This window comes from Meriones unguiculatus, chromosome 5, assembly GCF_030254825.1.
Source record: "Meriones unguiculatus strain TT.TT164.6M chromosome 5, Bangor_MerUng_6.1, whole genome shotgun sequence".
Lineage (NCBI taxonomy): Eukaryota > Metazoa > Chordata > Mammalia > Rodentia > Muridae > Meriones > Meriones unguiculatus.
In genome coordinates, this window is record NC_083353.1 from 76,297,627 (window position 1) to 76,441,805 (window position 144,179).

Sequence of the window (144,179 nt, forward strand, 5' to 3'; positions counted from 1 at the left end):
AATAAAATACTTTTCCAACGAAATCTCCTGAGTACACAAATATTCGCTTTCAAAGATATCATCCCAGAAACAAAAATTCGCTTCCAACAAAATTACCCTAGAACACAAAAATTCCCTTTCAACGAAATCACCCGAGAACAAAAAAATTTGCTTCCATCGAAATCACCCCAAAACACAAAAAATTCGCTTCCAACGCAATCACGCTAGAACACAAAAAATTAATTTAAACGAAATCACCTGAGAACACAAAAAATGCGCTTCCAATGGAATCACCAAAGAGCACAAAATATTCGCTTCCAATGAAATGACTCCATAGTACAGAAAACACGCTTCCAATGAAAGAACCCCAAAACACAAAAAATTCGCTTTCCAAGAAATCACCCGAGAACACAAAAAATTCGCTTCCTACGAAATTACCCCAGAACACAAAAAATTCGCATGCAAAGAAATTTTCTGAGAACACATATATTCGCTTCCAACCAAATCACCCAGAACACAAAAAATTCGCTTCCAAATAAATGACTCCAGAGCACAGAAAACACGCTTCCAACGAAATGACCCTCTACTTCAAAAATTTGCTTCCATTGAAAAGACCGGAAAACACAAAAAATTCTCTTCCAACAATATTACACCAGAAGACAAAAAATTGTTTTCCAATGAAATCTTCTGAGAACACAAATATTCGCTTCCAAAGATATCATTCCAGAGCACAACAAATTCACTTCCAACGAAATCACCCTAGAACACTAATATTCCCTTTCAAAGTAATCACCCGAGAACACAAAAAATTTGCTTCCAACGAAATCACCCCAGAGCACAAAATATTCGCTTCCAACGAAATGATTCCAGAGCACAGAAAACATGCTTCCAACGCAATGACCCCCTACTACAAAAATTTGCTTCCATGGAAATACTGGAAAACACAAAAAATTCTCTTCTAATGATATTACCCCAGAAGACAATAAATTCTTTTCCAACGAAATCTTCCGAAAACAGAAATATTTGCTTCCAACGAAATCAACCCAGAACACAAAAAATTCGCTTCCAACGAAGTGACTCCAGAGCACAGAAAACACGCTTCCAATGCAATGACCCCCTACTACAAAAATTTGCTTCCATGGAAATACCGGAAAACACAAAAAATTCTCTTCTAATGATATTACCCCAGAAGACAAAAAATTCTTTTCCAACGAAATCTCCTGAGAACCCAAATATTTGCTTCCAAAGATATCATCACAGAGCACAAAAAATTCGCTTCCAACGAAATCACCCTAAAACAGAAAAATACACTTTCAACGAAATCACCCCAGAACACAAAAAATTCGCTTCCAACGAAATCACCGCAGAACACAAAAAATTCCCTTGCAAGGAAATCTCCTGAGAACACAAATATTCGCTTCCAACGAAATCACCCCGGAGCACCAAAAAATTCGCTTCCAAAGAAATGACTCCAGAGCACACAAAACATGCTTCCAATGAAATGAGCACAGAACACAAAAAATTCCCTTCCAACGACATCACCCTAGAATATAAAACACTCGCTTCCTTTGAAAATTACCACAGAAGACAAAAAATTCGCTTCCAAACAAATCACCCAATTGCACAGAAAATTTGCTTCCAACGAAATTACCCCAGAATACAAAAAATTCGCTTGCAACGAAATCTTCCGAAAACACATATATTCCCTTCCAACGAAATCAACCAAGAACACAAAAAATTCGCTTCCAACGAAGTGACTCCAGAGCACAGAAAAAACGCTTCCAAAGAAATGACCCGATATTTCAAAAATTTGCTTCTATCGAAATCACCCGAGAACACAAAAAATTCGCTTCGAACGAAATGACTCCAGAGCACAGAAAACATGCTTCCAATAAAATGACCCCATATTTCAAAAATTTGCTTCCATCGAAATCACCCAAGAACACAAAAAATTCGCTTCCAACTAAATTACCGAAGAACAAAAACAATTCACTTCCAAAGAAATCTCCTGATAACACAAATATTCGCTTCCAAAGAAATCATCCAAGGGCACAAAAAAAATTCGCTTCCAACAAAATCACCCTAGAACACAAAAAATTCCCTTTCAGTGAAATCACCCGAGAACACAAAAAATTCACGTCCAACGAAATTACCACAGAACAGAAAAAATTTGCTTTTATCGAAATCACCCCAGAACACAAAAAATTAGCTTTAAACGAAATCACCCGAGAACACAAAAAATTCGCTTCAAACGGAATCACCACAGAGCACAAAATATTCGATTCCAATGAAATGACTCCAAAGCACAGAAAACACGCTTCCAAAGAAAGGACCCCAGAACACAAAAAATTCGCTTCCAATGAAATCAACCTAGAACATAAAAAATTCGCTTTCAACGAAATCACCAGAGAATACAAAAAAATTCGCTTCCAACGAAATGACTCCAGAGCACAGAAAACACGCTTCCAATGAAATGACCCCCTATTTCAAAAATTTGCTTCCATTGAAAAAACTGGAGAACACAAAAAATATTCTTCCAAAGAGATTACCACTGAAGACAAAAAATTCTTTTCCAACGAAATCTCCTAAAACACAAATATTCGCTTCCAAAGATATCATTCCAGAGCACAAAAAATTCGCTTCGAACAAAATCACCCTAGAACACAAAAAATTCCCTTTCAATGAAATCACCCGAGAACACAAATTTCACGTCCAACGAAATTAACCCAGAACACAAAAAATTCGATTGCAACAAAATCTTCTGAGAACACTTATATTCACTTCCAACCAAATCACCACAGAACACAACAAATTAGCTTCCAAAGAAATGACTCCAGAGCACAGAAAACACGCTTCCAACGAAATGAACCCTACTTCAAAAATTTGCTTCCATCGAAAACACCGGAGAACACAAAAAAATCTCTACCAACGATATTACCCCAGAAGACAAAAAATTCTTTTCCAACGAAATCTCCTGAGAACACAAATATTCGCTTCCAAAGATATCATCCCAGAGCACAGAAAATTCGCTTCCAACGAAATCACCCTAGAACACAAAAAATTCGCTTTCAACGAAATCTCCTGAGAACACATATATTCGCTTCCAAGGAAATCACCACAGAGCACAAAAAATTCGCTTCCAACAAAATGACTCTACAGCACAGAAAATACGCTTCCAACGAAATGACCCCCTATTTCAAAAATTTGCTTCCATCGAAAACACCGGAGAGCACAAAAACATCTCTTCCAACGATATTACCCCAGAAGACAAAAAATTCTTTTCCAACGAAATCTCCTGAGAACACAAATATTCGCTTCCAAAGATATCATCCCAGAGCACAAAAAATTCGCTTCCAAAGAAATCACCCTAGAACACAAAAAATTCGCTTCCAACGAAATCTCCTGAGAACACATATATTCGCTTCCAACGAAATCACCCCAGAGCACAAAAAATTCGCTTCCAACAAAATGACTCTACAGCACAGAAAACACGCTTCCAACGAAATGACCCCCTATTTCAAAAATTTGCTTCCATCGAAAAAACCGGAGAACACAAAAAATTCTTCCAACAATATTACCCCAGAAGACAAAAAATTCTTTTCCAATGAAATCTCCTGAGAACACAAATATTCGCTTCCACAGATATCATCACAGAGTAGAAAAAAATCGCTTCCAACGAAATCACCGTAGAACACAAAAATTCCCTTTCAACGAAATCACCCGAGAACACAAAAAATTTGCTTCCAACGAAATTACCCTAGAGCACAAAAAATTCGCTTCCAAAGATATGACTCCAGAGCACAGAAAGCATGCTTCCAATGAAATGACCCCTGAACACAAAAAATTCGCCTCCAACGAAATCACCCTAAAACATAAAAAATTCGCTTCCATCGAAATCACCACAGAAGAAAAAAAATTCGCTTCCAAACAAATCACCCCAGAGCACAAAAAATTCGCTTCGAACGAAGTTACCCTAGAACACAAAAATTCGCTTCCAACGAAATCACCCCAGAACACAAAAAATTCGCTTCCAACGAAATGACTCCAGAGAACAGAAAACACGCTTCCAACGCAATGACCCCCTACTTCAAAAATTTGCTTCCATGGAAATACCGGAAAACACAAAAAATTCTCTTCTAACGATATTACCCCAGAAGACAAAAAATTCTTTTCCAACGAAATCTCCTGAGAACACAAATATTCGCTTCCAACGAAATCACCCTAAAACAGAAAAATATCCTTTCAAAGAAATCACCCGAGAACACAAAAAATTCGCTTCCAACGAAATCACCGCAGAACACAAAAAATTCCCTCGCAACGAAATCTCCTGAGAACACAAATATTCGCTTCCAACGAAATCACCCCCGAGCACAAAAAAATTTGCTTCCAATGAAATGACTCCAGAGCAAACAAAACACGCTTCCAATGAAATGACCCCAGAACACAAAAAAATTCCCTTCCAACGAAATCACCCTAGAATATAAAACACTCGCTGCCTTCGAAATCACCACAGAAGACAAAAAATTCGCTTCCAACCAAATCACCCAAGAGCACAAAAAATTCCCTTCCAATGAAATCACCCTAGAACATAAAAAAATCGATTTCAACAAAATCACCCGAGAACACAAAAAATTTGCTTCCAACGAAATTACCCCAGAATACAAAAATTTGCTTGCAACGAAATCTCCCGAAAAACACATATATTCGCTTCCAACGAAATAAACTCAGAACACAAAAAATTCGCTTCCAACGAAGTGACTCCAGAGCACAAAAAACACGCTTCCAACGAAATGACCCGATATTTCAAAAATTTGCTTCCATCGAAATCACCCAAGAACACAAAAAATTCGGTTCCAATGAAATGACTCCAGAGCACAGAAAACACGCTTCCAACGAAATGACCCGGTATTTCAAAAATTTGCTTCCATCGAAATCACCCAAGAACACAAAAAATTCGCTTCCAACGAAATTACCCCAGAGCACAAAAAATTCACTTCCAACGAAATCTCCTGATAACACAAATATTTGCTTCCAAAGAAATCATCCCAGGGCACAAAAAAATTCGCTTCCAACAAAATCACCCAAGAACACAAAAAATTCCCTTTCAACAAAATCAGCCGAAAACACAAAAAATTCACGTCCAACGAAATTACTACAGAATAGAAAAAATTCGCTTCTATTGAAATCACCCCAAACACAAAAAATTCCCTTCCAAGAAAACCACCCTAGATCATAAAACACTCGCTTCCTTCGAAATCACCACAGAAGACAAACAATGCGCTTCCAACCAAATCACCTAAGAGCACAAAAAATTTGCTTCCAACAAAATCACCCTAGAACAAAAAAAATTCACTTGCAACGAAATCTCCTGAGAACACAAATATTCGCTTCCAACGAAATCACCCCAGAACACAACAAATTCGCTTCCAACGAAATGACTCCAGAGCACAGAAAACACGCTTCCAAGGAAATGACCACCTACTTTAAAAATTTGCTTCCATTGAAATCACCCAGGAACACAAAAAATTCGCTTCCAACGAAATCTCCTGATAACACAAATATCTTCCAAAGAAATCATCCCAGAGAACAAAAAAATTCGCTTCCAACAAAATCACCCTAGAACTCAAAAAATTCGCTTTCAACGAAATCACCGGAGAACACTAAAAGTTCACTTCCAACAAAATTACCACAGAACAGAAAAAATTTGCTTCCATCGAAATCACCCCAGAACACAAAAAATTTGCTTCCAACGCAATCACGCTAGAACACAAAAAATGAGCTATAATCGAAATCACCTGAGAACACAAAAAATTCGCTTCCAAAAAAATCACCACAGAGCACAAAATATTCACTTCCAATGAAATGACTCCAAAGCACAGAAAACATGCTTCCAATGAAAGGACCCCAGAACACAAAAAATTCGCTTCGAACGAAGTTACCCCAGAACACAAAAATTCGCTTCCAACGAAATCACCCCAGAACACAAAAAATTCGCTTCCAACGAAATGACTCCAGAGCACAGAAAGCACGCTTCCAATGAAATGACCCCAGAACACAAAAAATTTGCTTCCAATGAAATCTCCTGATAACACAAATATTCGCTTCCAAAGAAATCATCCCAGAGAACAAAAAAATTCGCTTCCAACAAAATCACCCTAGAACACAAAAAAATCCCGTTCAACAAAATCACCCGAGAACAGAAAAAATTCACGTCCAACGAAATTACCACAGAACAGAAAAAATTTGCTTCCATCGAAATCACCCCAAAACACAAAAAATTCGCTTCCAATGAAATTACCACAGAACACAAAAAATTCGCTTGCAAAGAAATCTCCTGAGAACACAAATATTCGCTTTCAACGAAATCACCCGAGAACACAAAAAATTCACTTCCAACGAAATGACTCCAGAGCACAGAAAACACTCTTCCAACGAAATGACCCTCTACTTCAAAAATTTGCTTCCATCGAAAAGTTCGGAGAACACAAAAAATTCTCTTTCAACGATATTACCCCAGAAGACAATAAATTCTTTTCCAACGAAATCTCCTGAGAAGACAAATATTCGCGTCCAAAGATATCATCCCAGAGTACAAAAAATTTGCTTCCAACAAAATCACCCTAGAACACAAAAATTCCCTTTCAACGAAATCACCCGAGAACACAAAAAATTTGCTTCCATCGAAATCACCACAAAACACAAAAAATTCGCTTCCAACGCAATCACGCTAGAACACAAAAAATTAATTTAAACGAAATCACCAGAGAACACAAAAAATTCGCTTCCAACGGAATCACCACAGAGCAAAAAATATTCGCTTCCAATGAAATGACTCCATAGCACAGAAAACACGCTTCCAATGAAAGGACCTCAGAACACAAAAAATTCGCTTCCAACGAAATCACTCTAGAACATAAAAAATTTGCTTTCCAAGAAATCACCCGAGAACACAAAAAATTCGCTTCCCACAAAATTACCCCAGAACATAAAAAATTCGCTTGCAAAGAAATTTTCTGAGAACACATATATTCGCTTCCAACCAAATCACCCCAGAACACAAAAAATTCGCTTCCAAATAAATGACTCCAGAGCACAGAAAACACGCTTCCAACGAAATGACCCTCTACTTCAAAAATTTGCTTGCATTGAAAAGACCAGAAAACACAAAAACTTCTCTTCCAACGATATTACCCCAGAAGACAAAAAATTCTTTTCCAACGTAATCTCCTAAGAACACAAACATTTGATTACAAAGATATCATCCCAGAGCACAGAAAACAGGCTTCCAAAGAAATGACCCCCTACTTCAAAAATTTGTTTCCATCGAGATCACCTGAAAACACAAAAATTCTCTCTCAACGAAATAACCCCAGAAAAAAAAATTCGCATGCAACGAAATCTCCTGAGAACACAAATATTGGCTTCCAACGAAATCACCCCAGAGCACAAAAAATTGGCTTCCAAAGAAATGACTCCAGAGCATAGAATACAAGCTTCCATCGAAATGACCCCCTACTTCAAAAATTTGCTTCCATCGAAAAGACCGGAGAACACAAAAAATTCTCTTCCAACGATATTACCCTAGGAGACAAAAAATTATTTTCCAAAGAATTCTCCTGAGATAACAAATATTCGCTCTCAAAATTATCATCCCAGAGCACAAAAAATTCACTTCCAACCAAATCACCATAGAACACAAAAATTCCCTTTCAATGAAATCACCCGAGAGCACAAAAAATTTGCTTCCAACGAAATCATCCCAGAACACAAAAAATTCGCTTGCAACGAAATCTCCCGAGAACACAAAAATTTGCTTCCAACGAAATCACCCCAGAGCACAAAAAATTTGCTTCCAACGAAATGACTCCAGAGCACAGAAAACATGCTTCCAACGAAATGACCCCCTACTTCAAAAATGTGCTTACATCGAAAAAACCGGTGAACACAAAAAATTCTATTCCAACGATATTACCCCAGAATAAATAAAATTCTTTTCCAACGAAATCTCCTGAGTACACAAATATTCGCGTTCAAAGATATCATCCCAGATACAAAAATTCGCTTCCAACAAAATTACCCTAGAACACAAAAATTCCCTTTCAACAAAATCACCCGAGAACACAAAAAAATTGCTTTCAACGAAATCATCCCAGAGCACAAAAAATTTGCTTCCAACGAAATGACTTCAGAGCACAGAAAGCACACTTCCAATGAAATGACCCCAGAACACAAAAAATTCGCCTCCAACGAAATTAGCACAGAACAGAAAAAATTTGCTTCCATCGAAATCACCCGAGAACACAAAAAATTCGCTGCCAACGAAATCAACCCAGAACACAAAAAATTCACTTGCAACGAAATCTCCTGAGAACACAAAAATTCGCTTCCATCGAAATCACCACAGAGCACAAAAAATTCTCTTCCAACGATATTACCCCAGAAGACAAAAATTCTTTTCCAGCGAAATCTCCTGAGAACACAAATATTCGCTTCCAAAGTTATCATCCCCGAGCACAAAAAATTCGCTTCCAAAGAAATCACCCTAGAACACAAAAATTCCCTTTCAACGAAAATCCCGAAAACAAAAAAAAATAGCTTCCAAAGAAATTACCACAGAAAAAAAAAATTGCTTCCATCGAAATCACCCGAGAACACAAAAAATTCGCTTCCAACGAAATCACGCTAGAACACAAAAAAATTCTCTTCCAACGAAATCACCCCAGAACGCAAAAAATTTCCTTCCAACGAAATGACTCCAAAGCACAGAAAACACGATTCCAACAAAATGAACCCTACTTCAAAAATTTGCTTCCATCGAAAAGACCGGAGAACAAAAATATTCTCTTCAAATGATATTACCCCAGAAGACAAAAAATTCTTTTCCAGCGAAATCTCCTGAGAACAGAAATATTCGCTTTCCAATATATCATCCCAGATCACAAAAAATTCGCTTCCAACGTAATCACCCAAGAACGAAAAAATTCCCTTTCAACGAAATCACCCTAGAACACAAAAATTCCCTTTCAAAGAAATCACCTGAGAACACAAAAAAATTGCTTCCAAAGAAATCACCCCAGAGCACAAAAAATTCGCTTCCAACAAAATGACTCCAGAGCACAGAAAACACGCATCCAACGAAATGACCCCCTACTTCAAAAATTGGCTTCCATTAAAAAAAACCGGAGAACACAAAAAATTCTCTTCCAACGATATTACCCCAGAAAACAAAAAATTCTTTTCCAAGGAATTCTCCTGAGAACACAAATATTCACTTCCATATATATCATCCGAGAGCACAAAAAATTCGCTTCCAAAAAAATCACCCTAGAACACAAAAATTCCCTTTCAACAAAATCTCCCGAGAACAAAAAAAATTCGCTTCCAACGAAATCACCCCAGAACACAAAAAATTCACTTCCATCAAAATGACTCTACAGCACAGAAAACACGCTTCCAACAAAATGACCCCCTACTTCATAAATTTACTTCCATCGAAAAGACGAGAAAACACAAAAAATTCGTTTCCAACGATTTTACCCCAGAACAAAAAAAATTCGCTTCCAACGAAATCTCCTGAGAACACAAATATTCGCTTCCAAAGATATCATCCCAGAGCACAAAAGCTTTGCTTCCAACGAAATCATGCTAAAACAGAAAAATTAACTTTCAACGAAATCACCCGAGAACACAAAAAATTTGCTTCTTACGAAATTACCCCAGAAGACAAAGAATTCGCTTCCAACAATATCACCCTAGAACACAAAAAATTTGCTTCCAAAAAAATGACTCCAGAGCACAGAAAACACGCATCCAACGAAATGACTCCCTACTTCAAAAATTTGCTTCCGTCGAAAAAACCGGAGAACACAAAAAATTCTCTTACAACGATATAACATCAGAAGACAAAAAATTCTTTTCCAACGAAATCTCCTGAGAACACAAATATTCGCTTCCAAGGATATCATCCCAGAGCACCAAAAATTCACTTCCAACGAAATTACCCTAGAACACAAAAATTCCCTTTCAACAAAATCACCCGAGAACACAAAAAATTTGCTTCCAATGAAATCAGCCCAGAACACAAAAAATTCGCTTGCAACAAAATCACCTGAGAACACAAATATTCGCTTCCAAAGAAATCACCCCAGAGCACAAAAAATTCGCTTCCATCGAAATCACCCTAGAACACAAAAATTCCCTTTCAACGAAATCACCCAAGAACACAAAAAATTCACGTCCAACGAAATTACCAAAGAACAGAAAAAATTTCCTTCCATCGAAATCACCCCAGAACACAAAAAATTCGCTTCCAACGAAATCATGCTAGAACACAAAAAATTAGCTTTCAACGAAATCACCCGAGAACACAAAAAATTCGCATCCTACGAAATTAAACCAATAGACAAAAAATTCACTTCCAAAGAAATCACCCCAGAACAGAAAAAATTCGCTTCCAACGAAATTACCCCCGAAGACAAAAATTTCTTTTCCAACGAAATCTCCTGAGAACACAAAATTCGCTTCCCAAGAAATCATCCCAGAGCACAAAAAATTCGCTTCCAACGAAATCACCCTAGAACACAAAAATTCCCTTTCAACAAAATCACCCGAGAACACAAAAAATTCGCTTCCAACGAAATCACCCCCGAGTACAAAAAATTCGCTTCTAACAAAATGACTCCACAGCACAGAAAACACGCTTCCAACGAAATGACCCCATACTTCAAAAATTTCCTTCTATCGAAAAGACCAGAAAACACAAAAAATTCTTTTCCAACGAAATTCCACGAGAACACAAAAAATTCGTGTCGAACGAAATGACCCCAGACACAAAAAATTCGTTCCAACGAAATCTCCTGAGAACACAAATATTCGTTTCAAAAGAAATCACCCCAGAGCACAAAAAATTCTCTTCCAACGAAATCACCCTAGAACACAAAAAATTCTCTTTCAACGAAATTACATGAAAAGAAAAAAAAAATTGCGTCCTACGAAATTATCCCAGAATAGAAATAATTTACATCCAACCAAATTAACCCAGAGCACAAAAATTTCCCTTCCAACAAAATCACCCGAGAACACAAATATTGGCTTCCAAATAAATTACCCTAGAACAGAAAAAATTTGCTTCCATCGAAATCACCCAAGAACACAAAAAATTCGCTTCCAAAGAAATTACACCAGAACACAAAAAATTTGCTTCCAAAAAATTACTCCAGAGAACAGAAGACACGCTTCCAACGAAATCACCGCATATTTAAAAAAATTTTTGATTCCAACGAAATCAACCCAGGACACAAAAAATTCGCTTCCAACGAAATGTCTCCAGAGCACAGGAAACACGCTTTCAAAGAAATGACCCGATATTAAAAAATTTGCTTCCATCGAAATCACCCGAGAACACAAAAAAATCACTTTCAACAAAAATTACCCCAGAACACCAAAAATTCGCTTCCAACGAAATCTCGTGAGAACACAAATATTCGCTTCCAAAGAAATCATCCCAGAGCACAAAAAAATTCGCTTCCAATGAAATCACCCCAGAGCGCAAAAAATTCCCTTCCAACGAAATGACTCTAGAGCACAGAAAACACGATTCCAACAAAATGACCCCCTACTTCAACAATTTGCTTCCATTGAAAAAACCGGAGAACACAAAAAATTCGCTTCCAACCAAATTACCCCAAACACAAAAAATTCGCTTGCAATGTAATCTTCTGAGAATACAAATATTTCCTTCCAGCGAAATACCCCGAAAACACAAAAAATTCGCATCCAACGAAATTGCCCCAGAGCACAAAAAAATCGCTTCCAACGACATCACCCCAACACACAAAAAATTTTCTTCCAAAGAAATCAACCCAGAACACGAAAAATTTGCTTCTATCGAAATACCCGAGAACAGAAAAAAATTCGCTTCCAACAAAAAAACCCCAGAACATAAAAAAATTAGCTTCCAACGAAATCACCAGGGAACACAAATATTTGCTTCCAACGAAATCACCCAGGAACATGAAAAATTCGCTTCCAACAAAATCACCCCAGAGCACAAAAAATTCGCTTCCAACGAAATCACCCCAAGCACAAAAAATTCGCTTTCAATGAAATGAGCCCATACTTGAAAAATTTGCTTCATCGAAATCATCCGAGAACAAAAAAAATTCGCTTCCAACGAAATTACCCCAGAACACAAAAATTCGCTTCCAAGGAAATCACCCCAGAAGACAAAAAATTTGCTTCCAAAGAAATGACTCCAGAGCACAGAAAACACACTTCCAATGAAATCACCCCATACTTCAGAAAAATTCACTTCCAACTAAATTGCCCCAGAACACAAAAAATTCGCTTCCAACGAAATCAACCCAGAACAGAAAAAATTTGCTTATATCGAAATCACCCCTGAACACAAAAAAATCACTTCCAATGACATCACCCCAACACAAAAAAATTTACTTCCAAAGAAATCAACCCAGAACACGAAAAATTTGCTTCTATTGAAATCACCCGAGAACAGAAAAAAATTCGCTTCAAAAAAATACCCCAGAACATAAAAAATTAGCTTCCAAAGAAATCACCAGGGAACACAAATATTTGCTTCCAACGAAATCACCCAGGAACATGAAAAATTCGCTTCCATCGAAATCACCCGAGAACACAAAAAAATTCGCTTCCAACGAAATCACCCCTGAGCACAAAAAATTCGCTTCCAACAAAATCACCCCAAGCACAAAAAATTCGCTTTCAATGAAATGAGCCCATACTTGAAAAATTTGCTTCATCGAAATCACCCGAGAACACAAAAAATTCGCTTCCAACGAAATTACCCCAGAACACAAAAATTCGCTTCCAAGGAAATCACCCCAGAACACAAAAAATTTGCTTCCAAAGAAATGACTCCAGAGCACAGAACACATGCTTCCAATGAAATCACCCCATACTTCAGAAAAATTCACTTCCAACTAAATTGCCCCAGAATACAAAATATTCGCTTCCAACGAAATCAACCAAGAACACAAAAAATTTGCTTCCATCGAAATCACCCGAGAACAGAAAAAATTTGCTTCTAACGAAATCACCCGGGAACACAAATATTAGCTTCCAATGAAATCACCCTAAAACCAAAAAATTCTTTTCCAACGAAATCTCCTGAGAAGACAAATATTCGCTTCCAACGAAATCACCCCAAGCACAAAAAATTCGCTTTCAATGAAATGAGCCCATACTTGAAAAATTTGCTTCATCGAAATCACCCGAGAACACAAAAAATTCGCTTCCAAAGAAATTACCCCAGAACACAAAAATTCGCTTCCAAGGAAATCACCCCAGAACACAAAAAATTTGCTTCCAAAGAAATGACTCCAGAGCACAGAACACATGCTTCCAATGAAATCACCCGATACTTCAGAAAAATTCACTTCCAACTAAATTGCCCCAGAATACAAAAAATTCGCTTCCAACGAAATCAACCCAGAACACAAAAAATTTGCTTCCATCGAAATCACCCGAGAACAGAAAAAATTTGCTTCTAACGAAATCACCCGGGAACACAAATATTAGCTTCCAATGAAATCACCCTAAAACCAAAAAATTCTTTTCCAACGAAATCTCCTGAGAACACAAATATTCGCTTCCAAAGAAATCACCCCAGAGCACCAAAAATTCGCTTCCAACGTAATTACCCTAAGGAAAAAAATTTCACTTTCAACGAAATCACCTGAGAACAGAAAAAATTCGTGTCCAATGAAATCAACCCAGAACACAAAAAATTCGCATCCAAAGAAATCACTCAGAACACAAAAATTTCCCTTCCAACGAAATGACTCCAAAACACAGAAAACACGCTTCCAATGAAATCACCCCAGAGCACAAAAAATTCACTTCCAATGAAATCAACCTAGAACACAAAAAAATTGCTTCTATCCAAATCCCCTGAGAACAGAAAAAATTCGCTTCCAAAGAAATTACCCCAGAATACAAAAAATTCGCTTCCATCGAAATCCCCGCAGAGCACAAAAAAAATTGCTTCCAAAGAAATCACCCTAGAACACAAAAAATTCGCTTCCAACAAAATCACCCCAGAACACAAAAAATTTTCTTCCAAGGAAATGACTCCAATGCACAGAAAACATGCTTTCAACGAAATCACCCCATACTTCAAAAAAATCACTTTCAGAAAAATTGCCCCAGAACACAAAAAATTCCCTCCAACGAAATCAACCCAGAACACAAAATATTCGCTTCCATCAAAATCACCCCAGAACACAAAAAATTCGCTTCCATCGAAATCACCACAGGAAACAAAAAATTCGATTCCAAAGTAATTACCCCAGAACACAAAAATTGCTTCTATTGAAATTACCCCAGAACACAAAAAATTCACCTCCAAAGAAATCACCACAGAACACAAAAATTTTGCATCCAACGAAATGACTCCAGAGCACAGAAAACACGCTTCCAACAAAATGACCTACTACTTCAAAAACTTGCTTACATCGAAAAAAAAAGGAGAAAACAAAAAATTCTCTTCCAACTATATTACCCCAGAATACATAAAATTCTTTTCCAACGAAATCTCCTGAGTACACAAATATTCGCTTTCAAAGATATCATCCCAGATACAAAAATTCGCTTCCAACAAAATTACCCCAGAACACAAAAAATTCGCTTGCAAAGAAATGTCCTGAGAAGACAAATATTCGCTTCCAAAGAAATCACCCCAGAGCACAAAAAATTCGCTTCCAACAAAATCACACCAAGCACAAAAAATTCGCTTTCAACGAAATCACCCCAGAACACAAAATATTCGCTTCCATCAAAATCACCCCAGAACACAAAAAATTCACTTCCACGAAATTACCCCAGAACACAAAAAATTCGCTCGAAAAGAAATGTCCTGAGAAGACAAATATTCGCTTCCAAAGAAATCACCCCAGAGCACAAAAAATTCGCTTCCAACAAAATCACACCAAGCACAAAAAATTCGCTTTCAACGAAATGAGCCCATACTTCAAAAATTTGCTTCCATCGAAATCACCTAAGAACACAAAAAATTCGCTTCCAACGAAATGACCCCAGAACACAAAAATTCGCTTCCAACGAAATCACCCCAGAACACAAAAAATTTGATTCCAAAGAAATGACTCCAGAGCACAGAAAACACGCTTCCAATGAAATAACCCCATACTTCAAAAAAATTCGCTTCCAACTAAATTGCCCCAGAACACAAAAACTTTGCTTCCATCGAAATCACCCGAGAATAGAAAAAATTCGTTTCTAACGGAATCACCAGCAAACACAAATATTAGCTTCCAATGAAATCATCCTAAAGCACAAAAAAATTCGCATCCAACGAATTTACCCTAAGGCAAAAAAAAAATTCACTTTCAACGAAATCACCTGAGAACACAAAAAATTAACGTCCAACGAAATCAACCCAGAACACAAAAAATTCGCATCCAAAGAAATCACCCAGAACACAAAAATTTCCCTTCCAACGAAATGACTCCAAAACACAGAAAACACGCTTCCAATGAAATCACCCCAGAGCACAAAAAATTCGCTTCCAACAAAATCAACCCAGAACACAAAAAATGTGCTTCTACCCAAATCACCCGAGAACAGAAAAAATTTGATTCCAAAGAAATTACCCCAGAACGGAAAATTTTTACTTCCATCGAAATCCCCCAGAACACAAAAAAATTCGCTTCCAACGAAATTCCCGCAGAGCACAAAAAAATTGCTTCCAAAGAAATCACCCTAGAACACAAAAAATTCGCTTCCAACAAAATCACCCCAGAACACAAAAAATTTGCTTCCAAGGAAATGACTCCAATACACAGAAAACATGCTTCCAACGAAATCACCCCATACTTCAAAAAAAAAAATCACTTTCAACAAAATTGCCCCAGAACACAAAAAATTCTCTTCTAACGAAATCAACCCAGAACACAAAATATTCGCTTCCATCAAAATCACCCCAGAACACAAAAAATTCGTTTCCATCGAAATCACCCCAGAAAACAAAAAATTCGATTCCAAAGTAATTACCCCAGAACACAAAAATTGCTTCTATTGAAATTACCCCAGAACACAAAAAATTTCCTTCCAAAGAAATCACGATAGAACACAAAAATTTTGCATCCAACGAAATGACTCCAGAGCACAGAAAACACGCTTCCAACAAAATGACCTACTACTTCAAAAACTTGCTTCCATCGAAAAAAAAGGAGAAAACAAAAAATTCTCTTCCAACGATATTACCCCAGAAGACAAAAAATTCACTTCCAACTAAATCTCCTGAGAACACAAATATTCGCTTCCAAAAATATCATCCCAGAGCACAAAAAATTCGCTTCCAACGAAATCACCCTAGAACGCAAAAATTCCCTTTCAACGAAATCACCCGAGAACACAAAAAATTTGCTACCAACGAAATCACCCCAGAGCACAAAAATTCGCTTCCAACGAAATGACTCCAGAGCACAGAAAACACGCTTCCAACGAAATGACCCCGTATTTCAAAAATATGCTTCCATCGAAAAAAACGGAGAACACAAAAAATTCTCTTCCAACGATATTACCCCAGAAGACAAAAAATTCGCTTCCAATGAAATCACCTGGGAACACAAATATTCGCTTTCAACGAAATCACCCGAGAACACAAAAAATTTGCTTCCAAAGAAATCACCCCAGAGCACAAAAAATTGTCTTCCAACGAATGACTCCAGAGCAATGAAAACATGCTTCCAACGAAATGACCCCCTACTTCAAAAATTTGCTTCAATCGAAAAAACCAGAGAACACAAAAAATTCGCTTCCAACGAAATCACCCCAGAACACAAAAAATTCGCTTCCAACTAAATGACTCCAGAGCACAGAAAACACACTTCCAACGAAATGACCCCCTACTTCAAAAATTTGCTTCCATCGAAAAAACCGGAGAACACAAAAATTCTCTTTCAACGAAATTACCCCAGAAGACAAAAAATTCTTTTCTAACAAAATCTCCTGAGAACACAAATATTCGCTTCCAACGAAATCACCCCAGAGCACAAAAAACACGTTTCTAGCGAAATGACTCCAGGGCACAGAAAACACGCTTCCAACGAAATGACCCCATACTTCAAAAACTTGCTTCCATCGAAATCACCCGAGAACACAAAAAATTCGCTTCCAAAGATATTACCCCAGACCAATAAAAATTCATTTTCAACGAAATCTCCTGAGAACACAAATATTCGCTTTCAATGATATCATCCCAAAGCACAAAAAAATCGCTTCCAACGAAATCACCCTAGAACACAAAAGATTCCCTTTCAACGAAATCACCTGAGAACACAAAAACTTCGTTTCCAACGAAATTATCCTAGAGCACAAAAAATTCGCTTCCAATGAAATGGCTCTAGAGCACAGAAAACACGCTTCCAAAGAAATGACCCCCTACTTCAAAAATTTGCTTCCATCGAAAAAAACGGAGAACACAAAAAAGTCGCTTGCAATGAAATTGCCCCAGAAAAAATAAATCGCTCGTAACGAAATCTTCTGAGAACACAAATATTCGCTTCCAACTAAATCTCCACAGAACACAAAAAATTCGGTTCCAACAAAATGACTCCAGGTCACAGAAAACACGCTTCCAACGACATGACCCCATACTTCAAAAATTTGCTTCCATCGAGATCACCCAAGAACACAAAAAATTCGCTTCCAAAGAAATTACCCCAGAACAAAAAAAAAATCGCTTCCAACAAAATCTCCTGAGAACACAAATATTCGCTTCCAAAGAAATCATCCCAGAGCACAAAAAATTCGTTTCCAACGAATTCACCATAGAACACAAAAAATTCCCTTCAACGAAATCACCCGAGAACACAAAAAATTCGCGTCCAACGAAATTACCCCACAATAGAGAAAATTTACTTCCAACCATATCAATCCAGAGCACAAAAAATTGCCTTCCAATAAAATCACCCGAGTACGCAAATATTTGCTAACAACGAAATTACCCCAGAACAGAAAAAATTTGCTTCCATCGAAATCACCCCAGAACACAAAAATTTCACTTCCAACGAAATCACCCCAGAACACAAAAAAATCTCTTCCAACGATATTACCCCAGAAGACAAAAAATTCGCTTCCAACGAAAGCTCCAGAAAACACAAATATTTGCTTCCAAAGAAATCACCCCAGAGCACAAAAAATTCGCTTTCAACGAAATGACTCCTTAACACAGAAAACACACTTCAAAAAGTCACCCAGGAACACAAAAAAAATTCGCTTCCAATGAAACAATTCCAGAGCACAAAATATTCTCTACCAACGAAATGACTCCAGAGCACAGAAAAGACGCTTCCAAGGAAATGACCCCAGAACACAAAAAATTTGCTTCCAACGTAATTACCACAGAACACAAAAAATTCACTTCCAACAAAATCACCCGGAACACAAATATTCGCTTCCAACAAAATGACTCCAGAACACAGAAAACAAGCTACTAACGAAATCACCCCATACTTCAAAATCACTTCCAAAGAAATTACCCCAGAACAGAAAAAATTTGCTTCCAACGAAATCAACCCAGAGCACAAAAAATTCCCTTCCAAAGAAATCAACCTAGAGCACTCAAAATTCGCTATCAACGAAATCACCCCAGAACAAAAAAAATTCGTGTCCAACGAAATCAACCCAGAAAACAAAAAATTTCCTTCCAACGAAATTACCCCAGAACACAAAAAATCCGCTTCCAACAAAATCACCCCAGAGCACAAAAAATTTGCTTCCAACGAAATGACTCCAGAGCACAAGAAAACACGCTTCCAACTAAAGACCTCCTGAGCACAAAAAATTCGCTTCCAACAAAATCACCCTAGAACATAAAAAATTCGCTTTCAAATAAATCACCCGAGAACACAAAAAATTCGCTTCCAAAGAACTGACTCCAGAGCACAGAAAACACGTTTCGAACGAAATGATACCATACTTCAAAAATTTGCTTCCATCAAAATCACCTGAGAATACAAAATATTCTCTTCCAACGAAATTACCCCAGAACACAAAAAAATTCGCTTCCAAAGAAATCAACCCAGAACACAAAAAATTCACTTCCAACGAAATCACCCCAGAACACAAAAAATTTGGTTCCAATGAAATAACTGCAGAGCACAGAAAACACGCTTCCAATGAAAGGACCCCAGAAGACAAAAAATTCGCTTCCAAAGAAATCACCATAGAACATAAAAAATTCGCTTTCAACGAAATCACCCGAGAACACAAAAAATTCCCTTTCAACGAAATCACCTTAGAACACAAATAATTCGCTTGCAATGAAATCTCCTAAGAACACAAATATTCGCTTCAAACGAATTCACCCCAGAGCAAAAAGAATTCCCTTCCAACGAAATGACTCCAGAGCACAGAAAACATGCTTCAAAAGAAATGACCCCATACTTCAAAAATTTACTTCCATCGAAAAAACCGGAGAACACAAAAAATTCGCTTGCAACGAAATCTTCATAGAACACAAATATTCGCTGCCAACGAAATCACCTGAGAACACAAAAAATTTGCTTGCAACAAAATCTCCTTAGAAGAAAATATTCGCTTCCAAGGAAATCACCCCAGAGCACAAAAAATTCGCTTCCAAAGGAATCACTCTTAAACATAAAAAATTCGCTGCCAACGAAATGACTCCAGAGCACAGAAAACACGTTTCCAACAAAATGACCCCAAACTTCAAAAATTTGCTTCCATTGAAATCATCCGAGAACATAAAAAATTTGCTTCCAACGAAATTACCCCAGAACCCAAAAAATTCGCTTGCAACAAAATCGTCTGAGAACACATATATTCGCTTCCAACGGAATCACACCAGAACACAAAAAATTCGCTTCCAACTAAATGACTCCAGAGCACAGAAAACATGCTTCCAAAGAAAAGACCCCATACTTCAAAAATTTGCTTCCATCGAAATCACCCGAGAACACAAAAAATTCGCTTCCAAAGAAATCACCCCAGAGCACAAAAAATTCGCTTCCAACCAAATGACTCCTGAGCACAGAAAACACGCTTCCAACGAAATGACCACATACTTCAAAAATTTGCTTCCATCGAAATCACCCCAGAACACAAAAAATTCGCTTCCAACAAAATCTCCTAAGAACACAAATATTCGCTTCCAAAGAAATCACCCCAGAACACAAAAAATTCGCTTGCAATGAAATCTCCTGAGAACACAAATATTCGCTTCCAACGAAATCACCGCAGAGCACAAAAAATTCGCTTCCAATGAAATGGCTCCAGAGCACAGAAAACACGCTTCCAACGAAATGACCCCCTACTTCAAAAATTTGCTTCCATCGAAAAAACCGGAGAACACAAAAAAGTCGCTTGCAATGAAATTGCCGCAGAAAAAATAATTCGCTCGTAACGAAATCTTCTGAGAACACAAATATTCGCTTCCAACTAAATCTCCACAGAACACAAAAAATTCGGTTCCAACAAAATGACTCTAGGTCACAGAAAACACGCTTCCAACGACATGACCCCATACTTCAAAAATTTGCTTCCATCGAGATCACCCAAGAACACAAAAAATTCGCTTCCAAAGTAATTACCCCAGAACAAAAAAAAATCGCTTCCAACAAAATCTCCTGAGAACACAAATATTCGCTTCCAAAGAAATCATCCCAGAGCACAAAAAATTCGTTTCCAACGAATTCACCATAGAACACAAAAAATTCCCTTCACTGAAATCACCCAAGAACACAAAAAATTCGCGTCCAACGAAATTACCCCACAATAGAGAAAATTTACTTCCAACCATATCAATCCAGAGCACAAAAAATTGCCTTCCAATAAAATCACCCGAGTACGCAAATATTTGCTAACAACGAAATTACCCCAGAACAGAAAAAATTTGCTTCCATCGAAATCACCCCAGAACACAAAAATTTCACTTCCAACGAAATCACCCCAGAACACAAAAAATCTCTTCCAACGATATTACCCCAGAAGACAAAAAATTCGCTTTCAACGAAAGCTCCAGAAAACACAAATATTTGCTTCCAAAGAAATCACCCCAGAGCACAAAAAATTCGCTTTCAACGAAATGACTCCTTAACACAGAAAACACACTTCAAAAAGTCACCCAGGAACACAAAAAAAATTCGCTTCCAATGAAACAATTCCAGAGCACAAAATATTCTCTACCAACGAAATGACTCCAGAGCACAGAAAAGACGCTTCCAAGGAAATGACCCCAGAACACAAAAAATTTGCTTCCAACGTAATTACCACAGAACACAAAAAATTCGCTTCCAACAAAATCACCCGGAACACAAATATTCGCTTCCAACAAAATGACTCCAGAACACAGAAAACAAGCTACTAACGAAATCACCCCATACTTCAAAATCACTTCCAACGAAATTACCCCAGAACAGAAAAAATTTGCTTCCAACGAAATCAACCCAGAGTACAAAAAATTCCCTTCCAAAGAAATCAACCTAGAGCACTCAAAATTCGCTTTCAACGAAATCACCCCAGAACAAAAAAAATTCGTGTCCAACGAAATCAACCCAGAAAACAAAAAATTTCCTTCCAACGAAATTACCCCAGAACACAAAAAATTCGCTTCCAACAAAATCACCCCAGAGCACAAAAAATTTGCTTCCAACGAAATGACTCCAGAGCACAAGAAAACACGCTTCCAACTAAAGACCTCCTGAGCACAAAAAATTCGCTTCCAACAAAATCACCCTAGAACATAAAAAATTCGCTTTCAAATAAATCACCCGAGAACACAAAAAATTCGCTTCCAAAGAACTGACTCCAGAGCACAGAAAACACGTTTCGAACGAAATGATACCATACTTCAAAAATTTGCTTCCATCAAAATCACCTGAGAATACAAAATATTCTCTTCCAACGAAATTACCCCAGAACACAAAAAAATTCGCTTCCAAAGAAATCAACCCAGAACACAAAAAATTCACTTCCAACGAAATCACCCCAGAACACAAAAAATTCACTTCCAACGAAATTACCCCAGAACACAAAAAATTCGCTTGTAACGAAATCTTCTGAGCACACATATATTTGCTTCCACAGAAATCATCGCAGAGCACAAAAAAATTCGCTTCCAACGAAATCTCCCTAGAACACAAAAAATTCCCTTTCAACGAAATCACCCGAGAACACAAAAAATTCCCTTTCAACGAAATCACCTTAGAACACAAATAATTCGCTTGCCATGAAATCTCCTAAGAACACAAATACTCGCTTCAAACGAATTCACCCCAGAGCAAAAAGAATTCCCTTCCAACGAAATGACTCCAGAGCACAGAAAACATGCTTCAAAAGAAATGACCCCATACTTCAAAAATTTACTTCCATCGAAAAAACCGGAGAACACAAAAAATTCGCTTGCAACGAAATCTTCATAGAACACAAATATTCGCTGCCAACGAAATCACCTGAGAACACAAAAAATTTGCTTGCAACAAAATCTCCTTAGAAGAAAATATTCGCTTCCAAGGAAATCACCCCAGAGCACAAAAAATTCGCTTCCAAAGAAATCACTCTTAAACATAAAAAATTCGCTGCCAACGAAATGACTCCAGAGCACAGAAAACACGTTTCCAACAAAATGACCCCAAACTTCAAAAATTTGCTTCCATTGAAATCATCCGAGAACATAAAAAAATTGCTTCCAACGAAATTACCCCAGAACCCAAAAAATTCGCTTGCAACAAAATCGTCTGAGAACACATATATTCGCTTCCAACGGAATCACACCAGAACACAAAAAATTCGCTTCCAACTAAATGACTCCAGAGCACAGAAAACATGCTTCCAAAGAAAAGACCCCATACTTCAAAAATTTGCTTCCATCGAAATCACCCGAGAACACAAAAAATTCGCTTCCAAAGAAATCACCCCAGAGCACAAAAAATTCGCTTCCAACCAAATGACTCCTGAGCACAGAAAACACGCTTCCAACAAAATGACCACATACTTCAAAAATTTGCTTTCATCGAAATCACCCCAGAACACAAAAAATTCGCTTCCAACAAAATCTCTTGAGAACACAAATATTCGCTTCCAACGAAATCACCCCAGAACACAAAAAATTCGCTTGTAATGAAATCTCCTGAGAACACAAATATTCGCTTCCAACGAAATCACCGCAGAGCAGAAAAAATTCGCTTCCAATGAAATGGCTCCAGAGCACAGAAAACACGCTTCCAACGAAATGACCCCCTACTTCAAAAATTTGCTTCCATCGAAAAAACCGGAGAACACAAATAAGTCGCTTGCAATGAAATTGCCCCAGAAAAAATAATTCGCTCGTAACGAAATCTTCTGAGAACACAAATATTCGCTTCCAACTAAATCTCCACAGATCCCAAAAAATTCGCTTCCAACGAAACCAACCCAGAGCACAAAAAATTCACTTCCAACGAAAAGACTCCAGAGCACAGAAAACATGCTTCCAACGAAATGACCACCTACTTCAAAAATTTACTCCCATTGAAAAAAACGGAGAACACAAAAGTTCTCTTCCAACGATATTACCCCAGAACACAAAAAATTCACTTGCAATGAAATCTCCTGAGAACACAAATATTCGCTTCCAACGAAATCACCGCAGAGCACAAAAAATTCGCTTCCAACGAAATGACTCCAGAGCACCGAAAACACGCTTCCAATGAAATGACCCCCTACTTCAAAAATTTGCTTCCATCGAAAAGACCGTAGTACACAAAAAATTCTCTTTTAAAGATATTACCACAGAAGACAAAAAAATCTTTTCCAAGGAAATCTCCTGAGAACACCAATATTCACTTCCAAAGATATCATCCCAGATCAGAAAAAAATTGCTTCCAATTAAATCACCCTAGAACACAAAAATTCCCTTTCAACGAAATCACCCGAGAACACAAAAAATTCGCTTCCAACGAAATCACCACAGAACACAAAAAAATCGCTTCCAAAGAAATGACTCCAGGGCACAGAAAACATGATTCCAACGAAATGACCCCATATTTCAAAAATTCGCTTCCATCGAAATCCCCAGAGAACACAAAAAATTCGCTTTCAATGAAATCACCCCAACACACAAAAAATTTACTTCCAAAGAAATCAACCCAGAACACGAAAAATTTGCTTCTATCGAAATTACCCGAGAACAGAAAAAAAATCGCTTCTAACAAAAATACCCCAGAACATAAAAAATTAGCTTCCAACGAAATCAACAGGGAACACAAATATTTGCTTCCAACGAAATCACCCAGGAACATAAAAAATTCGCTTCCATCGAAATCACCCGAGAACACAAAAAAATTCGCTTCCAACGAAATTACCCCAGAACACAAGAAATTCGCTTCCAATGAAATCACCCCAAAGGACAAAAAATTCGCTTCCAACGAAATGTCCCTATACTTCAAAAATTTGCTTCCATCGAAATTACCTGAGAAGACAAAAAATTCGCTTGCAAAGAAATCTCCTGAGAAGACAAATATTCGCTTCCAAAGAAATCACCCCAGAGCACAAAAAATTCGCTTCCAACGAAATCACCCCAAGCACAAAAAATTAGTTTTCAACGAAATGATTCCATACTTGAAATATTTGCTTCCATCGAAAAAACCGGAGAAAACAAAAATTTGATTCCAACGAAATTACCCCAGAACACAAAATTTCGCTTGCAACTAAATCTCCTGAGAACACAAATATTCGCTCCCAAAGAAAACATTACAGATCACAAAAAATTCATTTCCAACGAAATCACCCTAGAACACAAAAAATTCCCTTTCAACGAAATCACCCAAGAACACAAAATATTCGCTTCCAACGAAATCACCACATAGCACAAATAATTCGCTTCCAACAAAATGACTCCAGAGCACAGAAAAAACGCTTCCAATGAAATGACCCCAGAACACAAAAAATTCGCCTCCAACGAAATCACCCTAGAACATAAAAAATTCACTTCCATCGAAATCACCACAGACGACAAAAAATTCGCTTCTAACCAAATCACCCCAGAGCACAAAAAATTCGCTTCGAATGAAATCACCCTAGAACATAAAAAATTCCCTTTTAACGAAATCACCCGAGAACACAAAAAATTCACGTCCAACGAAATTACCACAGAACACAAAAAATACGCTACCAACGAAATCACCCTAGAACATAAAAAATTCGCTTTCAACGAAATCACCCGAGAACACAAAATATTCGCTTCCAACGAAATCACCCCAGAGCACAAAAAATTCGCTGCCAACGAAATGACTCCAGAGCACAGAAAACACGCTTCCAACGAAATGACCCCATACTTCAAAAATTTGCTTCCATCGAAATCACCCAAAAACACAAAAAATTCGCTTCCAACGAAATTACCCCAGAACACAAAGAATTCGCTTGCAACGAAATCTTCTGAGCACACATATATTCGCTTCCACAGAAATCATCGCAGAGCACCAAAAAATTCGCTTCCAACGAAATCACCCGAGAACACAAAAAATTCCCTTTCAACGAAATCACCTAAGAACACAAATAATTCACTTGCAATGAAATCTCCTAAGAACACAAATATTCGCTTCAAACGAATTCACCCCAGAGCAAAAAAAATTCCCTTCCAACGAAATTACTCCAGAGCACAGAAAACATGCTTCAAAAGAAATGACCCCATACTTCAAAAATTTACTTCCATCCAAAAAACCGGAGAACACAAAAAATTCGCTTGCAACGAAATCTTCATAGAACACAAATATTCGCTGCCAACGAAATCACCCGAGAACACAAAAAATTTGCTTGCAACGAAATCTCCTGAGAAGAAAATATTCGCTTCCAACGAAATCACCGCAGAGCACAAAAAATTCGCTTCCAAAGAAATGACTCCAGAGCACAGAAAACACGCGTCCAACGAAATGACCCTCTACTTCAAAAATTTGCTTCCATCGAAAAGACCGTAGTACACAAAAAATTCTCTTTTAAAGATATTACCCCAGAAGACAAAAAAATCTTTTCCAAGGAAATCTCCTGAGAACACCAATATTCACTTCCAAAGATATCATCACAGATCAGAAAAAATTGCTTCCAATTAAATCACCCTAGAACACAAAAATTCCCTTTCTACGAAATCACCCGAGAACACAAAAAATTCGCTTCCAACGAAATCACCACAGAGCAAAAAAATTCGCTTCCAAAGAAAAGACTCCAGAGCACAGAAAATATGATTCCAATGAAATGACCCCATATTTCAAAAATACGCTTCCATCGAAATCCCCAGAGAACACAAAAAATTCGCTTCCAACGAAATCACCGCAGAGCACAAAAAATTCGCTTCCAACGAAATGACTCCAGAGCACAGAAAAGAAGCTTCAAATGAAATTACCCCAGAACACAAAAAATTCGCTTCCAACGAAATCACCCTAGAACATAAAAAATTCGCTTCCATCGAAATCACCACAGAAGACAAAAAATTCCCTTCCAACCAAATCACCCCAGAGCTCAAAAAATTCGCTTTTACGAAATTACCCTAGAACATAAAAAATTCGCTTTCAACGAAATCACCCGAGAACACAAAATATTCGCTTCCAAAGAAATCACCGCAGAGCCCAAAAAATTAGCTGCCAACGAAAAGTCTTCAGAGTACAGAAAACACGCTTCCAAAGAAATGATCCCATACTTCAAAAATTTGCTTCCATCGAAATCACCCAAGAACACCAAAAATTCGCTTCAAACGAAATTACCCCAAAACACAAAAAATACGCTACCAACGACATGAACCCATAACACAAAAAATTTGCTTATATCGAAATCACCCGAGAACAGAAAAAATTCGCTTCCAAAGAAATTACGCCAGACCACCAAAAATTCGCATCCAATGAAATCACACGAGAACAAAAATATTAGCTTCCAACGAAATCACGCTACAACATAAAAAAAATCGCTTCCATCGAAATCACCCTAGAAAACAAAAAAATTCGCTTCCAACGAAATTACCTCAGAACAGAAGAAATTCCCTTCCAACGAAATGGCTCCAGAGTATAAAAAACACGCTTCCAATGAAATGACCCCCTACTTCAAAAATTTGCTTCCATCGAAAAAATCAGAGAACACAAAAAATTCGCTTCCAACGAAATCACCCTAGAACACAAAAAATTCGCTTCCAATAAAATCACCCCAGAACACAAAAAATTTGCTTCCAAAGAAATCACCACAGAGCACAAAAAATTCGCTTTCAACGAAATCACCCTAAGGCAAAAAAAATTCACTTTCAACGAAATCACCCGAGAACACAAAAAATTCACATACAACGAAATTACCGGAGAATTGAAAAAATTTACTTCCAACCAAATCAACCTAGAGCACAAAAAATTCCCTTCCAACAAAATCACCCGAGAACACAAATATTGGCTTCCCACGAAATTACCCCAGAAAGGAAAAAGTTTGCTTCCATCGAAATCACCCCAGAACACAAAAAAATCGCTTCCAACGAAATCACCCCAACACACAAAAAATTTACTTCCAAAGAAATCAACCCAGAACACGAAAAATTTGCTTCTATTGAAATCACCCGAGAACAGAAAAAAATTCGCTTCCAACAAAAATACCCCAGAACATGAAAAATTAGCTTCCAACGAAATCACCAGGGAACACAAATATTTGCATCCAACGAAATCACCCAGGAACATAAAAAATTCGCTTCCAACGAAATGTCCCTATACTTCAAAAATTTGCTTCCATCGAAATTACCTGAGAACACAGAAAATTCGCTTCCAACGAAATTACCCCAGAACACAAAAAATTCGCTTGCAAAGAAATCTCTTGAGAAGACAAATATTCGCTTCCAACGAAATCACCCCAAGCACAAAAAATTCGCTTTCAATGAAATGAGCCCATACTTGAAAAATTTGCTTCATCGAAATCACCCGAGAACACAAAAAATTCGCTTCCAAAGAAATTACCCCAGAACACAAAAATTCGCTTCCAAGGAAATCACCCCAGAACACAAAAAATTTGCTTCCAAAGAAATGACTCCAGAGCACAGAAAACATGCTTCCAATGAAATCACCCCATACTTCAGAAAAATTCACTTCCAACTAAATTGCCCCAGAACACAAAAAATTCGCTTCCAACGAAATCAACCCAGAACACAAAAAATTTGCTTCCATCGAAATCACCCGAGAACAGAAAAAATTCGCTTCTAACGAAATCACCCGGGAACACAAATATTAGCTTCCAATGAAATCACCCTAAAATCAAAAAATTCTTTTCCAACGAAATCTCCTGAGAACACAAATATTCGCTTCCAAAGAAATCACCCCAGAGCACCAAAAATTCACTTCCAACGAAATAACCCTAAGGAAAAAAATTTCACTTTCAACGAAATCACCTGAGAACACAAAAAATTCGTGTCCAATGAAATCAACCCAGAACACAAAAAATTCGCATCCAAAGAAATCACTCAGAACACAAAAATTTCCCTTCCAACGAAATGACTCCAAAACACAGAAAACACGCTTCCAATGAAATCACACCAGAGCACAAAAAATTCGCTTCTATCCAAAACACCTGAGAACAGAAAAAATGCGCTTCCAAAGAAATTACCCCAGAATACAAAAAATTCGCTTCCATAGAAATCCCCGCAGAGCACAAAAAAAATTGCTTCCAAAGAAATCACCATAGAACACGAAAAATTCGCTTCCAACAAAATCACCCCAGAACACAAAAAATTTGCTTCCAAAGAAATGACTCCAATGCACAGAAAACACGCTTCCAACGAAATGACCCCAGAACAAAATCACCCCATAATTCAAAAAAATCGCTTTCAAAAAATTGCCCAAGAACACAAAAAATTATCTTCCAACGAAATCAACCCAGAACACAAAATTTCACTTCCACGAAATTACCCCAGAACAGAAAAAATTCGCTTCCAACAAAATCACACCAAGCACAAAAAATTCGCTTTCAACGAAATGAGCCCATACTTCAAAAATTTGCTTCCATCGAAATCACCTAAGAACACAAAAAATTCGCTTCCAACGAAATCACCCCAGAACACAAAAAATTTGATTCCAAAGAAATGATTCCAGAGCACAGAAAACACGCTTCCAATGAAATCACCCCATACTTCAAAAAAATTCGCTTCCAACTAAATTGCCCCAGAACACAAAAAATTCGCTTCCAACGAAATCAACCCAGAACACAAAAAATTTGCTTCCATCGATAACACCCGAGAACACAAAAAATTCGCTTCCAATGAAATGACTCCAGAGCACAGAAAACACACTTCCAACGAAATGACCCCCTACTTAAAAAATTCGCTTCCATCGAAAATACCGGAGAACACAAAAATACGCTTCCAACGAAATTACCCCAGAACACAAAAACTCACTTTCAAAGAAATCACCCGAGAACACAAAAAATTCGCTTCCAACGAAATCACCCCAGAGCACAAAAAATCGCTTCCAACGAAAACACCCTAGAACATAAAAATTCGCTTCCATCGAAATCACTACAGAAGCCAAAAAACTCGCTTCCAACCAAATCACCCCAGAGCAAAAAAATATTCACTTCCAACGAAATCACCCTAGCACACAAAAAATCACCCCAGGGCACGAAAAATTCGCTTCCAAAGAAATGACTCCAGAGCACAGAAAACACGCTTCCAACGATATGACCCCATACTTCAAAAATTTGCTTCCATCGAAATCACCTGAGAACACAAAAAATTCTCTTTCAAAGATATTACCCCAGAAGACAAAAAATTCTTTTCCAATGAAATCTCCTGAGAACACAAATATTCTCTTCCAAAGATATCCTCCTAGAGCACAAAAAATTCGCTTCCAACAATAACACGCCAGAGCACAAAAAAATTCTTTTCCAACGAAATCACCCCAGAACACAAAAAAAATCACCCCAGAACACAAAAAAAATCCCTTCCAACGAAATGACTCCAGAGCACAGAAAACACGCTTCCAATGAAATGACCCCCTACTTAAAAAAATTCCCTTCCATCAAAAAAACCGAAGAACACAAAAATACGCTTCCAACGAAATTACCCCAGAACACAAAAAATTCGCTTGCAACGAAATCTCCTGAGAACACAAATATTTGCTTTCAACGAAATCACCCCAGAGCACAAAAAATTCGCTACCAAAGAAATGACTCCAGAGCACAGAAAACACGCTTCCAACGAAATGACCCTCTACTTAAAAAATTTGCTTCCATCGAAAAAACCGGAGAACACAAAAAATTCGCTTACAAAGAATTACCGCAGAACCCAAAAATTTCGCTTGCAACGAAATGTCCTGAGAACTCAAATATTAGCTTCCAAAGAAATCACCCCAGAGCACAAAAATTTGCTTCCAAAGAAATGACTCCAAAGCATAGAAAACATGCTTCCATGGAAATGACCCCATATTTCAAAAATTTGCTTCCATCGAAATCACTTGAGAATACAAAAAATTAGCTTCCAACGAAATTACCCCAGAACAAAATAAATTCGCTTGCAACGAAATCTCCTGAGAACACAGATATTCGCTTCCAAAGAAATCATCCCAGAGCAAAAAAAAGTTCGCTTCCAACAAAATCACCCTAGAACACAAAAAATTCCCTTTCGATGAAATCACCCGAGAACAAAAAAATTCATTTCCAACGAAATCACCCTAGAACACAAAAAATTTCCTTTCAACGAAATCACACTAGAACACAAAAAATTCGCTTCCAACGAAATCACCCCAAAGCACAAAAAATTCCCTTCCAAAGATCTGACTCCAGAGCACAGAAAACAAGCTTCCAACGAAAAGTCCCCCTATTTCAAAAATTTGCTTCCAACGAAATCACCCCAGAAAACAAAAAATTCGCTTCCAACGAAATGACTCGAGAGCACAGAAAACACGCTTCCAACGAAATGACCCCCTGCTTCAAAAATTTGATTCCATCAAAAAAACCGAAGAAAACAAAAAATTTGCTTGCAACGAAATCATCTTAGAACACAAATATTCGCTTCCAACAAAATGACTCCAGAGCATAGAAAACACGCTTCGAACGAAAAGATACCATACTTCAAAAATTTGCTTCCATTGAAATGACCCGAGAACACAAAAAATTCACTTCCAACGAAATTACCCCAGAACACAAAAAATTTACATCCAACGAAATGACCCCAGAACACAAAAAATTGCTTCCAACGAAATTACCACAGAACACAAAAAATTTGCTTCCATGAAATCACCCCAAAACACAAAAAATTCGCTTCCAACGAAATGACTCCAGAGCATAGAAAACACACTTCCAACGAAATGACCCCATATTTCAAAAATTAGCTTCCATTGAAAAAACCGGAGAAAACAAAAAATTCGCTTCCAACGAAATCTTCTGAGAACACGAATAATCGCTTCCAACGAAATCACCCCAGAACACAAAAAATTCGCTTTTAAACGGAATGACTCCAGAGCACAGAATATACGCTCCCAAAGAAATGATCCCATACTTCAAAAATTTGCTTCCATTGAAATCACCCGGGAACACAAAAAATTTGCTTCCAACGAAATCACCCCAGAACACAAAAAATTAGTTTCCAACATAATGACTCCAGAACAGAGAAAACACGGTTCCAACGAAATGACCCCATATTTCAAAAATTTGCTTCCATCGAAATCACCCGAAAACACAAAAAATTCGCTTCCAACGAAATTACCCCAGAACACAATAAATTCGCTTAAAACAATCTCTCCTGAGAACACAAATATCTGCTTCCAAAGAAATCATCCCAGAGCACAAAAAAATTCGCTTCCAACGAAATCACCCTGGAACACAAAAATTCCCTTTCGACAAAATCACCCGAGAACACAAAAAATTAGCTTCCAACGAAATCACAGCAGAACACAAAAAATTCGCTTCCAAACAAATGACTCTAGAACCCAGAAAACAGGCTTCCAACGAAATGACCCCAGAACACCAAAAATTTCCTTTCAACGAAATCACAGGAGAACACAAAAAATTCACTTCCAACGAAATCACCACAGAGTACAAAAAATTCCCTTCCAACAAAATGACTCCATAGCACAGAAAACACGATTCCAACGAAATGACCCGAGAACACAAAAAATTCCCTTTCAACGAAATCACCCTAGAACACAAAAAATTCCCTTTCAACGAAATCACCCTAGAATACAAAAAATTCACTTACGACGAAATCACCCGAGAACACAAAAAATTCATGTCCAACTAAATCACCCTAGAACACAAAAAATTCCCTTTCAACGAAATCACACTAGAACACAAAAAATTCACTTCCAACGAAATCACCCCAAAGCATAAAATATTCGCTTCCAAAGATATGACTCCAGAGCACAGAAAACAAGCTTCCAACGAAATGTCCCCCTACTTAAAAAATTTGCTTCCTTCGAAATCCCCCGAGAAGACAAAAAATTCGCTTCCTACGAAATTACCCCAGAACTCACAAAATTCGCTTCCAACGAAATCACTCCAGAGCACCAAAAATTCTCTTCCAACCAAGTGACTCCAGAGCACAGAAAACACGCTCCCAACGAAATGATCCCATACTTCAAAAATTCGCTTCCAACGAAATTACGCCAGAACACAAAAAATTTGCTTGCAACACAATCTTCTGAGAACAATATATTCTCTTCCAACGAAATTACCCCAGAACACAAAAAATTAGCTTCCAACATAATGACTCCAGAGCAGAGAAAACACGCTTCCGACGAAATGACCCCAGAACAAAAAAAATTCGCTTCCAACGAAATCACCGAGAACACGAAAAATTCCCTTTAAACGAAATCATCTGAGAACACAAAAAAATTGCTTCCAACGAAATCACCCCAGAGCACAAAAAATTCCCTTCCAACGAAATGACTACAGAGCACTCCAGAAAACACGCTTCCAATGAAATGACCCCCTACTTCAAAAATTTGCTTCCATCGAAAAACCGAAGAACACAATAAATTCGCTTCCAACGATACCTCCTAAGAACACAAATATTTGCTTCCAAGGAAATCATCCCAGAGCACAAAAAAAATCGCTTCCAATGAAATCACCCTGGAACACAAAACATTCCCTTTCAACCAAATCACCCGAGAACACAAAAAATTCACATCCAACGAAATTACCACGGAATAGAAAAAATTTGCTTCCATCGAAATCACCCCTGAACACAAAAAATTCGCTTCCAACGAAATCACCCTAGAACACAAAAAATTAGCTTTAAAGGAAATCACGTGAGAACACAAAAAATTCGCTTTCAACGAAATTACCCCAGAACACAAAATATTCGCTTCCAACGAAATCTCCTGAGAACACAAATATTCGCTTCGAAAGAAATCATCCCAGAGCACAAAAAAAAAAAATTCGCTTCCAACGAAATCACCCTAGAACATAAAAATAATTCCCTTTCAAAGAAATCACCCGAGAACACAAAAAATTCGCTTCCAACGAAATCAACCCAGAGCACAAAAAATTCGCTTCCAACGAAATGACTCCAGAGCACTGAAAACACGCTTCCAACGAAATGACCTCCTACTTCAAAAATTTACTTCCATCGAAAAAACCGGAGAACAGAAAAAATTTGATTGCAATGAAGTCTTCTGAGAACACAAATATTCACTTCCAACGAAATCTCCCCAGAACACAAAAAATTCGCTTCCAACGAAATGACTCCAGAGCACAGAAAAAACGCTTCGAACGAAATGATACCATACTTCAAAAATTTGTTTCCATTGAAATCACCCGAGAACACAAAATATTCGCTTCCAACGAAATCACCCCAGAACACAAAAAATTGGCTTCCAACGAAATTACCCCAGAACACAAAAAATTCGCTTGCAAGGAAATCTTCTGAGAACACAAATATTTGCTTCCAAAGAAATCATCCCAGAGCACAAAAAAATTCGCTTCCAAGGAAATTACCCAAGAACACAAGAAAATCGCTTCCAACGAAATTACCTGAGAACACAAAAATTTCGCTTCCAACAAAATCACCCCAGAGCACAAAAAATTCGATTAAAATGAAATGACTCCAGAGCACAGAAAACACGCTTCCGAGGAAATGATTCAATACTTCAAAAATTGGCTTCCATCGAAATCACCCGAGAACACAAAAAATTCACTTCCAACGAAATTATCCCTGAACACAAAAAATGCGCTTCCAACGAAATCACCCCAGAGCACAAAAATTTTGCTTCCAACAAAGTGACTCCAGAGCACAGAAAACACGCTTCCAACGAAATGACTCTGTACTTCAAAAATTTGCTTCCATCGAAAAATCCTGAGAACACAAAAACTTCTCTTCCAACGAAATTACCCTAGAACATAAAAATTTCTCTTTCAAAGAAATTACCCAAGATCACAAAAATTAGCTTTCAATGAAATCTTCTGAGAACACATATATTCGCTTCCAACCAAATCACCCCAGAACAAAAAAAATTCGCTTCCAAAGAAATGCCTCTAGAGCACAGAAAACACTCTTCCAACGAAATGACCCCATATTTCAAAAATTTGCTTCCATTGAAATAATATAAGAACACAGAAAATTCTCTTCCAAAGATATTACCCAAGAAGACAAAAAATTCTTTTCCCACGAAATCACCAAAGAACACAAAAAATTCGCTTCCAATGAAATCACCCTAGAACACAAAAAAAAGTGCTTCCAACGAAATCACCCCTGAGCACCAAAAATTCCCTTCCAACGAAGTGACTCCAGAGCACAGAAAACAGGCTTCCAATGAAATGACCCCCTACTTCAAAAATTTGCTTCCATCAAAGAAAAAGGAGAACACAAAAAATTCACTTCCAACGATATTATCCCAGAAGAAAGAATTCTTTTCCAACGAAATCTCCTGAGAACACAAATATTCCCTCCAAAGATATCATCCCAGAGCACAAAAAATTCGCTTCCAACGAAATCATCCTAAAACATAAAAAATTCGCTTCCATCGAAATCACCACAGAAGACAAAAATTTCACTTCCAACAAAATCACTCCAGAGCACCAAAAATTCGCTTCCATCGAATTGACTCCAGAGCACAGAAAACACGCTTCCAACGAAATGACTCCCTACTTCAAAAATTTGCTTCCATCGAAAAATCCTGAGAGCACAAAAATTTCTATTCCAACGATATTACCCCAGAACACAAAAAATTAGCTTCCAACGAAATCACCTGAGAACAAAAATATTCGATTCCAAAGAAAACATTCAAGAGCACAAAAAATTCGCTTCCAACATAATCAACCCAGAGCACAAAAAATTCGCTTCCAACAAAATGACTCCAGAGCACAGAAAACACGCTTCCAATGAAATGACCCCAGAACACAAAAAATTCACTTTCAACCAAATCACCCTAGAAAATAAAATATTCGCTTCCATCGAAATCACCATAGAAGACAAAAAATTCGCTTCCAAGCAAATCACTCCTGAGCACAAAAAATTTGCTTTCAATGAAATCACCCTAGAACATAAAAAATTCCCTTTCAATGAAATTACCCCAGAACACAAAAAATTAGCTTGCAATGAAATCTCCTGAGAACACAAATATTCGCTTCCAAAGAAAACATCCCAGAGCACAAAAAATTCGCTTCCAACGAAATCACCCCAGAACACCCAAAATTCCATTTCAAAGTAATCACCCCAGAACACAAAAAAATTCGCTTCCAACGAAATGACTCCAGAGCTCTGAAAACATGCTTCCAACGAAATGACCTCCTACTTCAAAAATTTACTTCCATCGATAAAACCAGAGAACAGAAAAAATTCGCTTGCAACGAAATCTTCTGAGAACACAAATATTTGCTTCCAACGAAATCTCCCCAGAACACAAAATATTCGCTTCCAACGAAATCAGCACAGAACACAAAATATTCGCATTCAACGAAATGACCTCCTACTTCAAAATTTACTTCCATCGAAAAAACCGGAGAACAGAAAAAATTTGCTTGCAACGAAATCTTCTGAGAACACAAATATTCGCTTCCAACGAAATCTCCCCAGAACACAAAATATTCGCTTCCAACGAAATCACCACAGAACACAAAAAATTTGCTTCCAACGAAATGACTCCAGAGCACAGAAAACACGCATCCAAGAAAATGATCCCATACTTCAAAAGTTGGATTCCATCGAAATCACCCGAGAACAAAAAAAAAATTCACTTCCAACGAAATTATCCCAGAACACAGAACATGCGCTACCAACGAAATCACCCCAGAGCACAAAAAATTCGCTTCCAACGAAATGACTCCAGAGCACAGAAAACATGCTTCCAACGAAATGACTCCATTCTTCAAAAATTTGCTTCCATCAAAAATCCTGAGAGCACAAATATTTCTATTCCAACGAAATTACACCAGAACACAAAAAATTCGCTTCCAACGAAATCTCCTGAGAACACAAATATTCACTTCCAAAGAAAACATCCCAGAGCACAAAAAATTCGCTTCCAACGAAATCACCCTCGAACACAAAAAATTCCCTTTCAACGAAATCACCCGAGAATACAAAAAGTTCGCTTCAAACATAATCAACCCAGAGCACAAAAACTTTGCTTCCAAAAAAATGACTCCAGAGCATAGAAAACACGCTTCCAATGAAATGACTCGAGAATACAAAAAATTTGCTTTCAACGAAATCACCCTAGAACATAAAAAATTCCCTTTCAATGAAATTAGCCCAGAACACAAAAAATTCGCTTCCAACGAAATCTCCTGAGAACACAAATATTCGCTTCCAAAGAAAACATCCCAGATCACAAAAAATTCGCTTCCAACGAAATCACCCCAGAACACCAAAAATACCCTTTCAATGAAATAACCCCAGAACACAAAAAATTCGCTTCCAACAAAATCAACCCAGAGCACAAAAAATTCGCTTCCAACGAAATGACTCCAGAGCTCCGAAAACATGCTTCCAACGAAATGACCTCCTACTTCAAAAATTTACTTCCATCGAAAAAACCGGAGAACAGAAAAAATTCGCTTGCAACGAAATCTACTGAGAACACAAATATTCGCTTCCAATGAAATCTCCCCAGAAAACAAAATATTCGCTTCCAACGAAATCACTCCAGAACACAAAAAATTCACTTCCAACGAAATGACCCCAGAACACAAAAAATTCCCTTTCAAGGAAATCACCCGAGAACACAAAAAATTCGCTTCCAACGAAATCACCCCAGAGGACAAAAAATTCGCTTCCAACGAAATGACTCCAGAGCACAGAAAACACGCTTCCAACGAAATGACCCCCTTTTTCAAAAATTTGTTTCCATCAAACAATCCGGAGAACACAAAAAATTCATTTCCAAAGAAATGACCCCAGAACACAAAAAAATCCGCTTCCAACGAAATCTTTTGAGAACACAAATATTCACTTCTAAAGAAATCATCCCAGAGCACAAAAAAATTCGTTTCCAATAAAATCACCCTAGAACATAAAAAATTTCCTTTCAAAGAAATCACCCGAGAACACAAAAAATTCACGTCCAACGAAATTACCCTAGAACACAAAAATTTCGCTTCCAACAAAATCACCCCAGACCACAAAACATTCTCTTCCAACGAAATGACTCCAGAGCACAGAAAACACGCTTCCAAGGAAATGATCCCATACTTCAAAAATTGGCTTCCATCAAAATCACCCCAGACCACAAAAAATTCACTTCCAACGAAATTATCCCAGAACACAGAAAATGCGCTACCAACGAAATCATATTAGAGCACAAAAAATTCGCTTCCAACGAAATGACTCCCTACTTCAAAAATTTGCATCCATCCAAAAGTCGTGAGAGCACAAAAATTTCTATTCCATCGAAATTACCCCAGAACACAACAAATTCGCTTCCAATGAAATCTCCTGAGACCAAAAATATTTGCTTCCAAAGAAAACATCCCAGAGCACAAAAAATTCGCTTCCAACAAAATGACTCCAGAGCACAGAAAACACGCTTCCAATGAAGTGACTCCAGAACACAAAATATTTGCTTCCAACGAAATCACCCCAGAACACAAAATATTCGCTTCCAACGAAATCACCCCAGAACACAAAAAATTCCCTTTCAAGGAAATCACCCGATTACACAAAAATTCACTTCCAACGAAATGACTCCAGAGCACAGAAAACACAATTCCAATGAAATGACCCCCTCCTTCAAAAATTTGCTTCCATCAAACAAACCGGAGAACACAAAAAATTCATTTCCAAAGAAATGACCCCAGAACACAAAAAAATTCGTTTCCAACGAAATCTTCTGAGAACACAAATACTCACTTCTAAAGAAATCATCCCAGAGCACAGAAAAATTCGCTTCCAACAAAATAACCCTAAATCATGAAAAAAATTCCTTTCAAAGAAATCACCCGAGAACACAAAAAATTCACGTCCAACGAAATTACCCCAGAACACAAGAAATTCGCTTCCAACGAAATTACCCTAGAACACAAAAATTTTGCTTCCAAAAAAATCACCCCAGACCACAAAAAATTCTCTTCCAACGAAATGACTCCAGAGCACAGAAAACACGCTTCCAGGAAATGATCCCATACTTCAAAAATTGGCTTCCATTGAAATCACCCGAGAACACAAAAAATTCGCTTCCAATGAAATTATCCCAGAACACAGAAAATGCGCTACCAACGAAATCACCCCAGAGCACAATAAATTCGCTTCCAACGAAATGACCCCAGAATACAAAAAATTCCCTTTCAAGGAAATCACCCGAGAACACAAAAAATTCGCTTCCAAAATAATCAACCCAGAGCACAAAAAATTCGCTTCCAATGAAATCTTCTGAGAACACAAATATTCACTCCTAAAGAAATCATCCCAGAGCACAAAAAATTCGCTTCCAACAAAATCACCCTAGAACACAAAAAATTCCCTTTCAAAGAAATCACCCGAGCATACAAAAAATTCGCTTCCAACATAATCAACCCAGAGCACAAAAAATTCGCTTCCAACGAAATGACTCCAGAGCTCCGAAAACATGCTTCCAACGAAATGAACTCCTACTTCAAAAATTTACTTCCACCGAAAAAACCGGAAAACAGAAAAAATTCTCTTGCAACGAAATCTTCTGAGAACACAAATATTCGCTTCCAACGAAATCTCCCCAGAATACAAAAAATTCGCTTCCATCGAAATGAAACCAGAACACAAAAAAATTCGCTTCCAATGAAATCTTCTGAGAACATAAATATTCACTTCTAAAGAAATCATCCCAGAGCACAAAAAATTCGCTTCCAACAAAATCACCCTAGAACACAAAAAATTCCCTTTCAACGAAATCACCCGAGAATACAAAAAAATTCGCTTCCAACATAATCAACGCAGAGCATAAAAAATTCGCTTCCAACAAAATGACTCCAGAGCACAGAAAACACGCTTCCAATGAAATGACTCCAGAACACAAAAAATTTGCTTTCAACGAAATCACCATAGAACATAAAAAATTCGCATCCATCGAAATCACCATAGAAGACAAAAAATTCGCTTCCAACCAAATCACTCCAGAGCACAAAACATTTGCTTCCAACGAAATCACCCTAGAACATAAAAAATTCCATTTCAATGAAATTACCCTAGAACACAAAAAATTCGCTTGCAACGAAATCTCCTGAGAACACATATATTCGCATCCAAAGAAAACATCCCAGAGCACAAAAAATTCGCTTCCAACGAAATCACCCCAGAACACCAAAAATTCCCTTTCAACGAAATCACCCCAGAACACAAAAAATTCGCTTCTAACGAAATCACCCCAGAGAATAAAAACTTCGCTTCCAACGAAATCAACCCAGAGCACAAAAAATTCACGTCCAACGAAATGTCTCCAGAGCTCCGAAAACATGCTTCCAACGAAATGACCTCCTACTTCAAAAATTTACTTCCATCGATAAAACCGGAGAACAGAAAAAATTCGCTTGCAACGAAATCTTCTGAGAACACAAATATTCGCTTCCAACGAAATCTCCCCGGAACACAAAAAATTTGCTTCCAACGAAATGACCCCAGAACACAAAAAATTCCCTTTCAAGGAAATCACCTGAGAACAAAAAAATTCGCTTCCAACGAAATCACCCCAGAGGACAAAAAATTCGCTTCCAACAAAATGACTCCAGAGCACAGAAAACACGCTTCCAACGAAATGACCCCTTCCTTCAAAAATTTGCTTCCATCAAACAAACCGGAGAACACAAAAAATTCATTTCCAAAGAAATGACCCCAGAACACAAAAAAATTCGCTTCCAACGAAATCTTCTGAGAACACAAATACTCACTTCTAAAGAAATCATCCCAGAGCACAAAAAAATTCGCTTCCAACAAAATAACCCTAGAATATAAAAAATTTCCTTTCAAAGAAATCACCCGAGAACACAAAAAATTCACGTCCAACGAAATTACCCCAGAACACAAGAAATTCGCTTCCAACGTAATTAACCTAGAACACAAAAATTTCGCTTCCAACAAAATCACCCCAAACCACAAAACATTCTCTTCCAACGAAATGACTCCAGAGCACAGAAAACACGCTTCCAAAGAAATGATCCCATACTTCAAAAATTGGCTTCCATCGAAATCACCCGAGAACACAAAAAATTCATTTCCAACGAAATTATCCCAGAACACAGAAAATGAGCTACCAACGAAATCACCCCAGAGCACAAAAATTCACATACAACAAAATGACTCCAGAGCACAGAAAACACGCTTCCAACAAAATGACTCCCTACTTCAAAAATTTGCTTCCATCGAAAAATCCTGAGAGCACAAAAATTTCTATTCCATCGAAATTACTCCAGAACACAAAAAATTTGCTTCTAACGAAATCATTTGCTTCCAAAGAAAACATCCCAGAGCGAAAAAAATTCGCTTCCAACGAAATCACCCTCGAACAAAAAATTCCCTTTCAACGAAATCACCGAAAATACAAAAAATTCGCTTCCAACATAATCAACCCAGAGGACAAAAAATTTGCTTCCAAAAAAATGACTCCAGAGCACAGAAAACACGCTTCCAATGAAATGACTCCAGAACACAATAAATTTGCTTTCAACGAAATCACCCTAGAACATAAAAAATTCGCTTCCATCGAAATCACCATAGAAGACAAAAAATTCGCTTCCAACCAAATCACTCCAGAGCACAAAAAATTTGCTTCGAACACAATCACCCTAGAACATAAAAAATTCCCTTTCAATGAAATTACCCCAGAACACAAAAAATTCGCTTCCAACGAAATCTCCTGAGAACACAAATATTCGCTTCCAAAAAAAACATCCCAGAGCACAAAAAATTCACTTCCAACGAAATCACCCCAGAACACCAAAATTTCCCTTTCAACGAAATCAACCCAGAGCAGAAAAAATTCGCTTCCAACGAAATTACTCCTGAGCTCCGAAAACATACTTCCAACCAAATGACCTCCTACTTCAAAAATTTACTTCCATCGAAAAAACCGGAGAACAGAAAATATTCGCTTGCAACGAAATCTTCTGAGAACACAAATATTCACTTACAACGAAATCTCTCCAGAACACAAAATATTCGCTTCAAACGAAATCACTCCAGAACACAAAAAATTCGCTTCCAACGAAATGACCTCCTACTTCAAAAATTTACTTCCATCGAAAAAACCGAGGAACAGCAAAAATTCACTTGCTACGAAATCTTCTGAGAACACAAATATTCGCTTCCAACGAAATCTCCCCAGAACACAAAATATTCGCTTCCAACGAAATGACTCCAGAGCACAGAAAACACGCTTCGAACAAAATGATACCATACTTCAAAAATTTGTTTCCGTTGAAATCATCTGAGAACACAAAAAATTCGCTTCCAAAGAAATGACTCCAGAGCACAGAAAACTCGTTTCGAACGAAATGACCCCTTACTTCAAAAATTTGCTTCCATTGAAGAAACCGGAGAACACAAAAAATTCTCTTCCAACGCTATTACCCCAGAAGAGAAAAAATTCTTTTCCAACGAAATCTCCTGAGAACACAAATATTCGCTTCCAAAGATATCATCCCAGAGCACAAAAAAAAATTTGCTTCCAACGAAATCACCCTAGAACACAAAAATTCCCTTTTAGAGAAATCACCCAAGAAAACAAAAAATTCGCTTCCAACGAAATCACCCAGAGCACAAAAAATTTGCTTCCAATGAAATGACTCCAGAGCACAGAAAACTCGTTTCGAACGAAATGACCCCCTACTTCAAATATTTGCTTCCATTGAAGAAACCGGGGAACACAAAAAATTCTCTTCCAACGATATTACCCCAGAAGAGAAAAAATTCTTTTACAATGAAATCTCCTGAGAACACAAATATTCGCTTCCAAAGATATCATCCCAGAGCACAAAAAATTCCCTTCCAACGAAATCAACCTAGAACACAAAAATTCACCAAAGAAGAAAAAAAATTCGCTTCCAACCAAATCACCCCAGAGCACAAAAAATAAGCTTCGAACGAAATCAGCCTAGAACATAAAAAATTCACTTTCAACGAAATCACCCCAGAGCACAAAAAATTCCCTTCCAATGAAATGACTCCCTAGCACAGAGAACACGCTTCCAATGAAATGACCCCCTACTTCAAATATTTGCTTCCATTGAAGAAACCGGGGAACACAAAAAATTCTCTTCCAACGATATTACCCCAGAAGAGAAAAAATTCTTTTACAATGAAATCTCCTGAGAACACAAATATTCGCTTCCAAAGATATCATCCCAGAGCACAAAAAATTCCCTTCCAACGAAATCAACCTAGAACACAAAAATTCCCTTTTAGAGAAATCACCCTTGAACACAAAAAATTCCCTTTCAACGAAATCACCAGAGAACACAAAAAGTTTACGTCCAACGAATTTACCACAAAACTGAAAATATTTGCTTCTATTGAAATCAAAGCAGAACACAAAATATTTGATTCCAAAGAAATCACCCTAGAACACAAAATATTCCCTTTCAACAAAATCACCAAAGAACACAAAAAATTCGCTTCCAACGACATTACCCCAGAACACAAAAAATTCGCTTCCAACGAAATCACCCCAGAACACAAAAAAATTACTTCCAACGAAATGACTCCAAAACACAGAAAACACGCTTCCAACGAAATGACCCCCTACTTTAAAAATTGGCTTCCATCGAAAAATCCTGAGCACACAAAAATTTCTCTTCCAACGAAATAACCCCAGAACACAAAAAATTCGCTTCCAACGAAATTTCCTGAGAACACAAATATTCGCTTCCAAAGAAAACATCCTGGAGCACAAAAAATTTGCTTCCAACGAAATCACCCCAGACACAAAAAATTCCCTTTCAACGACATCACCCCAGATCACAAAAAATTCGCTTCCAACGAAACCAACCCAGAGCACAAAAAATTCGCTTCCAACGAAAAGACTCCAGAGCACAGAAAACATGCTTCCAACGAAATCACCCCAGAGCACAAAAAATTCGCTTCCAACGAAATGACTCCAGAGCACAGAAAACACACTTCTAACGAAATGACCCCGTACTTCAAAAATTTGCTTCCATCGAAAAAACTGGAGAACACAAAAAATTCTCCTCCAATGATATTACCCCAGAAGACAAAAATTCTTTTCCAACGAAATCTCCTGAGAATACAAACATTCGCTTCCAAAGATATCATCCCAGAGCACAAAAATTTCGCTTCCAACGAAATCACCCTATAGCACAAAAATTCCCTTCCAACGAAATCACCAAAGAAGACAAAAAATTCGCTTCCAACCAAATCACCCCAGAGCACAAAAAATAAGCTTCGAACGAAATCAGCCTAGAACATAAAAAATTCACTTTCAACGAAATCACCCGAGAACACAAAAAATTCGCTTCCAACGAAATCACCCCAGAGCACAAAAAATTCCCTTCCAATGAAATGACTCCAGAGCACAGAAAACACACTTCCAATGAAATGACCCCAGAACACAAAAAATTCCCTTCCAACGAAATCACCCTACAACATAAAAAAATCGCTTCCATCGAAATCACCACAGAAGACAAAAAAATTCGTTTGCAACAAAATCACCCCATAGCACAAAAAATTCGCTTCCAACGAAATCACCCCAGAACACAAAAAATTTGCTTCCAACGAAATGACCCCATACTTCAAAAATTTGTTTCCATCTAAATCACCCGAGAACACAAAAAATTCGCTTCCGAAAAAATCAACCCAGAGCACAAAAAATTCGCTTCCAACGAAATGACTCCAGGGCACAGAAAACAGGCTCCCAAAGAAATGACCCCCTACTTCAAAAATTTGTTTCCATCGAAATCACCTGAGAACACCAAAAATTCGCACCAACAAAATTAGCACAGAAAACAAAAAATTCGCTTGCAACGAAATCTCCTGAGAACACAAATATTCGCTTCCAATGAAATCACCCCAGAGCACAAAAAATCGCTTCCAACGAAAACACCCTAGAACACAAAAAATTCGCTTCCATCGAAATCACCACAGAAGCCAAAAAATTCGCTTCCAACCAAATCACCCCAGAGCAGAAAAATATTCACTTCCAACGAAATCACCCTAGAACATAAAAAATTCGCTTTCAACGAAATCACCCGAGAACACAAAAAATTCGCTTCCAACAAAATCACCCCAGGGCACGAAAAATTCGCTTCCAAAGAAATGATTCCAGAGCACAGAAAACACGCTTCCAACGATATGACCCCATACTTCAAAAATTTGCTTCCATCAAAATCACCTGAGAACACAAAAAATTCGCTTCCAACGAAATTAACCCTGAACACAAAAAATTTGCTTGCAAATAAATCACCCCAGAAGACAAAAAGCACACTTCCTACGAAATGACTCCCTAGCACAGAGAACACGCTTCCAATGAAATGACCCCCTACTTCAAATATTTGCTTCCACCGAAAAGACCGGAGAACACAAAAAATTCTCTTTCAAAGATATTACCCCAGAAGACAAAAAATTCTTTTCCAATGAAATCTCCTGAGAACACAAATATTCTCTTCCAAAGATATCCTCCTAGAGCACAAAAAATTCGCTTCCAACGAAAACACGCCAGAGCACAAAAAATTCGCTTCGAACGAAATGATTCCAGAGCACAGAAAACATGCTTGCAACGAAATGACCCCCTATTTCAAAAATTTGCTTCCATCGAAATCAACCGAGAACACAAAAAATTCTCTTCCAACGATATTACCCCAGAAGACAAAAAATTCTTTTCCAACAAAATCTCCTGAGAGCACACATATTCGCTTCCAAAGATATCATTCCAGAGCACAAAAAATTCGCTTCGAACGAAATCACCCTAGAGTACGAAAAATTCACTTCCAAAGAAATGACTCCAGAGCACTGAAAACATGCTTCCAGCGATATGACCCCATATTTCAAAAATTTGCTTCCATCGAAATCATCCGAGAACACAAAAATTTCGCTTCCAACGAAATTACCCCAGAACACAAAAAAATCGCTTCCTACGAAATTTCCTGGGAACACAATATCTGCTTCCAAAGAAATCATCACAGAGCTCAAAAGAATTCGCTTCCAACGAAATCACCCTAGAACACAAAAAATTCCCTTTCAACGAAATCACCCGAGAACACAAAAAATTCACGTCCAACGAAATTACCACAGAACAGAAATAATTTGCTTCCATCGAAATCACCCCAGAACACAAAAAATTCGCTTCTAATGAAATCACGCCAGAACACAAAAATTAGCTTTCAATGAAATCACCCAAGAACACAAAAAATAGGCTTCCAACGAAATCACCCCAGAGCACAAAAAATTCCCTTCCAACGAAATGACTCCAGAGCACAGAAAACACGATTCCAACGAAATGACCCCCTACTTCAAAAACTTGCTTCCATCGAAAAACCGGAGAAGATAAAAAATTCGCTTCCAACGAAATAACCCCAGAACACAAAAAATTTGCTTGCAACAAAATTTTCTGAGAACACAAATATTCGCTTCCAACGAAATCACCCCAGAACACAAAAAATTAGCTTCCAACGAAATTACCCCAGAGCACAGAAAACATGCTTCCAACGAAATGAACCCTTACTTCAAAAATTTGCTTCCATCGAAATCACCCGAGAACACAAAAAATTCGCTTCCAACGAAATGACTCCTGAGCACAGAAAACACACTTCCAACGAAATGACCCCCTACTTAAAAAATTTGCTTCCATCGAAAAAACCGGAGAACACAAAAATACGTTTCCAACGAAATTACCCCAGAACACAAAAAGTTCCCTTTCAACGAAATCTTCTGAGAACACATATATTCGCTTCCAACGAAATCACCCCAGAACACAAAAAATTCGCTTCCATTGAAATGACTCCAGATCACAGAAAACACGTTTCCAATGAAATGACCCCCTATTTCAATAATTTGCTTCCATTGAAAAAACCGGAGAACACAAAAAATTAGCTTCCAACGAAATTACCCCAGAACACAAAAAATTTGCTTGCAACGAAGTCTCCTGAGAACACAAATATTTGCTTCCAAAGCAATCACCCCAGAGCACAAAAAATTCGCTTTCAATGAAATCTTCTGAGAACACATATATTCGCTTCCAACGAAATCACCCCAGAACACAAAAAATTCGCTTCCATTGAAATGACTCCAGATCACAGAAAACACGCTTCCAATGAAATGACCCCCTATTTCAATAATTTGCTTCCATTGAAAAAACCGGAGAACACAAAAAATTAGCTTCCAACGAAATTACCCCAGAACACAAAAAATTTGCTTGCAACGAAATTTTCTGAGAACACAAATATTCGCTTCCAACGAAATCACTCCAGAACAAAAAAAATTCGCATCCAGCGAAATTACTCCAGAGCACAGAAAACATGCTTTCAACAAAATGATCTCATACTTCAAAAATTTGCTTCCTTCGAAATCACCAGAGAACACAAAAAATTCGCTTCCAACGAAATGACTCCAGAGCACAGAAAACACGCTTCCAACGAAATGACCCCCTACTTAAAAATTTCGCTTCCATCGAAAAAAACGGAGAACACAAAAATACACTTCCAACGAAATTACCCCAGAACACAAAAAATTCGCTTGCAACGAAGTCTCCTGAGAACACAAATATTCGCTTCCAAAGAAATAATCCCAGAGCACAAAAAATTCGCTTACGACGAAATCACCCTAGAACACAAAAAATCCCTTTCAACGAAATCACCTGATAACACAAAAAATTCACGTCCAACGAAATTACCACAGAAGAGAAAATATTTGCTTCCATCGAAATAACCCCACAACACAAAAAATTCGCTACCAAAGAAATCACGCTAGAACACAAAAAAGTTAGCTTTCAATGAAATCACCCCAGAGCACAAAAAATTCCCTTCCAACGAAATGACTCCAGAGCACATAAAACACGATTCCAACGAAATGACCCCCTACTCAAAAAATTTGTTGCCATCGAAAAACCGGAGAACATAAAAAATTCGCTTCCAACAAAATTACCACAGAACACAAAAAATTCGCTTGCAACGAAATTTTCTGAGAAAACAAATATTCGCTTCCAACGAAATCACCCCAGAACACAAAAAATTCCCTTCCAACGAAATGACTCCAGAGCACAGAAAACACGCTTCCTATGGAATGACCCCCTACTTAAAAAATTCGCTTCCATCAAAGAAACCGGAGAACACAAAAATACGCTTCCAACGAAATTACCCCAGAACACAAAAAATTCGCTTGCAATGAAATCTCCTGAGAACACAAATATTCGCTTCCAACGAAATCACCCCAGAGCACAAAAAATTAGCTACCAAAGAAATGACTCCAGAGCACAGAAAACACGCTTCCAACGAAATGACCCTCTACTTAAAAAATTTGCTTCCATCGAAAAAACCAGAGAACACAAAAAATTCGCTTCCAAAGAAATTACCCCAGAACCCAAAAAATTCGCTTGCAACGAAATGTCCTGAGAACACAAATATTAGCTTCCAAAGAAATCACCGTAGAGCACAAAAAATTTGCTACCAAAGAAATGACTCCAAAGCACAGAAAACATGCTTCCAGCGAAATGACCCCATATTTCAAAAATTTGCTTCCATTGAAATCACTTGAGAATACAAAAAATTAGCTTCCAACGAAATTACCCCAGAACAAAATAAATTCGCTTGCAACGAAATCTCCTGAGAACACAGATATTCGCTTCCAAAGAAATCATCCCAGAGCAAAAAAAAGTTCGCTTCCAACGAAATCACCCTAGAACACAAAAAATTCATTTCCATCGAAATCACCCTAGAACACAAAAACTTCCCTTTCAACGAAATCACCTGAGAACACAAAAAATTCACGTCCAACGAAATTACCACAGAACAGAAAATATTTGTTTCCATCGAAATAACCCCACAACACAAAAAATTCGCTTCCAACGAAATCACGCTAGAACACAAAAAAGTTAGCTTTCAATGAAATCACCCCAGAGCACAAAAAATTCCCTTCCAACGAAATGCCTCCAGAGCACATAAAACACGATTCCAACGAAATGACCCCCTACTTAAAAATTTTTTTGCCATCGAAAAACCGGAGAACATAAAAAATTCGCTTCCAAAAAAATTACCACAGAACACAAAAAATTCGCATGCAACGAAATTTTCTGAGAAAACAAATATTCGCTTCCAACGAAATCACCCAGAACACAAAAAATTCCCTTCCAACGAAATGACTCAAGAGCACAGAAAACACGCTTCCTATGAAATGACCCCCTACTTAAAAAATTCACTTCCATCAAAAAAACCGGAGAACACAAAAATACGCTTCCAACGAAATTACCCCAGAACACAAAAAATTCGCTTGCAATGAAATCTCCTGAGAACACAAATATTCGCTTCCAACGAAATCACCCCAGAGCACAAAAAATTCGCTACCAAAGAAAAGACTCCAGAGCACAGAAAACACGCTTCCAACGAAATGACCCTCTACTTAAAAAATTTGCTTCCATCGAAAAAACCGGAGAACACAAAAAATTCGCTTCCAAAGAAATTACCCCAGAACCCAAAAAATTCACTTGCAACGAAATGTCCTGAGAACACAAATATTAGCTTCCAAAGAAATCACCCCAGAGCACAAAAAATTCGCTTCCAAAGAAATGACTCCAAAGCACAGAAAACATGCTTCCAGCGAAATGACCCCATATTTCAAAAATTTGCTTCCAACGAAATCACTTGAGAATACAAAAAATTAGCTTCCAACGAAATTACCCCAGAACAAAATAAATTCGCTTGCAACGAAATCTCCTGAGAACACAGATATTCGCTTCCAAAGAAATCATCCCAGAGCAAAAAAAAGTTCGCTTCCAACGAAATCACCCTAGAACACAAAAAATTCCCTTTCGATGAAATTACCCGAGAAAACAAAAAATTCATGTCCAACAAAATCACCCTAGAACACAAAAAATTTCCTTTCAAAGAAATCACACTAGAACACAAAAAATTCGCTTCCAACGAAATCACCCCAAAGCACAAAAAATTCCCTTCCAACGATCTGACTCCAGAGCACAGAAAACAAGCTTCCAACGAAAAGTCCCCCTACTTCAAAAATTTGCTTCCATCGAAATGACCCCAGAACACAAAAAATTCGCTTCCAACGAAATTACACCAGAACACAAAAAATTTGCTTCCAACGAAATCACCCCAGAAAACAAAAAATTTGCTTCCAACGAAATGACTCCAGAGCACAGAAAACACGCTTCCAATGAAATGACCCCCTGCTTCAAAAATTTGCTTCCATCAAAAAAACCGGAGAAAACCAAAAATTCAGGTCCAACAAAATCACCACAGAGCACAAAAAATTTGCTTCCAACAAAATCATCCTAGAACACAAAAAAATTCCCTTTCAACGAATTCACACTAGAACACAAAAAATTCGCTTCCAAAGAAATCAGCCCAAAGCACAAAAAAACGAAATTACCCAAGAACACAAAAAATTCTCTTCCAACGAAATGACCCCAGAAACAAAAAAATCGCTTCTATCGAAATTACCCCAGAACTCACAAAATTTGCTTCCAACGAAATCACCCCAGAACACAAAAAATTCGTTTCCAACGAAATCACTCCAGAGCACCAAAAATTCTCTTCCAACCAAGTGACTCCAGAGCACAGAAAACACGCTTCCAACAAAATGACCCCATACTTCAAAAATTTGCTTCCATCGACAAAACGGGAGAACACAAAAAATTCGCTTCCAACAAAATTTCCACAGAACACAAAAAATTCGCTTCCAACGAAATCACCAGAGAACACAAAAAATACGCTTCCAACGAAATGACTCCAGAGCACAGAAAACAGGCTTCCAAAGAGATGACCCCAGAACACAAAAAATTCCCTTTCAACGAAATCACCCGAGAACACAAAAAATTCACTTCCAACGAAATCACCACAGAGTACAAAATATTCGCTTCCAACGAAATGACTCCAGAGCACAGAAAACATGCTTCCAACGAAATGACACACTATTTCAAAATTTGCTTCCATCGAAAAGACCAGAGAACACAAAAAATTCTCTTCCAAAGATATTACCCCAGAAGACAAAAAATTCTTTTCCAACAAAAACTCCTGAGCACACAAGTATTCGCTTCCAAAGATATCATCCCAGAGCACAAAAAATTCGCTTCAAACGAAATCACCCTAGAACGCAAAAATTCCCTTTCAACGAAATCACCCGAGAACACAAAAATTTCGCTTCCAACGAAATCACCCCAGAGCACAAAATATTCACTGCCAAAGAAATGACTCCAGAGCACAGAAAACATGCTTCCAACAAAATGACCCTCTACTTAAAAAATTTGCTTCCATCGAAAACACCGGAGAACACAAAAAATTCGCTTCCAACGAAATTACTCCAGAACACAAAAAATTTGCTTGCAACGAAATATCCTGAGAACACAAATATTAGCTTCCAATCAAATCACCCCAGAGCACCAAAAATTCGCTTCCAACGAAATCAACCCAGAACACAAAAAATTCGCTTCCAACGAAATGACTCCAGAATACAGAAAGCACGCCCAGAACGAAATGACCCCCTGCTTCAAAAATTTGCTTCCTTCAAAAAAACAGGAGAAAAAAAAATTCACATCCAACCAAGTTACAAAAGAACAGAAAAAAATTGCTTCTATCGAAATATCACCACAGAACACAAAAAATTCGCTTCCAACAAAATCACCCTAGAAGACAAAAAATTCCCTTTCAACGAAATCACACTAGAACACAAAAAATTCGCTTCCAACGAAATCAGCCCAAAGCACAAAAAATTCCCTTCCAACAAAATAACTCCAGAGCACAGAAAACGAGCTTCCAACGAAATGACCCCCTACTTCAAAAATTTTCTTCCATCGAAAAAACCGGAGAACACAAAAAATTCGCTTGCAACGAAATCGTCTGAGAACACAAATATTCGCTTCCAACGAAATGACTCCAGAGCACAGAAAACACGCTTCGAACGAAATGATACCATACTTCAAAAATTTGCTTCCATTGAAATGACCCGAGAACACAAAAAATTCACTTCCAACGAAATTACCGCAGAACACAAAAAATTTGCTTCCAACGAAATGACCCCAGAACACAAAAAATTCGCTTCCAACGAAATTAACCCAGAACACAAAAAATTGGCTTCCATGAAATCACCCTAGAACACAAAAAATTCGCTTCCAACGAAATCACTCCAGAGCACAGAAAACACACTTCCAATGAAATGACCCCCTGCTTCAAAAATTTCCTTCCATCGAAAAAACCGGAGAAAACAAAAAATTCGCTTCCAACGAAATTACCCTAGAACACAAAAAAATTCGCTTGCAACGAAATCTTCTGAGAACACTAATATTCGCTTCCAACGAAATCACCCCAGAACACAAATAATTCGCTTTCAACGGAATGACTCCAGAGCACAGAAAACAGGCTCCCAACAAAATGATCCATTACTTCAAAAATTTGCTTCCATCGAAATCACCCGAGAACACAAAAAATTCGCTTCCAACGAAATTATGCCAGAACACAAAAAATTTGCTTGCAACAAAATCTTCTGAGAACAATATATTCTCTTCCAACGAAATCACCCCAGAACACAAAAAATTAGCTTCCAACATAATGACTCCAGAGCAGAGAAAACACGCTTCCAACGAAATGACCCCATATTTCAAAAATTTGCTTCCATCGAAATCACTCGAAAACACAAAAAATTCACTTCCAACGAAATTACCCCAGAACACAATAAATTCGCTTCCAACGATACCTCCTAAAAACACAAATATTTGCTTCCAAAGAAATCATCCCAGAGCACAAAAAAATTCGTTTCCAATGAAATCACCCTGGAACACAAAAAATTCCCTTTCAACCAAATCACCCGAGAACACAAAAAATTCACGTCCAACGAAATTACCCCAGAACAGAAAAATTTTGCTTCCATCGAAATCACCCCTGAACACAAAAAATTCGCTGCCAAAGAAATCACCCTAGAACACAAAAAATTAGCTTTAAAGGAAATCACGTGAGAACACAAAAAATTCGCTTCCAACGAAATCACACCAGAGCACAAAAAATTCGCTTCCAAAGAACTGACTCCAGAGCACAGAAAACACGCTTCCGAAGAAATGACCCCAGAACACAAAAAATTCGCTTCCAACGAAATCACCGAGAACACGAAAAATTCCCTTTAAACGAAATCATCTGAGAACACAAAAAATTTGCTTCCAACGAAATAACCGAAGAGCACAAAAAATTCCCTTCCAACGAAATGACTCCAGAGCACTCCAGAAAACACGCTTCCAACGAAATGACCCCCTACTTCAAAAATTTTGCTTCCATCGAAAAACCGAAGAACACAAAAAATTCGCTTCTATCGAAATAACCCCAGAACACAAAAAATTCGCTTCCAACGAAATCTCCTGAGAACACAAATATTCGTTTCGAAAGAAATCATCCCAGAGCACAAAAAAATTCACTTCCAACGAAATCACAATAGAGCAGAAAAAATTCCCTTTCAACGAAATCACCCGAGAACACAAAAAATTCACGTCCGACGAAATTACCACAGAACAGAAAAAATTTGCTGCCATTGAAATCACCCCAGAACACAATAAATTTGCTTCCAACGAAATCACCCTACAATAGAAAAACTCCCTTTCAACGAAATCACCCTAGAACACAAAAAATTCGCTCCAACGTAATGACTCCAGAGCACAGAAAACACGCTTTGAATGAAATGATACCATACTTCAGAAATTTGCTTCCATCGAAATCAACCGAGAACACAAAAAATTCGCTTCCAACTAAATTACCCCAGAACAAAATAAATTCGCTTCCAAGGAAATAACCCCAGAACACAAAAAATTCGCTTCCAACGAAATGACTGCAGAGCACAGAAAACAAGCTTCCAACGAAATGACCCCCTACTTCAAAAATTTGCTTCCATCGAGAAAACCTGAACACAAAAAATACGCTTCCAACAAAAACACCCTAGAACACAAAAAATTAGCCTCCACTGAAATCATCCCAGAACACAAAAAATTCGCTTCCAACGAAATCAACTCAGAACACAAAAAATCGCTTCCACGAAATCACCCTGAACACTAAACATTCCCTTTCAACGAAATCACCCAAGAACACAAAAAATTCGCTTCCAACGAAATGACTCCAGAGCACAGAAAACACGCTTCGAACGAAATGATAACATACTTCAAAAATTTGCTTCCATCGAAATCACCCGAGAACACAAAAAATTTGCTTCCATCGAAATCACCCCAGAACACAAAAAATTCGCTTCCAACGAAATGACTCCAGAGCACAGAAAACAGGCTTCCAAAGAAATGACCCCAGAACACAAAAAATTTCCTTTCAACGAAATCACCCGAGAACACAAAAAATTCACTTCCAATGAAATCACCACAGAGTACAAAAAATTCGCTTCCAACGAAATGACTCCAGAGCACAGAAAACATGCTTCCAACGAAATGACACACTATTTCAAAATTTGCTTCCATCGAAAATACCGGAGAACAGAAAAAATTCTCTTCCAACGATATTACCCCAGAAGACAAAAAATTCTTTTCCAACGAAAACTCCTGAGAACACAAAAATTCGCTTCCAAAGATATCATCCCAGAGCACAAAAAATTCGCTACCAACGAAATCAGCTTAGAACACAAAAATTCCCTTTCAACGAAATCACCCGAGAATACAAAAATAACGCTTCCAATGAAATCACCCGAGAGCACAAAAAATTCGCTACCAACGAAATGATTCCAGAGCACAGAAAACAATGTACCAATGAAATGACCCGAGAACACAAAAAATTCGCTTACAAAGAAATCACCCTAGAACATAAAAAATTGGCTTCCATCGAAATAACCACAGAAGAAAAAAATTCCCTTCTAACCAAATCACCCCAGAGCACAAAAAATTCGCTTCCAACGAAATCACCCTAGAACATAAAAAATTCGCTTTCAATGAAATCACGGGAGAATAGAAAAAATTCGCTTCCAACGAAATCACTCCAGAGCATAAAAAATTCACTGCCAAAGAAATGACTCCAGAGCACAGAAAACACGCTTCCAACGAAATGACCCTCTACTTAAAAAATTTGCTTCCATCGAAAAAATCGGAGAACACAAAAAATTCGCTTCCAACGAAATTACCCCAGAACACAAAAAATTCGCTTGCAACGAAATATCCTGAGAACACAAATATTAGCTTCCAATCAAATCACCCCAGAGCACAAAAAATTCGCTTCCAACGAAATGACTCCAGAGCACAGAAAACACGCTTCCAACGAAATGACCCCCTGCTTCAAATATTTGCTTCCATCAAAAAAACCGGAGAAAACCAAAAATTCACGTCCAACGAAATTACCACAGAACAGAAAAAAATTGCTTCCATCGAAATCACCACAGAACACAAAAAATTCGCTTCCAACAAAATCACCCTAGAACACAAAACATTCCCTTTCAACGAAATCACACTAGAACACAAAAAATTCGCTTCCAACGAAATCAGCCCAAAGCACAAAAAATTCCCTTCCAATGAAATTACTCCAGAGCACAGAAAACAAGCTTCCAACGAAATGACCCCCTACTTCAAAAATTTGCTTCCATCAAAAAAACCGGAGAACACAAAAAATTCGCTTGCAACGAAATCGTCTGAGAACACAAATATTCGCTTCCAACGAAATGACTCCAGAGCACAGAAAACACGCTTCGAACGAAATGATACCATACTTCAAAAATTTGCTTCCATTGAAATGACCCGAGAACACAAAAAATTCCCTTCGAACGAAAATACCCCAGAACACAAAAAATTTGCTTCCAATGAAATGACCCCAGAACACAAAAAATTCGCTTCCAACGAAATTACCCCAGAACACAAAAAATTTGCTTCAATGAAATCACCCCAGAACACAAAAAATTGCTTCCAACGAAATGACTCCAGAGCACAGAAAACACGCTCCCAACGAAATGATCCCATACTTCAAAAATTTGCTTCCATCGAAATCACCCGAGAACACAAAAAAATCGCTTCCAACGAAATTACACCAGAACACAAAAAATTCGTTTGCAACAAAATCTTCTGAGAACAATATATTCGCTTCCAACGAAATCATCCCAGAACACAAAAAATTAGCTTCCAACATAATGACTCCAGAGCAGAGAAAACACGCTTTCAACGAAATGATCCCATACTTCAAAAATTTGCTTCCAACGAAATTACCCCAGAACGCAATAAATTCGCTTCCAACGATACCTCCTGAGAACACAAATATTTGCTTCCAAAGAAATCATACCAGAGCACAAAAAAATTCGATCCCAACGAAATGACTCCAGAGAACAGAAAACACGCTTCCAACGAAATGACCCCCTGCTTCAAAAATTTGCTTCCATCAAAAAAACCAGAGAAAACAAAAAATTCACGTCCAACGAAATTACCACAGAACAGAAAAAATTTGCTTACATCGAAATCACCACAGAGCACAAAAAATTCCCTTCCAACGAAATGACTCCAAAGCACAGAAAACACGATTCTAATGAAATCACCCCCTACTTCGAAAAAACCGGAGAACACAAAAAATTCACTTCCATCAAGTCACCCCATAACAGAGAAAATTCTCTTCCAACGAAATCACCCTAGAACACAAAAAATTCCCTTTCAACGAAATCACCTGAGAACACAAAAAATTCGCTTCCAACGAAATCACCCCAGAGCACAAAAAATTCCCTTCCAAAGAAATGACTCCAGAGCACAGAAAACACGCTTCCAACGAAATGACCCCAGAACACAAAAAATTCCCTTTCAACGGAATCACCCCAGAACACAAAAAATTCCCTTCCAACGAAATCACCCCAGAGCACAAAAAATTCGCTTGCAACGAAATCTCCTGAGAACACAAATATTCATTTCCAATGAAATCAAAACAGAACACAAAATATTCGCTTCCATTGAAATCACCCCAGAACACAAAAAATTTGCTTCAAAAGAAATTACCCCTGAACACAAGAAATTCGCTTCCAACGAAATCACACCAAAGCACATAAGTTAGCTTCCAACGAAATGTCCCCATACTTCAAAAATTTGCTTCCATCGAAATCACCTGAGAACACAAAATAATTCGCTTCCAACGAAATTACCCCAGAACACAAAACATTCGCTTCCAACGAAATCACCCCTGAACACAAAAATTTTCACTTCCAACGAGGTGACCCCCTACTTCAAAAATTTGCTTCCATCGAAAAAACCGGAGAACACAAAAAAATTCGCTTCCAACGAAAATACCCCAGAACACAAAAAAATTGGCTTCCAATGAAATCAACTCAGAACACAAAAATTTGCTTCCAAAAAATGACTCCAGAGCAAAGAAAACACTCTTTCAACGAAATCACCCCATACTTCCAAAAAATTCCCTTTCAACGAAATTGCCCCAGAACACAAAAAATTCTCTTCCAAAAAACTCACCCCAGAACACAAAAAATTCGCGTCCAAAGAAATTACCCCAGAACAGAACAAATTTGCTTCCAAGGAAATCACCCCAGAACACAAAAAATTCGCTTCCAACGAAATGACTCCAGAGCACAGAAAACATGCTTCCAACGAAATGACCCCCTACTTCAAAAATTTGCTTCCATCGAGAAAACCTGAGAACACAAAAAATACACTTCCAACGAAAATACCCTAGAACACAAAAAATTCGCCTCCACTGAAATCATCCCAGAACACAAAAAATTAGCTTCCAACGAAATCAACCCAGAACACAAAAAATTCGCTTCCAACGAAATCACCCTAGAAAACAAAACATTCCCTTTCAACGAAATCACCCGAGAACACAAAAAATTCGCTTCCAAAGAAATGACACCAGAGCACAGGAAACCCGCTTTGAACGAAATGATACCATATTTCAAAAATTTGCTTCCATCGAAATCATCCCAGAACACAAAAAATTCGCTTCCAACGAAATCACCACAGAGCACAAAAAATTTGCTTCCAACGAAATGACTCCAGAGCACAGAAAACACGCTTCCAACGAAGTGACCACCTACTTCAAAAATTTGCTTCCATTGAAAAAACCGGAGAATACAAAAAATTCACTTCCATCGAAATCACCCCAAAACACAGAAAATTCTCTTCCAACGAATTGACCCCAGAGCACAAAAAATTCCCTTTCAACAAAATCACCACAGAACACAAAAAATTTGTTTCGAACGAAATCACCCCAGAGCACAAAAAATTCGCTTCCAACGAAATGAATCCAGAGCACAGAAAACACGCTTCCAACGAAATGACGCCAGAACACTACAAATTCCCTTTCAACGAAATCACCCGAAGACGCAAAAAATTCGTTTCCAACGAAATTACACCAGGACACAAAAAATTTGCTTCCAATGAAATCACCCCAGATCTCAAAAACTTCATTTCCAAAGAAATCACACCAGAACAGAGAAAAATTCGCTTCTAACAAAATGACTCCAAAGGACATAAAACCCGCTTCCAAGGATATTAGCCCAGAAAACAAAAAATTCACTTCCAACTATATCACAACAGAACACAAAAAATTCGCTTCCAACAATATCACCCCCAGAACACAAAAAATTCACTTCCAACGAAATCTCCTGAGAACACAAATATTCGCTTCAAAAGTAATCACCCCAGACCACAGAAAACACGCTTCCAACGAAATCACCCCAGACCACCAAAAATTCGCTTCCAACGAAATCACCCCAGAACACAAAAAATTCGCTTCCAAAGAAATGAATCCAGAGCACAGAAAACACACTTCCAACGAAATGACGCCAGAACACTAAAAATTCCCTTTCAACATAATCACCCGAGAACACAAAAAATTCGCTTCCAAAGTAATTACCCCAGAAAACAAAAAATTTGCTTCCAAAGAAATCACCACAGAGCACCAAAAATTCCCTTCCAATGAAGTAACTCCAGAGCACAGAAAACACGCTTCCAACGAAATGACCCCCTACTTCAAAAATTTGCTTTCATCGAAAAAACCGGAGAACACAAAAAATTCGCTTCCAACGAAATTACCCCAGAACACAAAAAAATTCGCTTGCAACGAAATCTTCTGAGAACACGAATATTCGCTTCCAACGAAATCACCCAAGAACACAAAAAATTCGCTTCCAACAAAATGACTCTAGAGCACAGAAAACACGCTTCCAACGAAATGATCCCATACTTCAAAAATTTGCTTCCATCGAAAACACACGAGAACACAAAAAATTCGCTTCCAACGAAATTACCCCAGAACACAAAAAAATTCGCTTGCAACGAAATCTTCTGAGAACACGAATATTCGCTTCCAACGAAATCACCCAAGAACACAAAAAATTCGCTTCCAACAAAATGACTCTAGAGCACAGAAAACACGCTTCCAACGAAATGATCCCATACTTCAAAAATTTGCTTCCATCGAAATCACCAGAGAACACAAAAAATTCGCTTCCAACGAAATTACCCCAGAACACAAAAAATTTGCTTTCAAGTAAATCACCAAAGAACACAAAAAATTCGCTTCCAACGAAATCACCCGAGAACATAAAATATTCGCTTCCAACGCAATCGCCCCAGAGCACAAAAAATTAACTTCAAATGAAATTACTCCAGAGCACAGAAAACACGCTTCCAACAAAATGGCCCTCTACTTCAAAAATTTGCTTCCATCAAAATCACCCTAGAACACAAAAAATTTGCTTCCAACGAAATTACCCAAGAACACAAAAAATTCGCTTCCAAAGAAATATCCTGAGAACACAAATATTCGCTTCCAATGTAATCATCCCAGAGCACAAAAAAATTCGCTTCCAACGAAATCACCCTGGAACACAAAAAATTCGCTTCCAACTTAATGACTCCAGAGCACAGAAAACAAGCTTCGAACAAAATGATACCATACTTCAAAAATTTGCTTCCATCGAAATCAACCGAGAACACAAAAAATTCACTTCCAACGAAATGACTCCTGAGCACAGAAAACACGCTACCAACAAAATGACCCCAGAACACAAAAAACTTGCTTCCATCAAATCACCCTAGAACACAAAAAGTTTGTTTCCAAAGAAATCACACCAGACCACAAAAAATTCGCTACCAACGTAATCACCCCAGATCACAAAAACTTCATTTCCAACGAAATCACACCAGAACAGAGAAAAATTCGCTTTTAACGAAATGACTCCAAAGGACATAAAACCCGCTTCCAACGAAATTACCCCAGATCACAAAAAATTCCCTTCCAATGAAATAACCCCAGAACACACACACAAAAAAAATTCGCTTCCAATGAAATTACCCCAGAACACAAAACATTCTCTTACAACGAAAACATTCCAGAGCAAAAAAAATGTGTTTCCAACAAAATCACACCAGAACAGAGAAAAATTCGCTTCCAATGAAATGACTACAAAGGACATAAAACCCTCTTCCAACAAAATTACCCCAGAACACCAAAAATTCGCTCTCACTGAAATCTCCCCAGAAAACAAAAAAAATCGCTTCGATCGAAATCACCTGAGAACACAAAAAATTCATTTCCAACGAAATCACCCCAGAGCACAGAAAACACGCTTCCAACGAAATCACCCCATACTTCAAAAAATTCGCTAACAACGAAATAAACCCAGACCACAAAAAAATTGCTTCCAACGAAATTACCCCAGAAAACAAAAAATTCACTTCCATCGAAATCACCAGAGGAACACAAAATATTCGCTTCCAACAAAATCACCCCAGAGCACAAAAAATTCGTTTCCAACGAAAACACCCTAGAACACAAATAATTTGCTTCCAACGAAATCACCCGAGAATGCAAAAAATTTGCTTCCAAACAAATTACCCCAGAACACAAAAATTTGCTTACAACGAAATCACCACAGAGGACAAAAAATTCGTTTCCAAAGAAATCACACCAGAACACAAAAAATTCTCTTCCAACGAAATCACCCAAGATCACAAAAACTTCATTTCCAAAGAAATCACACCAGAAAAGAGAAAAATTTGCTTCTAACGAAATGACTCCAAAGGACATAACACCTGCTTCCAGAGATATTACCCCAGAACACAAAGAATTTGCTTCCAACGAAATCACCCCACAACACAAAAAAAAATCGCTTCGATCGAAATCAACCCAGAACAAAAAAGTTCGCTTCCAAAAAAAATTACCCCGATCACAAAAACATCATTTCCAACAAAATCAAGATCACAAAAAATTTGCTTCCATCGAAATCACCCGAGATCACAAAAAATTAGCTTACAAAGAAATCACCGGAGAACACAAAAAATTAGCTTCCAATGAAATTACCCAAGAAGGCAAAAAATTCGCTTCAAAGGAAATCACCCCAGAGCACAAAAAATTCGTTTCCAACGAAATCACCGCAGATCACAAAAACTTCATTTCCAAAAAAATCACACCAGAACAGAGAAAAATTCGCTTCTAACGAAATTACTCCAAAGGACATAAAACCTGCTTCCTAAGAAATTACGCCAGAACACCAAAAATTTGAATCCACTGAAATCATCCCAGAACACAAAAAATTCGCTTCCAACGAAATCAACCCAGAAAAAAAAATTCGCTTCCATCGAAATAACCAGAGAACACAAAAAATTCGCTTCCAACGAAACCACCCCAGAGCAGAAAAAAATCGCTTCCAACAAAATTACCCCAGAACAGATGAAATTTGCTTCCAATGATATCATCCCAGAGGACAAGAAATTCTTTCCAAAGAAATCACACCAGAACACAAAAAATTCATTTCCAACCAAATCAACCCAGATCTCAAAAACTTCATTTCCAAAGAAATCAAACCAAAACAGAGAATAATTCGCTTCTAACAAAATGACTCCAAAGGACATAAAACCTGCTTCCAATCATATTACCCCAGAAGACAAAAAATTCTTTTCCAACGAAATCTCCGGAGAACACAAATATTCGCTTCCAAAGTAATCACTCCAGACCACAGAAAACACGCTTACAACGAAATCACCCCAGACCACCAAAAATTCGCTTCCAACGAAATCACCCCAGAACACAAAAAATTTGCTTTCAACGAAATCAGCCCAAAGCACCAAAAATTCCCTTCCAACGAAACTACTCCAGAGCACAGAAAACACGCTTCCAACGAAATGACTCCCTACTTCAAAAATTTGCTTCCATCCAAAAGTCGTGAGAGCACAAAAATTTCTATTCCATCGAAATTACCCCAGAACACAACAAATTCGCTTCCAATGAAATCTCCTGAGAACAAAAATATTCGCTTCCAAAGAAAACATCCCAGAGCACAAAAAATTCGCTTCCAACAAAATGACTCCAGAGCACAGAAAACACGCTTCCAATGAAGTGACTCCAGAACACAAAAAATTCGCTTTCAACGAAATCACCCTAGATCATAAAAAATTCGCTTCCATCGAAATCACCATAGAAGACAAAACAAATCGCTTCCAACCAAATCACTCCAGAGCACAAAAAATTCGCTTCCAACGAAATCACCCCAGAACACAAAAAATTATTTTCCAACATAATGACTCCAGAGCAGAGAAAACACGATTCCAAGGAAATGACCCCATATTCCAAAAATTTGCTTCTATCGAAATCACCCGAAAACACAAAAAATTCGCTTCCAACAAAATCACCCCAGAACACAATAAATTCGCTTCAAACGATCTCTCCTGAGAACACAAATATTTGCTTCCAAATAAATCATCCCAGAGCACAAAAAAATTCGCTTCAAACGAAATCACCCTGGAACACAAAAAATTCCCTTTCAACGAAATCACCCGAGAACACAAAAATTTCGCTTCCAACAAAATCACCCCAGAGCACAAAATATTCACTGCCAAAGAAATGACTCCAGAGCACAGAAAACACGCTTCCAACGAAATGACCCTCTATTTAAAAAATTTGCTTCCATCGAAAAAACCGGAGAACACAAAAAATTCGCTTCCAAAGAAATTACCCCAGAACACAAAAAATTTGCTTGCAATGAAATATCCTGAGAACACAAATATTAGCTTCCAATCAAATCACCCCAGAGCACCAAAAATTCGCTTCCAACGAAATCACACCAGAACACAAAAAATTCGCTTCCAACGAAATCAGCCCAAAGCACCAAAAATTCCCTTCCAACGAAACTACTCCAGAGCACAGAAAACGAGCTTCCAACGAAATGGCCCCTACTTCAAAAATTTGCTTCCATCGAAAAAACCGGAGAACACAAAAAATTCGCTTGCAACGAAATCGTCTGAGAACACAAATATTCGCTTCCAACGAAATGACTCCAGAGCACAGAAAACACGCTTCCAACGAAATGACCCCAAAACACTAAAAATTCGCGGCCAAAGAAATCACCCGAGAACACAAAAAATTAGCTTCCAACCAATTCACCCCAGAACCCAAAAAATTCGCTTCCAACCAAATGACTCCAGAGCACAGAAAACAGGCTTCCAACGAAATCACCCCTGAACACAAAAAATTTGCTTCCATAAAAAATACCCAAGAACACAAAAAATTCGCTTCCAACGAAATTACCCCAGAACACAAAAAATTCGCTTCCAACGAAATCACCCAGAACACAAAAAATTTGCTTCCAACGAAATCACCCCAGAGCACAAAAAATTCGCTTCCATCGAAATGACTCCAGAACACAGAAAACACGCTTCCAACTAAACGACCCCAGAACACTAAAAATTGGCGGCCAAAGAAATCAACCGAGAACACAAAAAATTCGCTTCTAACGAAATGACTCCAGAGCACAGAAAACAATGTAGCAATGAAATGACCCGAGAACACAAAAAATTCACTTTCAATGAAATCACCTGAGAACAAAAAAATTCAAGTCCAACGAAATTACCCCAGAATAGAAAAAATTTGCTTCCGACGAAATCACCCCAGTGCACAAAAAATTCCCTTCCAATAAATCACCTGAGAACAAAAATATTCGCTTCCCACAAAATTACCCCAGAACGGAAAAAATTTCCTTCCATCGAAATCATCGCAGAACACAAAAAATTCAATTCCAACGAAATGATTACAGAGCACAGAAAACATGCTTCCAACGCAATCACCCCAGAGCACAAAAAATTCCTTCCAACAAAATGACCCCAGAACGCAAAAAATTCCCTTTCAACGAAATCACCCTAGAACCCAAAAAAATTGCTTCCAACGAAATCACCCAAGAGCACAAAAAATTAGCTTCCAACGAAATGATTCCAGAGGACAGAAAACACGCTTCCAATGAAATGATGCCAGAACAATAAAAATTTCCTTTCAATGAAATCACCCGAGAACACAAAAAATTCGCTTCCAAAGTAATTTCCCCAGAATACAAAAAATGCGCTTCCAACGAAATCACCCCAGATCACAAAAAAATCCCTTTAAATGAAATCACCCGAGAACACAAAAAATTCGCTTCCAACGAAATCACGCCAGAGCACCAAAAATTCTCTTCCAACCAAGGGACTCCAGAGCACAGAAAACACGCTTCCAACAAAATGACCCCCTACTTCAAAAATTTGCATCCATCGAAAAAACCGGAGAACACAAAAAATTCGCTTCCAAGAAAATTTTCACAGAACACTAAAAATTCGCTTCCAATGAAATCACCCCAGAACACAAAAATTTCGCTTCCAACGAAATGACTCCAGAGCACAGAAAACAGGCTTCCAAAGAAATGACCCCAGAACACAAAAAATTCCCTTTCAACGAAATCACCCGAGAACACAAAAAATTCACCTCCAACGAAATCACCACAGAGTACAAAAAATTCGCTACCAACGAAATGACTCCAGAGCACAGAAAAAATGCTTCCAACGAAATGACACACTATTTCAAAATTTGCTTCCATCGAAATGACCGGAGAACAGAAAAAATTCTCTTCCAACGATATTACCCCAGACGACAAAAAATTCTTTTCCAACGAAAACTCCTGAGAACACAAATATTCGCTTCCAAAGATATCATCCCAGAGCACAAAAAATTCGCATCCAACGAAATCACCCAAGAACATAAAAATTCCCTTTCAAAGAAATCACCCGAGAACACCAAAATATCGCTTCCAATGAAATCACCCGAGAGCACAAAAAATTCGCTTCCAACGAAATGACTCCAGAAGACAGAAAACAATGAAGCAATGAAATGACCCGAGAACACAAAAAATTCGCTTCCAAAGAAATCACCCTAGAACATAAAAATTGGCTTCCATCGAAATAACAACAGAAGAAAAAAAATTCCCTTCTAACCAAATCACCCCAGAGCACAAAAAATTCGCCTCCAACAAAATCACCCTAGAACATAAAAAATTTGCTTTCAATGAAATCATCCGAGAATAGAAAAAATTCGCTTCCAACGAAATCACGCCAGAGCACAAAAAATTCACTGCCAAAGAAATGACTCCAGAGCACAGAAAACACGCTTCCAACGAAATGACCCTCTACTTAAAAAATTTGCTTCCATCGAAAAAACCGGAGAACACAAAAAATTCGCTTCCAACGAAATTACTCCAGAACACAAAAAATTCGCTTGCAACGAAATATCCTGAGAACACAAATATTAGCTTCCAATCAAATCACCCCAGAGCACAAAAAATTCGCTTCCAACGAAATCACCCCAGAACACAAAAAATTCGCTTCCAACGAAATGACTCCAGAGCATAGAAAACACGCTTCCAACGAAATGATACTATACTTCGAAAATTTGCTTCAATCGAAAAAACCGGAGAAAACAAAAAATTCTCTTTCAACGATATTACCCCAAAAGACAAAATATTGGCTTCCAAAGAAATCTCCTGAGAACACAAATATTCGCTTTGAAAGAAATCATCCCAGAGCACAAAAAAATTCCCGTTCAACGAAATCACCCGAGAACACAAACAATTCACGTCCAACGAAATTACCACAGAACAGAAAAAATTTGCTTCCATCGAAATCACCCCAGAACACAATAAATTCGCTTCCAACGAAATCACCCTAGAACAGAAAAACTCCCTTTAAACGAAATCACACTAGAACACAAAAAATTCGTTCCAACGAAATGACTCCAGAACACAGAAAACACGCTTCCAACGAAATGATACCATACTTCAAAAATTTGCTTCCATTCAAATGACCCGAGAACACAAAAAATTCCCTTCGAACGAAAATACCCCAGAACACAAAAAATTTGCTTCCAATGAAATGACCCCAGAACACAAAAAATTCGCTTCCAACGAAATTACCCCAGAACACATAAAATTCGCTTCCAACGAAATCACCCAGAACACAAAAAAATTGCTTCCAAAGAAATCACCCCAGAGCACAAAAAATTCGCTTCCATCGAAATGATTCCAGAGCACAGAAAACACGCTTCCAACTAAATGACCCCAGAACACTAAAAATTCGCTGCCAAAGAAATCACCCAAGAACAGAAAAAATTCGCTTCCAACGTAATTACCCCAGAAAAAAAAAATTCGCTTCCAACGAAATCAACCTTGAACACAAAAAATTCCCTTTGAAGGAAATCACCCGAGAACAAAAAAATTCGCTTCCAATGCAATCACCCTAGAGCACAAAAAATTCCCTTCCAACGAAATGACTCCAGGGCACAGAAAAAAGGCTTCCATCGAAAAGACAGGAGAACACAAAAAAATTCTCTTCCATCGATATAACCCTAGAAGACAAAAAATTCTTTTCCAACGAAAACTCCTGAGAACACAAAGATTCGCTTCCAAAGATATCATCCCAGAACACAAAAAATTCGCTTCCAACGAAATCACCCTAGAACATAAAAAATTGGCTTCCATCGAAATAACCACAGAAGACAAAAAATTCCCTTCTAACCAAATCACCCCAGAGCACAAAAAATTCGCTTCCAACGAAATCACCATAGAACATAAAAAATTCGCTTTCAACGAAATCACCCGAGAATAGAAAAAATTCGCTTCCAACGAAATCACCCCAGAGCACAAAAAATTCACTGCCAAAGAAATGACTCCAGAGCACAGAAAACACGTTTCCAACGAAATGACCCTCTACTTAAAAAATTTGCTTCCATCGAAAAACCGGAGAACACAAAAAATTTGCTTCCAACGAAATTACCCCAGAACAAAAAAAATTCGATTCCAACGTAATTACCCCAGAAAACAAAAAATGCGCTTCCAACGAAATCACCCTAGAACACAAAAAATTCCCTTTAAATGAAATCACACGAGAACACAAAAAATTCGTTTCCAATGAAATCACTCCAGAGCACCAAAAATTCTCTTCCAACCAAGTGACTCCAGAGCACAGAAAACATGCTTCCAACAAAATGACCCCCTACTTCAAAAATTTGCTTCCATCGAAAAAACCGGAGAACACAAAAAATTTGCTTCCAACAAAATTTCCACAGAACACAAAAAATTCGCCTCCAACGAAATCACCCCAGAGCACAGAAAATTCACTGCCAAAGAAATGACTCCAGAGCACAGAAAACACACTTCGAACGAAATGATACCATACTTCAAAAATTTGCTTCCATCGAAATCACCCGAGAACACAAAAAATTTGCTTCCAACGAAATTTCCCCAGAACACAAAAACTTCGCCTGAAACGAAATCACCCCAGGACACAAAAAATTCGCTTGCAACGAAATGACTCCAGAGCACAGAAAACTTGCTTCCAACGAAATGACCACAGAACACAAAAAATTCCCTTTTAACAAAATCACCCGAGAAAACAAAAAATTCGCTTCCAACGAAATGACTCCAGAGCAGAGAAAACACGCTGCCAACGATATGACCCCCTACATCAAATATTTGATTCCATTGAAAAAACCGGAGAACACAAAAAATTCGCTTCCAATTAAATTACCTTAGAACACAAAAAAATCGCTTCCAACGAAATCTCCTGAGAACACAAATATTCGCTTCGAAAGAAATCATCCCAGAGCACAAAAAAATTCGCTTCCAAAGAAATCACCCTAGAACACAAATAATTCCCTTTCAAAGAAATCACCCGAGTACACAAAAAATTCACCTAAAACGAAATTACCAGAGAACAGAAAAAGTTTGCTTCCATCTAAATCACCGAAGAACACCAAAAATTCGCTCCAACGAAATGACTCCAGAGCACAGGAAACCCGCTTCGAACGAAATGATACCATACTTCAAAAATTTGCTTCCATCGAAATCACCTGAGAACACAAAAAATTCGCTTCCAACGAAATTACCCCCGAAAACAAAAATTTGCTTCCATCGAAATCACCACAGAACACAAAAAATTCGCCTTCAACAAAATCACCCTAGAACACAAAAAATTCCCTTTCAACGAAATCACACTAAAACACAAAAAATTCGCTTCCAACAAAATCAGCCCAAAGCACAAAAAATTCCCTTCCAATGAAATTACTCCAGAGCACAGAAAACAAGCTTCCTATGAAATGACCACCTACTTCAAAAATTTGCTTCCATCGATAAAACCGGAGAAAACAAAAAATTTGCTTGCAAAGAAATCGTCTGAGAACACAAAAAATTCACATCCAACGAAATCACCACAGAGTACAAAAAATTCGCTTCCAACGAAAAGACTCCAGAGCACAAAAAACAATTTACCAATGGAATGACCCGAGAACACAAAAAATTCGCTTCCAAAGAAATCACCCTAGAACATAAAAAATTGGCTTCCATTGAAATAACCACAGAAGACAAAAAAATTCCCTTCCAATAAATCACCTGAGAACAAAAAAATTCACGTCCAACGAAATTACCCCAGAATAGAAAAAATTTGCTTCCAACGAAATCACCCCAGAGCACAAAAAATTCCCTTCCAATAAATCACCTGAGAACAAAAATATTGGCTTCCCACAAAATTACCCCAGAACAGAAAAAATATCCTTCCATCGAAATCACCGCAGAACACAAAAAATTCGCTTCCAACGAAATGACTGCAGAGCACAGAAAACAGGCGTCCAAAAAATGACCCCAGAACACAAAAAATTTCCTTGCAACGAAATCACCCGAGAACACAAAAAATTCAGTTTCAACGAAATCACCCGAGTACACAAAATATCGCTTCCAATGAAATCACCCGAGAGCACAAAAAATTCGCTTCCAACGAAATGACTCCAGAGCACAAAAAACAATTTACCAATGGAATGACCCGAGAACACAAAAAATTCGCTTCCAAAGAAATCACCCTAGAACATAAAAAATTGGCTTCCATTGAAATAACCACAGAAGACAAAAAATTCCCTTCCAATAAATCACCTGAGAACAAAAAAATTCACGTCCAACGAAATTACCCCAGAATAGAAAAAATTTGCTTCCAACGAAATCACCCCAGAGCACAAAAAATTCCCTTCCAATAAATCACCTGAGAACAAAAAAATTGGCTTCCCACAAAATTACCCCAGAACGGAAAAAATTTCCTTCCATCGAAATCACCGCAGAACACAAAAAATTTGCTTCCAACGAAATTACCCCAGAACACAAAAAATTTGCTTCCAACGAAATCACCCAGAACACAAAAAATTTGCTTCCAACGAAATCACCCCAGAGCACAAAAAATTTGCTTCCATCGAAATGACTCCAGAGCACAGAAAACACGCTTCCAACTAAATGACCACAGAACACTAAAAATTTGCGGCCAAAGAAATCACCCGAGAACACAAAAAATTCGCTTCCATCGAAATGACTCCAGAGCACAGAAAACACGCTTCCAACTAAATGACCCCAGAACACTAAAAATTCGCGGCCAAAGAAATGACCACAGAACACAAAAAATTCCCTTTCAACGAAATCACCCGAGAACACAAAAAATTCACTTCCAACGAAATCACCACAGAGTAACAAAAATTCGCTTCCAACAAAATGACTCCAGAATACAGAAAACATGCTTCCAATGAAATGACACACTATTTCAAAATTTGCTTCCATCGAAAAGACCGGAGAACAGAAAAAATTCTATTCCAACGATATTAAACCAGAAGACAAAAAATTCTTTTCCAACGAAAACTCCTGAGAACACAAATATTCGCTTCCAAAGATATCATCCCAGAGCACAAAAAAATCCGTTTCAACGAAATCACCTGAGTACACAAAATATCGCTTCCAATGAAATCACCCGAGAGCACAAAAAATTCGCTTCCAACGAAATGACTCCAGAGCACAAAAAACAATTTACCAATGGAATGACCCGAGAACACAAAAAATTCGCTTCCAAAGAAATCACCCTAGAACATAAAAAATTGGCTTCCATTGAAATAACCACAGAAGACAAAAAATTCCCTTCCAATAAATCACCTGAGAACAAAAAAATTCACGTCCAACGAAATTACCCAAGAATAGAAAAAATTTGCTTCCAACGAAATCACCCCAGAGCACAAAAAATTCCCTTCCAATAAAGCACCTGAGAACAAAAATATTGGCTTCCCACAAAATTACCCCAGAACGGAAAAAATTTCCTTCCATCGAAATCACCGCAGAACACAAAAAATTTGCTTCCAACGAAATGACTCCAGAGCACAGAAAACACGCTTCCAACGAAATCACCGGAGAACACAAAAAATTCGCTTCCAACGAAATGACTCCAGAGCACAGGAAACCCACTTCGAACGAAATGATACCATATTTCAAAAATTTGCTTCCATCGAAATCACCTGAGAACACAAAAAATTCACTTCCAACGAAATTACCCCCGAACACAAAAATTCGCTTCTAACGAAATCACCCCAGGACACAAAAAATCTGCTTCCAACAAAATGACTCCAGAGCACAGAAAACACGCTTCCAATGAAATGACCCCAGAACACAAAAAATTCCCTTTCAACGAAATCACCACAGAACACAAAAAATTTGTTTCCAACGAAATCACCCCAGAGCACAAAAAATTCCCTTGCAATGAAATCTTCGAAGAACATGAATATTCGCTTCCAACGAAATCACCCAAGAACACAAAAAATTCGCTTCCAACGAAATCACCCGAGAACACAAAATATTCGCTTCCATCGAAATTGCCCCAGAGCACAAAAAATTAACTTCCAACGAAATGACTCCAGAGCACAGAAAACACGTTTCCAACCAAATGGCCCCCTACTTCAAAAATTTGCTTCCATCAAAATCACCTTAGAACACAAAAAATTTGCTTCCAACGAAATTACCCAAGAACACAAAAAATTAGCTTCCAACGAAATATCCTGAGAACACAAATATTCGCTTCCAAAGAAATCATCCCAGAGCACAAAAAAATTCACTTCCTCGAAATCACCCTTGAACACAAAAATTTCGCTTCCAACGAAATGACTCCAGAGCACAGAAAACAAGCTTCGAACAAAATGATACCATACTTCAAAAATTTGCTTCCATCGAAATCAACCAAGAACACAAAAAATTCGCTTCCAATGAAATGACTCCTGAGCATAGAAAACACCCTACCAACGAAATGACCCCAGAACACAAAAAAATCGCTTCCATCAAAATCACCCTAGAACGGAAATAGTTTGTTTCCAAAGAAATCACACCAGACCACAAAAAATTCGCTACCAACGAAATCACCCCAGATCACAAAATCTTCATTTCCAACGAAATCACACCAGAACAGAGAAAAATTCGCTTTTAACGAAATGACTCCAAAGGACATAAAACCCGCTTCCAACGAAATTACCCCAGATCACAAAAAATTCCCTTCCAATGAAATCACCCCAGAACACACACAAAAAAAATTCGCTTCCAATGAAATTACCCCAGAACGCAAAACATTCTCTTACAACAAAAACATTCCAGAGCAAATAAAATGCGTTTCCAACAAAATCACACCAGAACAGAGAAAAATTCGCTTCCAATGAAATGACTACAAAGGACATAAAACCCTCTTCCAACAAAATTACCCCAGAACACCAAAAATTCGGTCCCACGGAAATCTCCCCAGAACACAAAAAAATCGTTTCGATAGAAATCAACCCAGAACACAAAACATTCGCTTCCATCAAAATGACTCCAGAGCACAGGAAACACGCTTCAAAATAAATCACCCCATACTTCAAAAAATTCGCTAACAACGATATCATCCCAGACCACAAAAAATTCGCTTCCATCGAAATCACCAGAGAACACAAAAAATTCGTTTCCAACGAAATCACCCCAGAGCACAGAAAACACGCTTCCAACGAAATCACCCCATACTTCAAAAAATTCGCTAACAACGAAATAAACCCAGACCACAAAAAATTCGCTTCCAACGAAATTACCCCAGAACACAAAAAATTCACTTCCATCGAAATCACCCGAGGAACACAAAATATTCGCTTCCAACAAAATTACCCCAGAGCACAAAAAATTCGTTTTCAACGAAAACACCCTAGAACACGAAAAATTTGCTTCCAACGAAATCACCCGAGAATGCAAAAAATTTGCTTCCAAACAAATTACCCCAGAACACAAAAATTTGCTTCCAACGAAATCACCACAGAGGACAAAAAATTCGTTTCTAAAGAAATCACACCAGAACAGAGAATAATTCGCTTCTAACGAAATGACTCCAAAGGACATAACACCTGCTTCCAAAGATATTAGCCCAGAACACAAAGAATTCGCTTCCAACAAAATCACCCCACAACACAAAAAAATTCGCTTCGATCGAAATCAACCCAGAACATAAAAAGTTCGCTTCCAACAAAATTACCCCGATCACAAAAACATCATTTCCAAACAAATCAACAAAGATCACAAAAAATTTGCTTCCATCGAAATCACCCGAGATCACAAAAAATTAGCTTACAAAGAAATCACACGAGAACACAAAACATTCCCTTTCAACGAAATCACCCGAGAACACAAAAAATTCACTTCCAACAAAATCACCACAGAGAACAAAAAATTCGCTTCCACCGAATGCACCCTGGAACACAAAAAAAATCCCTTTCATGGTAATCACCCGAGAACACAAAAAATTCACTTCCAACAAAATCACCACAGAGAACAAAAAATTCGATTCCAACGAAATGACTCCAGAGCACAGAAAACACGCTTCCAACGAAGTGTCCCCCTACTTCAAAAATTTGCTACCATCGAAAAAACCGGAGAACACAAAAAATTCGCTTCCAATGAAATTACCTTAGAACACAAAAAATTCGCTTCCAACGAAATCACCCCAGAACACAAAAAATTGCTTCCAACTAAATGACTCCAGAGCACAGAAAACAGGCTTCCAACGAAATGACCCCATATTTCAAAAATTTGCTTCCATTGAAATCACCCGAGAACACAAAAAATTCGCTTTGAACGAAATTACCCCAGAACACAAAATGTTCGCTTCCAACGAAATCTCCTGAGAACACAAATATTCGCTTCGAAAGAAATCATCCCAGAGCACAAAAAAATTCGCTTCCAAAGAAATCACCCTAGAACACAAATAATTCCCTTTCAAAGAAATCACCAGAGAACACAAAAAATTCGCTTACAACGAAATCAACCCAGAGCACAAAAAATTCGCTTGCAAGGAAATCTTCTGAGAAAACAAATATTCGCTTCCAAAGAAATCATCCCAGAGCACAAAAAAAATTCGCTTCCAAAAAAATCACCCTAGAACACAAAAAATTCACGTCCAACGAAATTACCCGAGAACACAAAAATTTAGCTTCCAACAAAATCACCCCAGAGCACAAAAAGTTCGATTCCAACGAAATGACTCCAGAGCACAGAAAACACGCTTTCAAGGAAATGATCCAATACTTCAAAAATAGGCTTCCATCGAAATCACCCGAGAACACAAAAAATTCACTTCCAACGAAATTATCCCTTAACACAAAAAATGCGCCTCCAACGAAATCACCCCAGAGCACAAAAAATTTGCTTCCAACGAAGTAACGCCAGAGCACAGAAAACACGCTTCCAACGAAATGACTCCCTACTTCAAAAATTTGCTTCCATCGAAAAATCCTGAGAACACAAAAATTTCTATTCCAACGATATTACCCCAGAACAAAAAAAATTCGCTTCCAAAGAAATGCCTCTAGAGCACAGAAAACACTCTTCCAACGAAATGACCCCATATTTCAAAAATTTGCTTCCATTGAAATAATATAAGAACACAGAAAATTCTCTTCCAAAGATATTACCCAAGAAGACAAAAAATTGTTTTCCCACAAAATCACCCGAGAACACAAAAAATTTGCTTCCAAAGAAATCACCCTAGAACACAAAAAATCTCTTTAAAAGAAATCACCCGAGAACACAAAAAAATGTGCTTCCAACGAAATCACCCCTGAGCACCAAAAAATCCCTTCCAACGAAGTGACTCCAGAGCACAGAAAACACGCTTCCAACGAAATGACCCCCTACTTCAAAAATTTGCTTCCATCGAAGAAAAAGGAGAACACAAAAATTCTCTTCCAACGATATTACCCCAGAAGAAAAAATTCTTTTCCAACGAAATCCCTGAGAACACAAATATTCGCTTCCAAAGATATCATCCCAGAGCACAAAAAATTCGCTTCCAACGAAATCAAACTAGAACACAAAAAATTAGCTTGCAACGAAATCTCCTGAGAATACAAATATTTGCTTTCAACGAAATCACCCCAGAGCACAAAAAATTCGCTTCCAATGAAAAGACTTCAGAGCACAGAAAACATGCTTACAACGATATGACCCCCTACTTCAAAAATTTGCTTCCATGGAAAAAAACAGAGAACACAAAAAATTCTCTTCCAATCATATTACCCCAGAAGACAAAAAATTCTTTTCCAACGAAATCTCCTGAGAACACAAATATTCGCTTCCAAAGTAATCACTCCAGACCACAGAAAACACGCTTCCAACGAAATCACCCCAGACCACCAAAAATTCGCTTCCAACGAAATCACCCCAGAACACAAAAAATTCGCTTCCAACGAAATCTCCTGAGAACACAAATATTCGCTTCCAAAGAAAACATCCCAGAGCACAAAAAATTCGCTTCCAACAAAATGACTCCAGAGCACAGAAAACACGCTACCAATGAAGTGACTCCAGAACACAAAACATTCGCTTTCATAGAAATCACCCTAGAACATAAAAAATTCGCTTCCATCGAAATCACCATAGAAGACCAAAAAACTCGCTTCCAACCAAATCACTCCAGAGCACAAAATATTCGCTTCCAACAAAATCACCCCAGACCACAAAAATTCTCTTCCAACGAAATGACTCCAGAGCACAGAAAACATGCTTCCAAGGAAATGATCCCATACTTCAAAAATTGGCTTCCATCAAAATCACGCGAGAACACAAAAAATTCACTTCCAACGAAATTATCCCATAACACAGAAAATGCGCTACCAACGAAATCACATCAGAGCACAAAAAATTCGCTTCCAACGAAATGACTCCAGAGCACAGAAAACACGCTTCCAACAAAATGACTCCCTACTTCAAAACTTTGCTTCCATCGAAAAGTCCTGAGAGCACAAAAATTCTATTCCATCGAAATGACCCTAGAACATGAAAAATTCACTTCCAACGAAATCTCCTGAGAACAAAAATATTCGCTTCCAAAAAAAAGCATCCCAGAGCACAAAAAATTCGCTTCCAATGAAATGACTCCCTACTTCAAAAATTTGCTTCCATCAAAAAGTCCTGAGAGCACAAAAATTTCTATTCCATCGAAATTACCCCAGAACACAAAAAATTTGCTTCCAACGAAATCTCTCCTGAGGACAAAAAATTCTAATGAAATGAATCCAGAGCACAGAAAACACGCTTCCAACGAAATGACCCCATCCTTCAAAAATTTGCTTCCATCAAACAAACCAGAGAACACAAAAAATTCATTTCCAAAGAAATGACCCCAGAACACAAAAAAAAATTGCTTCCAATGAAATCTTCTGAGAACACAAATATTCACTTCTAAAGTAATCATCCCAGAGCACAAAAAATTCGCTTCCAACAACATCAACCTAGAACACAAAAAATTCTCTTTCAATGAAATCACCCGAGAATACAAAAAATTTGGTTCCAACATAATCAACCCAGAGCACAAAAAATTCACTTCCAACAAAATGACTCCAGAGCCCAGAAAACACGCTTCCAATGAAATGACCCCAGAACACAAAAAATTCGCTTTCAACAAAATCACCCTAGAAAATAAAAAATTCCCTTTCAATAAAATTACCCCAGAACAGAAAAAATTTGCTTGCAACGAAATCACCTGAGAACACAAATATTCACTTCCAAAGAAAACATCCCAGATCACAAAAAATTCGCTTCCAACGAAATCACCCCAGAACACAAAAAATTCGCTTCCAACGAAATCAACCCAGAGCACAAAAAATTCGCTTCCAACGAAATGACTCCGGAGCTCCGAAAACATGCTTCCAACGAAATGACCTCATACTTCAAAAATTTACTTCCATCGAAAAAAACGGAGAACAGAAAAAATTCGCTTGCAACGAAATATTCTGAGAACACAAATATTCGCTTCCAACGAAATCTCCCCAGAACACAAAATATTCGCTTCCAACGAAATCTCCCCAGAACACAAAATATTCGCTTCCAACGAAATCACTCCAGAATACAAAAAATTCGCTTCCAACGAAATGACTCCCTACTTCAAAAATTTGCTTCCATCAAACAAACCGGAGAACACAAAAAATTCATTTCCAAAGAAATGACCCCAGAACACAAAAAAATCCGCTTCCAACGAAATCTTTTGAGAACACAAATATTCACTTCTAAAGAAATCATCCCAGAGCACAAAAAAATTCGTTTCCAATAAAATCACCCAAGAACATAAAAAATTTTTTTTCAAAGGAATCACCCGAGAACACAAAAAATTCATGTCCAACGAAATTACCCTAGAACACGAAAATTTTGCTTCCAACAAAATCACCCCAGACCACAAAAAATTCTCTTCCAACAAAATGACTCCAGAGCACAGAAAACACGCTTCCAAGGAAATGATCCCATACTTCAAAAATTGGCTTGCATCGAAATTACCCGAGAACACAAAAAATTCACTTCCAACGAAATTATCCCAGAACACAGAAAATGCGCTACCAACGAAATCACCACAGAGCACAAAAAATTCATTTCCAAGAAAATCACCCTAGAACATAAAAACTTTCCTTTCAAAGAAATCACCCGAGAACACAAAAAATTCATGTACAACGAAATTACCCCAGAACACAAGAAATTCGCTTCCAACGAAATTACCCGAGAACACAAAAATTTAGCTTCCAACAAAATCACCCCAGACCACAAAAAATTCTCTTCCAACGAAATGACTCCAGAGCACAGAAAACATGTTTCCAAGGAAATGATCCCATACTTCAAAAATTGGCTTCCATCGAAATCACCCGAGAACACAAAAAATTCACTTCCAACGAAATTATCCCAGAACACAAAAAATGCGCTACAAACGAAATCACATCAGAGCACAAAAAATTCGCTTCCAACGAAATGACTCCAGAGCACAGAAAACACGCTTCCAACAAAATGACTCCCTACTTCAAAACTTTGCTTCAATCGAAAAGTCCTGAGAGCACAAAAAATTCTATTCCATCGAAATTACCCCAGAACAAAAAAATTTGCTTCCAACAAAATCTCCTGAGAACACAAACATTCGATTCCAAAGAAAACATCCCAGAGCACAAAAAATTCGCTTCCAACAAAATGACTCCACAGCACAGAAAACACGCTTCCAATGAAGTGACTCCAGAACACAAAAAATTTGGTTTCAACGACATCACCCTAGAACATAAAAAATTCTCTTCCATCGAAATCACCATAGAAGACAAAAATTTTGCTTCCAAACAAATCACTCCAGAGCACAACAAATTTGCTTCCAACGAAATCACCCTAGAACATAAAAAATTCCCTTTCAATGAAATTACCCTTGAACACAAAAAATTCGCTTGCAACGAAATCTCCTGAGAACACAAATATTCGCTTCCAAAGAAAATATCCCAGAGCACAAAAAATTCGCTTCCAACGAAATCACCCCAGAACACTAAAATTTCCCTTTCAACAAAATCACCCCAGAACACAAAAAATTAGCTTCCAACGAAATCACTCCAGAGGACAAAAAATTCGCTTCTAACGAAATGACTCCAGAGCACAGAAAACACGCTTTCAACGAAATGACCCCTCCTTCAAAAATTTGCTTCCATCAAACAAACCAGAGAACACAAAAAATTCATTTCCAAAGAAATGACCCCAGAACACAAAAAAAATCGCTTCCAATGAAATCTTCTGAGAACACAAATATTCAGTTCTAAAGAAATCATCCCAGAGCACAAAAAAATTCGCTTCCAACAAAATCACCCTAGAACACAAAAAATTCCCTTTCAACGAAATCACCTGAGAATACAAAAAATTCGCTTCCAATATAATCAACCAAGAGCAAAAAAAATTCGCTTCCAACAAATTGACTCCAGAGCACAGAAAACACGCTTCCAATGAAATGACCCCAGAACACAAAAAATTTGCTTTCAACGAAATCACCCTAAAACATAAAATATTCGCTTCCATCGAAATCACCATAGAAGACAAAAAATTCGCTTCCAACCAAATCACTCCAGAGCACAAAAAATTGGCTTACAATGAAATCACCCTAGAACATAAAAAAAATCCCCTTTCAATGAAATTACCCCAGAACACAAAAAATTCGCTTGCAACGAAATCTCCTGAGAACACAAATATTCGCATCCAAAGAAAACATCCCAGAGCACAAAAAATTCGCTTCCAATGAAATCACCGCAGAATACCCAAAATTCCCTTTCAACGAAATCACCCCAGAACACAAAAAATTCGCTTCCAACGAAATCAACCCAGAGCACAAAAAATTCGCATCCATCGAAATGACTCCAGAGCTCCGAAAACATGCTTCCAACGAAATGACCTCCTACTTCAAAAATTTACTTCCATCGAAAAAACCGGAGAACAGAAAAAATTCGCTTGCAACGAAATCTTCTGAGAACACAAATATTCGCTTCCAACGAAATCTCCCCGGAACACAAAATATTCGCTTCCAACGAAATCACCCCAGAACACAAAAATTTCGCTTCCAACGAAATGACCTCCTACTTCAAAAATTTATTCCATCGAAAAAACCGGAGAACAGAAAAAATTCGCTTGCAAGGAAATCTTCTGAGAACACAAATATTCGCTTCCAACGAAATCTCCCCAGAACACAAAATATTCGCTTCCAACGAAATCACCCCAGAACACAAAAAATTCGCTTCCAAAGAAATGACCCCAGAACACAAAAAATTACCTTTCAAGGAAATCACCCGAGAACACAAAAAATTCGCTTCCAACGAACAGACTCCAGAGCACAGAAAACACTCTTCCAACAAAATGACCCCCTCCTTCAAAAATTTGCTTCAATCAAACAAACCGGAGAACACAAAAAATTCATTTCCAAAGAAATGACCCCGGAACACAAAAAAATTCGCTTCCAACGAAATCTTCTGAGAACACAAATATTCACTTCTAAAGAAATCATTCCAGAGCACAAAAAAATTCGCTTCCAACAAAATCACCCTCGAACATAAAAAATTTCCTTTCAAAGAAATCACCCGAGAACACAAAAAATTCACGTCCAACGAAATTACCCCAGAACACAAGAAATTTGCTTCCAACGAAATTACCCTAGAACACAAAAATTTCGCTTCCAACAAAATCACCCCAGAGCACAAAAAAATTCTCTTTCAATGAAATGACTCCAGAGCACAGAAAACACGCTTCCAAGGAAATGATCCCATACTTCAAAAATTGGCTTCCATCGAAATCACCTGAGAACACAAAAAATTCACTTCCAACGAAATTTTCCCAGAACACAGAAAATACGCTACCAACGAAATCACCCCAGAACACAAAAAATTCCCTTTCTAAGAAATCACCCGAGAACACAAAAAATTCACTTCTAACGAAATAACTCCAGAGGACAAAAAATTCGCTTTTAATGAAATGACTCCAGAGCACAGAAAACACGCTTCCAACGAAATGACCCCCTCCTTCAAAAATTTGCTTCCATCAAACAAACCAGAGAACACAAAAAATTCATTTCCAAAGAAATGACCCTAGAACACAAAAAATTCTCTTTTAAATGAAATCTTCTGAAAACACAAATATTCACTTCTAAAGAAATCATCCCAGAGCACAAAAAATTCGCTTCCAACAAAATCACCATAGAACACAAAAAATTCCCTTTCAACGAAATCACCCGAGAACACAAAAAATTGGCTTCCAACAAAATTACTCCAGAACACAAAAAATTCGCTTGCAACGAAATCTCGTGAGAACACAAATATTTGCTTCCAAAGATATCATCCCAGAGCAAAAAAATTCTCTTCCAATGAAATGACTCCAGAGCACAGAAAACACGCTTCCAATGAAATAACCCCAGAGCACAAAAAATTCACTTCCAACAAAATCACCATAGAACACAAAAAATTTGCTTTCAACGAAATCACCCTAGAACATAAAAATTCGCTTCCATCGAAATCACCATAGAAGACAAAAATTCGCTTCCAACCAAATCACTCCTGAGCACAAAAAATTTGCTTCCAACGCAATCACCCTAGAACATAAAAAATTCCCTTTCAATGAAATTACCCCAGAACACAAAAAATTCGCTTGCAACGAAATCTCCTGAGAACACAAATATTCGCTTCCAAAGAAAACATCCCAGAGCACAAAAATTTGCTTCCTACGAAATCACCCCAGAACACCCAAAATTCACTTTCAACGAAATCACCCCAGAACACAAAAAATTCGCTTCCAACGAAATCACACCAGAGGACCAAAAATTCGCTTCCAACGAAATGACTCCAGAGCACAGAAAACACGCTTCCAACGAAATGACACCCTCCTTCAAAAATTTGCTTCCATCAAACAAACCGGAGAACACAAAAAGTTCATTTCCAAAGAAATGACCCCAGAACACAAAATAATTCGTTTCCAACGAAATCTTCTGAGAACACAAATACTCACTTCTAAAGAAATCATCCCAGAGCACAAAAAAATTCGCTTCCAACAAAGTAACCCTAGAACATAAAAAAAATTCCTTTCAAAGAAATCACACGAGAACACAAAAAATTCACGTCCATCGAAATTACCCCAGAACATAAAAAATTCGCTTCCATCGAAATCACCACAGAAGACAAAAATTCTCTTCCAACAAAATCACCCCATAGCACAAAAAATTGTCTTCCAACGAAATGACTCCAGAGCACAGAAAACACGCTTCCAAGGAAATGATCCCATACTTCAAAAATTGGCTTCCATCGAAAAATCCTGAGAGCACAAAAAATTTCTATTCCATCGAAATTACCCCAGAACACAAAAAATTCGCTTGCAACGAAATCTCCTGAGAACACAAATATTTGCTTCCAAAGAAAACATCCCAGAGCACAAAAAATTCGCTTCCAACGAAATCACCCCAGGACACCAAAATTTCCCTTTCAACGAAATCACCCCAGAACACAAAAAATTCGCTTCCAACGAAATCAACCCAGAGCACAAAAAATTCGCTTCCAACGAAATTACTCCAGAGCTCCGAAAACATGCTTCCAACGAAATGACCTCCTACTTCAAATATTTACTTCCATCGAAAAAACCGGAGAACAGAAAAAATTCGCTTGCAACGAAATCTCCTGAGAACACAAATATTCGCTTCCAACGAAATCTCCCTAGAACACAAAATATTCGATTCCAACGAAATGACTCCAGAGCACAGAAAACACGTTTCAAACGAAATGATACCATACTTCAAAAATTTTTTCGTTGAAATCACCCGAGAACACAAAAAATTCGCTTCCAAAGAAATGACTCCAGAGCACAGAAAACTCGCTTCTAACGAAATGACCGCTTACTTCAAAAATTAGCTTCCATTGAAGAAACCAGAGAACACAAACAATTCTCTTACAACGAAATTACCCCAGAAGAGAAAAAATTCTTTTCCAATGAAATCTCCTGAAAACACAAATATTCGCTTCCAAAGATATCATCCCAGATCACAAAAAATTCGCTGCCAACGAAATCATCCCAGAACACCAAAAATTCCCTTTCAACGAAATCACCCCAGAACACAAAAAATTCGCTTCCAACGAAATCAACCCAGAGCACAAAAAATTCGCTTCCAACGAAATGAATCCAGAGCTCTGAAAACATGCTTCCAACGAAATGACCTCCTACTTCAAAACGTTGCTTCCATCGAAAAGTCCTGAAAGCACAAAAATTTCTATTCCATCGAAATTACCCCAGAACACAAAAAATTCGCTTCCAACGAAATCTCCTGAGAACAAAAATATTCGCTTCCAAAGAAAACATCCCACAGCACAAAAAATTTGCTTCCAATGAAAGGAGTCTCTACTTCAAAAATTTGCTTCCATCGAAAAGTCCTGAGAGCATAAAAATTTCTATTCCATCGAAATTACCCCAGAATACAAAAAATTCGCTTGCAACGAAATCTCCTGAGAACACAAACATTCGCTTCCAAAGAAAACATCCCAGAGCACAAAAAATTCGCTTCCAACAAAATGAGTCCAGAGCACAGAAAACACGCTTCCAATGAAGTGACTCCAAAACACAAAAAATTCGCTTTCAACGAAATCACCCGAGAACATAAAAAATTCGCTTCCATCGAAATCACCATAGAAGCCAAAAAACTCGCTTCCAACCAAATCACTCCAGAGTACAAAATATTCGCTTCCAACAAAATCACCCCAGACTACAAAAAATTCTCTTTCAACGAAATGACTACAGAGCACAGAAAACATGCTTCCAAGGAAATGATCCCATACTTCAAAAATTGGCATCCATCGAAATCACCCGAGAACACAAAAAATTCACTTCCAACGAAATTATACCAGAACACAGAAAATGCGCTACCAACGAAATCACCCCAGAGCACAAAAAATTCGCTTACAACGAAATGACTCCAGAGCACAGAAAACACGCTTCCAACTAAATGACTCCCTACTTCAAAAATTTGCTTCCATCGAAAAATCCTGAGAGCATAAATATTTCTATTCCATCGAAATTACCCCAGAACACAAAAAATTCACTTCCAACGAAATCTACTGAGAACACGGAAATATTTGCTTCCAAAGAAAACATCACAGAGCACAAAAAATTCACTTCTAACAAAATGACGCCAGAGCACAGAAAACACGCTTCCAATGAAATGACTCCAGAACACAAGAAATTCGCTTTCAACGAAATCACTCTATAACATAAAAAATTCGCTGCCATCGAAATCACCATAGAAGACAAAAAATTCGCTTACAACCAAATCACTCCAGAGCACAAAAAATTTGCTTCCAACGAAATCACCCTAGAACATAAAAAATTCCCTTTCAATGAAATTACCCCAAAATACAAAACATTCGCTTGCAACGAAATCTTCTGAGAACACAAATATTCGCTTACAACGAAATCTCCCCAGAAAACAAAATATTCGCTTCCAACAAAATGACTCCAGAGCACAGAAAACACGCTTCGAACGAAATGATACCATACTTCAAAAATTTGTTTCTGTTGAAATCATCTGAGAACACAAAAAATTCACTTCCAAAGAAATGACTCCAGAGCACAGAAAACTCGTTTCGAACGAAATGACCCCTTACTTCAAAAATTTGCTTCCTTTGAAGAAACCGGAGAACACAAAAAATTCTCTTCCAACGATATTACCCCTAAAGAGAAAAAATTCTTTTCCAACGAAATCTTCTGAGAACACAAATATTCGCTTACAACGAAATCTCCCCAGAAAACAAAATATTCGCTTCCAACGAAATCACCCCAGAGCACAAAAAATTTGCTTCCAATGAAATGACTTCAGAGCAAAGAAAACACGCTTCCAACGATATGACCCCCTACTTCAAAAATTTGCTTCCATCGAAAAAACCGGAGAACACAAAAAATTCTCTTCCAACCATATTACCCCAGAAGACAAAAAATTCTTTTCCAAAGAAATCTCCTGAGAACAAAAATATTCGCTTCCAACATAATCACCCTAGAACACAAAAAATTCCCTTTCAACGAAATCACCAGAGAACACAAAAAGATTATGTCCAAAGAAATTACTACAGAACGGAAAATATTTGCTTCCATTGAAATCAAAGCAGAACACAAAATATTCGATTCCAAAGAAATCACCCTAGAACACAAAAAATTCCCTTTCAACGAAATCAACGGAGAACACAAAAAATTCGCTTCCAACGAAATGACTCCAGAGCACAGAAAACATGCTTCCAATGAAATGACCCAAGAACACAAAAAATTCCCTTCCAAGAAAATCACCCTAGAACATAAAACCCTCCCTTCCTTCGAAATCACCACAGAAGACAAAAAATGCGCTTCCAACCAAATCACCCAAGAGCACAAAAAATCCGCTTCCAACGAAATCACCCTAGAACACAAAAAATTTGCTTGCAACGAAATCTCCTGAGAACACAAATATTCGTTTCCAATGAAATCACCCCAGAGCACAAAAAATTCGCTTCCAACAAAATGACTCCAGAGCACAGAAAACACGCTTCCAACGAAATGACCCCCTACTTCAAAAATTTGCTTCCATTAAAAAATCCTGAGCACACAAAAATTTCTCTTCCAACGAAATCACCCCAGAACACAAAAAATTTGCTTCCAACGAAATGACCCCATTCTTCACAAATTTGCTTCCATCTAAATCACCTGAGAACACAAAAAATTCGCTTCCGAAGAAATCAACCCAGAGCACAAAAAATTCGCATCCAACAAAATGACTCCAGGGCACAGAAAACAGGCTTCCAACGAAATGACCCACTACTTCAAAAATTTGTTCCATTGAAATCACCCAAGAACACAAAAAATTTGCATCCAAAGAAATTACCCCAGTACACAAAAAAATTCTCTTCCAACGAAATCTCCAGATAACACAAATATTCGCTTCCAAGGAAATCATCCCAGAGCACAAAAAAATTCGCTTCCAACAAAATCACCCTAGAACACAAAAAATTCGCTTTCAACGAAATCACCCGAGAACACTAAAAGTTCACTTCCAACAAAATTACCACAGAACAGAAAAAATTTTCTTCCATCGAAATCACCCCAGAACACAAAAAATTCACTTCCAAAGCAATCACGCTAGAACACAAAAAATGAGCTATAAACAAAATCACCTGAGAACACAAAAAATTCGCTTACAACAAAATCACAACAGAGCACAAAATATTCGCTTCCAATGAAATGACTCCAAAGCACAGAAAACATGCTTCCAATGAAAGGAACCCAGAACACAAAAAATTCGCTTCGAACGAAGTTACCCCAGAACACAAAAAGTCGCTTCCAACGAAATCACCCCAGAACACAAAAAATTCGCTTCCAACGAAATGACTCCATAGCACAGAAAACATGCTTCCAACGCAATGACCCCCTACTTCAAAAATTTGCTTCCATGGAAATACCGGAAAACACAAACAATTCTCTTCTAACGATATTACTCCAGAAGACAAAAAATTTTTTTCCAACGAAATCTACTGAGAACAAAAATATTCGCTTCCAAAGATATCATCCCAGAGCACAAAAAATTCGCTTCCAACGAAAGCACCCTTGAACACAAAAATTCCCTTTCAATGAAATCACCCGAGAACAAAAAAAAATACGCTTCCAACGAAATCACCCCAGAACACAAAAAATTCGCTTGCAACGAAATCTCCTGAGAACGCAAATATTCGCTTCCAACGAAATACCCCAGAACACAAAATATTCGCTTTCAATGAAATCACCACAGAACACAAAAAATTCGCTTCCAACGAAATGACTCCAGAGCACAGAAAACATGCTTCCAACGAAATGACCCCCTACTTCAAAAAATTGCTTCCATGGAAATACCGGAAAACAAAAAAATTCTCTTCTAATGATATTACCCCAGAAGACAAAAAATTCTTTTCCAACGAAATCTCCTGAGAACACAAATATTCGCTTCCAAAGATATCATCACAGAGCACAAAAAATTCGATTCCAAAGAAATCGCCCAAGAACAAAAAAATTCCCTTTCAAAAAAATCACCTGAGAACACTAAAAATTCGCTTCCAACGAAATCACCCTAAAACAGAAAAATACCCTTTCAACGAAATCACCCGAGAACACAAAAAATTCGCTTCCAACGAAATCACCGCAGAACACAAAAAATTCCCTCGCAACGAAATCTCCTGAGAACACAAATATTCGCTTCCAACGAAATCACCCCAGAGCACAAAAAAATTTGCTTCCAATGAAATGACTCCAGAGCACACAAAACACGCTTCCAATGAAATGACCCCAGAACACAAAAAATTCCCTTTCAACGAAATCACCCGAGAACACAAAAAATTCACTTCAAACGAAATCAACACGGAGTACAAAAAATTGGCTTCCAACAAAATGACTCCATAGCACAGAAAACACGCTTCCAACGAAATGACCCCAGAACACTAAAAATTCACGGCCAACGAAATCACCCGAGAACACAAAAAATTAGCTTCCGACCAATTCACCCCAGAACCCAAAGAATTCGCTTCCAACCAAATGACTCCAGAGCACAGAAAACAGGCTTCCAACGAAATTACCCCAGAACACAAAAAAATTGCTTCCATCGAAAATACCCGAGAACACAAAAAATTCGCTTCCAACGAAATGACCCCAGAACACAAAAAATTCGCTTCCAACGAATTCACCCAGAGCACAAAAAATTTGCTTCCAGCGAAATCACCCCAGAGCACAAAAAATTCGCTTCCATCGAAATGACTCCAGAACACAGAAAACACGCTTCCAACGAAATGACCCCAGAACACTAAAAATTCACGGCCAACGAAATCACCCTAGAACACAAAAAATTAGCTTCCGACCAATTCACCCCAGAACCCAAAGAATTCGCTTCCAACCAAATGACTCTAGAGCACAGAAAACAGGCTTCCAACGAAATTACCCCAGAACACAAAAAAATTGCTTCCATCGAAAATACCCGAGAACACAAAAAATTCGCTTCCAACGAAATGACCCCAGAACACAAAAAATTCGCTTCCAACGAATTCACCCAGAGCACAAAAAATTTGCTTCCAGCGAAATCACCCCAGAGCACAAAAAATTCGCTTCCATCGAAATGACTCCAGAACACAGAAAACACGCTTCCAACTAAATGACCCCAGAACACTAAAAATTCGCGGCCAAAGGAATCACCCGAGAACACAAAAAATTCACTTCCAAAGAAATGACTCCAGAGCACAGAAAACAATGTAGCAATGAAATGACCCGAGAACACAAAAAATTCACTTTAAATGAAATCACCTGAGAACAAAAAAATTCACGTCCAACGAAATTACCCCAGAATAGAAAAAATTTGCTTCCGACGAAATCACCCCAGAGCACAAAAAAATTCCCTTCCAATAAATCACCTGAGAACAAAAATATTCGCTTCCCACAAAATTACCCCAGAAGGAAAAAATTTCCTTCCATCGAAATCACCCCAGAACACAAAAAATTCGCTTCCAACGAAATGACTCCAGAGCACAGAAAACACGCTTCCAACGAAATGACTCCAGAGCACAGAAATCACGCTTCCAACCAAATGACTTCCTACTTCAAAAATTTGCTTCCATCGAAAAATCCTGAGAGCACAAAAATTTCTATTCCAACGAAATTACACCAGAACACAAAAAATTCGCTTCCAACGAAATCACCTAAGAACAAAAATATTCGCTTCCAAAGAAAACATCCCAGAGCACAAAAAATTCGCTTCCAACGAAATCACCCTCGAACACAAAAAATTCCCTTTCAACGAAATCACCCGAGAATACAAAAAATTCGCTTCCAACATAATCAACCCAGAGCACAAAAAATTCGATTCCGACAAAATTACTCCAGAGCACAGAAAATACCCTTCCAATGAAATGCCCCCAGAACACCAAAAATTCGCTTTCAATGAAATCACCCGAGAACATAAAAAATTCGCTTCCATCGAAATCACCATAGAAGATAAAAACTTTGCTTCCAACCAAATCACTCCAGAGTACAAAAAATTTGCTTCCAACGAAATTACCCTAGAACATAAAAAATTCGCTTTCAATGAAATCACACCAGACCACAAAAAATTCGCTACCAACGAAATCACCCCAGATCACAAAATCTTCATTTCCAACGAAATCACACCAGAACAGAGAAAAATTCGCTTTTAACGAAATGACTCCAAAGGACATAAAACCCGCTTCCAACGAAATTACCCCAGATCACAAAAAATTCCCTTCCAATGAAATCACCCCAGAACACACACACAAAAAAAATTCGCTTCCAATGAAATTACCCCAGAACACAAAACATTCTCTTACAACAAAAACATTCCAGAGCAAAAAAATGCGTTTCCAACAAAATCACACCAGAACAGAGAAAAATTCACTTCCAATGAAATGACTACAAAGGACATAAAACCCTCTTCCAACAAAATTACCCCAGAACACCAAAAATTCGCTTCCAACGAAATGACTGCAGAGCACAGAAAACAGGCTTCCAAAGAAATGACCCCAGAACACAAAAAATTCCCTTTCAACGAAATCACCCGAGAACACAAAAAATTCACTTCCAACGAAATCACCACAGAGTACAAAAAATTCGCTACCAACGAAATGACTCCAGAGCACAGAAAACATGCTTCCAACGAAATGACACACTATTTCAAAATTTGCTTCCATCGAAAAGACCGGAGAACACAAAAAATTCTCTTCCAACGATATTACCCCAGACAACAAAAAAAATCTTTTCCAACGAAAACTCCTGAGAACACAAATATTCGCTTCCAAAGATATCATCCCAGAGCACAAAAAATTCGCTTCCAACGATATCACCCAAGAACACAAAAATTCCCTTTCAACGAAATCACCCGAGAACACCAAAATATCGCTTCCAATGAAATCACCCGAGAGCACAAAAAATTCGCTTCCAACGAAATGACTCCAGAGGACAGAAAACAATGTAGCAATGAAATGACCCGAGAACACAAAAAATTGGCTTCCAAAGAAATCACCCTAGAACATAAAAATTGGCTTCCATCGAAATAACCACAGAAGACAAAAAATTCCCTTCTAACCAAACCACCCCAGAGCACAAAAAATTCGCTTTCAACGAAATCACCCTAGAACACAAAAAATTCCCTTTCAACGAAATCACCCGAGAACCCAAAAAATTTGCTTCCAAAGAAATCACCCAAGAGCACAAAAAATTCGCTTCCAACGAAATGACTCCAGAGCACAGAAAACACGCTTCCAATGAAATGATGCCAGAACACTAAAAATTTCCTTTAAACGAAATCACCCGAGAACACAAAAAATTCGCTTCCAACGTAAATACCCCAGAAAACAAAAAATGCGCTTCCAACGAAATCACCCTAGAACACAAAAAATTCCCTTTAAATGAAATCACCCGAGAACACAAAAAATTCGCTTCCAACGAAATCAACCTAGAGCACCAAAAATTCTCTTCCAACCAAGTGACTCCAGAGCACAGAAAACACGCTTCCAACAAAATGACCCCCTACTTAAAAAATTTACTTCCATCGAAAAAACCGGAGAACACAAAAAATTCGCTTCCAACAAAATTTCCACAGAACACAAAAAATTCGCTTCCAACGAAATCACCCCGGAACACAAAAAATTCGCTTCCAACGAAATGACTCCAGAGCACAGAAAACAGGCGTCCAAAGAAATGACCCCAGAACACAAAAAATTCCCTTTCAACGAAATCACCCGAGAACACAAAAAATTCACTTCAAACGAAATCAACACGGAGTACAAAAAATTGGCTTCCAACAAAATGACTCCATAGCACAGAAAACACGCTTCCAACGAAATGACCCCAGAACGCTAAAAATTCACGGCCAACGAAATCACCCAAGAACACAAAAAATTAGCTTCCGACCAATTCACCCCAGAACCCAAAGAATTTGCTTCCAACCAAATGACTCCAGAGCACAGAAAACAGGCTTCCAACGAAATTACCCCAGAACACAAAAAAATTGCTTCCATCGAAAATACCCGAGAACACAAAAAATTCGCTTCCAACGAAATGACCCCAGAACACAAAAAATTCACTTCCAACGAATTCACCCAGAGCACAAAAAATTTGCTTCCAGCGAAATCACCCCAGAGCACAAAAAATTCGCTTCCATCGAAATGACTCCAGAACACAGAAAACACGCTTCCAACTAAATGACCCCAGAACACTAAAAATTCGCGGCCAAAGGAATCACCCGAGAACACAAAAAATTCACTTCCAAAGAAATGACTCCAGAGCACAGAAAACAATGTAGCAATGAAATGACCCGAGAACACAAAAAATTCACTTTAAATGAAATCACCTGAGAACAAAAAAATTCACGTCCAACGAAATTACCCCAGAATAGAAAAAATTTGCTTCCGACGAAATCACCCCAGAGCACAAAAAAATTCCCTTCCAATAAATCACCTGAGAACAAAAATATTCGCTTCCCACAAAATTACCCCAGAAGGAAAAAATTTCCTTCCATCGAAATCACCCCAGAACACAAAAAATTCGCTTCCAACGAAATGACTCCAGAGCACAGAAAACACGCTTCCAACGAAATGACTCCAGAGCACAGAAATCACGCTTCCAACCAAATGACTTCCTACTTCAAAAATTTGCTTCCATCGAAAAATCCTGAGAGCACAAAAATTTCTATTCCAACGAAATTACACCAGAACACAAAAAATTCGCTTCCAACGAAATCACCTAAGAACAAAAATATTCGCTTCCAAAGAAAACATCCCAGAGCACAAAAAATTCGCTTCCAACGAAATCACCCTCGAACACAAAAAATTCCCTTTCAACGAAATCACCCGAGAATACAAAAAATTCGCTTCCAACATAATCAACCCAGAGCACAAAAAATTCGATTCCGACAAAATTACTCCAGAGCACAGAAAATACCCTTCCAATGAAATGCCCCCAGAACACCAAAAATTCGCTTTCAATGAAATCACCCGAGAACATAAAAAATTCGCTTCCATCGAAATCACCATAGAAGATAAAAACTTTGCTTCCAACCAAATCACTCCAGAGTACAAAAAATTTGCTTCCAACGAAATTACCCTAGAACATAAAAAATTCGCTTTCAATGAAATCACACCAGACCACAAAAAATTCGCTACCAACGAAATCACCCCAGATCACAAAATCTTCATTTCCAACGAAATCACACCAGAACAGAGAAAAATTCGCTTTTAACGAAATGACTCCAAAGGACATAAAACCCGCTTCCAACGAAATTACCCCAGATCACAAAAAATTCCCTTCCAATGAAATCACCCCAGAACACACACACAAAAAAAATTCGCTTCCAATGAAATTACCCCAGAACACAAAACATTCTCTTACAACAAAAACATTCCAGAGCAAAAAAATGCGTTTCCAACAAAATCACACCAGAACAGAGAAAAATTCACTTCCAATGAAATGACTACAAAGGACATAAAACCCTCTTCCAACAAAATTACCCCAGAACACCAAAAATTCGCTTCCAACGAAATGACTGCAGAGCACAGAAAACAGGCTTCCAAAGAAATGACCCCAGAACACAAAAAATTCCCTTTCAACGAAATCACCCGAGAACACAAAAAATTCACTTCCAACGAAATCACCACAGAGTACAAAAAATTCGCTACCAACGAAATGACTCCAGAGCACAGAAAACATGCTTCCAACGAAATGACACACTATTTCAAAATTTGCTTCCATCGAAAAGACCGGAGAACACAAAAAATTCTCTTCCAACGATATTACCCCAGACAACAAAAAAAATCTTTTCCAACGAAAACTCCTGAGAACACAAATATTCGCTTCCAAAGATATCATCCCAGAGCACAAAAAATTCGCTTCCAACGATATCACCCAAGAACACAAAAATTCCCTTTCAACGAAATCACCCGAGAACACCAAAATATCGCTTCCAATGAAATCACCCGAGAGCACAAAAAATTCGCTTCCAACGAAATGACTCCAGAGGACAGAAAACAATGTAGCAATGAAATGACCCGAGAACACAAAAAATTGGCTTCCAAAGAAATCACCCTAGAACATAAAAATTGGCTTCCATCGAAATAACCACAGAAGACAAAAAATTCCCTTCTAACCAAACCACCCCAGAGCACAAAAAATTCGCTTTCAACGAAATCACCCTAGAACACAAAAAATTCCCTTTCAACGAAATCACCCGAGAACCCAAAAAATTTGCTTCCAAAGAAATCACCCAAGAGCACAAAAAATTCGCTTCCAACGAAATGACTCCAGAGCACAGAAAACACGCTTCCAATGAAATGATGCCAGAACACTAAAAATTTCCTTTAAACGAAATCACCCGAGAACACAAAAAATTCGCTTCCAACGTAAATACCCCAGAAAACAAAAAATGCGCTTCCAACGAAATCACCCTAGAACACAAAAAATTCCCTTTAAATGAAATCACCCGAGAACACAAAAAATTCGCTTCCAACGAAATCAACCTAGAGCACCAAAAATTCTCTTCCAACCAAGTGACTCCAGAGCACAGAAAACACGCTTCCAACAAAATGACCCCCTACTTAAAAAATTTACTTCCATCGAAAAAACCGGAGAACACAAAAAATTCGCTTCCAACAAAATTTCCACAGAACACAAAAAATTCGCTTCCAACGAAATCACCCCGGAACACAAAAAATTCGCTTCCAACGAAATGACTCCAGAGCACAGAAAACAGGCGTCCAAAGAAATGACCCCAGAACACAAAAAATTCCCTTTCAACGAAATCACCCGAGAACACAAAAAATTCACTTCAAACGAAATCAACACGGAGTACAAAAAATTGGCTTCCAACAAAATGACTCCATAGCACAGAAAACACGCTTCCAACGAAATGACTCCAGAGCACAGAAAACACGCTTCCAACGAAATGACCCCAGAACACAAAAAATTCCCTTTTAACGAAATCTCCCGAGAACACAAAAAATTCGCTTCCAACGAAATCACCCCAGAGCAACAAAAATTCCCTTCCAACGAAGTGAATCCAGAGCACAGAAAACACGCTTCCAACGAAATGACCCCCTACATCAAAAATTTGCTTCCATCGAAAAAACCTGAGAACACAAAAAATTCGCTTCCAACAACATTACCCCAGAACACAAAAAAATTCGCTTGCAACGAAATCTTCTGAGAACACAAATATTCGATTTCAGGAAGCCACCCAAGAACACAAAAAATTCGCTTCCAACGAAATGACTGCAGAGCACAGAAAACACGCTTCGAACCAAATGATACCATACTTCAAAAATTTGTTTCCATTGAAATCACCCGAGAACACAAAATATTCGCTTCCAACGAAATCACCCCAGAACACAAAAAATTCGCTTGCAAGGAAATCTTCTGAGAACACAAATATTCGCTTCCAAAGAAATCATCCCAGAGCACAAAAAAATTCGCTTCCAAAAAAATCACCCTAGAACACAAAAAATTCACGTCCAATGAAATTACCCCAGAACACAAGAAAATCGCTTCCAACGAAATTACCCGAGAACACAAAAATTGCGCTTCCAACAAAATCACCCCAGAGCACAAAAAATTCGATTCCAACGAAATGACTCCAGAGCACAGAAAGCACGCTTCCAATGAAATGATACCATACTTCAAAAATTTGCTTCCATCGAAAAAACCTGAGAACACAAAAAATTCGCTTCCAACAACATTACCCCAGAACACAAAAAAATTTGCTTGCAACGAAATCTTCTGAGAACACGAATATTCGCTTCCAGGAAGTCACCCAAGAACACAAAAAATTCGCTTCCAATGAAATGACTCCAGAGCACAGAAAACACGCTTCGAACGAAATGATACCATACTTCAAAAATTTGTTTCCATTGAAATCACCCGAGAACACAAAATATTCGCTTCCAACGAAATCACCCCAGAACACAAAAAATTCGCTTGCAAGGAAATCTTCTGAGAAAACAAATATTCGCTTCCAAAGAAATCATCCCAGAGCACAAAAAAATTCGCTTCCAAAAAAATCACCCTAGAACACAAAAAATTCGCTTCCAATGAAATGACTCCAGAGCACAGAAAACACGCTTCGAACGAAATGATACCATACTTCAAAAATTTGTTTCTATTGAAATCACCCGAGAACACAAAAAAATCGCTTGCAAGGAAATCTTCTGAGAAAACAAATATTCGCTTCCAAAGAAATCATCCCAGAGCACAAAAAAATTTGCTTCCAAAAAAATCACCCTAGAACACAAAAAATTCACTTCCAACGAAATTATCCCTGAACACAAAAAATGCGCCTCCAACGAAATCACCCCAGAGCACAAAAAATTTGCTTCCAACGAAGTGACTCCAGAGCACAGAAAACACGCTTCCAACGAAATGACTCCCTACTTCAAAAATTTGCTTCCATAGAAAAATCCTGAGAACACAAAAATTTCCATTCCAACGATATTACCCCAGAATAAAAAAAAATTCGCTTCCAAAGAAATGCCTCTAAAGCACAGAAAACACTCTTCAAACGAAATGACCACATATTTCAAAAATTTGCTTCCATTGAAATAATATAAGAACACAGAAAATTCTCTTCCAAAGATATTACCCAACAAGAAAAAAATTGTTTTCCCACGAAATCACCCGAGAACACAAAAAAATTCTCTTTAAAAGAAATCACCCGAGAACACAAAAAATGTGCTTCCAACGAAATCACACCTGAGCACCAAAAATTCCCTTCCCACGAAGTGACTCCAGAGCACAGAAAACACGCTTCCAACGAAATGACCCCCTACTCAAAAATTTGCTTCCATCAAAAAAAAAGGAGAATACAAAAAATTCTCTTCCAACGATATTACCCCAGAAGAAAAAATTCTTTTCCAACGAAATCTCCTGAGAACACAAATATTCGCTTCCAAAGATATCATCCCAGAGCACAAAAATTCGCTTCCAACGAAATCACCCTAAAACATAAAAAATTCACTTCCATCGAAATTACCACAGAAGACAAAAATTTCGCTTCCAACAAAATCACACCATAGCACAAAAAATTGTCTTCCAACGAAATGACTCCAGAGCACAGAAAACACGCTTCCAAGGAAATGATCCCATACTTCAGAAATTGGCTTCCATCGAAATCACCCGAGAACACAAAAAATTCACTTCCAACGAAATTATCCCAGAACACAAGAAATGCGCTTCCAACGAAATCACCCCAGAGCACAAAAAATTTGCTTCCATCGAAATAACTCCAGAGCACAGAAAACACGCTTCCAACCAAATGAATTTTACTTCAAAAATTTGCTTCCATCGAAAAATCCTGAGAGCACAAAAATTTCTATTCCAACTAAATCACCCCAGAACACAAAAAATTCGCTTCCAAAGAAATTACCCCAGAACAGAACAAATTTGCTTCCAAGGAAATCACCCCAGAACACAAAAAATTCGCTTCCAACGAAATGACTCCAGAGCACAGAAAACATGCTTCCAACGAAATGAACCCCTACTTCAAAAATTTGCTTCCATCGAGAAAACCTGAGAACACAAAAAATACACTTCCAACGAAAATACCCTAGAACACAAAAAATTCGCCTCCACTGAACTCATCCAAGAACACAAAAAATTCGCTTCCAACGAAATCAACACAGAACACAAAAAATTCGCTTACAACGAAATCACCCTAGAACACAAAACATTCCCTTTCAACGAAATCACCGGAGAACACAAAAAATTCGCTTCCAACGAAATGACTCCAGAGCACAGGAAACCCGCTTCGAACGAAATGATACTATATTTCAAAAATTTGCTTCCATCGAAATCACCCGAGAACACAAAAAATTCGCTTCCAACGAAATTATCCCCGAACACAAAAATTCTCTTCTAATGAAATCACCCCAGGACACAAAAAATTCGCTTCCAACAAAATGACTCCAGAGCACAGAAAAAAAGCTTCCAATGAAATGACCCCAGAACACAAAAAAATTCCCTTTCAATGAAATCACCACAGAACACAAAAAATTTGCTTCCAAAGAAATTACCCCAGAACACAAAAAATTCGCTTCCAATGAAATCACCCCAGATCTCAAAAACTTCATTTCCAAAGAAATCACACCAGAGCAGAGAAAAATTCGCTTCTAACAAAATGACTCCAAAGGACATAAAACCCGCTTCCAAGGATATTACCCCAGAAAACAAAAAATTCACTTTCAACTATATCACCCCAGAACACAAAAAATTCGCTTCCAACAATATCACCCCCAGAACACAAAAAATTCGCTTCCAAAGAAATCTCCTGAGAACACAAATATTCGCTTCCAAAGTAATCACCCCAGACCACAGAAAACACGCTTCCAATGAAATCAAACCAGAACACTAAAAATTCCCTTTCAACGAAATCACCCTAGAACACAAAAAATTCGCTTCCAACGTAATTACCCCAGAAAACAAAAAATTCGCTTCCAAAGAAATCACACCAAAGCACCAAAAATTCCCTTCCAATGAAGTGACTCCAGAGCACAGAAAACATGCTTCCAACGAAATGACCCCCTACTTCAAAAATTTGCTTTCATCGAAAAAACCGGAGAACCCAAAAAATTCGCTTGCAATGAAATCTTCTGAGAACATGAATATTCGCTTCCAACAAAATCACCCAAGAACACAAAAAATTCGCTTCCAACGAAATGACTCTAGAGCACAGAAAACACGCTTCCAACGAAATGACCCCCTACTTCAAAAATTTGCTTTCATCGAAAAAACCGGAGAACCCAAAAAATTCGCTTGCAATGAAATCTTCTGAGAACATGTATATTCGCTTCCAACAAAATCACCCAAGAACACAAAAAATTCGCTTCCAACGAAATGACTCTAGAGCACAGAAAACACGCTTCCAACGAAATGACCCCCTACTTCAAAAATTTGCTTCCATAGAAAAATCCTGAGAACACAAAAATTTCCATTCCAACGATATTACCCCAGAATAAAAAAAAATTCGCTTCCAAAGAAATGCCTCTAAAGCACAGAAAACACTCTTCAAACGAAATGACCACATATTTCAAAAATTTGCTTCCATTGAAATAATATAAGAACACAGAAAATTCTCTTCCAAAGATATTACCCAACAAGAAAAAAATTGTTTTCCCACGAAATCACCCGAGAACACAAAAAAATTCTCTTTAAAAGAAATCACCCGAGAACACAAAAAATGTGCTTCCAACGAAATCACACCTGAGCACCAAAAATTCCCTTCCCACGAAGTGACTCCAGAGCACAGAAAACACGCTTCCAACGAAATGACCCCCTACTCAAAAATTTGCTTCCATCAAAAAAAAAGGAGAATACAAAAAATTCTCTTCCAACGATATTACCCCAGAAGAAAAAATTCTTTTCCAACGAAATCTCCTGAGAACACAAATATTCGCTTCCAAAGATATCATCCCAGAGCACAAAAATTCGCTTCCAACGAAATCACCCTAAAACATAAAAAATTCACTTCCATCGAAATTACCACAGAAGACAAAAATTTCGCTTCCAACAAAATCACACCATAGCACAAAAAATTGTCTTCCAACGAAATGACTCCAGAGCACAGAAAACACGCTTCCAAGGAAATGATCCCATACTTCAGAAATTGGCTTCCATCGAAATCACCCGAGAACACAAAAAATTCACTTCCAACGAAATTATCCCAGAACACAAGAAATGCGCTTCCAACGAAATCACCCCAGAGCACAAAAAATTTGCTTCCATCGAAATAACTCCAGAGCACAGAAAACACGCTTCCAACCAAATGAATTTTACTTCAAAAATTTGCTTCCATCGAAAAATCCTGAGAGCACAAAAATTTCTATTCCAACTAAATCACCCCAGAACACAAAAAATTCGCTTCCAAAGAAATTACCCCAGAACAGAACAAATTTGCTTCCAAGGAAATCACCCCAGAACACAAAAAATTCGCTTCCAACGAAATGACTCCAGAGCACAGAAAACATGCTTCCAACGAAATGAACCCCTACTTCAAAAATTTGCTTCCATCGAGAAAACCTGAGAACACAAAAAATACACTTCCAACGAAAATACCCTAGAACACAAAAAATTCGCCTCCACTGAACTCATCCAAGAACACAAAAAATTCGCTTCCAACGAAATCAACACAGAACACAAAAAATTCGCTTACAACGAAATCACCCTAGAACACAAAACATTCCCTTTCAACGAAATCACCGGAGAACACAAAAAATTCGCTTCCAACGAAATGACTCCAGAGCACAGGAAACCCGCTTCGAACGAAATGATACTATATTTCAAAAATTTGCTTCCATCGAAATCACCCGAGAACACAAAAAATTCGCTTCCAACGAAATTATCCCCGAACACAAAAATTCTCTTCTAATGAAATCACCCCAGGACACAAAAAATTCGCTTCCAACAAAATGACTCCAGAGCACAGAAAAAAAGCTTCCAATGAAATGACCCCAGAACACAAAAAAATTCCCTTTCAATGAAATCACCACAGAACACAAAAAATTTGCTTCCAAAGAAATTACCCCAGAACACAAAAAATTCGCTTCCAATGAAATCACCCCAGATCTCAAAAACTTCATTTCCAAAGAAATCACACCAGAGCAGAGAAAAATTCGCTTCTAACAAAATGACTCCAAAGGACATAAAACCCGCTTCCAAGGATATTACCCCAGAAAACAAAAAATTCACTTTCAACTATATCACCCCAGAACACAAAAAATTCGCTTCCAACAATATCACCCCCAGAACACAAAAAATTCGCTTCCAAAGAAATCTCCTGAGAACACAAATATTCGCTTCCAAAGTAATCACCCCAGACCACAGAAAACACGCTTCCAATGAAATCAAACCAGAACACTAAAAATTCCCTTTCAACGAAATCACCCTAGAACACAAAAAATTCGCTTCCAACGTAATTACCCCAGAAAACAAAAAATTCGCTTCCAAAGAAATCACACCAAAGCACCAAAAATTCCCTTCCAATGAAGTGACTCCAGAGCACAGAAAACATGCTTCCAACGAAATGACCCCCTACTTCAAAAATTTGCTTTCATCGAAAAAACCGGAGAACCCAAAAAATTCGCTTGCAATGAAATCTTCTGAGAACATGAATATTCGCTTCCAACAAAATCACCCAAGAACACAAAAAATTCGCTTCCAACGAAATGACTCTAGAGCACAGAAAACACGCTTCCAACGAAATGACCCCCTACTTCAAAAATTTGCTTTCATCGAAAAAACCGGAGAACCCAAAAAATTCGCTTGCAATGAAATCTTCTGAGAACATGTATATTCGCTTCCAACAAAATCACCCAAGAACACAAAAAATTCGCTTCCAACGAAATGACTCTAGAGCACAGAAAACACGCTTCCAACGAAATGATCCCATACTTCAAAAATTTGCTTCCATCGAAAACACCCGAGAACACAAAAAATTCACTTCCTCGAAATCACCTTGGAACACAAAAAATTCGCTTCCAACGAAATGACTCCAGAGCACAGAAAACAAGCTTCGAACAAAATGATACCATACTTCAAAAATTTGCTTCCATCGAAATCAACTGAGAACAGAAAAAATTCGCTTCCAACGAAATGACTCCTGAGCATAGAAAACATGCTACCAACGAAATGACCCCTGAACACAAAAAATTCGCTTCCATCAAAATCACCCTAGAACACAAATAGTTTGTTTCCAAAGAAATCACACCAGACCACAAAAAATTCGCTACCAACGAAATCACCCCAGATCACAAAATCTTCATTTCCAACGAAATCACACCAGAACAGAGAAAAATTCGCTTTTAAGGAAATGACTCCAAAGGACATAAAACCCGCTTCTAACGAAATTACCCCAGATCACAAAAAATTCCCTTCCAATGAAATCACCCCAGAACACACACACAAAAAAAATTCGCTTCCAATGAAATTACCCCAGAACACAAAACATTCTCTTACAACAAAAACATTCCAGAGCAAAAAAAATGCGTTTCCAACAAAATCACACCAAAACAGAGAAAAATTCGCTTCCAATGAAATGACTACTAAGGACATAAAACCCTCTTCCAACAAAATTACCCCAGAACACCAAAAATTCGCTCCCACGGAAACCTCCCCAGAACACAAAAAAATCGCTTCGATAAAAATCAACCCAGAACACAAAAAATTCGCTTCCATCAAAATGACTCCAGAGCACAGAAAACACGCTTCCAATGAAGTGACTCCAGAAACAAAACATTAGCTTTCAACGAAATCACCCTAGAACATAAAAAATTCTCTTCCATCGAAATCACCATAGAAGACAAAAAACTTGCTTCCAATCAAATCACTCCAGAGTACAAAATATTCGCTTCCAACGAAATCACCCCAGAACACAAAAAATTCGCTTCCAACGAAATGACCCCAGACACAAAAAATTCCCTTTCAAGGAAATCACCCGAGAACACAAAAAATTCGCTTCCAATGAAATCTCTCTTGAGGACAAAAAATTCACTTCTAATGAAATGACTCCAGAGCAGGGAAAACACGCTTCCAACGAAATGAACCCCTCCTTCAAAAATTTGCTTCCATCAAACAAACCAGAGAATTCAAAAAATTCATTTCCAAAGAAATGACCCCAGAACACAAAAAAATTTGCTTCCAATGAAATCTTCTGAGAACACAAATATTCACTTCTAAAGAAATCATCCCAGAGCACAAAAAATTCGCTTCCAACATAAACCTAGAACACAAAAAATTCTCTTTCAACGAAATCACCCGAGAATACAAAAAATTCGGTTCCAACATAATCAACCCAGAGCACAAAAAATTCACTTCCAACAAAATGACTCCAGAGCCCAGAAAACACGCTTCCAATGAAATGACCCCAGAACACAAAAAATTCGCTTTCAACGAAATCACCCTAGAACATAAAATATTCGCTTCCATCGAAATCACCATAGAAGACAAAAAATTCCCTTCCAACCAAATCACTCCAGAGCACAAAAAATTTGCTTCCAATGAAATCAACCTAGAACATAAAAAATTCCCTTTCAATTAAATTACCCCAGAACACAAAAAATTCGCTTGCAACGAAATCTCCTGAGAACACAAATATTCGCTTCCAAAGAAAACATCCCAGAGCACAAAAAATTTGCTTCCAACGAAATCACCCTGGAACACAAAAAATTCCCTTTCAACGAAATCACCCGAGAATACAAAAAATTCGCTTCCAACATAATCAACCCAGAGCACAAAAAATTCGATTCCGACAAAATTACTCCAGAGCACAGAAAATACCCTTCCAATGAAATGCCCCCAGAACACCAAAAATTCGCTTTCAATGAAATCACCCGAGAACATAAAAAATTCGCTTCCATCGAAATCACCATAGAAGATAAAAACTTTGCTTCCAACCAAATCACTCCAGAGTACAAAAAATTTGCTTCCAACGAAATTACCCTAGAACATAAAAAATTCGCTTTCAATGAAATCACACCAGACCACAAAAAATTCGCTACCAACGAAATCACCCCAGATCACAAAATCTTCATTTCCAACGAAATCACACCAGAACAGAGAAAAATTCGCTTTTAACGAAATGACTCCAAAGGACATAAAACCCGCTTCCAACGAAATTACCCCAGATCACAAAAAATTCCCTTCCAATGAAATCACCCCAGAACACACACACAAAAAAAATTCGCTTCCAATGAAATTACCCCAGAACACAAAACATTCTCTTACAACAAAAACATTCCAGAGCAAAAAAAAATGCGTTTCCAACAAAATCACACCAGAACAGAGAAAAATTCGCTTCCAATGAAATGACTACAAAGGACATAAAACCCTCTTCCAACAAAATTACCCCAGAACACCAAAAATTCGCTCCCACGGAAACCTCCCCAGAACACAAAAAAATCGCTTCGATAGAAATCAACCCAGAACACAAAAAAATCGCTTCCATCAAAATGACTCCAGAGCACAGGAAACACGCTTCCAAATAAATCACCCTATACTTCAAAAAATTCGCTAACAACGATATCATCCCAGACCACAAAAAAATTCGCTTCCATCGAAATCACCCTAGAACACAAAAATTCCCTTTCAACGATATCACCCTAGAACACAAAAAATTCACGTCCAACGAAATTACCCCAGAACACAAGAAAATCGCTTCCAACGAAATTACCCGAGAACACAAAAATTGCGCTTCCAACAAAATCACCACAGAGCACAAAAAATTCGATTCCAACAAAATGACTCCAGAGCACAGAAAACACGCTTCCAATGAAATGATACCATACTTCAAAAATTTGCTTCCATCGAAATCACCCGAGAACACAAAAAATTCGCTTCCAACGAAATTTCCCCAGAGCACAAAAACTTCGCCTGCAACGAAATCACCCCAGAACACAAAAAATTCGCTTCCAACGAAATGACTCCAGAGCACAGAAAACAGGCTTCCAACGAAATGACCACAGAACACAAAAATTCCCTTTTAAAAAAATCACCCGAGAAAACAAAAAATTCGCTTCCAACGAAATGACTCCAGAGCACAGAAAACACGCTTCCAACGAAATGACCCAAGAACACAAAAAATTCCCTTATAACGAAATCTCCCGAGAACACAAAAAATTCGCTTCCAACGAAATCACCCCCGAGCAACAAAAATTCCCTTCCAACGAAGTGAATCCAGAGCACAGAAAACACGCTTCCAACGAAATGACCCCCTACATCAAAAATTTGCTTCCATCGAAAAAACCTGAGAACACAAAAAATTCGCTTCCAACAACATTACCCCAGAACACAAAAAAATTCGCTTGCAACGAAATCTTCTGAGAACACAAATATTCGATTCCAGGAAGCCACCCAAGAACACAAAAAATTCGCTTCCAACGAAATGACTGCAGAGCACAGAAAACACGCTTCGAACCAAATGATACCATACTTCAAAAATTTGTTTCCATTGAAATCACCCGAGAACACAAAATATTCGCTTCCAACGAAATCACCCCAGAACACAAAAAATTCGCTTGCAAGGAAATCTTCTGAGAACACAAATATTCGCTTCCAAAGAAATCATCCCAGAGCACAAAAAAATTCGCTTCCAAAAAAATCACCCTAGAACACAAAAAATTCACGTCCAATGAAATTACCCCAGAACACAAGAAAATCGCTTCCAACGAAATTACCCGAGAACACAAAAATTGCGCTTCCAAAAAAATCACCCCAGAGCACAAAAAATTCGATTCCAACGAAATGACTCCAGAGCACAGAAAGCACGCTTCCAATGAAATGATACCATACTTCAAAAATTTGCTTCCATCGAAATCACCCGAGAACACAAAAAGTTCGCTTCCAATGAAATTTCCCCAGAAGACAAAAATTGCTTCCAACGAAATCACCCCAGAACACAAAAAATTCGCTTCCAACGAAATGACGGCAGAGCACAGAAAACAGGCTTCCAATGAAATGACCCCAGAACACAAAAAATTCCCTTTCAACGAAATCACCCGAGAACACAAAAAATTCACTTCCAACGAAATCACCACAGAGTACAAAAAATTCGCTACCAATGAAATGACTCCAGAGCACAGAAAACATGCTTCCAACGAAATGACACACTATTTCAAAATTTGCTTCCATCGAAAAGACCGGAGAACACAAAAAATTCTCTTCCAACGATATTACCCCAGACGACAAAAAAATTCTTTTCCAACGAAAACTCCTGAGAACACAAATATTCGCTTCCAAAGATATCATCCCAGAGCACAAAAAATTTGCTTCCAACGATATCACCCAAGAACACAAAAATTCCCTTTCAACGAAATCACCCGAGAACACCAAAATATCGCTTCCAATGAAATCACCCGAGAGCACAAAAAATTCGCTTCCAACGAAATGACTCCAGAGCACAGAAAACAGGCGTCCAAAGAAATGACCCCAGAACACAAAAAATTCCCTTTCAACGAAATCACCCGAGAACACAAAAAATTCACTTCAAACGAAATCAACACGGAGTACAAAAAATTGGCTTCCATCAAAATGACTCCATAGCACAGAAAACACGCTTCCAACGAAATGACCCCAGAACACTAAAAATTCACGGCCAACGAAATCACCCTAGAACACAAAAAATTAGCTTCCGACCAATTCACCCCAGAACCCAAAGAATTCGCTTCCAACCAAATGACTCTAGAGCACAGAAAACAGGCTTCCAACGAAATTACCCCAGAACACAAAAAATTTGCTTCCATCGAAAATACCCGAGAACACAAAAAATTCGCTTCCAACGAAATGACCCCAGAACACAAAAAATTCGCTTCCAACGAATTCACCCAGAGCACAAAAAATTTGCTTCCAGCGAAATCACCCCAGAGCACAAAAAATTCGCTTCCATCGAAATGACTCCAGAACACAGAAAACACGCTTCCAACTAAATGACCCCAGAACACTAAAAATTCGCGGCCAAAGGAATCACCCGAGAACACAAAAAATTCACTTCCAAAGAAATGACTCCAGAGCACAGAAAACAATGTAGCAATGAAATGACCCGAGAACACAAAAAATTCACTTTAAATGAAATCACCTGAGAACAAAAAAATTCACGTCCAACGAAATTACCCCAGAATAGAAAAAATTTGCTTCCGACGAAATCACCCCAGAGCACAAAAAAATTCCCTTCCAATAAATCACCTGAGAACAAAAATATTCGCTTCCCACAAAATTACCCCAGAAGGAAAAAATTTCCTTCCATCGAAATCACCCCAGAACACAAAAAATTCGCTTCCAACGAAATGACTCCAGAGCACAGAAAACACGCTTCCAACGAAATGACTCCAGAGCACAGAAATCACGCTTCCAACCAAATGACTTCCTACTTCAAAAATTTGCTTCCATCGAAAAATCCTGAGAGCACAAAAATTTCTATTCCAACGAAATTACACCAGAACACAAAAAATTCGCTTCCAACGAAATCACCTAAGAACAAAAATATTCGCTTCCAAAGAAAACATCCCAGAGCACAAAAAATTTGCTTCCAACGAAATCACCCTGGAACACAAAAAATTCCCTTTCAACGAAATCACCCGAGAATACAAAAAATTCGCTTCCAACATAATCAACCCAGAGCACAAAAAATTCGATTCCGACAAAATTACTCCAGAGCACAGAAAATACCCTTCCAATGAAATGCCCCCAGAACACCAAAAATTCGCTTTCAATGAAATCACCCGAGAACATAAAAAATTCGCTTCCATCGAAATCACCATAGAAGATAAAAACTTTGCTTCCAACCAAATCACTCCAGAGTACAAAAAATTTGCTTCCAACGAAATTACCCTAGAACATAAAAAATTCGCTTTCAATGAAATCACACCAGACCACAAAAAATTCGCTACCAACGAAATCACCCCAGATCACAAAATCTTCATTTCCAACGAAATCACACCAGAACAGAGAAAAATTCGCTTTTAACGAAATGACTCCAAAGGACATAAAACCCGCTTCCAACGAAATTACCCCAGATCACAAAAAATTCCCTTCCAATGAAATCACCCCAGAACACACACACAAAAAAAATTCGCTTCCAATGAAATTACCCCAGAACACAAAACATTCTCTTATAACAAAAACATTCCAGAGCAAAAAAATGCGTTTCCAACAAAATCACACCAGAACAGAGAAAAATTCGCTTCCAATGAAATGACTACAAAGGACATAAAACCCTCTTCCAACAAAATTACCCCAGAACACCAAAAATTCGCTCCCACGGAAACCTCCCCAGAACACAAAAAAATCGCTTCGATAGAAATCAACCCAGAACACAAAAAAATCGCTTCCATCAAAATGACTCCAGAGCACAGGAAACACGCTTCCAAATAAATCACCCTATACTTCAAAAAATTCGCTAACAACGATATCATCCCAGACCACAAAAAATTCGCTTCCATCGAAATCACCCTAGAACACAAAAATTCCCTTTCAACGATATCACCCTAGAACACAAAAAATTCACGTCCAACGAAATTACCCCAGAACACAAGAAAATCGCTTCCAACGAAATTACCCGAGAACACAAAAATTGCGCTTCCAACAAAATCACCACAGAGCACAAAAAATTCGATTCCAACAAAATGACTTCAGAGCACAGAAAACACGCTTCCAATGAAATGATACCATACTTCAAAAATTTGCTTCCATCGAAATCACCCGAGAACACAAAAAATTCGCTTCCAACGAAATTTCCCCAGAACACAAAAACTTCGCCTGCAACGAAATCACCCCAGAACACAAAAAATTCGCTTCCAACGAAATGACTCCAGAGCACAGAAAACAGGCTTCCAACGAAATGACCACAGAACACAAAAATTCCCTTTTAAAAAAATCACCCGAGAAAACAAAAAATTCGCTTCCAACGAAATGACTCCAGAGCACAGAAAACACGCTTCCAACGAAATGACTCCAGAGCACAGAAAACACGCTTCCAACGAAATGACCCAAGAACACAAAAAATTCCCTTATAACGAAATCTCCCGAGAACACAAAAAATTCGCTTCCAACGAAATCACCCCCGAGCAACAAAAATTCCCTTCCAACGAAGTGAATCCAGAGCACAGAAAACACGCTTCCAACGAAATGACCCCCTACATCAAAAATTTGCTTCCATCGAAAAAACCTGAGAACACAAAAAATTCGCTTCCAACAACATTACCCCAGAACACAAAAAAATTCGCTTGCAACGAAATCTTCTGAGAACACAAATATTCGATTCCAGGAAGCCACCCAAGAACACAAAAAATTCGCTTCCAACGAAATGACTGCAGAGCACAGAAAACACGCTTCGAACCAAATGATACCATACTTCAAAAATTTGTTTCCATTGAAATCACCCGAGAACACAAAATATTCGCTTCCAACGAAATCACCCCAGAACACAAAAAATTCGCTTGCAAGGAAATCTTCTGAGAACACAAATATTCGCTTCCAAAGAAATCATCCCAGAGCACAAAAAAATTCGCTTCCAAAAAAATCACCCTAGAACACAAAAAATTCACGTCCAATGAAATTACCCCAGAACACAAGAAAATCGCTTCCAACGAAATTACCCGAGAACACAAAAATTGCGCTTCCAACAAAATCACCCCAGAGCACAAAAAATTCGATTCCAACAAAATGACTCCAGAGCACAGAAAGCACGCTTCCAATGAAATGATACCATACTTCAAAAATTTACTTCCATCGAAATCACCCGAGAACACAAAAAGTTCGCTTCCAATGAAATTTCCCCAGAAGACAAAAATTGCTTCCAACGAAATCACCCCAGAACACAAAAAATTCGCTTCCAACGAAATGACTGCAGAGCACAGAAAACAGGCTTCCAAAGAAATGACCCCAGAACACAAAAAATTCCCTTTCAACGAAATCACACGAGAACACAAAAAATTCACTTCCAACGAAATCACCACAGAGTACAAAAAATTCGCTACCAACGAAATGACTCCAGAGCACAGAAAACATGCTTCCAACGAAATGACACACTATTTCAAAATTTGCTTCCATCGAAAAGACCGGAGAACAAAAAAAATTCTCTTCCAACGATATTACCCCAGACGACAAAAAAATTCTTTTCCAACGAAAACTCCTGAGAACACAAATATTCGCTTCCAAAGATATCATCCCAGAGCACAAAAAATTCGCTTCCAACGATATCACCCAAGAACACAAAAATTCCCTTTCAACGAAATCACCCGAGAACACCAAAATATCGCTTCCAATGAAATCACCCGAGAGCACAAAAAATTCGCTTCCAACGAAATGACTCCAGAGGACAGAAAACAATGTAGCAATGAAATGACCCGAGAACACAAAAAATTGGCTTCCAAAGAAATCACCCTAGAACATAAAAATTGGCTTCCATCGAAATAACCACAGAAGACAAAAAATTCCCTTCTAACCAAACCACCCCAGAGCACAAAAAATTCGCTTTCAACGAAATCACCCTAGAACACAAAAAATTCCCTTTCAACGAAATCACCCGAGAACCCAAAAAATTTGCTTCCAAAGAAATCACCCAAGAGCACAAAAAATTCGCTTCCAACGAAATGACTCCAGAGCACAGAAAACACGCTTCCAATGAAATGATGCCAGAACACTAAAAATTTCCTTTAAACGAAATCACCCGAGAACACAAAAAATTCGCTTCCAACGTAAATACCCCAGAAAACAAAAAATGCGCTTCCAACGAAATCACCCTAGAACACAAAAAATTCCCTTTAAATGAAATCACCCGAGAACACAAAAAATTCGCTTCCAACGAAATCAACCTAGAGCACCAAAAATTCTCTTCCAACCAAGTGACTCCAGAGCACAGAAAACACGCTTCCAACAAAATGACCCCCTACTTAAAAAATTTACTTCCATCGAAAAAACCGGAGAACACAAAAAATTCGCTTCCAACAAAATTTCCACAGAACACAAAAAATTCGCTTCCAACGAAATCACCCCCGAACACAAAAAATTCGCTTCCAACGAAATGACTCCAGAGCACAGAAAACAGGCGTCCAAAGAAATGACCCCAGAACACAAAAAATTCCCTTTCAACGAAATCACCCGAGAACACAAAAAATTCACTTCAAACGAAATCAACACGGAGTACAAAAAATTGGCTTCCAACAAAATGACTCCATAGCACAGAAAACACGCTTCCAACGAAATGACCCCAGAACACTAAAAATTCACGGCCAACGAAATCACCCAAGAACACAAAATATTAGCTTCCGACCAATTCACCCCAGAACCCAAAGAATTCGCTTCCAACCAAATGACTCCAGAGCACAGAAAACAGGCTTCCAACGAAATTACCCCAGAACACAAAAAAATTGCTTCCATCGAAAATACCCGAGAACACAAAAAATTCGCTTCCAACGAAATGACCCCAGAACACAAAAAATTCGCTTCCAACGAATTCACCCAGAGCACAAAAAATTTGCTTCCAGCGAAATCACCCCAGAGCACAAAAAATTCGCTTCCATCGAAATGACTCCAGAACACAGAAAACACGCTTCCAACTAAATGACCCCAGAACACTAAAAATTCGCGGCCAAAGGAATCACCCGAGAACACAAAAAATTCACTTCCAACGAAATGACTCCAGAGCACAGAAAACAATGTAGCAATGAAATGACCCGAGAACACAAAAAATTCACTTTAAATGAAATCACCTGAGAACAAAAAAATTCACGTCCAACAAAATTACCCCAGAATAGAAAAAATTTGCTTCCGACGAAATCACCCCAGAGCACAAAAAATTCCCTTCCAATAAATCACCTGAGAACAAAAATATTCGCTTCCCACAAAATTACCCCAGAAGGAAAAAATTTCCTTCCATCGAAATCACCCCAGAACACAAAAAATTCGCTTCCAACGAAATGACTCCAGAGCACAGAATACACGCTTCCAACGAAATGACTCCAGAGCACAGAAATCACGCTTCCAACCAAATGACTTCCTACTTCAAAAATTTGCTTCCATCGAAAAATCCTGAGAGCACAAAAATTTCTATTCCAACGAAATTACACCAGAACACAAAAAATTCGCTTCCAACGAAATCACCTAAGAACAAAAATATTCGCTTCCAAAGAAAACATCCCAGAGCACAAAAAATTCGCTTCCAACGAAATCACCCTCGAACACAAAAAATTCCCTTTCAACGAAATCACCCGAGAATACAAAAAATTCGCTTCCAACATAATCAACCCAGAGCACAAAAAATTCGATTCCGACAAAATTACTCCAGAGCACAGAAAATACCCTTCCAATGAAATGCCCCCAGAACACCAAAAATTCGCTTTCAATGAAATCACCCGAGAACATAAAAAATTCGCTTCCATCGAAATCACCATAGAAGATAAAAACTTTGCTTCCAACCAAATCACTCCAGAGTACAAAAAATTTGCTTCCAACGAAATTACCCTAGAACATAAAAAATTCGCTTTCAATGAAATCACACCAGACCACAAAAAATTCGCTACCAACGAAATCACCCCAGATCACAAAATCTTCATTTCCAATGAAATCACACCAGAACAGAGAAAAATTCGCTTTTAACGAAATGACTCCAAAGGACATAAAACCCGCTTCCAACGAAATTACCCCAGATCACAAAAAATTCCCTTCCAATGAAATCACCCCAGAACACACACACAAAAAAAAATTCGCTTCCAATGAAATTACCCCAGAACACAAAACATTCTCTTACAACAAAAACATTCCAGAGCAAAAAAAATGCGTTTCCAACAAAATCACACCAGAACAGAGAAAAATTCGCTTCCAATGAAATGACTACAAAGGACATAAAACCCTCTTCCAACAAAATTACCCCAGAACACCAAAAATTCGCTCCCACGGAAACCTCCCCAGAACACAAAAAAATCGCTTCGATAGAAATCAACCCAGAACACAAAAAAATCGCTTCCATCAAAATGACTCCAGAGCACAGGAAACACGCTTCCAAATAAATCACCCTATACTTCAAAAAATTCGCTAACAACGATATCATCCCAGACCACAAAAAATTCGCTTCCATCGAAATCACCCTAGAACACAAAAATTCCCTTTCAACGATATCACCCTAGAACACAAAAAATTCACGTCCAACGAAATTACCACAGAACACAAGAAAATCGCTTCCAACGAAATTACCCGAGAACACAAAAATTGCGCTTCCAACAAAATCACCACAGAGCACAAAAAATTCGATTCCAACAAAATGACTTCAGAGCACAGAAAACACGCTTCCAATGAAATGATACCATACTTCAAAATTTGCTTCCATCGAAATCACCCGAGAACACAAAAAATTCGCTTCCAACGAAATTTCCCCAGAACACAAAAACTTCGCCTGCAACGAAATCACCCCAGAACACAAAAAATTCGCTTCCAACGAAATGACTCCAGAGCACAGAAAACAGGCTTCCAACGAAATGACCACAGAACACAAAAATTCCCTTTTAAAAAAATCACCCGAGAAAACAAAAAAATTCGCTTCCAACGAAATGACTCCAGAGCACAGAAAACACGCTTCCAACGAAATGACTCCAGAGCACAGAAAACACGCTTCCAACGAAATGACCCAAGAACACAAAAAATTCCCTTATAACGAAATCTCCCGAGAACACAAAAAATTCGCTTCCAACGAAATCACCCCCGAGCAACAAAAATTCCCTTCCAACGAAGTGAATCCAGAGCACAGAAAACACGCTTCCAACGAAATGACCCCCTACATCAAAAATTTGCTTCCATCGAAAAAACCTGAGAACACAAAAAATTCGCTTCCAACAACATTACCCCAGAACACAAAAAAATTCGCTTGCAACGAAATCTTCTGAGAACACAAATATTCGATTCCAGGAAGCCACCCAAGAACACAAAAAATTCGCTTCCAACGAAATGACTGCAGAGCACAGAAAACACGCTTCGAACCAAATGATACCATACTTCAAAAATTTGTTTCCATTGAAATCACCCGAGAACACAAAATATTCGCTTCCAACGAAATCACCCCAGAACACAAAAAATTCGCTTGCAAGGAAATCTTCTGAGAACACAAATATTCGCTTCCAAAGAAATCATCCCAGAGCACAAAAAAATTCGCTTCCAAAAAAATCACCCTAGAACACAAAAAATTCACGTCCAATGAAATTACCCCAGAACACAAGAAAATCGCTTCCAACGAAATTACCCGAGAACACAAAAATTGCGCTTCCAACAAAATCACCCCAGAGCACAAAAAATTCGATTCCAACAAAATGACTCCAGAGCACAGAAAGCACGCTTCCAATGAAATGATACCATACTTCAAAAATTTGCTTCCATCGAAATCACCCGAGAACACAAAAAGTTCGCTTCCAATGAAATTTCCCCAGAAGACAAAAATTGCTTCCAACGAAATCACCCCAGAACACAAAAAATTCGCTTCCAACGAAATGACTGCAGAGCACAGAAAACAGGCTTCCAAAGAAATGACCCCAGAACACAAAAAATTCCCTTTCAACGAAATCACCCGAGAACACAAAAAATTCACTTCCAACGAAATCACCACAGAGTACAAAAAATTCGCTACCAACGAAATGACTCCAGAGCACAGAAAACATGCTTCCAACGAAATGACACACTATTTCAAAATTTGCTTCCATCGAAAAGACCGGAGAACACAAAAAATTCTCTTCCAACGATATTACCCCAGAGGACAAAAAAATTCTTTTCCAACGAAAATCCTGAGAACACAAATATTCGCTTCCAAAGATATCATCCCAGAGCACAAAAAATTAGCTTCCAACGATATCACCCAAGAACACAAAAATTCCCTTTCAACGAAATCACCCGAGAACACCAAAATATCGCTTCCAATGAAATCACCCGAGAGCACAAAAAATTCGCTTCCAACGAAATGACTCCAGAGGACAGAAAACAATGTAGCAATGAAATGACCCGAGAACACAAAAAATTGGCTTCCAAAGAAATCACCCTAGAACATAAAAATTGGCTTCCATCGAAATAACCACAGAAGACAAAAAATTCCCTTCTAACCAAATCACCCCAGAGCACAAAAAATTCGCTTTCAACGAAATCACCCTAGAACACAAAAAATTCCCTTTCAACGAAATCACCCGAGAACCCAAAAAATTTGCTTCCAAAGAAATCACCCAAGAGCACAAAAAATTCGCTTCCAACGAAATGACTCCAGAGCACAGAAAACACGCTTCCAATGAAATGATGCCAGAACACTAAAAATTTCCTTTAAACGAAATCACCCGAGAACACAAAAAATTCGCTTCCAACGTAAATACCCCAGAAAACAAAAAATGCGCTTCCAACGAAATCACCCTAGAACACAAAAAATTCCCTTTAAATGAAATCACCCGAGAACACAAAAAATTCGCTTCCAACGAAATCAACCTAGAGCACCAAAAATTCTCTTCCAACCAAGTGACTCCAGAGCACAGAAAACACGCTTCCAACAAAATGACCCCCTACTTAAAAAATTTACTTCCATCGAAAAAACCGGAGAACACAAAAAATTCGCTTCCAACAAAATTTCCACAGAACACAAAAAATTCGCTTCCAACAAAATTTCCACAGAACACAAAAAATTCGCTTCCAACGAAATCACCCCGGAACACAAAAAATTCGCTTCCAACGAAATGACTCCAGAGCACAGAAAACAGGCGTCCAAAGAAATGACCCCAGAACACAAAAAATTCCCTTTCAACGAAATCACCCGAGAACACAAAAAATTCACTTCAAACGAAATCAACACGGAGTACAAAAAATTGGCTTCCAACAAAATGACTCCATAGCACAGAAAACACGCTTCCAACGAAATGACCCCAGAACACTAAAAATTCACGGCCAACGAAATCACCCGAGAACACAAAAAATTAGCTTCCGACCAATTCACCCAGAACCCAAAGAATTCGCTTCCAACCAAATGACTCCAGAGCACAGAAAACAGGCTTCCAACGAAATTACCCCAGAACACAAAAAAATTGCTTCCATCGAAAATACCCGAGAACACAAAAAATTCGCTTCCAACGAAATGACCCCAGAACACAAAAAATTCGCTTCCAACGAATTCACCCAGAGCACAAAAAATTTGCTTCCAGCGAAATCACCCCAGAGCACAAAAAATTCGCTTCCATCGAAATGACTCCAGAACACAGAAAACACGCTTCCAACTAAATGACCCCAGAACACTAAAAATTCGCGGCCAAAGGAATCACCCGAGAACACAAAAAATTCACTTCCAACGAAATGACTCCAGAGCACAGAAAACAATGTAGCAATGAAATGACCCGAGAACACAAAAAATTCACTTTAAATGAAATCACCTGAGAACAAAAAAATTCACGTCCAAAGAAATCACCCGAGAACACAAATATTCGCTTCCAAAGATATCATCCCAGAGCACAAAAAATTCGCTTCCAACGAAATGTCTCCAGAGCTCCGAAAACATGCTACCAATGAAATGACCTCCTACTTCAAAAATTTACTTCCGTCGAAAAAACGGGAGAATAGAAAAAATTCGCTTGCAACGTAATCTTCTGAGAACACAAATATTCGTTTCCAATGAAATCTCCCCAGAACACAAAAAATTCGCTTCCAACAAAATGACTCCAGATCACAGAAAACACGCTTCGAAAGAAATGATAACATACTTCAAAAATTTGTTTCCATTGAAATCACCCGAGAACACAAAAAATTCGCTCCAAAGAAATGACTCCAGAGCACAGATAATACCCTTTCACGAAATGACCCATTACTTCAAAAATTTGCTTCCATCGAAGAAACCGGAGAACACAAAAAAATTCTCTTCCAACGATATTACCCCAAAACAGAAAAAATTCTTTTCCAACGAAATCTCCTGAGAACACAAACATTCGCTTCCAAAGATATCATCCCAGAGCACAAAAAATTTGCTTCCAACGAAATCAAACTAGAACACAAAAAATTAGCTAGCAACGAAATCTCCTGAGAATACAAATATTTGCTTTCAACGAAATCACCCCAGAGCACAAAAAATTTGCTTCCAATGAGAAGACTTCAGAGCACAGAAAACATGCTTACAACGATATGACCCCCTACTTCAAAAATTTGCTTCCATGGAAAAAAACGGAGAACAAAAAAAATTCTCTTCCAACCATATTACCCCAGAAGACAAAAAATTCTTTTCCAACGAAATCTCCTGAGAACACAAATATTCGCTTCCAAAGTAATCACTGCAGACCACAGAAAACACACTTCCAACGAAATCACCCGAGACCACCAAAAATTCGCTTCCAACAAAAACACCCCAAGACACCAAAAATTCGCTTCCCACGAAATTGCCCCACAACACAAAAATTCGCTTCCATCAAAATCACCACAGAACACAAAAAATTCGCTTCCAACAAAATCACCCTAGAACACAAAAAATTCCCTTCAACGAAATCACACTAGACCACGAAAAATTCGCTTCCAACGAAATCAGCCCAAAGCACAAAAAATTCCCTTCCAACGAAATTACTCCAGAGCACAGAAAACAAGCTTCCAACGAAATGACCACCTACTTCAAAAATTTGCTTCCATCGATAAAACCGGAGAACACAAAAAATTCGCTTGCAACGAAATCGTCTGAGAACACAAATAGTCGCTTCCAAGGAAATGACTCCAGAGCACAGAAAACATGCTTCGAACGAAATGATACCATACTTCAAAAATTTGCTTCCATTTTGAAATGACCCGAGAACACAAAAAATTCGCTTCCAACGAAATTACCCCAGAACACAAAAAATTTGCTTCCAACGAAATGACAGCAGAACACAAAAAATTCGCTTCCAACGAAATTACCCCAGAACACAAAAAATTTGCTTCTATGAAATCACCCCAGGACACAAAAAATTCACTTCCAACGAAATGACTCCAGAGCATAGAAAACACACTTCCAACGAAATGACCCCATATTTCAAAAATTTGCTTCCATCGAAATCACCTGAAAACACAAAAAATTCGCTTCCTACGAAATTACCCCAGAACACAATAAACTCGCTTCCAACGATATCTTCTGAGAACACAAATATTTGCTTCCAAAGAAATCATCCCAGAGCACAAAAAAATTCGCTGCCAACGAAATCACCCTAGAACACAAAACATTCCCTTTCAACGAAATCACCCGAGAACACAAAAAATTACCTTCCAACGAAATTACCCCAGAACACGAAAAATTTGCTTCCAACGAAATGACTACAGAGCACAGAAAACATGCTTCGAACGAAATGATACCATACTTCAAAAATTTGCTTCAATCGAAAAAACTGGAGAAAACAAAAAATTCTCTTCCAACGATATTACCCCAGAAGACAAAATATTTGCTTCCAACGAAATCTCCTGAGAACACAAATATTCGCTTCGAAAGAAATCATCACAGAGCACAAAAAAATTAGCTTCCAACGAAATCACAATAGAACAGAAAAAATTCGCTTCCAACGAAATGACTCCAGAGCACAGAAAACACGCTTCCAACGAAATGACTCCAGAGCACAGAAAACACGCTTCCAACGAAATGACCCCAGAACACAAAAAATTCCCTTTTAACGAAATCTCCCGAGAACACAAAAAATTCGCTTCCAACGAAATCACCCCAGAGCAACAAAAATTCCCTTCCAACGAAGTGAATCCAGAGCACAGAAAACACGCTTCCAACGAAATGACCCCCTACATCAAAAATTTGCTTCCATCGAAAAAACCTGAGAACACAAAAAATTCGCTTCCAACAACATTACGCCACAACAAAAAAAAATTCGCTTGCAAAGAAATCTTCTGAGAACACAAATATTCGATTCCAGGAAGCCACCCAAGAACACAAAAAATTCGCTTCCAACGAAATGACTGCAGAGCACAGAAAACACGCTTCGAACCAAATGATACCATACTTCAAAAATTTGTTTCCATTGAAATCACCCGAGAACACAAAATATTCGCTTCCAACGAAATCACCCCAGAACACAAAAAATTCGCTTGCAAGGAAATCTTCTGAGAACACAAATATTCGCTTCCAAAGAAATCATCCCAGAGCACAAAAAAATTCGCTTCCAAAAAAATCACCCTAGAACACAAAAAATTCACGTCCAATGAAATTACCCCAGAACACAAGAAAATCGCTTCCAACGAAATTACCCGAGAACACAAAAATTGCGCTTCCAACAAAATCACCCCAGAGCACAAAAAATTCGATTCCAACGAAATGACTCCAGAGCACAGAAAGCACGCTTCCAATGAAACGATACCATACTTCAAAAATTTGCTTCCATCGAAATCACCCGAGAACACAAAAAGTTCGCTTCCAACGAAATTTCCCCAGAAGACAAAAATTGCTTCCAACGAAATCACCCCAGAACACAAAAAATTCGCTTCCAACGAAATGACTCCAGAGCACAGAAAACACGCTTCCAACGAAATGACTCCAGAGCACAGAAAACACGCTTCCAACGAAATGACCCCAGAACACAAAAAATTCCCTTTTAACGAAATCTCCCGAGAACACAAAAAATTCGCTTCCAACGAAATCACCCCAGAGCAACAAAAATTCCCTTCCAACGAAGTGAATCCAGAGCACAGAAAACACGCTTCCAACGAAATGACCCCCTACATCAAAAATTTGCTTCCATCGAAAAAACCTGAGAACACAAAAAATTCGCTTCCAACAACATTACCCCAGAACACAAAAAAATTCGAATGCAAAGAAATCTTCTGAGAACACAAATATTCGATTCCAGGAAGCCACCCAAGAACACAAAAAATTCGCTTCCAACGAAATGACTGCAGAGCACAGAAAACACGCTTCGAACCAAATGATACCATACTTCAAAAATTTGTTTCCATTGAAATCACCCGAGAACACAAAATATTCGCTTCCAACGAAATCAACCCAGAACACAAAAAATTCGCTTGCAAGGAAATCTTCTGAGAACACAAATATTCGCTTCCAAAGAAATCATCCCAGAGCACAAAAAAATTCGCTTCCAAAAAAATCACCCTAGAACACAAAAAATTCACGTCCAATGAAATTACCCCAGAACACAAGAAAATCGCTTCCAACGAAATTACCCGAGAACACAAAAATTGCGCTTCCAACAAAATCACCCCAGAGCACAAAAAATTCGATTCCAACGAAATGACTCCAGAGCACAGAAAGCACGCTTCCAATGAAATGATACCATACTTCAAAAATTTGCTTCCATCGAAATCACCCGAGAACACAAAAAGTTCGCTTCCAACGAAATTTCCCCAGAAGACAAAAATTGCTTCCAACGAAATCACCCCAGAACACAAAAAATTCACTTCCAACGAAATGACTCCAGAGCACAGAAAACACGCTTCCAACGAAATGACTCCAGAGCACAGAAAACACGCTTCCAACGAAATGACCACAGAACACAAAAAATTCCCTTTTAACGAAATCTCCCGAGAACACAAAAAATTTGCTTCAAACGAAATCACCCCAGAGCAACAAAAATTCCCTTCCAACGAAGTGAATCCAGAGCACAGAAAACACGCTTCCAACGAAATGACCCCCTACATCAAAAATTTGCTTCCATCGAAAAAACCTGAGAACACAAAAAATTCGCTTCCAACAACATTACCCCAGAACACAAAAAAATTTGCTTGCAACGAAATCTTCTGAGAACACGAATATTCGCTTCCAGGAAGTCACCCAAGAACACAAAAAATTCGCTTCCAATGAAATGACTCCAGAGCACAGAAAACATGCTTCGAACCAAATGATACCATACTTCAAAAATTTGTTTCCATTGAAATCACCCGAGAACACAAAATATTCGCTTCCAACGAAATCACCCCAGAACACAAAAAATTCGCTTGCAAGGAAATCTTCTGAGAAAACAAATATTCGCTTCCAAAGAAATCATCCCAGAGCACAAAAAAATTTGCTTCCAAAAAAATCACCCTAGAACACAAAAAATTCACTTCCAACGAAATTATCCCTGAACACAAAAAATGCGCCTCCAACGAAATCACCCCAGAGCACAAAAAATTTGCTTCCAATGAAGTGACTCCAGAGCACAGAAAACACGCTTCCAACGAAATGACTCACTACTTCAAAAATTTGCTTCCATAGAAAAATCCTGAGAACACAAAAATTTCCATTCCAACGTTATTACCCCAGAACAAAAAAAAATTCGCTTCCAAAGAAATGCCTCTAGAGCACAGAAAACACTCTTCCAACGAAATGACCCCATATTTCAAAAATTTGCTTCCATTGAAATAATATAAGAACACAGAAAATTCTCTTCCAAAGATATTACCCAAGAACACAAAAAATTGTTTTCCCACGAAATCACCCGAGAACACAAAAAATTCGCTTCCAACGAAATCACCCTAGAACACAAAAAATTCTCTTTAAAAGAAATCATCCGAGAATACAAAAAATTTGCTTCCAACGAAATCACACCTGAGCACCAAAAATTCCCTTCCCACGAAGTGACTCCAGAGCACAGAAAACACGCTTCCAACGAAATGACCCCCTACTCAAAAATTTGCTTCCATCGAAGAAAAAGGAGAATACAAAAAATTCTCTTCCAACAATATTACCCCAGAAGAAAAAATTCTTTTCCAACGAAATCTCCTGAGAACACAAATATTCGCTTCCAAAGATATCATCCCAGAGCACAAAAAATTCGCTTCCAACGAAATCACCTTAAAACATAAAAAATTCGCTTCCATCGAAATTACCACAGAAGACAAAAATTTCGCTTCCAACAAAATCACACCGTAGCACAAAAAATTGTCTTCCAACGAAATGACTCCAGAGCACAGAAAACACGCTTCCAGGAAATGATCCCATACTTCAAAAATTGGCTTCCATCGAAATCACCCGAGAACACAAAAAATTAACTTCCAACGAAATTATCCCAGAACACAAAAAATGCGCTTCCAACGAAATCACCCCAGAGCACAAAAAATTCGCTTCCATCGAAATGACTCCAGAACACAGAAATCACGCTTCCAACCAAATGACTTCCTACTTCAAAAATTTGCTTCCATCGAAAAATCCTGAGAGCACAAAAATTTCTATTCCAACGAAATTACACCAGAACACAAAAAATTCGCTTCCAACGAAATCACCTAAGAACAAAAATATTCACTTCCAAAGAAAACAGCACAGAGCACAAAAAATTTGCTTCCAAGGAAATCACCCTCGAACACAAAAAATTCCCTTTCAACGAAATCACCCGAGAATACAAAAAATTCGCTTCCAACATAATCAACCCAGAGCACAAAAAATTCGATTCCGACAAAATTACTCCAGAGCACAGAAAATACCCTTCCAATGAAATGCCCCCAGAACACCAAAAATTCGCTTTCAATGAAATCACCCGAGAACATAAAAAATTCGCTTCCATCGAAATCACCATAGAAGATAAAAACTTTGCTTCCAACCAAATCACTCCAGAGTACAAAAAATTTGCTTCCAACGAAATTACCCTAGAACATAAAAAATTCGCTTTCAATGAAATTACCCCAGAACACAAAAAATTCGCTTCCAACGAAATCTCCTGAACACAAATATTCGCTTCCAAAGAAAACATCCCAGAGCACAAAAAATTCGCTTCCAACGAAATCACCCCAGAACACCAAAAATTCCCTTTCAACAAAATGAACCCAGAACACAAAAAATTCCCTTCCAAAGAAATCACCCGAGAACACAAATATTCGCTTCCAAAGATATCATCCCAGAGCACAAAAAATTCGCTTCCAACGAAATGTCTCCAGAGCTCCGAAAACATGCTACCAATGAAATGACCTCCTACTTCAAAAATTTACTTTCGTCGAAAAAACGGGAGAACAGAAAAAATTCGCTTGCAACGTAATCTTCTGAGAACACAAATATTCGCTTCCAACGAAATCTCCCCAGAACACAAAAAATTCGCTTCCAACAAAATGACTCCAGATCACAGAAAACACGCTTCGAAAGAAATGATAACATACTTCAAAAATTTGTTTCCATTGAAATCACCCGAGAACACAAAAAATTCGCTTCCAAAGAAATGACTCCAGAGCACAGATAATACCCTTTCACGAAATGACCCCTTACTTCAAAAATTTGCTTCCATCGAAGAAACCGGAGAACACAAAAAAATTCTCTTCCAACGATATTACCCCAAAACAGAAAAAATTCTTTTCCAACGAAATCTCCTGAGAACACAAACATTCGCTTCCAAAGATATCATCCCAGAGCACAAAAAATTCGCTTCCAACGAAATCAAACTAGAACACAAAAAATTAGCTAGCAACGAAATCTCCTGAGAATACAAATATTTGCTTTCAACGAAATCACCCCAGAGCACAAAAAATTTGCTTCCAATGAGAAGACTTCAGAGCACAGAAAACATGCTTACAACGATATGACCCCCTACTTCAAAAATTTGCTTCCATGGAAAAAAACGGAGAACAAAAAAAATTCTCTTCCAACCATATTACCCCAGAAGACAAAAAATTCTTTTCCAACGAAATCTCCTGAGAACACAAATATTCGCTTCCAAAGTAATCACTGCAGACCACAGAAAACACGCTTCCAACGAAATCACCCCAGACCACCAAAAATTCGCTTCCAACAAAAACACCCCAAGACACCAAAAATTCGCTTCCCACGAAATTGCCCCACAACACAAAAATTCGCTTCCATCAAAATCACCACAGAACACAAAAAATTCGCTTCCAACAAAATCACCCTAGAACACAAAAAAATTCCCTTTCAACGAAATCACACTAGACCACGAAAAATTCGCTTCCAACGAAATCAGCCCAAAGCACAAAAAATTCCCTTCCAACGAAATTACTCCAGAGCACAGAAAAAAAGCTTCCAACGAAATGACCACCTACTTCAAAAATTTGCTTCCATCGAAAAATCCTGAGAGCACAAAAATTTCTATTCCAACGAAATTACACCAGAACACAAAAAATTCGCTTCCAACGAAATCACCTAAGAACAAAAATATTCACTTCCAAAGAAAACAGCACAGAGCACAAAAAATTTGCTTCCAAGGAAATCACCCTCGAACACAAAAAATTCCCTTTCAACGAAATCACCCGAGAATACAAAAAATTCGCTTCCAACATAATCAACCCAGAGCACAAAAAATTCGATTCCGACAAAATTACTCCAGAGCACAGAAAATACCCTTCCAATGAAATGCCCCCAGAACACCAAAAATTCGCTTTCAATGAAATCACCCGAGAACATAAAAAATTCGCTTCCATCGAAATCACCATAGAAGATAAAAACTTTGCTTCCAACCAAATCACTCCAGAGTACAAAAAATTTGCTTCCAACGAAATTACCCTAGAACATAAAAAATTCGCTTTCAATGAAATTACCCCAGAACACAAAAAATTCGCTTCCAACGAAATCTCCTGAACACAAATATTCGCTTCCAAAGAAAACATCCCAGAGCACAAAAAATTCGCTTCCAACGAAATCACCCCAGAACACCAAAAATTCCCTTTCAACAAAATGAACCCAGAACACAAAAAATTCCCTTCCAAAGAAATCACCCGAGAACACAAATATTCGCTTCCAAAGATATCATCCCAGAGCACAAAAAATTCGCTTCCAACGAAATGTCTCCAGAGCTCCGAAAACATGCTACCAATGAAATGACCTCCTACTTCAAAAATTTACTTTCGTCGAAAAAACGGGAGAACAGAAAAAATTCGCTTGCAACGTAATCTTCTGAGAACACAAATATTCGCTTCCAACGAAATCTCCCCAGAACACAAAAAATTCGCTTCCAACAAAATGACTCCAGATCACAGAAAACACGCTTCGAAAGAAATGATAACATACTTCAAAAATTTGTTTCCATTGAAATCACCCGAGAACACAAAAAATTCGCTTCCAAAGAAATGACTCCAGAGCACAGATAATACCCTTTCACGAAATGACCCCTTACTTCAAAAATTTGCTTCCATCGAAGAAACCGGAGAACACAAAAAAATTCTCTTCCAACGATATTACCCCAAAACAGAAAAAATTCTTTTCCAACGAAATCTCCTGAGAACACAAACATTCGCTTCCAAAGATATCATCCCAGAGCACAAAAAATTCGCTTCCAACGAAATCAAACTAGAACACAAAAAATTAGCTAGCAACGAAATCTCCTGAGAATACAAATATTTGCTTTCAACGAAATCACCCCAGAGCACAAAAAATTTGCTTCCAATGAGAAGACTTCAGAGCACAGAAAACATGCTTACAACGATATGACCCCCTACTTCAAAAATTTGCTTCCATGGAAAAAAACGGAGAACAAAAAAAATTCTCTTCCAACCATATTACCCCAGAAGACAAAAAATTCTTTTCCAACGAAATCTCCTGAGAACACAAATATTCGCTTCCAAAGTAATCACTGCAGACCACAGAAAACACGCTTCCAACGAAATCACCCCAGACCACCAAAAATTCGCTTCCAACAAAAACACCCCAAGACACCAAAAATTCGCTTCCCACGAAATTGCCCCACAACACAAAAATTCGCTTCCATCAAAATCACCACAGAACACAAAAAATTCGCTTCCAACAAAATCACCCTAGAACACAAAAAAATTCCCTTTCAACGAAATCACACTAGACCACGAAAAATTCGCTTCCAACGAAATCAGCCCAAAGCACAAAAAATTCCCTTCCAACGAAATTACTCCAGAGCACAGAAAAAAAGCTTCCAACGAAATGACCACCTACTTCAAAAATTTGCTTCCATCGATAAAACCGGAGAACACAAAAAATTCGCTTGCAACGAAATCGTCTGAGAACACAAATAGTCGCTTCCAAGGAAATGACTCCAGAGCACAGAAAACATGCTTCGAACGAAATGATACCATACTTCAAAAATTTGCTTCCATTTTGAAATGACCCGAGAACACAAAAAATTCGCTTCCAACGAAATTACCCCAGAACACAAAAAATTTGCTTCCAACGAAATGACAGCAGAACACAAAATTTCGCTTCCAACGAAATTACCCCAGAACACAAAAAATTTGCTTCTATGAAATCACCCCAGGACACAAAAAATTCGCTTCCAACGAAATGACTCCAGAGCATAGAAAACACACTTCCAACGAAATGACCCCATATTTCAAAAATTTGCTTCCATCGAAATCACCTGAAAACACAAAAAATTCGCTTCCTACGAAATTACCCCAGAACACAATAAATTCGCTTCCAACGATATCTTCTGAGAACACAAATATTTGCTTCCAAAGAAATCATCCCAGAGCACAAAAAAATTCGCTGCCAACGAAATCACCCTAGAACACAAAACATTCCCTTTCAACGAAATCACCCGAGAACACAAAAAATTACCTTCCAACGAAATTACCCCAGAACACGAAAAATTTGCTTCCAACGAAATGACTACAGAGCACAGAAAACATGCTTCGAATGAAATGATACCATACTTCAAAAATTTGCTTCAATCGAAAAAACTGGAGAAAACAAAAAATTCTCTTCCAACGATATTACCCCAGAAGACAAAATATTTGCTTCCAACGAAATCTCCTGAGAACACAAATATTCGCTTCGAAAGAAATCATCACAGAGCACAAAAAAATTAGCTTCCAACGAAATCACAATAGAACAGAAAAAATTCGCTTCCAATGAAATGACTCCAGAGCACAGAAAACACACTTCCAACGAAATGACTCCAGAGCACAGAAAACACGCTTCCAACGAAATGACCCCAGAACACAAAAAATTCCCTTTTAACGAAATCTCCCGAGAACAGAAAAAATTCGCTTCCAACGAAATCACCCCAGAGCAACAAAAATTCCCTTCCAACGAAGTGAATCCAGAGCACAGAAAACACGCTTCCAACGAAATGACCCCCTACATCAAAAATTTGCTTCCATCGAAAAAACCTGAGAACACAAAAAAATCGCTTCCAACAACATTACCCCAGAACACAAAAAAATTCGCTTGCAAAGAAATCTTCTGAGAACACAAATATTCGATTCCAGGAAGCCACCCAAGAACACAAAAAATTCGCTTCCAACGAAATGACTGCAGAGCACAGAAAACACGCTTCGAACCAAATGATACCATACTTCAAAAATTTGTTTCCATTGAAATCACCCGAGAACACAAAATATTCGCTTCCAACGAAATCACCCCAGAACACAAAAAATTCGCTTGCAAGGAAATCTTCTGAGAACACAAATATTCGCTTCCAAAGAAATCATCCCAGAGCACAAAAAAATTTGCTTCCAAAAAAATCACCCTAGAACACAAAAAATTCACGTCCAATGAAATTACCCCAGAACACAAGAAAATCGCTTCCAACGAAATTACCCGAGAACACAAAAATTGCGCTTCCAACAAAATCACCCCAGAGCACAAAAAATTCGATTCCAACGAAATGACTCCAGAGCACAGAAAGCACGCTTTCAATGAAACGATACCATACTTCAAAAATTTGCTTCCATCGAAATCACCCGAGAACACAAAAAGTTCGCTTCCAACGAAATTTCCCCAGAAGACAAAAATTGCTTCCAACGAAATCACCCCAGAACACAAAAAATTCGCTTCCAACGAAATGACTCCAGAGCACAGAAAACACGCTTCCAACGAAATGACTCCAGGGCACAGAAAACACGCTTCCAACGAAATTACCCCAGAACACAAAAAATTCCCTTTTAACGAAATCTCCCGAGAACACAAAAAATTCGCTTCAAACAAAATCACCCCAGAGCAACAAAAATTCCCTTCCAACGAAGTGAATCCAGAGCACAGAAAATACGCTTCCAACGAAATGACCCCCTACATCAAAAATTTGCTTCCATCGAAAAAACCTGAGAACACAAAAAATTCGCTTCCAACAACATTACCCCAGAACACAAAAAAATTCGCTTGCAAAGAAATCTTCTGAGAACACGAATATTCGCTTCCAGGAAGTCACCCAAGAACACAAAAAATTCGCTTCCAATGAAATGACTCCAGAGCACAGAAAACACGCTTCGAACGAAATGATACCATACTTCAAAAATTTGTTTCCATTGAAATCACCCGAGAACACAAAATATTCGCTTCCAACGAAATCACCCCAGAACACAAAAAATTCGCTTGCAAGGAAATCTTCTGAGAAAACAAATATTCGCTTCCAAAGAAATCATCCCAGAGCACAAAAAATTACCTTCCAACGAAATCACCCCAGAACTCAAAAAATTTGCTTCCAACGAAATGACTCCAGAACACAAGAAAATCGCTTCCAACGAAATTACCCGAGAACACAAAAATTGCGCTTCCAACAAAATCACCCCAGAGCACAAAAAATTCGATTCCAACGAAATGACTCCAGAGCACAGAAAGCACGCTTTCAATGAAACGATACCATACTTCAAAAATTTGCTTCCATCGAAATCACCCGAGAACACAAAAAGTTCGCTTCCAACGAAATTTCCCCAGAAGACAAAAATTGCTTCCAACGAAATCACCCCAGAACACAAAAAATTCGCTTCCAACGAAATGACTCCAGAGCACAGAAAACACGCTTCCAACGAAATGACTCCAGAGCACAGAAAACACGCTTCCAACGAAATGACCCCAGAACACAAAAAATTCCCTTTTAACGAAATCTCCCGAGAACACAAAAAATTCGCTTCCAACGAAATCACCCCAGAGCAACAAAAATTCCCTTCCAACGAAGTGAATCCAGAGCACAGAAAACACGCTTCCAACGAAATGACCCCCTACATCAAAAATTTGCTTCCATCGAAAAAACCTGAGAACACAAAAAATTCGCTTCCAACAACATTACCCCAGAACACAAAAAAATTCGCTTGCAACGAAATCTTCTGAGAACACAAATATTCGATTTCAGGAAGCCACCCAAGAACACAAAAAATTCGCTTCCAACGAAATGACTGCAGAGCACAGAAAACACGCTTCGAACCAAATGATACCATACTTCAAAAATTTGTTTCCATTGAAATCACCCGAGAACACAAAATATTCGCTTCCAACGAAATCACCCCAGAACACAAAAAATTCGCTTGCAAGGAAATCTTCTGAGAACACAAATATTCGCTTCCAAAGAAATCATCCCAGAGCACAAAAAAATTCGCTTCCAAAAAAATCACCCTAGAACACAAAAAATTCACGTCCAATGAAATTACCCCAGAACACAAGAAAATCGCTTCCAACGAAATTACCCGAGAACACAAAAATTGCGCTTCCAACAAAATCACCCCAGAGCACAAAAAATTCGATTCCAACGAAATGACTCCAGAGCACAGAAAGCACGCTTCCAATGAAATGATACCATACTTCAAAAATTTGCTTCCATCGAAAAAACCTGAGAACACAAAAAATTCGCTTCCAACAACATTACCCCAGAACACAAAAAAATTTGCTTGCAACGAAATCTTCTGAGAACACGAATATTCGCTTCCAGGAAGTCACCCAAGAACACAAAAAATTCGCTTCCAATGAAATGACTCCAGAGCACAGAAAACACGCTTCGAACGAAATGATACCATACTTCAAAAATTTGTTTCCATTGAAATCACCCGAGAACACAAAATATTCGCTTCCAACGAAATCACCCCAGAACACAAAAAATTCGCTTGCAAGGAAATCTTCTGAGAAAACAAATATTCGCTTCCAAAGAAATCATCCCAGAGCACAAAAAAATTCGCTTCCAAAAAAATCACCCTAGAACACAAAAAATTCGCTTCCAATGAAATGACTCCAGAGCACAGAAAACACGCTTCGAACGAAATGATACCATACTTCAAAAATTTGTTTCTATTGAAATCACCCGAGAACACAAAAAAATCGCTTGCAAGGAAATCTTCTGAGAAAACAAATATTCGCTTCCAAAGAAATCATCCCAGAGCACAAAAAAATTTGCTTCCAAAAAAATCACCCTAGAACACAAAAAATTCACTTCCAACGAAATTATCCCTGAACACAAAAAATGCGCCTCCAACGAAATCACCCCAGAGCACAAAAAATTTGCTTCCAACGAAGTGACTCCAGAGCACAGAAAACACGCTTCCAACGAAATGACTCCCTACTTCAAAAATTTGCTTCCATAGAAAAATCCTGAGAACACAAAAATTTCCATTCCAACGATATTACCCCAGAATAAAAAAAAATTCGCTTCCAAAGAAATGCCTCTAAAGCACAGAAAACACTCTTCAAACGAAATGACCACATATTTCAAAAATTTGCTTCCATTGAAATAATATAAGAACACAGAAAATTCTCTTCCAAAGATATTACCCAACAAGAAAAAAATTGTTTTCCCACGAAATCACCCGAGAACACAAAAAAATTCTCTTTAAAAGAAATCACCCGAGAACACAAAAAATGTGCTTCCAACGAAATCACACCTGAGCACCAAAAATTCCCTTCCCACGAAGTGACTCCAGAGCACAGAAAACACGCTTCCAACGAAATGACCCCCTACTCAAAAATTTGCTTCCATCAAAAAAAAAGGAGAATACAAAAAATTCTCTTCCAACGATATTACCCCAGAAGAAAAAATTCTTTTCCAACGAAATCTCCTGAGAACACAAATATTCGCTTCCAAAGATATCATCCCAGAGCACAAAAATTCGCTTCCAACGAAATCACCCTAAAACATAAAAAATTCACTTCCATCGAAATTACCACAGAAGACAAAAATTTCGCTTCCAACAAAATCACACCATAGCACAAAAAATTGTCTTCCAACGAAATGACTCCAGAGCACAGAAAACACGCTTCCAAGGAAATGATCCCATACTTCAGAAATTGGCTTCCATCGAAATCACCCGAGAACACAAAAAATTCACTTCCAACGAAATTATCCCAGAACACAAGAAATGCGCTTCCAACGAAATCACCCCAGAGCACAAAAAATTTGCTTCCATCGAAATAACTCCAGAGCACAGAAAACACGCTTCCAACCAAATGAATTTTACTTCAAAAATTTGCTTCCATCGAAAAATCCTGAGAGCACAAAAATTTCTATTCCAACTAAATCACCCCAGAACACAAAAAATTCGCTTCCAAAGAAATTACCCCAGAACAGAACAAATTTGCTTCCAAGGAAATCACCCCAGAACACAAAAAATTCGCTTCCAACGAAATGACTCCAGAGCACAGAAAACATGCTTCCAACGAAATGAACCCCTACTTCAAAAATTTGCTTCCATCGAGAAAACCTGAGAACACAAAAAATACACTTCCAACGAAAATACCCTAGAACACAAAAAATTCGCCTCCACTGAACTCATCCAAGAACACAAAAAATTCGCTTCCAACGAAATCAACACAGAACACAAAAAATTCGCTTACAACGAAATCACCCTAGAACACAAAACATTCCCTTTCAACGAAATCACCGGAGAACACAAAAAATTCGCTTCCAACGAAATGACTCCAGAGCACAGGAAACCCGCTTCGAACGAAATGATACTATATTTCAAAAATTTGCTTCCATCGAAATCACCCGAGAACACAAAAAATTCGCTTCCAACGAAATTATCCCCGAACACAAAAATTCTCTTCTAATGAAATCACCCCAGGACACAAAAAATTCGCTTCCAACAAAATGACTCCAGAGCACAGAAAAAAAGCTTCCAATGAAATGACCCCAGAACACAAAAAAATTCCCTTTCAATGAAATCACCACAGAACACAAAAAATTTGCTTCCAAAGAAATTACCCCAGAACACAAAAAATTCGCTTCCAATGAAATCACCCCAGATCTCAAAAACTTCATTTCCAAAGAAATCACACCAGAGCAGAGAAAAATTCGCTTCTAACAAAATGACTCCAAAGGACATAAAACCCGCTTCCAAGGATATTACCCCAGAAAACAAAAAATTCACTTTCAACTATATCACCCCAGAACACAAAAAATTCGCTTCCAACAATATCACCCCCAGAACACAAAAAATTCGCTTCCAAAGAAATCTCCTGAGAACACAAATATTCGCTTCCAAAGTAATCACCCCAGACCACAGAAAACACGCTTCCAATGAAATCAAACCAGAACACTAAAAATTCCCTTTCAACGAAATCACCCTAGAACACAAAAAATTCGCTTCCAACGTAATTACCCCAGAAAACAAAAAATTCGCTTCCAAAGAAATCACACCAAAGCACCAAAAATTCCCTTCCAATGAAGTGACTCCAGAGCACAGAAAACATGCTTCCAACGAAATGACCCCCTACTTCAAAAATTTGCTTTCATCGAAAAAACCGGAGAACCCAAAAAATTCGCTTGCAATGAAATCTTCTGAGAACATGAATATTCGCTTCCAACAAAATCACCCAAGAACACAAAAAATTCGCTTCCAACGAAATGACTCTAGAGCACAGAAAACACGCTTCCAACGAAATGACCCCCTACTTCAAAAATTTGCTTTCATCGAAAAAACCGGAGAACCCAAAAAATTCGCTTGCAATGAAATCTTCTGAGAACATGTATATTCGCTTCCAACAAAATCACCCAAGAACACAAAAAATTCGCTTCCAACGAAATGACTCTAGAGCACAGAAAACACGCTTCCAACGAAATGATCCCATACTTCAAAAATTTGCTTCCATCGAAAACACCCGAGAACACAAAAAATTCACTTCCTCGAAATCACCTTGGAACACAAAAAATTCGCTTCCAACGAAATGACTCCAGAGCACAGAAAACAAGCTTCGAACAAAATGATACCATACTTCAAAAATTTGCTTCCATCGAAATCAACTGAGAACAGAAAAAATTCGCTTCCAACGAAATGACTCCTGAGCATAGAAAACATGCTACCAACGAAATGACCCCTGAACACAAAAAATTCGCTTCCATCAAAATCACCCTAGAACACAAATAGTTTGTTTCCAAAGAAATCACACCAGACCACAAAAAATTCGCTACCAACGAAATCACCCCAGATCACAAAATCTTCATTTCCAACGAAATCACACCAGAACAGAGAAAAATTCGCTTTTAAGGAAATGACTCCAAAGGACATAAAACCCGCTTCTAACGAAATTACCCCAGATCACAAAAAATTCCCTTCCAATGAAATCACCCCAGAACACACACACAAAAAAAATTCGCTTCCAATGAAATTACCCCAGAACACAAAACATTCTCTTACAACAAAAACATTCCAGAGCAAAAAAAATGCGTTTCCAACAAAATCACACCAAAACAGAGAAAAATTCGCTTCCAATGAAATGACTACTAAGGACATAAAACCCTCTTCCAACAAAATTACCCCAGAACACCAAAAATTCGCTCCCACGGAAACCTCCCCAGAACACAAAAAAATCGCTTCGATAAAAATCAACCCAGAACACAAAAAATTCGCTTCCATCAAAATGACTCCAGAGCACAGAAAACACGCTTCCAATGAAGTGACTCCAGAAACAAAACATTAGCTTTCAACGAAATCACCCTAGAACATAAAAAATTCTCTTCCATCGAAATCACCATAGAAGACAAAAAACTTGCTTCCAATCAAATCACTCCAGAGTACAAAATATTCGCTTCCAACGAAATCACCCCAGAACACAAAAAATTCGCTTCCAACGAAATGACCCCAGACACAAAAAATTCCCTTTCAAGGAAATCACCCGAGAACACAAAAAATTCGCTTCCAATGAAATCTCTCTTGAGGACAAAAAATTCACTTCTAATGAAATGACTCCAGAGCAGGGAAAACACGCTTCCAACGAAATGAACCCCTCCTTCAAAAATTTGCTTCCATCAAACAAACCAGAGAATTCAAAAAATTCATTTCCAAAGAAATGACCCCAGAACACAAAAAAAAATTGCTTCCAATGAAATCTTCTGAGAACACAAATATTCACTTCTAAAGAAATCATCCCAGAGCACAAAAAATTCGCTTCCAACATAAACCTAGAACACAAAAAATTCTCTTTCAACGAAATCACCCGAGAATACAAAAAATTCGGTTCCAACATAATCAACCCAGAGCACAAAAAATTCACTTCCAACAAAATGACTCCAGAGCCCAGAAAACACGCTTCCAATGAAATGACCCCAGAACACAAAAAATTCGCTTTCAACGAAATCACCCTAGAACATAAAATATTCGCTTCCATCGAAATCACCATAGAAGACAAAAAATTCCCTTCCAACCAAATCACTCCAGAGCACAAAAAATTTGCTTCCAATGAAATCAACCTAGAACATAAAAAATTCCCTTTCAATTAAATTACCCCAGAACACAAAAAATTCGCTTGCAACGAAATCTCCTGAGAACACAAATATTCGCTTCCAAAGAAAACATCCCAGAGCACAAAAAATTTGCTTCCAACGAAATCACCCTGGAACACAAAAAATTCCCTTTCAACGAAATCACCCGAGAATACAAAAAATTCGCTTCCAACATAATCAACCCAGAGCACAAAAAATTCGATTCCGACAAAATTACTCCAGAGCACAGAAAATACCCTTCCAATGAAATGCCCCCAGAACACCAAAAATTCGCTTTCAATGAAATCACCCGAGAACATAAAAAATTCGCTTCCATCGAAATCACCATAGAAGATAAAAACTTTGCTTCCAACCAAATCACTCCAGAGTACAAAAAATTTGCTTCCAACGAAATTACCCTAGAACATAAAAAATTCGCTTTCAATGAAATCACACCAGACCACAAAAAATTCGCTACCAACGAAATCACCCCAGATCACAAAATCTTCATTTCCAACGAAATCACACCAGAACAGAGAAAAATTCGCTTTTAACGAAATGACTCCAAAGGACATAAAACCCGCTTCCAACGAAATTACCCCAGATCACAAAAAATTCCCTTCCAATGAAATCACCCCAGAACACACACACAAAAAAAATTCGCTTCCAATGAAATTACCCCAGAACACAAAACATTCTCTTACAACAAAAACATTCCAGAGCAAAAAAAAATGCGTTTCCAACAAAATCACACCAGAACAGAGAAAAATTCGCTTCCAATGAAATGACTACAAAGGACATAAAACCCTCTTGCAACAAAATTACCCCAGAACACCAAAAATTCGCTCCCACGGAAACCTCCCCAGAACACAAAAAAATCGCTTCGATAGAAATCAACCCAGAACACAAAAAAATCGCTTCCATCAAAATGACTCCAGAGCACAGGAAACACGCTTCCAAATAAATCACCCTATACTTCAAAAAATTCGCTAACAACGATATCATCCCAGACCACAAAAAAATTCGCTTCCATCGAAATCACCCTAGAACACAAAAATTCCCTTTCAACGATATCACCCTAGAACACAAAAAATTCACGTCCAACGAAATTACCCCAGAACACAAGAAAATCGCTTCCAACGAAATTACCCGAGAACACAAAAATTGCGCTTCCAACAAAATCACCACAGAGCACAAAAAATTCGATTCCAACAAAATGACTCCAGAGCACAGAAAACACGCTTCCAATGAAATGATACCATACTTCAAAAATTTGCTTCCATCGAAATCACCCGAGAACACAAAAAATTCGCTTCCAACGAAATTTCCCCAGAGCACAAAAACTTCGCCTGCAACGAAATCACCCCAGAACACAAAAAATTCGCTTCCAACGAAATGACTCCAGAGCACAGAAAACAGGCTTCCAACGAAATGACCACAGAACACAAAAATTCCCTTTTAAAAAAATCACCCGAGAAAACAAAAAATTCGCTTCCAACGAAATGACTCCAGAGCACAGAAAACACGCTTCCAACGAAATGACCCAAGAACACAAAAAATTCCCTTATAACGAAATCTCCCGAGAACACAAAAAATTCGCTTCCAACGAAATCACCCCCGAGCAACAAAAATTCCCTTCCAACGAAGTGAATCCAGAGCACAGAAAACACGCTTCCAACGAAATGACCCCCTACATCAAAAATTTGCTTCCATCGAAAAAACCTGAGAACACAAAAAATTCGCTTCCAACAACATTACCCCAGAACACAAAAAAATTCGCTTGCAACGAAATCTTCTGAGAACACAAATATTCGATTCCAGGAAGCCACCCAAGAACACAAAAAATTCGCTTCCAACGAAATGACTGCAGAGCACAGAAAACACGCTTCGAACCAAATGATACCATACTTCAAAAATTTGTTTCCATTGAAATCACCCGAGAACACAAAATATTCGCTTCCAACGAAATCACCCCAGAACACAAAAAATTCGCTTGCAAGGAAATCTTCTGAGAACACAAATATTCGCTTCCAAAGAAATCATCCCAGAGCACAAAAAAATTCGCTTCCAAAAAAATCACCCTAGAACACAAAAAATTCACGTCCAATGAAATTACCCCAGAACACAAGAAAATCGCTTCCAACGAAATTACCCGAGAACACAAAAATTGCGCTTCCAAAAAAATCACCCCAGAGCACAAAAAATTCGATTCCAACGAAATGACTCCAGAGCACAGAAAGCACGCTTCCAATGAAATGATACCATACTTCAAAAATTTGCTTCCATCGAAATCACCCGAGAACACAAAAAGTTCGCTTCCAATGAAATTTCCCCAGAAGACAAAAATTGCTTCCAACGAAATCACCCCAGAACACAAAAAATTCGCTTCCAACGAAATGACGGCAGAGCACAGAAAACAGGCTTCCAATGAAATGACCCCAGAACACAAAAAATTCCCTTTCAACGAAATCACCCGAGAACACAAAAAATTCACTTCCAACGAAATCACCACAGAGTACAAAAAATTCGCTACCAATGAAATGACTCCAGAGCACAGAAAACATGCTTCCAACGAAATGACACACTATTTCAAAATTTGCTTCCATCGAAAAGACCGGAGAACACAAAAAATTCTCTTCCAACGATATTACCCCAGACGACAAAAAAATTCTTTTCCAACGAAAACTCCTGAGAACACAAATATTCGCTTCCAAAGATATCATCCCAGAGCACAAAAAATTTGCTTCCAACGATATCACCCAAGAACACAAAAATTCCCTTTCAACGAAATCACCCGAGAACACCAAAATATCGCTTCCAATGAAATCACCCGAGAGCACAAAAAATTCGCTTCCAACGAAATGACTCCAGAGCACAGAAAACAGGCGTCCAAAGAAATGACCCCAGAACACAAAAAATTCCCTTTCAACGAAATCACCCGAGAACACAAAAAATTCACTTCAAACGAAATCAACACGGAGTACAAAAAATTGGCTTCCATCAAAATGACTCCATAGCACAGAAAACACGCTTCCAACGAAATGACCCCAGAACACTAAAAATTCACGGCCAACGAAATCACCCTAGAACACAAAAAATTAGCTTCCGACCAATTCACCCCAGAACCCAAAGAATTCGCTTCCAACCAAATGACTCTAGAGCACAGAAAACAGGCTTCCAACGAAATTACCCCAGAACACAAAAAATTTGCTTCCATCGAAAATACCCGAGAACACAAAAAATTCGCTTCCAACGAAATGACCCCAGAACACAAAAAATTCGCTTCCAACGAATTCACCCAGAGCACAAAAAATTTGCTTCCAGCGAAATCACCCCAGAGCACAAAAAATTCGCTTCCATCGAAATGACTCCAGAACACAGAAAACACGCTTCCAACTAAATGACCCCAGAACACTAAAAATTCGCGGCCAAAGGAATCACCCGAGAACACAAAAAATTCACTTCCAAAGAAATGACTCCAGAGCACAGAAAACAATGTAGCAATGAAATGACCCGAGAACACAAAAAATTCACTTTAAATGAAATCACCTGAGAACAAAAAAATTCACGTCCAACGAAATTACCCCAGAATAGAAAAAATTTGCTTCCGACGAAATCACCCCAGAGCACAAAAAAATTCCCTTCCAATAAATCACCTGAGAACAAAAATATTCGCTTCCCACAAAATTACCCCAGAAGGAAAAAATTTCCTTCCATCGAAATCACCCCAGAACACAAAAAATTCGCTTCCAACGAAATGACTCCAGAGCACAGAAAACACGCTTCCAACGAAATGACTCCAGAGCACAGAAATCACGCTTCCAACCAAATGACTTCCTACTTCAAAAATTTGCTTCCATCGAAAAATCCTGAGAGCACAAAAATTTCTATTCCAACGAAATTACACCAGAACACAAAAAATTCGCTTCCAACGAAATCACCTAAGAACAAAAATATTCGCTTCCAAAGAAAACATCCCAGAGCACAAAAAATTTGCTTCCAACGAAATCACCCTGGAACACAAAAAATTCCCTTTCAACGAAATCACCCGAGAATACAAAAAATTCGCTTCCAACATAATCAACCCAGAGCACAAAAAATTCGATTCCGACAAAATTACTCCAGAGCACAGAAAATACCCTTCCAATGAAATGCCCCCAGAACACCAAAAATTCGCTTTCAATGAAATCACCCGAGAACATAAAAAATTCGCTTCCATCGAAATCACCATAGAAGATAAAAACTTTGCTTCCAACCAAATCACTCCAGAGTACAAAAAATTTGCTTCCAACGAAATTACCCTAGAACATAAAAAATTCGCTTTCAATGAAATCACACCAGACCACAAAAAATTCGCTACCAACGAAATCACCCCAGATCACAAAATCTTCATTTCCAACGAAATCACACCAGAACAGAGAAAAATTCGCTTTTAACGAAATGACTCCAAAGGACATAAAACCCGCTTCCAACGAAATTACCCCAGATCACAAAAAATTCCCTTCCAATGAAATCACCCCAGAACACACACACAAAAAAAATTCGCTTCCAATGAAATTACCCCAGAACACAAAACATTCTCTTATAACAAAAACATTCCAGAGCAAAAAAATGCGTTTCCAACAAAATCACACCAGAACAGAGAAAAATTCGCTTCCAATGAAATGACTACAAAGGACATAAAACCCTCTTCCAACAAAATTACCCCAGAACACCAAAAATTCGCTCCCACGGAAACCTCCCCAGAACACAAAAAAATCGCTTCGATAGAAATCAACCCAGAACACAAAAAAATCGCTTCCATCAAAATGACTCCAGAGCACAGGAAACACGCTTCCAAATAAATCACCCTATACTTCAAAAAATTCGCTAACAACGATATCATCCCAGACCACAAAAAATTCGCTTCCATCGAAATCACCCTAGAACACAAAAATTCCCTTTCAACGATATCACCCTAGAACACAAAAAATTCACGTCCAACGAAATTACCCCAGAACACAAGAAAATCGCTTCCAACGAAATTACCCGAGAACACAAAAATTGCGCTTCCAACAAAATCACCACAGAGCACAAAAAATTCGATTCCAACAAAATGACTTCAGAGCACAGAAAACACGCTTCCAATGAAATGATACCATACTTCAAAAATTTGCTTCCATCGAAATCACCCGAGAACACAAAAAATTCGCTTCCAACGAAATTTCCCCAGAACACAAAAACTTCGCCTGCAACGAAATCACCCCAGAACACAAAAAATTCGCTTCCAACGAAATGACTCCAGAGCACAGAAAACAGGCTTCCAACGAAATGACCACAGAACACAAAAATTCCCTTTTAAAAAAATCACCCGAGAAAACAAAAAATTCGCTTCCAACGAAATGACTCCAGAGCACAGAAAACACGCTTCCAACGAAATGACTCCAGAGCACAGAAAACACGCTTCCAACGAAATGACCCAAGAACACAAAAAATTCCCTTATAACGAAATCTCCCGAGAACACAAAAAATTCGCTTCCAACGAAATCACCCCCGAGCAACAAAAATTCCCTTCCAACGAAGTGAATCCAGAGCACAGAAAACACGCTTCCAACGAAATGACCCCCTACATCAAAAATTTGCTTCCATCGAAAAAACCTGAGAACACAAAAAATTCGCTTCCAACAACATTACCCCAGAACACAAAAAAATTCGCTTGCAACGAAATCTTCTGAGAACACAAATATTCGATTCCAGGAAGCCACCCAAGAACACAAAAAATTCGCTTCCAACGAAATGACTGCAGAGCACAGAAAACACGCTTCGAACCAAATGATACCATACTTCAAAAATTTGTTTCCATTGAAATCACCCGAGAACACAAAATATTCGCTTCCAACGAAATCACCCCAGAACACAAAAAATTCGCTTGCAAGGAAATCTTCTGAGAACACAAATATTCGCTTCCAAAGAAATCATCCCAGAGCACAAAAAAATTCGCTTCCAAAAAAATCACCCTAGAACACAAAAAATTCACGTCCAATGAAATTACCCCAGAACACAAGAAAATCGCTTCCAACGAAATTACCCGAGAACACAAAAATTGCGCTTCCAACAAAATCACCCCAGAGCACAAAAAATTCGATTCCAACAAAATGACTCCAGAGCACAGAAAGCACGCTTCCAATGAAATGATACCATACTTCAAAAATTTACTTCCATCGAAATCACCCGAGAACACAAAAAGTTCGCTTCCAATGAAATTTCCCCAGAAGACAAAAATTGCTTCCAACGAAATCACCCCAGAACACAAAAAATTCGCTTCCAACGAAATGACTGCAGAGCACAGAAAACAGGCTTCCAAAGAAATGACCCCAGAACACAAAAAATTCCCTTTCAACGAAATCACACGAGAACACAAAAAATTCACTTCCAACGAAATCACCACAGAGTACAAAAAATTCGCTACCAACGAAATGACTCCAGAGCACAGAAAACATGCTTCCAACGAAATGACACACTATTTCAAAATTTGCTTCCATCGAAAAGACCGGAGAACAAAAAAAATTCTCTTCCAACGATATTACCCCAGACGACAAAAAAATTCTTTTCCAACGAAAACTCCTGAGAACACAAATATTCGCTTCCAAAGATATCATCCCAGAGCACAAAAAATTCGCTTCCAACGATATCACCCAAGAACACAAAAATTCCCTTTCAACGAAATCACCCGAGAACACCAAAATATCGCTTCCAATGAAATCACCCGAGAGCACAAAAAATTCGCTTCCAACGAAATGACTCCAGAGGACAGAAAACAATGTAGCAATGAAATGACCCGAGAACACAAAAAATTGGCTTCCAAAGAAATCACCCTAGAACATAAAAATTGGCTTCCATCGAAATAACCACAGAAGACAAAAAATTCCCTTCTAACCAAACCACCCCAGAGCACAAAAAATTCGCTTTCAACGAAATCACCCTAGAACACAAAAAATTCCCTTTCAACGAAATCACCCGAGAACCCAAAAAATTTGCTTCCAAAGAAATCACCCAAGAGCACAAAAAATTCGCTTCCAACGAAATGACTCCAGAGCACAGAAAACACGCTTCCAATGAAATGATGCCAGAACACTAAAAATTTCCTTTAAACGAAATCACCCGAGAACACAAAAAATTCGCTTCCAACGTAAATACCCCAGAAAACAAAAAATGCGCTTCCAACGAAATCACCCTAGAACACAAAAAATTCCCTTTAAATGAAATCACCCGAGAACACAAAAAATTCGCTTCCAACGAAATCAACCTAGAGCACCAAAAATTCTCTTCCAACCAAGTGACTCCAGAGCACAGAAAACACGCTTCCAACAAAATGACCCCCTACTTAAAAAATTTACTTCCATCGAAAAAACCGGAGAACACAAAAAATTCGCTTCCAACAAAATTTCCACAGAACACAAAAAATTCGCTTCCAACGAAATCACCCCCGAACACAAAAAATTCGCTTCCAACGAAATGACTCCAGAGCACAGAAAACAGGCGTCCAAAGAAATGACCCCAGAACACAAAAAATTCCCTTTCAACGAAATCACCCGAGAACACAAAAAATTCACTTCAAACGAAATCAACACGGAGTACAAAAAATTGGCTTCCAACAAAATGACTCCATAGCACAGAAAACACGCTTCCAACGAAATGACCCCAGAACACTAAAAATTCACGGCCAACGAAATCACCCAAGAACACAAAATATTAGCTTCCGACCAATTCTCCCCAGAACCCAAAGAATTCGCTTCCAACCAAATGACTCCAGAGCACAGAAAACAGGCTTCCAACGAAATTACCCCAGAACACAAAAAAATTGCTTCCATCGAAAATACCCGAGAACACAAAAAATTCGCTTCCAACGAAATGACCCCAGAACACAAAAAATTCGCTTCCAACGAATTCACCCAGAGCACAAAAAATTTGCTTCCAGCGAAATCACCCCAGAGCACAAAAAATTCGCTTCCATCGAAATGACTCCAGAACACAGAAAACACGCTTCCAACTAAATGACCCCAGAACACTAAAAATTCGCGGCCAAAGGAATCACCCGAGAACACAAAAAATTCACTTCCAACGAAATGACTCCAGAGCACAGAAAACAATGTAGCAATGAAATGACCCGAGAACACAAAAAATTCACTTTAAATGAAATCACCTGAGAACAAAAAAATTCACGTCCAACAAAATTACCCCAGAATAGAAAAAATTTGCTTCCGACGAAATCACCCCAGAGCACAAAAAAATTCCCTTCCAATAAATCACCTGAGAACAAAAATATTCGCTTCCCACAAAATTACCCCAGAAGGAAAAAATTTCCTTCCATCGAAATCACCCCAGAACACAAAAAATTCGCTTCCAACGAAATGACTCCAGAGCACAGAATACACGCTTCCAACGAAATGACTCCAGAGCACAGAAATCACGCTTCCAACCAAATGACTTCCTACTTCAAAAATTTGCTTCCATCGAAAAATCCTGAGAGCACAAAAATTTCTATTCCAACGAAATTACACCAGAACACAAAAAATTCGCTTCCAACGAAATCACCTAAGAACAAAAATATTCGCTTCCAAAGAAAACATCCCAGAGCACAAAAAATTCGCTTCCAACGAAATCACCCTCGAACACAAAAAATTCCCTTTCAACGAAATCACCCGAGAATACAAAAAATTCGCTTCCAACATAATCAACCCAGAGCACAAAAAATTCGATTCCGACAAAATTACTCCAGAGCACAGAAAATACCCTTCCAATGAAATGCCCCCAGAACACCAAAAATTCGCTTTCAATGAAATCACCCGAGAACATAAAAAATTCGCTTCCATCGAAATCACCATAGAAGATAAAAACTTTGCTTCCAACCAAATCACTCCAGAGTACAAAAAATTTGCTTCCAACGAAATTACCCTAGAACATAAAAAATTCGCTTTCAATGAAATCACACCAGACCACAAAAAATTCGCTACCAACGAAATCACCCCAGATCACAAAATCTTCATTTCCAATGAAATCACACCAGAACAGAGAAAAATTCGCTTTTAACGAAATGACTCCAAAGGACATAAAACCCGCTTCCAACGAAATTACCCCAGATCACAAAAAATTCCCTTCCAATGAAATCACCCCAGAACACACACACAAAAAAAAATTCGCTTCCAATGAAATTACCCCAGAACACAAAACATTCTCTTACAACAAAAACATTCCAGAGCAAAAAAAATGCGTTTCCAACAAAATCACACCAGAACAGAGAAAAATTCGCTTCCAATGAAATGACTACAAAGGACATAAAACCCTCTTCCAACAAAATTACCCCAGAACACCAAAAATTCGCTCCCACGGAAACCTCCCCAGAACACAAAAAAATCGCTTCGATAGAAATCAACCCAGAACACAAAAAAATCGCTTCCATCAAAATGACTCCAGAGCACAGGAAACACGCTTCCAAATAAATCACCCTATACTTCAAAAAATTCGCTAACAACGATATCATCCCAGACCACAAAAAATTCGCTTCCATCGAAATCACCCTAGAACACAAAAATTCCCTTTCAACGATATCACCCTAGAACACAAAAAATTCACGTCCAACGAAATTACCACAGAACACAAGAAAATCGCTTCCAACGAAATTACCCGAGAACACAAAAATTGCGCTTCCAACAAAATCACCACAGAGCACAAAAAATTCGATTCCAACAAAATGACTTCAGAGCACAGAAAACACGCTTCCAATGAAATATTACCATACTTCAAAATTTGCTTCCATCGAAATCACCCGAGAACACAAAAAATTCGCTTCCAACGAAATTTCCCCAGAACACAAAAACTTCGCCTGCAACGAAATCACCCCAGAACACAAAAAATTCGCTTCCAACGAAATGACTCCAGAGCACAGAAAACAGGCTTCCAACGAAATGACCACAGAACACAAAAATTCCCTTTTAAAAAAATCACCCGAGAAAACAAAAAAATTCGCTTCCAACGAAATGACTCCAGAGCACAGAAAACACGCTTCCAACGAAATGACTCCAGAGCACAGAAAACACGCTTCCAACGAAATGACCCAAAAACACAAAAAATTCCCTTATAACGAAATCTCCCGAGAACACAAAAAATTCGCTTCCAACGAAATCACCCCCGAGCAACAAAAATTCCCTTCCAACGAAGTGAATCCAGAGCACAGAAAACACGCTTCCAACGAAATGACCCCCTACATCAAAAATTTGCTTCCATCGAAAAAACCTGAGAACACAAAAAATTCGCTTCCAACAACATTACCCCAGAACACAAAAAAATTCGCTTGCAACGAAATCTTCTGAGAACACAAATATTCGATTCCAGGAAGCCACCCAAGAACACAAAAAATTCGCTTCCAACGAAATGACTGCAGAGCACAGAAAACACGCTTCGAACCAAATGATACCATACTTCAAAAATTTGTTTCCATTGAAATCACCCGAGAACACAAAATATTCGCTTCCAACGAAATCACCCCAGAACACAAAAAATTCGCTTGCAAGGAAATCTTCTGAGAACACAAATATTCGCTTCCAAAGAAATCATCCCAGAGCACAAAAAAATTCGCTTCCAAAAAAATCACCCTAGAACACAAAAAATTCACGTCCAATGAAATTACCCCAGAACACAAGAAAATCGCTTCCAACGAAATTACCCGAGAACACAAAAATTGCGCTTCCAACAAAATCACCCCAGAGCACAAAAAATTCGATTCCAACAAAATGACTCCAGAGCACAGAAAGCACGCTTCCAATGAAATGATACCATACTTCAAAAATTTGCTTCCATCGAAATCACCCGAGAACACAAAAAGTTCGCTTCCAATGAAATTTCCCCAGAAGACAAAAATTGCTTCCAACGAAATCACCCCAGAACACAAAAAATTCGCTTCCAACGAAATGACTGCAGAGCACAGAAAACAGGCTTCCAAAGAAATGACCCCAGAACACAAAAAATTCCCTTTCAACGAAATCACCCGAGAACACAAAAAATTCACTTCCAACGAAATCACCACAGAGTACAAAAAATTCGCTACCAACGAAATGACTCCAGAGCACAGAAAACATGCTTCCAACGAAATGACACACTATTTCAAAATTTGCTTCCATCGAAAAGACCGGAGAACACAAAAAATTCTCTTCCAACGATATTACCCCAGACGACAAAAAAATTCTTTTCCAACGAAAATCCTGAGAACACAAATATTCGCTTCCAAAGATATCATCCCAGAGCACAAAAAATTAGCTTCCAACGATATCACCCAAGAACACAAAAATTCCCTTTCAACGAAATCACCCGAGAACACCAAAATATCGCTTCAAATGAAATCACCCGAGAGCACAAAAAATTCGCTTCCAACGAAATGACTCCAGAGGACAGAAAACAATGTAGCAATGAAATGACCCGAGAACACAAAAAATTGGCTTCCAAAGAAATCACCCTAGAACATAAAAATTGGCTTCCATCGAAATAACCACAGAAGACAAAAAATTCCCTTCTAACCAAATCACCCCAGAGCACAAAAAATTCGCTTTCAACGAAATCACCCTAGAACACAAAAAATTCCCTTTAAACGAAATCACCCGAGAACCCAAAAAATTTGCTTCCAAAGAAATCACCCAAGAGCACAAAAAATTCGCTTCCAACGAAATGACTCCAGAGCACAGAAAACACGCTTCCAATGAAATGATGCCAGAACACTAAAAATTTCCTTTAAACGAAATCACCCGAGAACACAAAAAATTCGCTTCCAACGTAAATACCCCAGAAAACAAAAAATGCGCTTCCAACGAAATCACCCTAGAACACAAAAAATTCCCTTTAAATGAAATCACCCGAGAACACAAAAAATTCGCTTCCAACGAAATCAACCTAGAGCACCAAAAATTCTCTTCCAACCAAGTGACTCCAGAGCACAGAAAACACGCTTCCAACAAAATGACCCCCTACTTAAAAAATTTACTTCCATCGAAAAAACCGGAGAACACAAAAAATTCGCTTCCAACAAAATTTCCACAGAACACAAAAAATTCGCTTCCAACAAAATTTCCACAGAACACAAAAAATTCGCTTCCAACGAAATCACCCCGGAACACAAAAAATTCGCTTCCAACGAAATGACTCCAGAGCACAGAAAACAGGCGTCCAAAGAAATGACCCCAGAACACAAAAAATTCCCTTTCAACGAAATCACCCGAGAACACAAAAAATTCACTTCAAACGAAATCAACACGGAGTACAAAAAATTGGCTTCCAACAAAATGACTCCATAGCACAGAAAACACGCTTCCAACGAAATGACCCCAGAACACTAAAAATTCACGGCCAACGAAATCACCCGAGAACACAAAAAATTAGCTTCCGACCAATTCACCCAGAACCCAAAGAATTCGCTTCCAACCAAATGACTCCAGAGCACAGAAAACAGGCTTCCAACGAAATTACCCCAGAACACAAAAAAATTGCTTCCATCGAAAATACCCGAGAACACAAAAAATTCGCTTCCAACGAAATGACCCCAGAACACAAAAAATTCGCTTCCAACGAATTCACCCAGAGCACAAAAAATTTGCTTCCAGCGAAATCACCCCAGAGCACAAAAAATTCGCTTCCATCGAAATGACTCCAGAACACAGAAAACACGCTTCCAACTAAATGACCCCAGAACACTAAAAATTCGCGGCCAAAGGAATCACCCGAGAACACAAAAAATTCACTTCCAACGAAATGACTCCAGAGCACAGAAAACAATGTAGCAATGAAATGACCCGAGAACACAAAAAATTCACTTTAAATGAAATCACCTGAGAACAAAAAAATTCACGTCCAAAGAAATCACCCGAGAACACAAATATTCGCTTCCAAAGATATCATCCCAGAGCACAAAAAATTCGCTTCCAACG